This window comes from Lonchura striata, chromosome 3 (genome assembly GCF_050655825.1).
Source record: "Lonchura striata isolate lonStrDom1 chromosome 3, ASM5065582v1, whole genome shotgun sequence".
In the NCBI taxonomy this organism is placed as follows: domain Eukaryota; kingdom Metazoa; phylum Chordata; class Aves; order Passeriformes; family Estrildidae; genus Lonchura; species Lonchura striata.
Window position 1 is genome coordinate 24,660,296 of NC_140705.1, and position 125,411 is coordinate 24,785,706.

General features: G+C 36.4%; 1 protein-coding gene across 1 annotated transcript; it reads right to left on the reverse strand.

Moving 5' to 3' along the window:
- Positions 1 to 35,338: 35,338 nt before the first annotated feature.
- COL21A1 (collagen type XXI alpha 1 chain) lies at positions 35,339 to 105,028 on the reverse strand. Its single transcript, XM_021551120.4, has 29 exons — positions 101,350 to 105,028; positions 98,908 to 99,459; positions 94,660 to 94,828; positions 94,318 to 94,534; positions 92,804 to 92,977; positions 91,785 to 91,862; positions 89,482 to 89,490; positions 87,962 to 88,045; positions 86,597 to 86,659; positions 78,786 to 78,839; positions 77,734 to 77,787; positions 75,362 to 75,415; positions 74,493 to 74,546; positions 72,838 to 72,891; positions 72,706 to 72,759; positions 70,054 to 70,107; positions 54,790 to 54,834; positions 54,396 to 54,449; positions 50,237 to 50,290; positions 48,881 to 48,934; positions 48,323 to 48,394; positions 44,974 to 45,009; positions 44,289 to 44,333; positions 42,213 to 42,245; positions 39,324 to 39,470; positions 39,186 to 39,240; positions 38,698 to 38,898; positions 37,607 to 37,684; positions 35,339 to 36,806 (listed from the first exon to the last, which is right to left on the reverse strand). The coding sequence occupies exons 1-29, from the start codon at positions 101,435 to 101,437 to the stop codon at positions 36,619 to 36,621; spliced, it is 2,874 nt and encodes a 957-aa protein (XP_021406795.3). The 5' UTR covers positions 101,438 to 105,028; the 3' UTR covers positions 35,339 to 36,618.
- Between the last annotated feature and the right edge of the window lie 20,383 nt (positions 105,029 to 125,411).

Consider the following 125,411-nt stretch of genomic DNA (forward strand, 5'->3'; position numbering starts at 1 on the left):
GGCAGCACACTGAAGGATCAAGAGCTTGTAGTAACATGCCTCCTTATCTAAAAAGATAGGAAAGCAGTTTCTTGATTTCAGTCCAGTTGACTCAACAGTTCTCATTGATCTTCACATCTTTTGTTTCCCATCCCTGCTGTACACAGCTTCCATAGGACACTTTTTGCTTTGAAAAGTGACATTTTTCGCTACTTAAGAGCAAAGTGAATTTTTAAAGTAAGAAATTATTTAAGCTCTGAAAGCAAAAGTGCAAGCATGAGAAACTTAGACAGCATAATAAAAGCATGATAAATCATAAGATACAATCAAAATATCCAGTTCAGCAAAGCCCTCCAGCATATGCTAACCTTTAAACACATGCAAAAAACTCACTGAGGCCAATTCCTCTTCAGCACTTTATTACATCCAGGATAAGTTTTAGAACACAGTAAGTAACAAAAAAGGGCAACAGATATGTCATATGTTTAAATATTTATTTACAAGCATTTATTAAAGCTTTGTATACAAAACAAGGTAATTTTGTCTTCATGATATCCACAACTAATTATCCTGATGATACAGCATTTGCCATAGTGCCTCAATTTTAGTCAGAGTAAAATAGCTGGTAAATCTAAATACAGAGAACTTATTCAGTCTGGTTTTATATATATTCAGAAATGCCAAGGGAAATGGGAAAGCCAAATTTGCACTACTACTGACACTTGATTCAGAAGTGTCATGGAAAAATGGAAAAATGTAAAAGGTGAAAGGCACTAATACTGTTTAAGGTGAGGTAGACCAAAAATTACTGATTATGTGTAATCACTAGTGCACTTTATAAATTTATAATTTTATTGTCACACTGTCAGTATGGCACATAGAAAGGCTTTGCTGACGGACATTCACAGACACTCTATGTACATAATCATTTTCTGTAATTGCTATTCCTTGAATTATGAAGATAGATAGCTTTTCCTTAGTTTGGTTGATTTTTCAGTTTAATTCTGATTTCTAATGTATCAAACATGTTCTGTTCCTTACTTCAACAGCTCCTTTAAAGTCATCTGTTCACTTTTACTCTGGCTAGTTAAATGTTTCCTAAGAATCTTTATAAGCTGTTGAGGTCTAAATGAAAAAAAAAAACAGAGGATGCCACATGAGTAGGAAAACTCTACTTCAGTTCCTTCAAACCAAATTCCACCAGCTTCTGCTGAAATAATGAACTCACCACTTTCTTTATGAAAGCTGACACTTGTGAACCCCAACACTCCAGAAGCTTCATTTTATAAGGTCTGATGAAGGATGAAACAGCAAGGTCTCTAGATTTGTTTAATAGGTGAAGAGATAGGACCATACCAAAGTGTAAATAGGAATTACTGGGTTGCTGCAAAGAGTTTTTTGGTCTTTCGGCAGCACTATTTATATGAGATTTCTTTCTCCTACAAGAAAACTGATGGGGGAGTTTTCTACAACTTGTTCAAACACTTCATGGAAAGGAGATTAGTTTGGCTTTAATTTAACCAACTAAATTGAGTGTTATTACTGGAAACAGCTCTAAGCTTTTCAATTCCCCTAATGAGGTCCAAACTTCTATGGATGCTATCACCTGAGACTACTGTAATATTTTATTTGGATTTAAATCTTTAACTTGGCAGCTCTGCTGTGTCTCCGTGGACACCTCTCATTTTAGTTTTATATTCTCCCAGGTGGTTGATTACTTATCCCCGTAACAGGATTCCTTTTCATATTGAGGAAGCTCTGACCTCCATTCCAGCAGCGTACCGAAATTTTAACAGACATAGGATGTTGTTTTTGTTTGTTTTGTTTCACTATCAAGACCAAACAGCCCATTTTATTGGATTTATTTGACAGATATTTCAAGGCACCTCAATTTGCTGAGTTTCTTTGATTCTTAATGTTGTTTGGAACTAATCTCTTCTGCTAACATGAAAGCAAACTAAGAGCCAAGATTTTTATGGGAGACAGGAAACATATATTTGAAGTAGTGCTGTGTTATCTTTTACAGCAACAACAAAGGGAATATAGACCCAAATATACCCCCAAGTGACATAGTTGATTTTTTAACTGGTTTTAAGTGTAAGTACTCTTGGAATATTTATATGGTATCAGCAAGAGCATTAAAATCTGCTTAGAACCACAACCCCAAAGCAGCATTACTGTCTGCCAACCTGCCCAGTACTGTAATGGATACCTGATCAGTTGGAAATGTTATTTCACAGAAGGAATTTCCCTTTGTTGATGACTTGCCCTCTGGTTGATGTTTACAAATAGAAAACTAGGGAAAAAAACCCTAACACCTAGGCAATCTTTTTAACAAAATTATTCATTAAAACAGCTTCTTATCACAAGAAAGAGTATTTCTTAACATGAATGCTATTCTGTATGACAGACCTCACTGAAATAGTTCCCTTAAGCAACGTAGAGAGAAATAGCATTATACTGTCCAGAGAATCTTCTTCCAATCTAGCAATATAATATGTTTATTTAGCCTAATTGGTCTCTATGAGATGTTGAGGTTAGACTGATTTCTACACTGTGTTGTTATGATATTTATGCATCTTGAGATGCTTGATTCGTGAAATAGTAGGTCTGAAAATGGTAGCAGAGAAAGCAAGGTTGAGCTCACTTAAGAAACAAGTTGACAGCACAATTTTACTACAAGAGACATGAGCTAAGGGAAACAAGTTTGACAACGTTTATGTTTTCTGCCCAATAAAAGGATTAAGAAACAATAGCATAAAACCAAAATCAAAAAAAAGGGGCAATTTCCAACAAGTTACAAAATAATTTGCTTGTATCAGCATATCATTTCAGTAGTTAAATGTAACACAATGGACATCCTCAAACTACAAAATAGGAGGAAGGGCATCCTTCAAAAATAATTTGTATTTTGCTATTTCATATGCAGTCCAATAATTTAGAATTTTCAGGATAGTGTGAGGATACTGACATTATTCTGTGTGTGACAGTTCTTACAAGAACACAGTCTCCTTCTAAGGCTCAAAACAAGCAAAAGAGAAAACAGTACAGTTAAATTCCAGCAGTATATCACTATCTTTTTGCCTAATGCCAAAAATTCTGAGGTGCCTTCCCATACTGTCAGGATGTCTCCTTTGTCAAACAAAAAATTGTACCTGAAACAAATTTATGCTGAGAACATGCATTCTTTTATGCTCAGTCAGCCCAATTTTCCTTCTCCGGAACTGCATATCCAGTTCTCTCACTGGAGTCATCACATCAGATTCATCCAGATTAAAAATATATACATCTGAGCTGGGTTACCCCACCCACTGGCAGCAGACTTTAAAAGACAGAACATGTATTGTGCCTAAGCAAGCCTATGCAGGGAGCAGCACACAGTGGCTGACAGAGATGCATGAAATGGGGAGTGATGAATCCAGCCTGATCCTTTCCTGTCTCTGGCCCCAGTCCCATGGTCGGAGGGCAGTGTGCTCACTCATGCTGTGGGGGTGCTCTGTGACCTCCCTGGAAGACCTGGGATGTGTAAATATGTTTCCTGGACACATTCACCCTGAAAAACCACAGAGATTATACAACCTATGTGCAAGAAAGATTTTGCAAAGGTCTGTGACAGACTTTGATGTGAGTAGCAAAAGTCATATTCTGACTCCAAAATGCCTTTCCTTACCAATTCCCCCTCACTAGAATTTCAAGTCACTTACTCCAGAGCACCAGACAGCAAGACTCATTCAAAGAAAAGAGCTCACACTTTATTTTTAAAAGACATGGAGCAAATAATCCTTTTTCCCAAACCTTCTCATCCAAAAATTTCCAAAAATTTTGGCCTGAGGCACAGCCAGGATATAAAATAATATCCTGAAAAAGTGTTCAGTTCAGAAAATCATAAATGTATGACAAATGGGGTTTAGAACTGGCAATATTAAAAGCATGGGTGATTTAACTACTCTCAATAATAAATAATTTACATATCTAAGATATTTTTAAGTCATGAGGACATATTAACTAACTAATAGTTAATTAAAGCAAACTGAGGTCCAAGTATTTTTCTGCTTGGAAACTTTCTACTGGCACTGAGCAGTTCATCTGTTCCATGGATATAAAATAATAAAATAAGTTTAGCTGGAGTTAAAGCCTTTTACACCCTTTTGCTTTCCACTGACCTTTCAGAATACGTTCTACCACCTTCAGCCTGAGACATAGCTGGGTTTTTCAGTATTTCCAGCCTGCAGATGATATTGAAGCCAAATTTGTATGAAAAACATTTACAGTAAACAACTGCATTATCAGCTGTGGAGTTAGCCTGATGTTGAGAGAAACACTTAGGGAAAAGTAAGTCAAAGCACAGATCCATATTTATATAAATGCATGTATACATGACAGAGGGAGATTTCTGTATCTATGTATATGTGCAGTGTACATTTTCTGCATTATTCAATGAAGATTCCAGCTGCTGGAGCTGCAAATGCTCCAGGAAGAGCTAGCAAAACAAGAATTATTGTCTTGTCACAGTGCTGTACCTAAACCACATTAAACTGAATATCCACACAAACATTAGTGAAAACTATTACAAAGTAGAAAGCTTATCAACTCAATATGTTACCCAATACACAGCACTTAAAATACAAATATTATATTATATATATAGTCTCAAAACATGGTATATATTATAACGAAAACATCGTACACAATAGTATTTGCATTAGTTTCATTGCACTTTTGCAGCTTCGTTTAGGTAGATTTTTTTATACAGAAATTTCTATAAGCATTTCTGATTTCAATGCCACATAAGTAGCAAGAGATTTTTGCAATCAAGCCTTTGCAATTTAAATTTACTTAATTACTTACTTTTTTACTTATTAATTTAACTATTACTTGCTTTATTTGGAGAGAGAGAGAATGAGGCTGTATATTCAAAGGAATCTGGATAACATGACCAGATAAACTTGTAATAAATGACATCTCTGTACTTGTGGACAAATCATAGTATACAAGTTCAGTAATTCTGTATGTTGTTCAAATTGCTAAATATTGTAGTCCAAAGTATCTTCTGCCATCTAGTGGGAAAAGCACCTCACAGGCTGCCTTCAGCCTCACTGCTCCCATGCTGCTCAGAAATCCACAGATAAATACTTGCACCAACTGGAAAAGCAAGTGCAACTGCTTTAGCACAAAAACAGGCTCACTTCAGAAATCTTTTCTTGGATAAGTACCTACCCAGAAAATTCATCATTAATATATATTCTACAAATGCACAATTTAAACATTTGATAAGTTTATTACCATAGCTTTATCACTGAAATACTTGAGAGCATAATTAAAGTTAAGCATATCAAGTATGCACCAAAGACCAAAGCATCATAATATCAGGCAATCTGGAGGAGGAATCCAAAATAATAGCTTCCGTTTCAACCAAAAGCCTGTGATGATTTGCTGTCAAAATGCAAAGAATTAAAAGACAGTGCACCTATACACTGGTTAGAACCTCTTCCAAATAATGGTACAGTGCATCCAAAAATCCTCCCAGTTTCTTGTAGATGCTTACATACAGTACATTCAACCCCCCAAAAAATAAGTACTCCAGTATAGAATGAGATGAAAGTTTTACAACCTTTAGTCCAAACAGAGTGAGAAGATACCATAACTGTAGAATAGCTAAGAATTATTTTTCCTCTTAGCTGGTCTTCACAGAATCATAGACTCAATTAGGTTGGAAAATACCTTTGAGATCATCAAGTCCAACTTATGACTGAACACCACCTTGTCAACCATAGCATGGCAGCAAGTGTCACATCCCGTCTTAGACATTTTCAGAGGAAATACTTCCAATGCCTAATCAGCCTTTCCATGAAGAAATTCTTCCCAATGTCCAGCTTAAACCTCCCCTGGCACAGTTTAAGACTGTCCTCTGGTCCTATCACTGGTTCCCTAGGAGAAAAAGCCAATCCCCACATGGCTACAACCTCCTTTCAGGTAGTTGTAGATCCCTTCCAAGGGATTTAGCATTTCAGATACACAAATCAGAGCTGTCAGTCCTAAGAGGCAATATATTCTTGTATTCATAGTCACGATCCTGACCTTAAAGTGTAGCCTGGAAAGCTCTATTGGGCACTTTTGCTGGACACAAGTGACAGGAACCTAATAGACTTCCTGCAACATTCCTCCACCTTCCCACAGTGAAGCAATAAAGGAAATTACATCTTAAGTCATTAAAGATTGTCCACAGAGAAGGGCCGATGCTAGATTCAGGATCCCTGAATTCAGCAGAGAAGGGGCTGTTCTGATTCACATCCAACTATGAAGAATCACAGTTCAGGCCTATCTAAACCAGAGATTTTATCATCATTGTGCCTAGGGAGGTGTTGTTTCTCTGGACACTGAGAGGTATAATTTCTCACTGACACCAGAGCTGGGCCAAATTCCATTCTGCTACACTTTACACCTGCAGGATGAAGGTGTAAGAGACCCTGCCTGGTGTCACAGCAACAGCCTTTAGGAAAGAGTTGGTATGGCAGGCTGGCCCCAACCCTCACACACTTCCATGCTTATTCCCACTTATTCCAGCAGAACCAGGGACAGACTGGAGTAACAATGTTATGGATTGAGATGAAGACAGGGTGGCCAATTACTAAGCACTGTGTTGGGCAAAACAGATTCATCCTGGCAAAGTAATTGTTAATTTAAAAAAATTTATTTAACAACTGATCCAGAAAATGAGGGGAAAATGCAAAAGTAAAAAAAAGGGGAAAATCACCCATCATTCTTTCCCAGTCTCAGCTCCTCTTCAGGCACCTCTCTTCCCCACAGGTAGTCCCCATGTCACTTCTTCCATCCAGTCCTTTCTTCTCTCTCCTTGCTCTTGCGACAGGTCCATTCAGTGCCTTTAGAGGAGGTGATGGGTGGCACAGGAGATGGGCGTCAGTTCACTGGGGTTTCTCGCTGCCAAACCTTCCATCTTTCAGTTTGCCCGTGCTCTGGCATGTCCCCTCCATGGGCTGGAGCGCCTCTGGGGTGTGCCTGTTCTGCCACAGAGCACCTCCTACACCTCTGACTGTGCGCTCCCTCTGCTATCCTTTCCCTGGTTCTCTCCTCCTCCTTCTCCTCTGGCCCCATCTCCCCATCCCCCTGGATGTTTCCACAGGGTTTTCTCCCTTCTTGAACACCTTCCCCAGCAGTGCTCTGCCCCGTCAGTCCTGCCCTGCAGTGGGTGGTTGGATCCAGCTGGAACTGGCTGTGTCCAGCTGGAACCGGCTGTGTCCGGCTGGAACTGGCTCTGTCTGGCTGGAACCGGCTGTGTCCGGCTGGAACTGGCTGGGTCCCGCTGGAACTGGCTGGGTCCCGCTGGAACCGGCTGTGTCCGGCTGGAACCGGCTGTGTCCGGCTGGAATTGGCTCTGGCTGGCTGGAGCTGGCTGTGTCTGGCTGGAACCAGTTGTGTCCGGCTAGAACCGACTGTGTCCCGCTGTAACCGGCTGTGTCCGGCTGGAGCCGGCTGTGTCCGGCTGTGTCCGGCTGTGTCCGGCTGGAACCGGCTGTGTCCGTCTGGAACCGGCTGTGTCCGGCTGGAACCGGCTGTGTCCGGCTGTGTCCGGCTGTGTCCGGCTAGAACCTACTGTGTCCCGCTGTAACCGGCTGTGTCCGGCTGGAACCGGCTGTGTCCCACTGGAACCAGCTGTGTCCGGCTGGAACCGGCTGTGTCCCGCTGGAACCGGCTGTGTCCGGCTGGAGCCGGCTGTGTCCGGCTGTGTCCGGCTGTGTCCGGCTGGAGCCGGCTGTGTCCAGCTGGAACCGGCTGTGTCCAGCTGGAACCGGCTGTGTCCGGCTGGAGCCGGCTGTGTCCGGCTGTGTCCGGCTGTGTCCAGCTGGAGCCGGCTGTGTCCGGCTGGAACCGGCTGTGTCCAGCTGGAACCGGCTGTGTCCGGCTGGAGCCGGCTGTGTCCGGCTGTGTCCGGCTGTGTCCAGCTGGAGCCGGCTGTGTCCGGCTGGAACCGGCTGTGTCCCGCTGGAACCGGCTGTGTCCGGCTGGAGCAGCCCCACACTCCCCTTGCGGAGCTCCACAGCCCCGCTGGGAGTCCTGATGTCTAGGGGAGCTGACTAATACCAACCTCGGTTGCAATTAGCTGTCTTTTATAATATTGAAAGTAGCAGTAAAGGAAATCATACATCCTACATGGGAAGGTTATTGCAGTAAAAATAAAATTAATCCTAGCATAAAGCTAACTGTACATGTGTAGGTCAAATAATTTGTTTTTCCTCCATGGGGTCCCTAGTAACTAAAAGCATCAGGGAAACATTTGTTTACTTTTCCTGTCTGGCTCAAACCCACAGATTTTAAGTGACACAATGGTCCAAGCATTTACTCTATATCTTGCAAACAGATGCAAAAACAACAATAAAAACCATCAAATATACTGGCATAACTATTTTTTTTCTAGGTGATAAAACATCTCTACTTCAGGTATGACAGCAGAATCTAGCTCTCTTCTCTATAGGCATCCTGTCAATTCTCTAATTCTGAAACAGGGACAAGAAAAACACCTGAATATCCCTTTTCTGGACTTACTCTTTAAGTCCCTGTGTACTTCACAGCTCTACAGCTCCACAGGAAAATTCTGTTTCAAGTGGCCATGTATGGATGACAGTAAGCAGATTCAGGGAAGGAACACCAGAACACGACTTCAGTTAGCATTGAACATTCAGATGAGGATTACCCAACTGCCCTGCATGCCAAGGGGAAAGAAAACTGTTCTATATTGACATCTGAACTTCACACTACATATTTCTTCTATCAGGAAAGGATCAGGAGAAAAAGGAAGGGACAGCCAAAGTTGCATTAGCTTATGTCTCAAAGCTGCCGTCCTTTCAAAAGTCATACAGATAGGTATGCTTTCCGCTAAGGAGCTTCTTAAGCAATTTACAATTACTGTCATTTACAGATGTAACATTATAAAAAACACCCAATTTGTTAGTGGGCCTTCAAGCTATGGACTTGTTCAGAGCATACTAAGAGCTAAAGGTCAGCACAGAAATATTCGGGAGATTCATCTGACATGTGAATACCTACTACAGATGGTACTGCTCATACTTGATTTAGAGCAGAGGCGCAACTGCCCATCTCTCATATCCACAGTGAGCAGTTATTACTATTTGCTATTTTTCACTGGCAAAAAAACCTAGACATAAGCTACCTATGCATCTGGCCTGAATTAGGACTTTAACTCCAGAAGAAGAAATATAGATGAAGAGAGATCTAGATCTGGCACTAGCACAGCAGATTAGGTACAGCACTATATTAAAGGTACTTAAAGATATACATCAAGATGAATTTACAGTTAAAACTGCTAACAAAACACAAAAGGGAATCCAATTTCAGCATAATTTTTTTCAGTAGAAAAAATACTATTATTTTAAATATTTTCAGGTCCATTAAGAAGCTCTATTAAACATCCAAACATAAATGAACTGAACTAGCTTGCCATTCAAGGCTAATTACAATTTTTTAAGAGAGAAGTACAAATACTTACTATTCTCAAATAACATAATGACAGGCAGAGGCTACAAACATTTCCCCCCCTGAAAACTAAGTAGAAACAAAAAAATAATAACTAAACAAAACTGACAAATATAAGGCCCCAAAATAATAGAAACAACTAGTTTATTCTATGATCTGGAACTTCTTTCAATTTATGCAACATGTTTCTAGATGAACATGTCACATCGATTTTCTATTCCCCTGAGAGCATTGTTAAATATAAGTGTTGCAACTGTCTGATATGTTGCAAAGTTTCATAAGGTAAGGCTTTTAAAATTTATTAAAATTGACCAAGAAAAAAGTGTGGAAACAGAAATCAAGACTCCATGGCTTCCCTTAGCTTCTGCCCCAGATGAAAAGTTAGTCAAGTGAGAAAATAAAATGCAGCAGTTTATGTCCTGATTAACTTGGTATGATGGCATGGGTATATTGGAAAAAAAGAGATTGCTGTCTCATTTATGAATTATAATGTGATCACAGAATTAATGTTGCAAATCATTCTGATGAAGCAGAAATAAAAGTCTACACTTTATATTAAAACTAATGTATTTTTCTTGATCAAGGAACTTTAAATTTTCTTATTTACATTTATAATTAAAAAACTCTAATTTGTACTAAGTTTTCCTCATATTTTTCCTGACTCACCAGCAATCAGGTTCAAAGTACAGTTTAATAGGGATAAGATAAAGATGTCATAGTGAGATGCGGATCTAAGGAATCTTCCTTTTTACATCAGAAAGTGCAAACAATTGCTGTCTTCCCACACTTGTGCAAACATATCTTTATCTTCTCATACAGAGCTAGGACTAGTTTCCCTTGAAGTATTAATTATACCAAAAGAGAACTTCTAGAAAAATCAAGACAACACTAGCTTTCTGCAGCTTGTGCCAAAACATTTCTCTCTGTTGAAAATGGCCATCTTTTTAAGGGTCAGGTTTCTACTGTGAGTTCCAATTAGACTACAGCAAACAATTTCCAGATAAATAATGGGCAGAATTTTAAAATGTAATCCACTAGAAGTTTACTTTAGACAATTTTTTTTTCTAAAGGGATTGAAATAACTATTTTGTAGTTTTTTATTTATGCTGTGCTTACTCTAGCATACACATAATAAATAGTAATAACCACTAAAAGCAAGAATATAAACTGACCTCTAAGCTCCACAAGAGTCAGAATGAACAAGAGCTGGTCATAACTGTATTTTTAATTACAGTCACTTTTTAATTAGCATTTAATCAAACAAATGTCTTTTATAATACTGCCCACATCCTCTTAAGCAATCAGTGAATTTTTTTTTATATACAACCTTACCAAAAAGGTCACAACAAAAGTAAGCCATTAAGTTATCACAGATAAGTCTGGAAGTAATTATGTAAAGCCAAACAAATCCTGACAGATGAATTAAACAAATCAAAGTTCATTGTTAGAAGAACTTGAGCCTGACCCAGTAACCTCATGTGTTTGTTCCTCTGATTCCATGAGAAGAGAAAAAGAGGTCCTCAGAAAACCAAGATAAGAAAGATTAGTACTAAACATGTTTATTAGCATGGCAGTCTTTCATGACCAAGTAGAGCTGGACTCCATTGTGGTAGACAGACACTGTAGAGCCACAAAGCAGCATGTATAGTGTCATTGTTAGGAAGTCACTCAGCTAATTTACCATAAATTTATCCAACCCAGCAATCAACTGTTAAAAAAAAAGGTGACTTTTGAAAACCTCGTTAGAAAAATTTAAAAAAAAATCTTTACATGGAAATTCAGAACCAACCCTAAAATTATCCTTGTGGGTCCCTTCCAACTCAGAATATTCTGTGATTCTGTGACTGCTTTATTTCTCATCAGACTGGGTGCAGTTAGGGTTTGGAGAGCTGAGAGTTTTTGCTTGCATTTAAGAGATTTTAGAATTTTATTTACACGTCAGAAAAAATCATGTATTTAAGCAAGGAATCTTTTTTTTTTTTTTTTTTTTTGATTACTAATATTTTTAACAGGAAAAGCATTAATTTTATGATGCCTACCACATGACAAATATAATATTTGAGGAACCAGCTTTATCACCCTTGGTCAATGATTATGGAAGATCTGAAGACATATACTAAAAAGCTAATACAAACTGAGTTGCTTATTGTGAGACCAAATGAAAGTACTTACTCAAAATTTGCTGTTTAATCAAGGTAGAAATTAGGAATCAAACCTTTGCTTAATTTAAATTAGTGAAACATCCTCTAAAATTTGTCTGGGATGGAGGTCTGTTTTTTTAAAACTTCCCTTTGCACAAGTACAAGCATTAAAGATGCTGCACTCTCAGTGCAGTGGAGTGCCTTTCTTACTAATGTAAGCACAATTTCTTTTTCTAGGATTAAGTTTGATTTCCTCTCTTAGCTTAGAGATAAAACAAGATAGATATTTCAGCCACTGAGAACCAAAGCCCCTACATGTAAGTAATTTAAATGTATCATTTCCATAGTGTGAATTCACAAGTGTTCAGAAACACTCTAGAAACAATTGCATTGCATAGTACAATAGTTTTTACTTCATTCAGGTCAATAGGTTGATTTGAGAAAGTTAGAATCAAATGATGGAAGTTTTCTGCCCAAAGACATTGAATTTTAAATAGTAAAACTGATAAAGAAATTCAAAATTTTGCACACAAGATGGCAATGTATTCTTAAAAATGGCTAAATGAACTGTTTCATGGGGATCATCAGATCATTGCTGCTTATTACTGTGTACTTAACCTGTGAATAAGACCAATGCAGAAGACATTGATCCAAGTGCTCTGATGTGCAGATTCCACCTGACTCTTCACCTGAAACTCTGGAAATATCTTTTCTCTAAAGGGTGGGATTTCCACCTATTTTAAAGGGTAATTTTTAGTATTATATACTCCAACTACTCCAAGATTTCAGGTTTATATGAATGCTTGTTTTTTAGGCACTTTTCTTTTGAGAATTTCTAAAATGAAAATGTCTAATGAAAAAGGATACTCGATAGTAAAAGAGGGTTAGTGTTCAGTTGCAAGTCAGCAAGTCTACAGGGGTTCATCTGACAATATTCAGTTTTGTACTAAACCATGTAATCTCTAAGTTGTCAAAGAAGTGTGCCCAGTAATATTCAACCAAAGAGGTCAAGGCATATGTGAAAACCTAAAAATATCCTTCTGTGAGATAAGTTTTAAAAAATCTAGGTAGTATTCCTTGGTTTTTTTCTTCCCAGCAGTAACACAGCTAACAGGTAAACCACACTGGAACAAGCTTTGCATAATGATTTACAATTTTACATGATGATTGCTTTACAGTCAAAAAAGGAGAGGCTTAATCCTAAAAATCAAATTAAGTATTTTGCAGACTTCCATAATAATTAAAACTTTCTCACAGAAATGCCTTTCTTCCATGCAGTGGCTTGTTTTTAGCATTGTTCTTCCTGTGGAGAGGAAAACCAAAGTAAGTCTTCAAACACAGAGATGAGAACTACACCATTCCCTAGGAAGAAAAAATCAAACAAATGTTTGTGCCAGCAACTGAAATTTCACCATCTCCAGACACAAATATTTCCTTTACAGTTCATGTGATCTTTGTCTCTCAGTAGCAGGGACTTATGTGTCATCAGATATATAAGTGTGGATCCAAGCTTTTTTCCCTCCATATTCTTGATCAAATCTTATCTTTCTACAGTTATGGCTGAGAAACTCCCCAGCTGTCTCTTTAAGGGCCTCAGTCACACAGCTAGAAATCAGGATTAATCCTGCTTATCTCAACAGCCCCTTTTCATTGAAATTACCAGTTCCTCTCTTTGGTTTTTTACCAACTTCACCCAGCTAGACCATAACCTTGCTTGCCAAAGATTTGTTTGTCCCATAGCAGAGTCTTATTCCGGGGAAAAAAGCAGTAATGCTTTTTCCTTAGGAGATCACTGCTCAAAGCATCTTGTGTCTCAGGTGTTATCCTGATTCACAGAACATTCCAGACTTTCATTGAAGAAGTGCAGAATTAATTTTCTTCCAAATTTATACCATAATTATGGGCTTTAATGCTAATTCAGCTTCCTAAGATACACATTGCTTTATGGCTATTTCAAGTCCACCTACAATTATACCTTTTCTGCAAAAAAAGGCTTTTCAGGGTAATATGTCCAAAAATTCTTCAAACACTTAAAAATGCAATGGAAAACTGTGGGCCACATTTGTTTGTCTTAACTTTTGAAACTAAAAATCATGGGGGTGTTCAGGAAGTTAGGAGGAAAACATCTGTTTGGGTTCTGTGGAACAAGACAAGAAAGATCCTCTGAGGTTCTCAAAAATCTTAGGTGACATTCATTTCCTTCTAAAACTGTTTTACTAGTAATCAGCATCTGCATTTCTAAGAGTACATATTTACTTATTTTCCAAAGTCCCTAAGAGATAGGTATAATTTGAAAATAAATAATTATGGCTTCACATTCCAAAGAAATGTGAAGCTTTCATTCACTTGGAAGATCATACAATGTACAAACATCCCCCCAGTAAAAATTTTAAAAAAATTAAAATCTTACCAGCAACTGAAGTCCTCTGTTATTTGGGGTTGGTCTGAAAGTGTCTAAATATATGAAATACAAGCTCTATATGTCACTTACGGTTGTGATTCAGTGGCTGACCTCTGCCCACAGCAGTACACATAGAGAGAGACATGTACAGCACCTGTTTTGGGTAACCCCCCATTTTGTTGTGGGGTTTTGCTTTCCAGGTTGCCCACACTTTTTACAAGCTATCTTGCTCCTGACATGCTGACCAACCAAGCCCCTTTGTCCCTCAGGAATTTGTGGCAGAGTACAAGTGAGCTGTGACAGACTGCCTGCGTGGGATCTCGGCAGCTCCTTCTGCATGTTACAGTTCTAGGTCATGTGAAACTGCAAAGTATAAAATAATAATAATATTAATATAATAATAAAATTATTATTAATAATAATAATAATAATAATAATAATAATAATAGCCAATTCTGCTAAGATTCACAAGGCACTTTCCTAAATGTAACAGGTACCCTCCAAACGTAATAATTTTGAGGCTAATCTAAATAAGGATTGATTATGTATTTAAACTAATCTTCCTTTCAGAAGCAGTTGATTCCAGGAGTAATATAGCAGGAACTATTGTTAATGTCATGATGTATCTCTCTCATGTCATGATTCATTGGTAGTAGGAACAGCTTAGGGAAAAAAGGAACCAACCTACCAACCAACCAAACATGTACCTTTAAAATGAAAAGCTATGCACAAAGACACCTACTATTTAAATTTAAAAAGCCACAAAAAAAAAAAAAAAAAAAAAAAAAAAAAAAAGAAAAACCACAAATACCCAAACCCTAACACCCAGGCAAAATCTTACATTTTCAAAAGCAGGTTCAATTTCCTCCATTTTCACCATCTATTAACAAACACAGTATTTTTGTCTTACTGTTTCTTTCTCAGAATATCACTCTCAGTTATTAAAAATCTGGGCTCAGAAACTGAGTTGCATAGGATGCCATCTAAGTTTCTCTAACACAAGTGCTGATTCCTCTTGCTTACTTGGTCAATAAATAACTAGGTTTCAGTGACATAAAGAATAATATCTTACAATTGTTGGCATAAAAATGCATTGACAAAATAAATTTTCTGTTCCTGGACAGTGGAAACTACATATTGGTTTCAGCGAATGTATACATATGTTGACCACATGTTTTAAGACTGTCCTGAACATTTACAAGTATTTTCCAATGAATCCTCTGTGTTATTTCACCCACTTTGCTCTTCTTAATACAAGGATTTCTTGATTTTATTTTAAAACTAGATATTTGTGAAGTACCAGTTACAAATATTTGAAGACTATACTGTACTCTTGTGAATTGAAGGTGATTGGTAAGCGCAGTTCTAGAGCCCCTGTGCAAGCCAGGCTGTAAATAACTGTTTTGTTATGGAATATTTTGCCAAGAAGAAAAATGCTAGTTTTCTTTGAAAGAAAAGAAGAAAACTCTTCATTTTAAATGCTTATGTAAAGTAAGTTAAATGGTACAGACTGAATTTATTGCACTCTGACCTCTTAAGTTTGCATGAATCAGTAGGTTCAAATGTTTGAAAAATATGCAGAAGAGAAAATTCTCATTAACTGAATCCCACAGTCCATGTGAATGTTGTGATTTCCCTCTATTTAATTTCTACACTATTCTGAGTTCCCTCAGCACCTGCCGAAGAGTTCACAATTCTTGCCTGAAGTGAGATCTGCAAGGAGGAAATTCACATCACCAAACTTCAAGCTAATAGGGAGACACATGCACCTCCAAAGGGTAATTCTGAGTAGGAGCAATGGAAAACTTCCCCTAGTAGTGTCTCTTTTTTGGCATAGAATTTGAATTTGAGTGTTTCTCTTCAAATAACTTCTTATAGGATTTTCTATATATGGGAAGACATAGAGACTATTGTATATCTTAGGAAGTTGCCTACAATTTGGCAACAGAGAATATGCAATATGTCTTCCCCTTTAAATATATTCTATAGATTATATTGCATTTTCATATCATCAGACACTTTCACTGGTTAGCAATATGACAGTCTTTGTCATCTGAGCATAAAGCACTATCTCATTTTCCTTTGTAAGTAGAGTGTTTCTTTAGCCACCTTTTGTTTCTATTGCTTGCTAATAAATGTTCCATTAAATGAAAAATTAAACGAAACATATTATAGTGCAACCAGGTATGTTATCATAACAATTTCATTCTAGTCTTCAACACCCATGTGAAAAGAATCATCTTTAGTCATCTGACTGTCATCTATAGTAATATTTGTTTTTGAATCTTCCTCTTAAAAATGTAGGATTGTACTACAAATGCAAGTTCAAACAGTAAACGTCTTGATATAATCCAAAATTAGCTCACAGAAAATCTATTTTTGTCCCAGTCTTTTGGGACATTGCTGATATGAATAAGTGGATCTGTCTGCACAAAATTTTTCCTACCTTTTAGGCACTGGTCTCCTCAGTAACATTTGGTCAGAGTACCCTATGGCCTTATTTTGCTGCATAAGTAAAAAGCCTAGCTTCCAAACAATTAGTAATTTCACTTAAATTGACATATCTGGGAAAACATTTACTAACAAATAAAACATTGTTAGAAATAAATGTATTGATCCTGCTGCTCAGGGGCTTGGTTGGAGAGTGACATCCCTCAATGAACTGCTAGTTCTAAGCTTTTGGCCAGAAAAAAAAAGTGACTCTGACATAGTAAGTATATCATGTGGGTTAGACAACTACATTATCTGTGTTGCAAACACAAATGTTAAGTGCATAATATATTAAGTGTATGTTGTTAAATATAGAGCAATGGAAACTTGCATCTAACCATGTATTGTAAATTGGAGTTTATGTTTCAATTCATTTGTGAAGTACAGGAAGAGGAAGAGCCTACAATAAACACTTGTCCAGTTTGTTAAACATCATCAATAAATGACCCAGCAGTGCAATTCCTGTTTAAGGGCATAATGTTCTTATGTACAGTCTCATGACAGAGCAAAGTCAAATAAACCATGGGCCTCTACACAGTTCTCTTGTGTCCTGTCACTCTTCTCACTGATGTCCATATACAGCCACGTTGGCCTCCTGCTGGGAACACCTATTGTCATGGGTGTGATTACTTCCAAGTGCAGTAAAGAAAACAGTGTTATCACTCAGCAGAGAATGCACTTTGCCCATTACAAGTATTTAAGAATCAACAAGAGGAAGTACTTTTTCACACAACACATAATTACGTTTTGGAACTCGTTGCCACAGGATGTTGTTAAGGCCAAAGCATAAATGGAGTTAAAGAAGAGATTAGGCAAATTCATGGAGAAAGGGTCCACCAGTGGCTATTAAAATATGATGGTCCAGATGCTGCCTCTAATTCAGGAAATCCCTAAGCCATTGATTGCCAAAAGCTGAGAGAGTAAGGGACATATAACAGCAGACAACATTCAGTACTGGTTTGTTATTCTTGTATGGATACTCAGTAGAAAACACATTTAAAATTAAATAAGAACTATCAATTCTACCCTGCTTACAAACTTTTGATCTCAATGTAACCAAAAATTAAGCAAATTTGACAAGGAATTTGGTGAAAATAGGCAGATCAATGGGAGAGACTTTTTTTAATGCATCAAAACTTCAGAACCAGCTCAGCTTTCATTAAATATTTACCCAAGACAAATATGTAAGAGGTCCAAAAGCACTGAAACTCTGTTCACAAAGCTATGTGCTATTATAATATATAAATACTGCATAACCTATTAAAATAGTTGCAACTGAATGAGAGCTGTAGTAGTGAACTGTAATGAATATTTAACACTCAACACAGACTTATGGTTGCATAAATAACCCTAACTAATTCAGAACCCAGAGTCAACCCAGCTGCTGAAATGCAACCACTAAATGCCATGAAAACAAAGAGAAAAAAACAGCCCTAGAAACAATAAGAAACAAATTTGTTTACATTTGATAGTAAAAATATACATTTTATGTTGCCATCCATTTGTAGCCTCATACCATAAAGTCACATCTGCACCAAATGTTCTACTCCCTCCCTTTGAACTCCTTTTAAATATTTCCTTGGTCTTTTTAAAGGAGTGTAAAAATGGCTTCAGACAACTAATTTAAGATCTGTTTTGTTTCTTAGCAAGATTTCCTTCCAGATTATTAAGAGTGCCTCAAAATTTAGCTAAATAAAATAATCATGTTGGAAAAAAATTAATGATTCTTTTGAAAAAAAACATGCTTCTTGGCAAAAAGGAAATTAATAGAAGACAAAGGCAATAACTGAAGTACTTCCTTATAGAAACAAGCCTGAATGAATGTCAACACTGATTCCTTATAAACTCTTTGTGTTTTACATCAGACTAAACCATTTCACAAAGTCAAAGCTGGTTCATGACTTAACCTCTTATCCAGCAAAACATCTTCCTGGAATTCCTGAGAGAGCTCAGGGTCCATAAAAGACAGAAATGAAAATCTCTCTCGTTATAAGTTATTACCCTTTGGGGAAGCCCTAAATCTGAGTGCAAAGCATCAGTATATGAAGACTACAATGCTTGGCCAGGAAACAGACATGCCTATAGGATTGATTTTTGGATTGACTCTGACTTCAGTATATTTATTTCTGAATCTCAAAACTTCTAGCCAATAATAGTCCAAAACCACAATTTCGTCTTTTAATATTGCATCAGAAGTGTTTTATAAACGGCCCAACTTACAGTACCTTGTAAATGGAAATAAATCAATAAGAGCGCCCTGAAGACCAAACTTACTGCAAATGGCTCAGTCCTAAAGCTTGTAGTTTTACTGAGTTCACTAATGCAGTTGAGGTTGTTTAAGTATGAAGGCTCAGAACTCTCTGAGGAAAATGAAGAGTAGATAATAGTTTCTAACATATCATTTAAATGTTGTAAGCTGTTCCCAGTTGCCCACAGAGAAGTCACTCCTCCTTACAGAGAGGTAAGGAGTCTGGATAACATGACATTCAGGAAATAAGGAATGCTAATACTTGCTTGAGATAGTAAATTTTTAATTTTTTTTTACAAAATAATGAAAATTACATCTTCAATTGTCTATGTCAGACAATTAATTTGTCAGTAGAAAGGAAACTCCTTTAGTGGAAATGGAATATTGAAACTATTTTGGGAAAATAACCATTCCAGTGCCTCGAGGGCTCAGTGAGTGCCTCACTGCCTGTGCCTAAGGCTGCAGACTGCTGCAGTCTTGCGTCAGTAAAAGTGCCCTCACAGTTATATGCTGCAATGCTTCCATCCCTGCCCAGATAGTGAGAAGGAAATATTTTATTAAACTTCAATTCCGTGCACTCCTTAATATTCAGCAATGGCAGTACTTAGGGGAAACCAAGGGCATTAAAATGAATATCTGTTAAGATACTCCCATCTCACTTTACATTGATGTCAAAAGAATTTGCAGCTAAAGTAAAAGCCTATCAATTTCCAGTTCTCCAGCAGTCATATAATTGTGTGATGTAAGCCCATTGGAGTTTACTGGAGTCTTTCCAACTGCTTTAGTATGTCTGGGGATGAACTATATCAGCTGAACTGACTAGGTAGTAACACTGGGGCGCATTGCCTAGAACTACAGATGAGCTCCCTGTCAGTCCCCACAGCTCTTCCCCCAAACAGCTCTGACAAGGAAACAGCAATAGCCATACTCTGCTGATTTTGGATGAGGCAGTAAGGCTCTGACTACTGTGTATACACTGGGACTTGGAGGCTTCCTTCTGATAAGTATTTGAAGGATAGAAGTTAATTATTTTCCAGGAACTTAAGAGTATAGATGAAACCATAGGAATAAAATACATAAGTCAAAAAGTAAACATAATTTACATGATCTTCTCAAATAAGACATCTTTCTAAAATAAAGGAAAACATTTTCATTCTTTTTCATTAATACAAATTATTCAATTCACTTGTTCTCATATAGGCATACAATGCTATCTGAGATACACAGAAACCATTGTGCAGTCTTGGAAGCTGAGGAATGTTTTTTCCTTTTCAAATAAATCATGCATTTAAGATAATCTAATACTGAATCACAAAGAACAAATGTCAGAGTAAAATTTAACTAACACTATCATAAATAGGTAATCTCATCACAAATAATATTAATTTTATAGAGACACTGCTGAGACACATGCTGGAGAAATGATGAATCTCTGCTTTTCAGAGTAATGATGCTGAATCCAAAAGAGAATTTCAGCTGATGTGATTTCTCTCATTGCAGGGCTTACCTGGCCAAGTATTAAATTTTACCCAAGTAGTCTCTGTGGTCATATAAAACAGCAGATCAGGTAATGCCTTCAACAATTACAATACATTTTGATTGCACCCTCAAGGAATCTTCACTTAATTACTGAGGGCTCAGTTGATGCAAAGTCATGTAATGTTACTTCAGGTGTCAGGTGTGAATATGAGAATAACAAGTAAAGTCTTCTGGAAAAAAAAATTAAATTACAAAACTTTTCAGCCAGATAGGTTTCATACAAATATTTTGGCTGGGTGGCCAAAAGTCTAATTTGAAAAAGAGTGGAGTTATAGTCTTTTTACTGTGAGTTGTTTTCATAGAGAGCATCATCACCTTCACTCTTCCATCATTATGTATGCTAGCACATCTTTGTATAAAGATATGGAGTCATTTTAATGCAAGAAGAGATGACATAATCTTTCAGTTTAGACAGAGATAACAAAAGGGAGACATGATGGAGGTCTATAAAACCATGAAATATGTAGAGAAATTGAATAGGGAAGCACTAGTCACTTTTTTTTTAGTATGATAATCAGGGAGTACCCAATTTATTTACCAGGCAGAAAGTTTAAAACAAACATAGGAAGTAATTTTTCACACATAATTAGATCTCATTCAAATTAAACTGTGGAACTCATTATCACAGGATGTTGGGGAGGTCAAAAGTCCAAAAGGCTCCAAAAGGCATTAAAAAATTCTCATGGGGACTAGATCCATCAGAGGCTACATAGTAGGATAGTCCAGATGAGACCCACAGCTCAGGAAATGTTTGCAACCACTGACTGTCATAAATGAGGAACTCATTCAAGGGAGGTGAGCAGGTGTAGCATACTTTATCTATATTAAATTTATATTAAGTGTATGCTACTGGTCATTGCAAAGTACAAAATAACAGTCATGATGGACAGATGATCTAAATAAATATGGCATTGCTTCTTTTCTGTAAATTTTTTATTTATATGAATGAAAAGTGAATATGGAGTGAGTGCCATTTTGACATAGTAGAATCTTAAATCAAATTGATTAAAAGAAAATGCAAGGTGCACAGTAATGATCAGGTGTTCCCTGGAGAACCATCAGTAGAATACTGCAGAGTTCCAATTTTCTTCTTGGTTAAGAATTCAAGATTGAAAACTGTGCCCTTTTGTGCTCCTCAAAAGAATATTTTGAAAGACCTGTGTATTTCTCAGCCTAATTCCACATAATCATCTTCCAAAAGTATCGTATGTCTTTTTCACTCTAGTAGTAAAGAAATGACAAATTTCCTATGTCTTGATTGATTATTTAATCTAAATAATTTTCTTTTAAAGCATGTTTTCTTCAAAGATCCAGATGACATTTATGAAATACTGATACACTTTGGAAAGGAAAAAAAAAATTGAACAAACAGACATTGCTGCAAATTGTTATTAGTTCAGGGAGAGTTTTAGCTGCAAAGCAGTATATATATAATTACTTGTTTAAAAGAGACAATATACTTGAACTAGAGCACATCATGTTAAAATACAAGGCTATAATAATGTGTCTTAGTAAGGAAATTTCCAGTTCTCCTTACTATGTTTACAGAAAGAAGTGCTATGTTTTAACATTAGGCAGGAAAGCAAGTTTCCACAGGCAATGACCTACAACAAGTAACAAGATGCATTTTTCTAGCCAGCACATGTGGTAGTTCTATTAGCTCAGAGATGTCAAGTAAGAATCCCCCAAATCCAGCTGCACACAGGAGCTGCCTAATTTTATGTTAGCTACATGTACTTTTTCCAGCTCAACAAACTGTGTAAATAATTTGACTATGGATTAGATGATTCCCAGCAATTTTAAGTGCTCCAAAGAACATATGCTAAGTAACTTTCTAGTTTGTTTTGCATTCAGTGTATTTGAACAATTAAGGAAAAAGAAGAAAGTGGAAAATTAGCTAATAACCGTTTCTGATGAGCAAAGTTATTTACAAGTTCTGAGGGCTTGAATTGTTGTAACTGCGTCCTGAAATCACCTTTTGATTTTGATAAGTTTATGACATTGTCTTCTTCCTTCGGGGTTAATTTGGAATATTCTATGATGGAACTACACTACAATGTAAATTCTTGCAAATTCAGTAGGTTTCACTTTGATTAATAATCAGAGATATCAAAAGAAAATAAAAGCTTTTTGCTGCCATGTCACTAGAAAATAGTTTTACTATTAGGATATTAGATATTGCTCTGGACAACAGTAGCTATCAGTTTCAAAAGTAGATATGAGTATCAACTATATTTTCATTTGGTATCCTGATCTGGAAACAGCAAAGCAGAAGAGAACTAGCTGTTACAGAATTAAGTGCAACCAAAAGCATAATTGTTTCAAGGAGCATCAAATATGACAATACATTAATTGAATTTGTACAAGCCAACAAAATACAGGGCCCTAAAAAATGCTGACCTTATGGATCCGCAACTTGATCTTACTTCAAGGTAGGCTTTAATTTCCAAGTTGGCCTTTCTTTGAGCAGAAATACCAGGTTACTTTCAGAAATCCTTTCTAATCCAAATTATTCAATGTTTCTCTGTCTTTCCAGGTTACCCTGGCTACTAAAATCCAATTGGCTTCCCCAGATTATATATCTGTTATAATAACCACTTACTTGTGTTCATTTTTGTAATCACTAGCTTGTAGGAACATGCTCTAGGCTTCAATGAGAATTTATTGTAACTACCTAAAGAAAATAATGGGGAAAAAAAAGGAAAGTAAAGAGGCAGTGCAAAGGTGTTTACTATCAGAGTTATGGAACAGGAAAATGAAGATCATAATAATATGCAAGGAAAATGTTTGGACTTCAGTGTAGGAGGGCCCCTTCATAATGGACCTTCATTGGAGACATCTGCTTGGCATATCTTCCACTGCTTCTGTAAAGGCTGTGTTCAAATGGAGATGCCAATAAATATTTGGTTCTACTCACAGAGACTTCTTAAAGACTGGGTCATACATCCTCTGAAACTCAGAAAGTCAAAATAAAAAAGTCCATCCAGTCATTGCTGTTAGCAGGTCCTCTCAAGAACAGCAGGAGAGCTTGACAAGGAAGTGGGCTGACTGAAATATAATAAATATGTATTTGCTTGAAGCAGAATAAGATCTGGAAGTGGGAAGGCTCTAAGTTATCTAGGGAATCTGAAGCAACTCTGGCAGAAGAGAAGGAATGTGTCTCAGTCAGGAAATGCTGCTTGCTCAGCCTCAGCAGCCAAGGCCAATAACTGATTTCTATCTTAGTGACCTGCAAGGAATCCACCCTACCGATTTGAAAAATGTGCCCTAAGGCCTCTGCTTCTTCTTTTTAGTGGTGCTTGCATATTTCAAAGAGCGGTGCTTTTGGGACTCAGTGCTGAGGAAGCTGAAAGAATGATCTGCTGACTTGTGAAGTATCAGAAAGTGCCACTGCAAAGGGCCTGGAGTCCACTTAGAGAAAAGCTTCCAGGGCTCATCTGAATCACAAACTACTCCACCACATTGCTAACCCACATAAAAATTGATGGTTCCTCTGGGACTAAAAGTGAGCAGATCAGAAACCACTAGAGCCAGAGGCTCACATTATATTCTCCTCAACTCTCCTCAGTGTATGAAAAGGCTAGACAATGACTGACCTCTTTTGGATAATATGAGATAAACACACACTTTCAGGGATATAAGGACAAAATAAAAGCAGCTAGTAGAAGGAAGATAAAATATAAATATACCCTGTGCATACCAATTCTGGTAGCAATTTGGCTTTCTTCTTTATGCTACAAAGAGACTGCTGCATAGACTGCTGTAGCACCCAAAAAGAAAGGAAGAAAAATTTTTGGAGACAATAATTTGAAACTCTTGAAGAAATTTCAGTCATTGAGGATAAGTGAGTAAAGTGGCATGAAAGAAAAAAAAGAAAGGTAATTTGTTAGGTTGATTAATATCTTCCATCCTTAACTTCATCCAAAAGTCAAGAGCCCTAGCAAAATCTGCAAGCCTTCCTACATTCAAAATGATCAGCCAATGAGAATAACAGATATTTCCTGGATAGAACATTAGCAAAGATCTCACTTTTTCAAAAATAAAATACAGTAGGAAGATGATTTAGGGGTTATCTGGAAATATATGCATGTAGGATTTGGGTAGAGGGAAATAGCAACCAAACTCATAAGGACAACAGTGATTGTCCATAGATAGTTGAAACTAATGGGATCTCTGAAATAGAAAGGGGACATTAATACTCCGGTACTAGTTAGCTAATGGTTTATTAACTTTGCCAAGCAGATAAGTCAGTAACTTCACCAGACAACAAGGTTAGCTGGGATAGAGCTGGCAATGTCTAATCTGATGAACTGTCTTTGTGTCTAAAACATGGTGTTTATATGTGCCTACATGCACACGCCTTAGTGCGAAGGTCTCTGGAATGTTTTCACTTCTGAACTGAAATTGGCAATTATTTAGGAGAACATCATGCCATGGAGTTTTCCATCTATTCACTGACACAAAAACATTCACTGGCAGTATTTCACTTTCTAGTACAGATTCAGCCAGAGAGAAGATGAATCTTGCCTGCTTTTAATATAACTCCATTGTAGATGCTACTCCCAACATAGCAATCCTTAATTTCTCAGCAAATGAGAACAGGCACTTTTAGAAAGGATTTAATCTAGCCTAGTTTAGACATTTAAACTAAAATGAGAAAAAAAATCACATTCTATTTCTCTCTCAAGAAAATAAAACCCATAAGAATGTAGCTAAGAATGAACTTTGGAATAGAGCATGCATGATTTTTCAAAGCTTTTCAGCAAGATCCCTTCCAAAGCTAAAAGAAACAATCATGCACTAAGAGTAGAAAATATTCCAGGAGATTAGTAATTGATTAAAAGACAGAAAGATAGACAAAAATAAGTAGACTGAGATGGCAAGAATTTTTTGTCAGGTCTTTTTTGCTGCTCCATATTTTCAGAAGATATACGAAATATGGAACAATTAATGAGGTCACAATTGTTGCCAAGTTCACAGACGGCAGAGATGTACTCAGGATCATCAGCTCTGAGACTGGATGAATAGGGCAATAAACAGTTTTCACTAGAAAGTGTTACCAAGTAATTAAATTGACAAAAGATGAAAACCAATATCCAGTAAGTGAAAGACTATGGATGTAGGGGAAAAATAAGTTCCAAATCATGGATACAGAAAGGTGTGACTGAATTTCTTGTTACATTTCAAAAGCCAGTACAGAAAATGAAAAACTCACTGCATCATGCCACGGCATCATGCTCTTCAGGATATCATGCAACTAGAAAAAGCTCAGAAAAAAGAGACTGTAAGGATGGCATGGAAAGATTCCTATACAAAAATAGATTAAGAACAGAAAAAAGTATTTGAGGAAGAATGTAGTAGTGATCTACAAAATCCTTTAGAGTATGAAAAAACTGAGCAGTTTAACTCGCAGATTTTAAAAAATATAGGTCCAGTGAGGAGTCTATATCCAGTCTAGAGAAAAGTTGTAAGATTAATGAGGAAATTAACCATTTGAGTGAGAAATTGAAAATAAGTAAAACAGTCTTTTTTTTTGTTACTAAAATATGTTTCATTATTCTAAATCTCTTGCTTTGGCAAAAGAAAAAGGGAGACCAAAAAAAGAAGACAAAGAAAATAGCAACTCCTCCAACTACTAAACTTGATTGGTTTCCATTTCATGTAGATTCTGTCTCACAATTAAATAATAAGTAATTATGTGTTTATGTATGAAATTTCTCAGCTAGTTTTTTGTGCTATTTTCTTTAACAAAAATTTGGGCTCAAGCAGAGAATGAGGCTTTGAGCCTTCTAACTGCCTTTTTAAATATCTCCCAGTTGTATACACATACACTTTTTATTTATTTGATTGTAATGGGTTTATTTGCCTTCTGGACTTCTTCCCCCTACCTCCTTATTCCCCTTATTTTGTGTCTTTTTACTTCAAAAGCTTTGTTTGATTTCCCAGAAATGAAAAATATACAAAGTTGTGAAACAAAGGAAACTTAACAATCTAATATTCCTCCAGGATGGAATTGTATGAGGAATTTTATAGGAGGGCTATTATAAACCTCAGTATGGAGCTTTCTGTCTTTTATGTGTGTACTAATTTTGGGTGCTCATTTGGGCCCAGGTCCAAGACTGGAAATGGCCCAACCCAAAAAATTACTAATTGAATGTTTCAGTCAAAAGCTGTGATCCTAAAATCCCCCTCTTAGTGTGCCACTGCTGGATGCAGAGAGCAGCTCAGCCTCAGTGCTCCACATCTTCTTCTTTGAAGTCCCCCAACTATTTAGACAGCAGTGAAACTGCTTCTTAAAAACAGATGTAAAGCTGGTCTGGTGCCCAAATTCAACCCTATCTTGACCATCCACATGAAACCAAGAAGGATTTGTCACAAAACAATTTTTCTGGCCCTGCAACAGAATCTGTTCCTGGCCAGCTACCTCCAACTATTTCAGGTAGTCCTTGGGGGTATCATGCTCTCAGAGCTTCCCTCTCCACCCCAGGAGAGGGGCAGAAACTCCCACCTTCCACAGCATGTGCTGTCAGTTCAAGTTCTGGTTGTGTGGGTATGAAGGCAGCTGTTCTGGCCCAAAGGACTCACTGGGCTCCAGCAGAGGATGTGCCAGGAGCCCTCTGACACCAGCAAACTGGAAAAACTTGGCACATGGCTTATTTCTCATTCAGAATAACTGGTCTGTGTTGTTCCCTGGAGAAATCCTGCCATGACCCTTGTTCTAGGTTCTCCACTGCAGCCAGGTCTGTCATTTACAGCCTCCTTCAAAGTGCCACAGCCCAGCTGTGAGAGGTCACAGCCAGGCACCAGGGGAAACATCCAAGAATCAGAGAGGAGTTTCAGCCCTCTTGGCTTGAGACACTCAAGCTCCGAGTCAAAACAAGATTACCCAGGAGTGCTTTCTTTAACTTGTGCTGCTCTATAAGCTTTTCTCCCAGGGTGGGAGCACAACACTGTGGTCTGACTTTTAAGTCCCTTTATCTGCAAGTAGTACAGTTGGTTTAGTTCAAAGCCTGTTTCTGTAGGCAATGGGCATTCACACAAGTGTGAACTTCTCTGGGGACAGTAGTAGAATTTCCACTTTCCCGCACAACTGGGCAGGTGCCCCACAGGTGCCCCAAAGTTCTCTCCCTCCTGCTCCTTTCAGCCAAACAGAACCCTTCAGTTTCAAGCAGGAATCAAATGTTCTCACTGAATTTTGGATTAGTGTTTTCAAACATTGCCCACTTTATAGGAAAGGGAAATTAGAATTAATTGGTGTGTACCAGGAGAAAATTTCACAAGCCTTAATTCAGATGTGGCTAATGGGATGGACGCTTTGCTACCTTCCCTAGCACTGAGGAGGTTAGTTCAGTGCAGAATCCAAGACTGATCCTTCCCTAAATCTTTCCCTTTCAGTTCACTCTCAGCAGCTCTTGATTAGTTTAGGAAATCCAGGTACCTCACCCAGGGCTCTAAGGCCAGCTCTAAAGATCACTTGCTGTACTGGATCTGACTCAGTCCCCTTCCATTCCTTAAATCCCTTCATGTCAGCTCCCTGAGCAATTATGCACACTCTTAAGAGTGGTGTGGTGAGTAAATCCAGGGAATTTTCACTGTTTTCCTAAGTTCTCAGTATCACAATGAGGGGAATTTCAAGCCTTGTTTTCAGTCACTCTAGAAGAAATAATTCTTTCAAATTAAGTGCAACCCTTAATCAGATGCTTCCTGATGGCATCTGATTCATTAGTGATGGAGTGAGGCTGATACATTTATTCATACTATAAAAATATTAATTCTCATTTCAAAGAATTAGGAAATATCTGGCTATTGATTTCTATCCTACCCTAATTTGAAGAAAAATCAATTAGAAAAACAGTATGATAGCTTCCTCTAGAAAGGCAAGTATTCCTTAACATGGAATTTACTCTTGACTGGACAGACATTTATTCCAATGAGGAACAGAGGAACTACATCTGTAGTGTTCCTTTAGCTGTAACTTTGCAAACAGTAGAGACTCTGCCTTTTCTGAATAGTTTTTAACATATTCTTTTCCTTTCCAAATTCTGGGCTATTTTTGATTACAAAAGAATACACTCAGTTTTCAGCAACATGGAATGCTGAGTTGCTACTGTCTTTAGCCAACATGTGTTCACATGTATGGATTTGGATGTTGTCTTAAATGAGCTTTCAAATGAAAAAGATATTGCAGAGAGAACATGATCATGCATATTACCACTGAATATATACTTTTTAGAACTGAATTATCATTGCTGAACTTCTCAGAAATGTTTGTACCTTACCTTAATGAGCTGTATCTATTTTCTCTTCTGAATGAAATGCATACTTAGATACTAAGAACAAACACAAGACACTTTCTTTGACTTGTGTGCAGGACTGAACTTCAATTATTTTCTACAGCTTCAGAAGTGAATTTGATGCCAATGTACATCACTGAATATGCACAGATAGGTGAACTTACAGAGTTGAAGCAGAACTGCACTGAGCACAGTAAAGGTGAGACAGCCAGGAGAAGCACTTCATTAAACAGCATAACACAAGAGCTTCTCCTGGCACCAGAGTCACTTGAATTATAACTATATTTTGTCTGATCACATTTTTGGCCATAATACCATGGTTTATACCATAAAGAGATTTTCCCCCAATCAGGCTGTGAACAAGGCTGGGAGAAGGGGAAAGAACTTGCATGGAAAATTTCCCTCTAGAAAGTTGTTCCCAGATTTATCTAGGAATGGTATCAAAGAATTTTACATTTCCTTCATGTATCTAAATCACCAATGACACTCTGGTTTATCCATGTTGTGTTTTTGTTTTGTTTTGTTTTGTTTTGTTTTTTGCTATGGCCTACAACATTAAACTCGAGGCAAAGTAAAAAAGAGTTGGCATATACTAATAGCTGCATTGAGATTTTTCCTTTCTTTTAGAAATGTTGCAGTAAAGCAGATTCCCTCCTTTTGTTTCAAGTAACTTGTCCTAGTCAGATGCAGCAACTTATCAACAAAAATTTTGAAAAACACCCAAACCACTGCTTCCATGCAGGCAACATCCAACCTGGTGTTTTTAAAATAACTGATGCTTAGTTCTAGCATGCAGGGTGCTAGTTTTCTTTAAAAATTGGTACACAAATATAACAAGAAGCAAAAGCTGATTAAAGATTGAGGAAATCCTAAAATTAATAGTTTCTTTTATATTCTTCAGTTTCAATATTTATTTCAGAAACCTTGTCTGGAGCCCACCAAAGTGTGATGAATATGTGGCCCTGTTCTTCATTGCTGAAATCCTGTCACTGAGCATCATGCAGTTTGGTTCACTTGGAATATGACAGCAATTGCTCATTCCTCAGAAAAAAAGTGTGAAGAACTTTGTCTGAGTTGTTCTTTTCAAAGCAAAATTTAAAAAAAAAAAAAAAGAAAAAGAGAGAGAAGGTAATAATCTCAAGAGGACACAGTCTTAAGCAGTGCCAAGGAAAATATAGGTTGGCTATCAGGAAAAAGTTTTTTACATAAAGTACTGGATGTTCTGCCCAGGGAGTTGGTGGAATCACCATCCCTGGGTGTGTTTAAAAAAAGACTGGATGTGGCACTCAGTGCCATGGTCTAGTTGAGATGTTAGGGCTGAGGTGTTATGACCTTGAAGGTCTCTTCCACCCCTGTTACTCTGTATGTGATTCTGTCTGTGAAAGACAACAGAAATTATTTAACCTATAAGCATATTAAATCAGCTCCTTATGCTCTAGGTACAATTATTATTTCTGAAAAAGCTGGAAGCATTTGGAAATGTTTCTTTGAGTACCAGAACTATTTATGTTATATGTGTATATGATAATTTGTGCAAATAAAACTGTTGTATACTTTATAATTATAAAATAAAATGTTAAGATATATTCTTATAAGAAGTTTTTAAAAAAACACACAAGCTAGTGATGGGGATTGCAACACAATGTCAAAACCACCTGGACAAAGGAGGGAGGACTCCATTCACAAGCAAGAGACCATGGCCAGCCCGGAGATGGATCACCCATCAAAGTGGTCCAAAGAACGCCGGACGATAAATATGAGATAAATATCTGAAACTGAGATAGGCAGAGCCATCAGGGAGATACATCTCAAATTCCAGGAACAAGATCACAGGTGTTCATAACTCTCCAGACATGTATTGTTCAAGTTGCCACAGAGAAAAGAACTCCAGCTGAATACGTGCAGTCCATAAAGGGAAGAAAAGGGACTCTGCCTTGGGCAATAAAAATCATATAAAAATCGGCCAGACTGAACAGTCAGCGAGGAGCATTGGAGACCCTCTGCTGCAGTGGCCAAACCTGTGTCTCACCCAGCACTGACACCCGGGCTCAGTACTGACCTTTTTTTTTTGATAGGGGATTTTCTTTTTGTTGTTATTCTCTAAATTTATATTTGGTACATTTAATAAATTTTCTTAAATTAATAAATTGGAGTTTTCATTTATAACATATTTCTGTTACTGATCTGAGTTAACTCTACATTGACCATGCATTTAGCTTTGTTATTTGGGGGGATGTGGGAAGAATTAGTATTTGTGTGGTTGGGTTGGTTGGGTTGGGTTTTTTTCCATTGGAAAAAGACCTGTGATTTAGCTGCATAAATTAAATCTAAATTATATAGTCTATATTATATAAATTATATATCTGAAGGAAAACTATCTTTTGATGTCTCAGCTATACCTGTAGTTAAACATTTTTACATTATGAAAAGCCTATTCATGGGTAGAACACAATTTGTTAGTGAAGACCATACAGTAATTTTATCCCAGCACAGAAGTGCTGGGATAAATTAAGTTTAACAGAGCTGTTATTAAACACTGCCTCATATGTGCCACTTTTGGCAATATTTATACCACTATTTAGAAGGTCACAAACAAGTAAACCACTTACAAATGTCTAGTTTGAGGCCCACAAGTACTTCCAGGTCTAATAGCCTCAGGGACTTCTCTCATCTACTTGCATGTACATCTATGCCTCACCAATTCAGTGATTTGATGGATAAGCAATACCAAAAGTAAGGAAAGGAAGTAATTTCTGAAGGCTCACATATCTGAGAGCTTAGTGACAGCCTCTCACACAAGCTGCACACAGGGATCCAGAAGCCAACCATACACCACACAGATACAAACATTGTATGCACGTGAATGAAATCTCAGATGGGTAGATTAGGATTTCTGAATCTAAATGTGAATAGACCTCCTGGATGCCAAGCTGGGGCACTCCACAAACACAAGAATTGCAAAACAAGAGTTAAGACTGACAGAGGAGAGATCAACTCACCCCACATGTAATGCAAATGTGAAAGTATATAAATCCCTGTTAAGTATGTGGAATTTCTCCCACAGTTTTAAGTCAAATGACTCCAGAAAGACACTGAAGAGCTGTGGCAGGAGGAAGGAGAGAAAATATCCCCCTTCTATTACATGTATAACAAAAGCAAGCAGATGAAGTTGTGTGAAAAAAATGTGCCAAAGTATACAGTTGTGTGTCTTCCTTCTGATCATCCAGCATGGCTAATGTGGTTGCTTACCATCAGGGATATGCTGGAACACCTCCTGTAACCATAAAAAAACTCCCATAAGTATACTTGCTATAAAAGTGCTCTCAGGACATTTTAACAGATGACAATTTGTTTAAACTTTTGATTTAAGCATGACAAACATTTTGTTATGTATCTCTAAAGTTCCACATGACCCAAGTATTTTTACTGGAAATTAAAATGTCACCTCTTTCAAAAATGTTATTTCTTTACTTGGTGTACAGGCACAAAAGATGGAGTAAATGTGAGAAATTGCTGTAGCACTGAGAAAAGGTGTTTCTCAATGCTGAAGAGTTTGGAACCAATGTTATAATTTGCCTCGACTTCCTCAAAGTCACTGGTATGTAATACCATTAATGCACATACTGCATAATCTTGCAAGGAATAAACATTCATATCTCATGCACTGACATGAAACAGCATTCTCCAACAACCTGGTCTAGTGAAAGGTGTCCCTGCCCAAGGCTCACAGTCCCATCCAACCTGGCCTTGAACACTTCCAGGGATGAGGCATCCAAAGGTTTCCAGGCAACCTGTTCCAGTGCCCCAATGCTTCCATCACATATTTACATTGTGATTATATTGATGACTTGAGAGGCTACCTAGAACAGAGGCTGTACTGAGTTAAAGGAATAAAGTAGGTATTTATTAAAAGGCCTTCAAAGGATACACGATGGGCAGCACAAGAGCCTAGCTGACACTACACCCAAGCTGGATGATGGGTCACACGTTTTCACGCATTTATAAGTTTTGGTTCATTTATATATTGGGGTTAATTGTCCAATTATAGCTTCAGGTTATGAAGTCCCATCCTCCCAGATTTCTCTGCTCAGTTCGCTGTTGTTTGTACTTTTTGGGCCTGAAACTGTAACAGTGTCCTTGGTTCTCAGGCTGGAAAAAGATTGTTTTGTCTGACTAAACTGTGAAAAGAACTTGTGAACACTTTATATGAAGTTCAGAGTTATATATTAATGCAGTACAGAATCTGGAAAAAATGAAAGGTAAAACTTAAGGTATCAATATTAGACTATATTATACTGCACAATATAACTTATATTGTAAAATGAGATTGCAATCCATTCAATTGTACCTCATTATATCTCTAGCTGACTCTAACTTGCTTAATAAATCAAAAATTCAGCCTCAATTTTTAAGCAGTAAAGAAAGTAATACATGGTAAAAGGCTTTGAGCTGTATTTGCTGATTGCACTACATAGGAAACTAAGTTCAAACAGGCAAGAAGTTTAGTTCTGGGAGAGACTATTTTTACTACCACGTGCTTCCAGCTCTGTTAAAAGACACACAAGGCAGAAGGTTTCCCCTGTCAATATCTCAGAGCTCCTTCCCACCACGCAAAGATTCCTTACAACATTGGTTCCATGAGTCCAGCTCACAGATCTGTTCAGCAGCTGCCCCCTCCTCCAGGCAGTCTTTTCTCTCTCACACAACTTTGCAACCAGACAGAACAATCCCATGGTGGCAAAGGAATATGCACACAGCTTTCAACAGGCTACACATCTGCCAGTAACTCACTTTGTTCCTTAGGATCTAGGGAAATATAAAAAAAAAAAAAAAATCCAGACTTTTTTTAAATCTTGCCCTCTACTTAAAAATTAGCCCAAGATCCAGTTTTAAAGACTATCATCAGGAGAATAAGTAAGTAAATGACAGTTAACAGAGTTTACTAGTAACTATTTCCAGAGAATATCAGAGATGGTGACATGCTGCACAGTGATCTTTTTTAATTCACAGCTTCTGATTGAAGATTAACATCTGCAAGAACCTCATATAATTTGCATCAACAGTAAATAAAAGTCTCTCTCCTGTGTATCATTAATCTGATAATACTCAAGTTTATACCCTTTGTTTAACCTCTTACTGTAGAATCACATGAAGATCTGGAAATATATTCATATTCTCAGTTAAAAAATCCAATCAAGATACAATCTTGGACACACCTACACTGCTGTATAATCCCACTATATCAAATGAAGTCAGGAAATTAAATGATTGGGAAGTCTGCTAAATTCTTGCTTGATAAAATCTTTTAAGAAGCAATAATTGAAATCACAGGTTCCTAAGCTATAACAAATGCATTTCACTGGGATGCAAGGTACTTCCTATAGAGCTCCTGGGCATTTAATAATGTAGAACTACCTTTCCAAAGTATCTCCATGTTTTTAAGCTACTACTACTAACTTTCTAAAAGGCACCTGCACAGACTGGTGGCTAGCATGTCCTCTGGAAAATTCCATCTTGTCAAAACCAAATCCTTTTTGTAGAAATGTCACAGTTTCACAGACTCAAATTCAGAGCAAAATACTGAAGATTGAGCAGCACTAAAACTCAAAAGCACCCAAACAACTCAGGAGTGTAGGCAATCAAATAGATTCAGCATCAAATCTCCCCCTTTTGCAGATCAAGGCTTTGAATTTGGTTTTACATTCAGTGAAGACTTTTAATTATTTAGTTTACTAACTCAGTCTTTCTTACCATGTTATTACATAAAATCAAATGGGTCCAACATGAAATTTTATTTTATAGCTGTAACTAGCTTAGACTGTACTCTTTGAGCAGCACTGTACAGAAATATTCATGCTAGGCCAGACTGAGCTACTTCAGATATAAGAAAGAGCAGAGGATAAGAACTATCTCTTTTATTTGTATAGAAAAAAATTTAAGACAAATGTTCCTTAGCAGCCTGACAAAATGACAACCAGAAGACCAACCACCTCAAGTGTATGCATATCAGTGCACACAGCCTGGGGAGCAAACAGGAGGAACTGGAGCACACTGAAGGTTAGTATTAGAACAAATGTTTTAAATTTTAGAAGAGAAAATTTCACCTCTCTCAGACCTAAACTGGGAAGGATTTCATGGGAAGCTTCTATGAAGGATAAAGGAGCTAGCGTGTGCCAGGAGTTTTTCTAAAATTCTCTTCCTGAAAGTACAAAACCAGTTTACCTCCTCTAAAGATAGAGAAGTTGGCAGAGCAAGAGACCAACTTGGCTTTACTGAGAGCTCCTAAGTCTGTTGAAAAGAGGAGCATTCCAGAGTTGGAAAAGGAGGCAAAAGCCTGTCAAGAACTACAAGGGAACTGCTACAGTGCACAGAAATGCAGACAGAAAACCAAAAGCTGAGCTCAAACAGAAATTGATCAGACATGTAAAACACTACAAGAAAGGGCCAGATAATAGATGAAAACTGGAAATTACAGATCCTCAGTCAGTCACTCAGAAGCAACCCTCTAGTAGGACAAATGGGGTGACAAAACCACCACTACTTTTAAAATTTAAGCTTGATACATGTGTTAATTTGATCAAATGAAATCATAAACAAAGCTGATAATCAAGAGCATTTTTCTACAAGTAGGGAATTCTGTTCTTCTGTTTGTATTCACTATAGTCAGAGGTCCTTCTGACTTGCTCATTTGGTTGGTTTTGCTTCCTCTCAGACTCATAATTCATTCAACCATACATTTTATTGGAAAGTGTGTCTTTTATTTTACCTTGAATGTCAAGCAAATTAACAGTCTCTGATAGTAGGACAACAGAAAAACAACACATTAGAAAAAGTGATTTATGAAGCCTGGGTTAACTTAATACAGGACTCTGCCTTAATTTAAGAAATTAATTTTAAATTCTCATGGGAACTGTGCCTTTGCTCTTTATGTAAAAGCAAGCAATAAACTTCATTAGCAAAGCATACAATGAAAATTACACACAGCTGGCTTAAAATGAAAAAGGAAACATCATAACAGACATTGCAGCTGGTCAGCCACCAGATAGACCTTTCTCCTTGTAAACCTGCTTCTTCAATTTGGCAATGCAGTCCTTGAGCAGAAACAGCAAAGGGCATATAATTTGATACTTCATTACACAGAACTGTTACATTGGGGTTGTGCAAACATTTTTAAATCTTTAATTTTGTCAAAAAATTAAAGCCACCCATGTCAGGTTCTTGCTCTTTTTTATTTTTAATGCTTTTTTCATATGAGTTGAATCACCCACATGGAAAGTTTTGACATTTAGTAGTTGACAGTACCATCTTCAATAAAAGAAGAACCTGTAGTTTCTTGGCCCTTGAACCTGTAGCTCTACCCTTGCATTTCAACTTGGTTTTAAGCAGAGCTGTATGGGAAAACAGGTGGCATTTCTCCTGTGATGAGTCCAAGTATCTGTCTTAATTAATAAAAATCTGATAACATTCTTTCACTCACATCTGGAGAATGACATATAAAATGTAAATAAGGCAATGATATTTGCACACCTATGAAGTCAAAGCCAGCCATATTCTTTGAAAATCAAGTATTTTGTATGTTGGCTGCATGTGAAAAATTTCACAGTTATTTATACCTGACCAATGCCATTTACAATATAATTCTGCTCCCAGTGGTGTTTCCAGCAATTTTGCAAAGGACTTTCTTTGGTAAAAAGAGGTAAAAGGAGGATAATAGGACACTTAAATACTAAAACCCAAATATTATAGTTAATTTTATTTCCATTAAGACTGATAATCTCTTTAAAAACAGATAATATCTTTTTCAACCAGTGCAAGGTGTAAAAAAAAAGTTACTGGAGTTCTGGAGTTTCTTGTCTAAAGGAATGTATAACCTTTGAGATCATTATTTATAATGTTTTTAATGTCAGAGGCAATTTTGTTCCCTCTTATGGGATTATTGCTGGTCACCTTCCTGAGATTTGAAAGACCATGAAAGATAAGCACCGTGACTATTCCTCTAAATTATCATATCACAAATTAATAATTTGGTCCTTTTCTAAATGGATCTCTCCCCACAATTACACTAAAACACAGTGATGGGTCACAAATTCCAGGGGGTCCAACTGGTCCTGGCATTCCTGGAGTGCCACGATCTCCATCTTTACCAGGCTGCCCACGTTCTCCAGGACGTCCTTCCTTACTCATGCCTGGTGGACCTTCAGGACCTTAATAACACACATGGAATAAATAAATGCATTACAATTAAAATGAAAAAGAACAAGTATGAACCCACAACAGCCCCGCTCTTTGGTGAAGTATGCAGATAAAGAAAACTTCACTTCCTGCAAAAGACACTTCTTGTCACAAACTGCTTATATACTTATCTAAACAACATGATATCTTATAAAGATTTTTTAAATCACATGGAAAACACTTTAAATAAAGATAGCTTTTAAAGAAGAATATGAAAATCTGCTTTAGTACACAATTCTAATTTATCATATAATCTGGAAACATCATGGCAAGAATCAGTCCCACTATTTCTATTTGTTTCTCTGGCTTTGGATGGGGCCCTAATATACTTTCTAAATGCCCAATGCATTTGGGTCCTAATATATCTTCTAAATGCCCAAATGTATGCCCAATGCATACATTTTGAATGCATACACTAATGTTATGAAGAATATTTTCCCTCATTAGGCAAAGCTTAAAAGTCATATGGTCTTATCAGGGCTCAGTTTTCAGATATAGTTGACTTCAGGATCCACCTATCAAGAAACAGGAGTCTCAGATACCAATCTCTATAGGACCTGTCTTATATTAAATAATGTATTATATGGCAATTTATAACGTATGCAAGCAACAGGCATTACCCTAAAATATATTTGGTAAGTAAGATGTGTAAAAATTATGTAAGTTTTTTCAAAATTACATCAACAATGCTGAAAAGTGTGTTTTTTTCTAAACCACGCTTAAAAAATATTATTAGCATGCACTGAATCTGCACACCTGAGCCATCCCTCACCTGGAGGTCCTGGGGGACCTTGGATCCCAGGAACACCAACTCCTTGGTTGCCTTTTGCACCATTCTTCCCTGGCAGTCCTGTGAATTAGCAAACACATGCATATATTTGCACATCATTTTCATCCAATGACATCAGAAATCAGCATTTGATAATATTTACTGAATTAAATACGCGATCTTTCAAAAGTAAATTCTCCTGTTGGAGATTAAATTATAAAAGTACTATAGGCAAATCATCATTGCATACAAAATGAAATTGGTGTGCTAAGTCACAAGCAGTAAGTCACAAAGAAAGCAAATATTTATCAACCATTTGGTGCTTACCACTGGCACATTACTAGCTACCTGTTATTTCATACATCTTTCCTGATTATTTTGATGCTACCAGTTACCAGATTATGGTAACTTTGATCTAGTTCCAGACTATATATGTGTGCTTAATATAAAGTCTGCAAATACATCACATAAATCAATTGGAATGCTTGGACAGCTGAGTTACCTGAAAGCATAAACCTTAGCCTGCCTGGAAAGAATCCAGAATGTTTACGAAAATCATAAAGAAAGGAGCAAAAATCCTTTTGAGATAAAGAGAACAAAAGGACAAAAGCCAGTAAATCAAAGGAAGTATAAAAGTTCTTGGATGTCAAAAATCAGCACAGCTAGTAAGTAGCCAGTGAATAAAGACTGTTCCTTAAAAAAACAGAAACAAACAAGTTTGGAAGAAAAGAAATCAGAAGACATGGAAATACTTTGAAATCTATTTCTAAGTATAGTTGAGCTAAAAAAAAATCTAAATGAAGGTAGAAACATTTACATGAGACTAAGAATTCTCTAAAAAGATCAGAACAGAGGTTTATAGTAGACTATAGTAGAACTGAACAATAACTATCTGGTTGTGTGCTTGTATTCTCTCTCCTGTCACATGTTCCCTAAAGGTGGTGAAACATCCATGCTGCTCCATGGTCACAATTCCATTCAGCCAAGCAAGCCCGGCTATTCTCTTACTCCACCCTGCATTAATCCCATCCAAAACTAGAAGCAGAAATCCAAGACATAAAGGCCTTTAGCACTGTGCCACACACACACTGTACCTCTTGTTCCACGAGCCCCAGGGCGACCTGGCAAGCCCATCAGCCCCGGAATGCCATCATTCCCTGGTAAACCAGGAAACCCTCTTGGACCTTCAGGGCCTCTTGGACCTGGTGGTCCTGGAAGTCCTGGGGGAGCATTTTGGGGCTGACAATGGTTACAGTTTTGTAGTCTTCCACTCTGGAGAATGGCAGGCAACTGGGCTGGGAGAATTCAAACAAAAAGTTGCTTAAAGTGTTGCAACAATAGAAGTATTGCCCCCAACCTCTAATACAGAATCAGTTCCCTTTCTTAAGAGAATATAATACTTTTAAAAAACAAGATGGTAAAGCATGGAGCCTGTGATGTGGAAATACAGTTCCACACGTGTAGGAAAACAAAGAAATTGGCAATATGGAACTTGCTTTCAAAAAACCATTTCTATAATTATCAGGAAACTTCTTTAGCAATTCAAACAAGGAAACAACAGTAAAGAAACTTTCAAACTTACTTCTCAGTACATCTGAACACACCTGTCGAATAAACTCTTCTGAAAATTCTCGTGCCTGAATTGAACAGAGAACAGAGCATGCAGTTCTTTCTGGTTTTTAAGGTACACAACATGAAAAGTTTGAAGTCATATACATACAGGTTTTCCATCTGATCCAGGTGGTCCTGGGGGTCCTCTATCTCCTTGCTGACCTCTGAGGCCAGGAGGTCCAGTCAGACCCTGGACACCAGATTCTCCTTTTTGTCCACTGATGCCTGGAATGCCTGGATCTCCTTTCTCACCTTTCTGGATTGAAAAATCCATGAAAACTCAGCTAGGTTCACAGATAATTTTGAAGGTTGGTAGCACAAAAAAAAAAAAAACATATTCTAAGAAACCTTTATTGAAGTTCTTCAGAAAATTAATGTGATGCCTATGAAAACTAACTTGACATTGATGAGATCTATTTTGGTAAAATGTATTGAAGTTTTCAGATAAAATTATCAAAGAGAAATAGAAATAAATTACCTTTTCTTAGTTTTCAAGACCCATTTTACTATTCCTTATTAACACATGGAAGGAAGGGTTTTATTCACTTTTTCCTCAGAATCAGAAAATTTTTTTATAGTATGTTAAAATCCTTAGTAGGTCAGAAAAAATTTGATGTGAAATTCTGGCACCACTGAAGGTCCTGGAAACTTACAATAATAATCAAGCCTTTTACCTTATATCTGCAGTGTGTAAGACAAAGGAAAAAATAATTTGATTTCAGTTAGGGATATTTTTGCTTCTTTTTTTCCATCTGATTGATAGTAACTGCAGTCTGTTTGCTTCACTGGAAAAGGTAAAAAAATGCTAAAAAATGTTTTGATATATCTTCACCAAAGCAATGTTTCCATGTATGGAATTACCTACTGCAATAGTTCATGTGGAACTCTTTCCCTGCTCTGGAGCCAGCAAAACATCAGTATGTGCATCAGATTAAAGTCAGTATACTACACTTGCTCCCTTATGAGTTTTTTCCTCCCTTGCTTGCACAGCTTCTGCATAACATTATCAGTTGCTGAAAATTTTTCTTTCTCCACTTCCAACTATTTTAGATGGAACTGTGAGAACACAACTATTATATATGACAAACTTATTGAAGCAAATAACAAAATTTTAAGAAATATTCATGCATATGGTCTCAATAGGCTTCCACTGAATCTCCTCTATTACTTATCAAGATTCTTCACATCAGAAAAATTCAAAGTCTCCTGGCTTGGTCTATATTAGTAACAATGCCCAGAATCCTCTACAGGAATTACTACAGGGTAACAAGCTTTAAATTCAGTGTCAGATTAACCAGTTTTATGAGCTAGGCTGTAAAATCAGACAGGTACTCCATGTGATTAAAGAAACAGAGAAATGAGACAAAATGTGACAGATGTCAGTCAAGTGCCTGAGAGTACTGCTGGAAGGGTGGTGACCTGAACAGCAGGCCATACCTTCAAAAGGCATGCATTAATTCAGACACAGCTTCTTCCAAAGTTGTAGTTGTAATTTATTTTCTTGATATTGTCAAGAAGGGACCCTCTTAGCTGCCTCATGTAGATTTTTGCCTGCTCGTATCTAGCACATAATTGCAAAGGTGTTTTTTTCATTTCAACAGTCAGGAAGGCTCAGAGATAAGTCCATGGTGCTTATGTAGCTACCTGTGGCTATACTAGAAACTGTATGTGCTGAGGTCTGAAATTATGTTGGGTTTATAGCTAGGAGAGGTTTTGTTTTGGTTCTTCTTTAATTTTAATTGCTTTTAGCCCTGTGGACTATATTTACATAAAAGGTTTGCAAGCTGAGCTATCTGAACTAAATGTTCAAGGGGCTAGAAGGCATTAAGAACCAGAGAATACTGGGGAAATAGCATCTATTGTAGAACAACATTAGAGGTAAGACGCCAGCATAAAAACACCAGGAGAAAATGTTGGAAGCATCAGCAGAACTGCCTGATGGGCTTGCCAAGAAACAGCTGAAACTGTAGAGGGAAAATTTTCCTCAGGATATCTTGGTGTTTTAATGCTTCACCACATCCATGTGAGGACTTGTTTGTTGACCCTTGCTATTGGCAAAGAAAAGCAAAGAAAGGAAAACAGCTCAATGAGTGCTTAAGAGCCTGTAAGAGACCTACAGGCTGAAGAAACTTATTAGAAATTAGAGTCTAACAAAAATAATACTTTATAGAAATGGAAAATGAACTAATTTTGTAGGTTTGATAAGTAAACACAATGACATTGTTATAGCTTAATACATAGTAAGAAATTATTTAATTTCCAGTAGAAATATTTTATTGCCACATTTTACAAAACTTAGTGTATTATAAATGTATGACTAATTCAGTAGAATACAAGGAATCTTTTACCAGATTTGGCAATAATTTAGTAAAACACCTATAAGACAAATCGCAACTGAAGAATTTCTTAGAACCACACAAGCATATGAAACAACTTATATGTTAAAATGGATAAAATAATTTCATTATCAGAATGGTACTTCCAACTAATGTATTCAGCTATTGATATGCAACAATGCTTTAAGGAAAAGAGATGAACAAACAATATCTAAATAAATTTGATGAAGAATTTGGGAAAGTGTATATTCTGATTTTAAAAAATATTGAAATAAATAAATAATAGCCAACAAAATTAATATTTTAAATACCAATTTTTAAACAACATGCAACACAATGGTTCTTTTTCCTTAGTTATTTTCTTTATCTATTTCCTCTATTCAAACAATCCTTTCTCTCTTTTTTCTGTTAGTTCATTTCTTGGCTTTTTAATTCTCTTAAAATATATGTTTGGCTTTAATAATTTTTAATAAAATGTATATCTCATTCTGTCTCTTTATAACTAATACTTCTTTCTCTGATATTTTCCAATTTCTCCTCTGTTGCTTACAGACATGCGAGTACAGAAGTAAGACTAAGCATACATTTTACAGATCACCTAAGTTGCAGAAACAAATGGAATAATTTTGTAATACTATATTTATCATTGCAAAAATACATACCTCTCCTCGTTCTCCACTCAATCCTTCTACTCCCTTTAAAAAATAAGACAAGAAATAAATTTTAAAATGCAGGCTGAGCCAAATTACTTGGAATAAAAAATTAATATTTTTTGTCCTTTGTTTTAGTAATCAATCACAAATGGTAATTTTTAAAGATTCTCTGATTGCTATAGTACAAAAAACAAAACTGCATATAATTATGAAAAATTTATATCTGCATGAATGAACACTTCAGTATCACATTTAATATCATGTACCTAGAGGATAAGTTGGGACTATATCACACATATTATAAACATAAAAACACAATATAGACTTAAGAGACAAAACCTTATTCACTTTACAAAAGAAATAGCATGTGTCCTAGCAGAAGTAAATTCCTGATGCAAACTGCTTAATAAAATCTTACTAGGCAGAAATTAATTTTAAAGCTATTGAATCACAGACTTTGTGGTAAGGCAGATTTTGCATGCTAGTAAATTATTTTGATGTCATTTCGGCCAAGTGACTCAAGGGTGTTACTGGCCATTACATTCTATGGCAAGATGGCAGTTCACTCTTCTGATTCACTCTTATGGACAAGGAAATCTGTATTGTGTCTTGGAGTCTTGAGAATTCTTGGAAATATCTTGTGTTGTCTACTAAATGATTTTTTTGGTTCCTGACCAAACCAGATAAGCATAGGAAACAATTTTAGACTTAGTATGTATTATTTTTTCAGCTTTCTCCAAAAAAAAAAAAAAGAATACAAGCAATAAAAATTTGGTTGCGTCATTCTATCTGGAAAAAAAAAAAAGTTTTCTTTCACTATCACTTTGTTTTCTTTTTTGACTAAAATAATATATATGAAAAAAATTGTCCATTATCTGCCAGAAAAATAACCAGAAAGTTTAAATTGTAAAATGTCAATCTGGGACATTATATTTGGTTAAGTCAATTACTCATCTTTTAGTTTAAACTATTTCTTTATTAAAAAATGTGGTCAGGTTTAATAATGAACTATTTTCAACCTACATATCTCTGAGAGTGTTAACTAACATGCAGTCTAGATCTCCTGCCCAGAATCCCTGGGAATTGGGTCCATCTGGCTAGACAGGCAGCTGTATCAATGTCGTAATCCTGAAAAAAGCAACCATGGCTTCCTTCCAAGTCTAGTTTTAGATATGTACCTCTAAAAAATACTTCTTTAGACATACATAGATTATACAGCTAAAAAGTATTTATAAATACTAACAGCTATTCTGTGGAATAAGACAATCGCCAACTATGACACAATCAGAAGACGCTGGCCTAGAGTTAAAGAGAAAGAACTGGATCTCACTGATTTATAGCTGAAACAGGAAACATCTGTAATTTATGAGCACAGAAGATGTCAATAATGACTCCCAGCATAGTCTAGGAGGTAATGAACTGTATGAAAGTGTAGCATGGGTCATGCAAAATCTTAACATCTCACTCTTATAACCTTTACACAAAAGTCACTATTTGCTGGTATCTGCATTTTATATTACTTATAACTATTTTATAAAAATATTCTATAATTAAGGCTTTACTACAATAATAAAAGAAATGCACTTATGGTCTGTTTTTCAAGATACAATATCACAGAACACAGAAAGATGTAGGTTGGAAGTGACCTCCTCGGATTCAACTTCCTTTGCAGAACAGATGCAGCTTGATCAACTCAACATGCTGTCCAGACAGGTTTTGCCACAATATCTATGAGCAGCCTGTTCCAGTGTTTGACCACCCTCAAAGCAAAATGTTTTTCCTGTATTTATCAAGCTCCTGTGTTCCAATTCATATGCATTTCCTCTCGTCCTTCAAGCATACACAGCTGACAGAAGTGTTGCTCCATCTTCTCTGTATGTGTTAGAGTTGTCATTTTAAAAATACGAAGAGTGTTTAAGAGGCAACTTATATAATTATGTTATCATGTTATACATAAATATATTTCACCTGATGCAAAGACCTATACATGTTGATGGAAGAAGTGTTAAGAAACAAATATGAATCATGGCCTCAAGCTAGGATCACAATGGCTCTCTTGAAGTAGGATCACTATTTTAACAGTACCTGTAAGCCTGGATTTCCTTGTCTTCCTTTTTCTCCTTTCAGTCCCTTCAGAAAAGATCACATTTTATAAAATATAGATTTATCTGGCACATGTAATTAAACTATCAAAAAATAACACAAGGATCTAAATGTAAATATAAAACTTTATTCTAAACTAGGACAAGTCAATCTGAAAGTTACTCTTCAAAGAGATCAGAGCAGAAACTCTGCAAAATAAAATTTCTACCCTGAACACAGAGGAACCAAGCTAGAATCGAAATAATCACAGAATAGTCTTCTTTTTCTTGTAGATATTTCCAAAATTTTAGAAAACAAGGAGGAGAATCCCACATGCTAGTAATAAAATAAGTAGGCAGAGGCCAGGTGTAGTTACTTTGATTGTGTTTCTGTGATCCTGCAGTGCCCTGCAGGCGGGGACAGAGAGCATCCTGTGACAGTCCTGGGTGATGCCCCAGGCACAACCTGCACCCTGCACCATTGCTAGGAGCACACAGCTCTGCAGCAAATGCCAACAGCCTGCTCAGGCCCCCAGAAATGCAGAAGATTTCCTTGAAGGAGAGCTACTGCTTCTACTGAAGTTAACCTTTTGTGGAGTTTAATCTTAAAATACCCTTTCTGACTTAATACCTAAGACTTGTATAAATATCAATGCCAGATGATTTCATTAGAAACAAAGTTGATATACCTGGTTACCAGTGTCACCTTGGTTTCCTTTCTCCCCCTGTAAAATATTAGAAGAAAGGTCTCTATTTAAAAAAGACTCACCTCTAAACCATGTAGACTGTGCTTTAATTTAACACAGTAATTACAAGAGAAACATCTAGCTTTTTCTTATACTGAAAGAAAACAAATCACTTTATCTTCATGTACACAAAAAAAGTCCAGAAAGCTATACTAAGAAAGGATTTTAACATTAAAACAATTATAAAAAAGAGTGGATACTCACCTAACAAGTAAAAAATTAAAAAGAAAGTGGATGCTCACATACCAAACAAAAAATTTAAAAATACAACATAATGTGGTGTCAAGTCCAGCAGGATTCTATCTACTCAGTGTATTGAAGTGGAGAGGATGTAGGCAGGAAGGGAGGCAATGTTTCTTATGGGTTAAATTTTAGCTGAATGCACCACTGCATGCATAAGTTATGCAAAACAAACAAGAAAAAAGGTATTTTTTCACCAAAAACACCTCTATATTTAAATTAAATAAAAATATTTAAGGACTCAGCTCCATTTTCACCCACTTGTTTTGCCTCAAAATGTTTAAATTAAATAATAATGGGGGGAATGGCAATCAAATGGTGCAAATGGTGCTTAGAAGTCAGGTACATAGTTTTATCAACTTGTCTGAACACAATCTAATTGACATTAATAATTCATTAATTGACATTAATTGACATAATTGACATTGGAGAGAAACAGGCAATGCATGAAAACTATTCACTCCAATTAACAACACAGGTATAAAATATGTACTCTGAAAATGTGGCCATCTCTCTTCATTAATTGAAAAGGAAACTTAAAGTTATGGGAGATGGCTGTTACTCTGACTCTGACATCTTATGTTTAAATAGACATAAATTAAAATGCTGAACCATGAACACAGCAGTTCATGAAACACAAGACACATATGTAGGGGATGCAAAACTGCATTTAATAAAGAAAACAGAATGGAGATTTTTGGGTTCGTTTTGTCAGATTTCTTGTAAGAGCCAAAACTTTGTGTGTTTGGTTGTTGGGGTTTTTTTTGTTGTTGTTTTTGTTTTGGGGTTTGTTTTTTTTTTTTTGGGTGGGGGGGTAGAAAATAAGAGCCTTTAGTTAAATGTAAACAGTAGTGAAGAGGAGATTTTTGCCATGGAAAATATTTACCTGATTGAAAATCCCAGAACATAAGAAGACATTTATTCCAGCTGTAGTATTTTGTTGTATTGTATTTGAATGTAAAATATTCAGTAGTTTCAAGTTTTAAACTCTTCTATAGTTGAAAGGCTTCACATTTACTGTCAGATGCCCAAACTGCACTTTACTTCCTGAATAATTCCAGTGTGTCATTTGACTTGTAATTCCAGCTAACTTGCATCTTCATATAAAATAAATGACCTTTTCAAAGACTTCTTCAGTTTAAAATTTAGAGAAGTTCCATAAATTTTAACAAAATCATCTTTCACTAAATATGTCTTAGTACAAGTGCCTTACATAACCCCTGGATATTGAATTGAATATATAGTGATAATGAAACTAATTAAAGAATTATTATGACACTGACTCCATGCTCTAGTCAATGTAAGGCATGTCCATTTATGTGTCTACTGACATGTGAAGTACTCTAGTATATGTAAGACATATAGGAGGCATATATGACACTGGACATACAAGAAACATGTGCCTTCTGGAGCAGATGAACTCTACTGGAATATTTCTGCATGGGGTTTTCATAAAACTTTAATTACAACACCACCCTTCTATCTTACTTTTTGCACTTCAACCTTTCTCTTCTTATGAAAGTGAAATGCCTGATTTAATTCTATTTCTCTAATGCCATATTGGGTCTGGCTGAGAAGGAATTAATTTTGTCCATAGCAGCCCTCATAGTGCTGAGCTTTGCAATGGTGGCCAGAAAGGTGTTGATAACACACCAGTGCTTTGGGTATTGCTGAGCAGAGCTCCCTGCAACATCAAGGCTCTCTCTTCAAATCCCTGCCTTTTCCTGTAAGCTAGGGCCAGCCAAGATCTCGGGTGGAGACACAAATTCAGTCTAAGTGGAGAAGGGATTGAGAGACACCCTGCAGAGAAGGACTTATGCTTATTGATAGATGAGAAACTTAACATGACATGGCAATGTGCACAAAAGCCAGCTGCACCCTGGGCTGCATCAAAAGCAGTGTGGCCAGCAGGGCAAGGATGCGATTCTCCCCCTCCACTCCACTCTCCTGAGGCTCTACCTGTGTCCAGCTCCAGGGTCTCCAACATAAGAAGGACATGGATCTGCTGGATCAGGTCCAGCAAAGGGCCATGAAAATCATTAGACAGCTGGAGCATCTCTCTCATAAAGACAGACTGAGAGAGCTGGGGTTGTTCAGCCCAGAAAAGAGAAGGCTTTGAAGAGACCTTAGAGCAGCCTTCTAGCACCTAAAAGGGGCTTAGAAGAGAGCTGGAGAGGTACTTTTCACAAGGGTCTGTAATGACAGGACAAGAGGGAATGGCTTCAAATTGAAACTAGGTTAATAGGAAGAAATTCCTTATTTTGAAGGTGGTGAGGCACTGAGACAGGTTGCTCAGAGAAGGTATGAATACCTCCTCCCTGTAAGTGTTCAAGGCCAGGTGGATGGGGCTTTGAGTCATCTCATCTAGTGGAAGGAAGTGTCCCTGCCCACGACTTGGGGGTTGGAACAAGATGACCTTGAAGACATAACCATTCTATGGTTCACTGACATAGCCAGGACAGATGACCTAAACTGAAAGGGATATTCCATACCATAAGATGTCTGCTCAGCAATAAAAGCTAAAGGCAAGGTGAAGGAAAGGAAGTTTCATTATTGTGACACGTCTTCCAAACCTCTATATGTACTGAAGTACTGCTTCCTGGGAATTGGTAGGACAACACATACTGACAGGAAGCAGAGAATAAATATTTCATTCTACTTTGCTTCCACACATGGCCTTTCCTTTTGCTTTATTAAACTGCCTTTTTCTTGACCCGTGAGCTTTCCCCCATCTTATTTTCTTGTTTTCCCTGCCCTGCTTAAGAAGTGAGTGATGGAGCAGCTTGGTGGACACCTGGCATTCATCCAAGGTCAACTCACCACAAATCACATCAAGGGGTGTTTCATCAAGGATAAAGCCCTTCACATCAAGGGCTTTATCCTTCAGAAGAAAATTTTCAGGATGGACGTATTATTGTTTTAAATGTGTCCAACTGTTATCTAATAATAATGATGCATTTAGAGAAAGGATTTTGTAAAATAATGATCACTCATAAGAAAAGAACTTCCAAAAAAAGATGCAATTAATGTAAAACTGGAAAAAATTACTTACCTTTAATCCCTGGGTACCAGGAATGCCTGGGTAGCCTGGTTCACCTGGAGCCCCTGGTACGCCTAGATCTCCCTGAGTAATACAATAGCTTTGTGTCAGTGATGTGCTGAGTGTAAAAACACACATTGCATGTTTCTCAAGGCCAAATTATACTCTTTGCCTATGATATTTTAAAATTTTACAAGTGAAGATGATTGAAATATCTGAAGGATTTTTGAAGGGATGGTGAATATAGAGGAGCTGCATTCAATATCTATTTTTATTGTCCTTTAATAGAGTTGATGTTTCAAAATAACACAAAAAATACTACCTCATGTAACAACTTGAGGTTTGCAGGTTTGAACTCAATGAATATCTGATTTTCACAGCCTAAAATCTAGTATAAAATTAGTAAGAATAAGTCATCACATTGATTTTGATGCAATGTGATGGTAACTAATGTTTTACTGTGAAACAAACTGCCTTATAATTAACCAGGGGAAATAATGGAAAGTTAGTAAATCATGAAGAAATAAATTAATCTCTTTTCAACTAGAACACTTCCAGAATCATATTTACCTTGGCTCCTGAGGATCCTGGTTTCCCCTGTATTCCTGGTTCACCTTTATCACCCTATATAACAATGTGGCAGATACATCATTATGTTTTGTCACATGTGGTATGTCTAGCAAACATAAACAGTCACTCTTGAGAAACTGACTCTTAAAAATGGGCCCACGTAGTGACTGAAAGGCTGAAGTTCTTCTCCATTACAGGCAGCCTGAAGGTTTAACTTTCTGTCAGGAAAGATGAGCTACTGATAACAAAACCTGATCTGCCAGCTTCTGCATACCTGTCCCATCTCCACCTGCCTCATTTGCCTCACACAGTCACAACAAGTTTGTGTGTACTGACCTCACATTTCCATCATCTTATTTAATTGTTGAAGTCAAAATACTTATTTATGTTCTGGCTTTTATCACAGCCTATGGAATTTGACATATATTCAGCACAAGGATTTGCATTAAATCTAAGAATTATTGACTACATAATGATGGACTCCTGTAAGAATGAGCTTATTAAGAATGATTCTCTCAGAAACAGCTTATATTCTAAGTGGGATAAGTATACAAAATAAAAGCATTTTTCACAGACAAAAATACAGCTAATTCATTTTTAGTTGTATCATAGGTATTCAACTTTCTTGACCATAGAAAACATTAATACTTTAAAAAATGTTACTGTCAGTGTACAATTATAAATAAATGCATGTACACTTTTGGATGTAGAATAATGTATGGGGGAAAGGGATCTAAATGTAAATGCAAAGTTAGGGAAATGGATTCTGTATTCCTAAATATTCTCTAGGACATACAATTCAATACTTACAATTCAATCCAAAACTCATTTTGGATTAAATTAAAAAGTTACACTAACCAATCTGAATTTGGTAGTATTTATTTTAGCTTTGGAGAACATTGGTAAAATTAGTTCTTGCTGTAGCTGCAGTGCAATCAATAAAGTTACATCTGAAATAAGTTTGGCTCCTTGGGTGGAAGAAACAGCACATAACATCATTGAATACAATTAAAATATAAATAAATGTAACATGGGAAAGTTCAGATGTATATTGAGAATTATCTGGTTTCCAGCATTGCAGAATATTTTCCAAGACTGTAAAGCTGAAACAAAGTCTCATGACCATTTCCACAACTGTTAAAAACCTCACAGGATGAGAGGCACCATTTACTGAGTTATATTAACCTCTCTTGAGACTGAACTATCATTAAAGGTAACACAGGAAAAGTCATACAGCTGCTCATCAATATTCAGTACACCAAAAAAAGAGCTACAAAATCCTGGCATTGTCAGATCAAATTTGCATACAAAGCAGTCGTTTATCAAAGTCACAAGCAAATTGAGTCAAATACTTACCTTAGGCCCAGGAGCTCCAGGAAGACCAAATGAACCTTCTGGTCCCATCAAACCCTATTTATTTATGAAAAAGAGACATTTCTGTACTAAAACAGAGGAATTATGAGCTTGGTATTGTATTAGTAGGATCATTATTCTATTTCTTTAGTTATAAAGAAATATGTTCTATTTCTTTAGTTATTAAACAGTAAAGACAATGTTTTTTATCTTATTACTACACAGGCTATAGTTTTGATAGAGTACAGTGGATTATTTAAACCTTCTATGGTCTAATAAAGGGCTACTGTGCAATAGGAAAAATCATACAGCAGTAATGAACAGAGCTGTCATGGAATACTCCTGAGAGAAACAATTCTCCAACTCAAGACCCAGTCTGTAATGCATCCTTAGTTATAACTGAAAGTGACACAAAAGTTTCTTGGGTTCTCTTTAGGGCTTCCAAAACCAACAAAAGTATTTGTGGCATTTCATAATTCTCCTTTCTGACTGTGTGTCCCTCAAAGGTTGCCATAACTTGACCCATTGTGCAAATTTTGCGGAGATTTATCAGGAGCAGTTAACTTTTGGGGCCACACCTTTGTATCTTCTGCAGAATCTTCACAGTTAAACTACTCATTCAAGAATTCAATAGCTTCTGCCATTTCAGATTATGACACTTCAGCACATGTACAAAGCCAAAATAACCTCTTGGACTCCACAAATGGAATCACATTTATGAAGGCATGTTTAGATGTATGTTCCCTACATAAAATTAAGAGTTAAAGAGTATTAAATCATCAAAGGGTTGACTTCCTTAATTTCTGTTTAAAGCTAGTTTCAAGTATACTTCAGAAAAGAAATCCTTCTTTGAAATTATACTTTCCAGGAAGGAATTCCCATTAATCACATTTTCCACATCTGGTGTTAACAATTCTCTGTTTCACCACTTTGCCTCTCTTCACTTTTAGTCTAGAACTGTATGCATAAAATCGATATATTATTATTGTTTTACTTGGACTTGCTTAAATACTGTGAAATACAATCTGCAATAAGAGCAGCAAAAAATAAAAACATTATGATACAGAAACTCAAACAATTAAATAAGGCCTGGAAACCTAACCTGTCAGAGATTAAATGTTATCAATTATTCCAACTGATAATATTTTCAAAATTCACTGTTATTGTTGTTATTTAATCTCTGCTTTCATACAAATCACCCTCCATTTAGTAACAAATATTAGGAACAATTCACTCTCATGACATTATCTCAAACTTCTTTCAAAAGTTACATGTAATCAAAAACAGATATAATTTCTCACACAGATAACAACTCAGCTTTGCAAAAAAAAAAAAAAAACTTTATTTGTTTAAAACAAAACTAAAACTTAAAGGGTGTCTTTGTTTCTACAATAGAAGAGAAAATTCAGAATACCTAAAACAAGAAGTAATTATCTGCAGCCATGGTTTTCAGAATTTCATCAGTTGTCTGGTATTTTACCTGTGCTTTACAACTAACCAAAGATTAAAACAAATTAACCACAGATTAATTCATGTTTCTTGCCTGCTTTGTGATAAGAAAATACTGGTCACCAAAACCTTCCATCAATAAATATAGCAACTTGTTCTTTAGGCCATAGACACTCTACCACTTCACTAGATCATTTCTAGTGAAATCCACATCAGTCTTTGGGTTACAGAAGTGACATATGCTCACAAAAAATGTCCCTCATTCTATCTTATGCAAAGCAGAAATACTATAGGCACAGAATAGCTTCTTTTTTTAAAATTAAATCAACTGTGCATATATATCCGCATTGACCTGCAAACACACACCAGAGAAGGCAAATGAGGAAATACATTTAGTAGAATTAAAGGTCAAGAATACATCTGCAGGAAAAGGAGAAATAAAGTCCATTTTTCCTGGTTTCCTTTCTTACACTTTCAATACTAGACCATATTTGACTTCTTTTGTTTAAAAAATTACATGGAGACTACTAAATTACATCAGCACACTGCAAGAAGGAAACTTTCAGATGCAATATAGGAAAAGCTTGTGAATATAATCTGAAAACTATATAAAATTAGAAGAGAAGAGAATGTCCTGAACAAAAATGTAGAACAATTCAGGGACATTAAATGTAGCATTATTGCCCTATTTTGCAGAGCTGACATTATATGTCAGGTAAATTAATAAATTGCTGTTGTTGGCAATGCAATAGGGATAGTCATTACTGAAGAAGAGCTTGTTACTGAAAAACTTTCCCAAGCTATTAATAGACCATCCACAAGCTTTCCATCTGTGTTTTCTGGAACAAACATATTCAGTGTGACTAATAGAAGGAAAATCCCACTATCTTTTCTGGTTTAAATTCCCTAATGCCATATAATACATTCAGATATTCCATGCATCAATCTCCTACTTAATTTATCAGGTGACAAAAAAAATACTTTAATGAATTGACAAGAAAGAGGAATAAATTATTTTCAAGTGTATCACAAACCAGATGTTATTTATCTACATAAAATTTGAAGAAAATATGGTAGGCGAGTTAAATAAATATAAGCACTTTGGAATCCCACAAGGCTTTATTGGAGTTGATGATATAGCCTTCCCTCTGGCATTTTGCTCAATTTTGCTCAGAAAGAAATGGAGAAAGAAATTCCAGTAATAGGCCATAAAAATAGTTAGGAGGCACAGGTGAGAGAACAAATGTTCATGTGTTAACTAAGAGTAGGGACATTTAAACTTCCAGTTCAGCCAGTGTTTCAACAACTGCAATAACTGATTGTCAAGGAGATCTATTTTTTCCAGAGATCTTTAGGAGGTAGCTGGAAAAGTCCTCAAAGTTCATGAAAAGAAAATCAACCAGTGTATTTTACATAAAAAGGGCTTTCTGACAGCTGTGATTTTGATTGTGCCTGTGGTAGTCAGGAAAGGAAGAGATGACGTTTGGATAGGGGGTAAGTGTATACTGTGTAGGAAATTCAAAATGTACTGGATGATAGAGTAGCCCATAAGTTTTAAAATTCCAAACTAATTTCAGGTTCTGTCTCTAACAAAAGCTACATCAGTGAGAGAACAGGGAGAGGGAGAGGGAGAGGGAGAGGGACAGGGACAGGGACAGGGAGAGGACAGGAGCCATACCATGAGGAACTCTCCAGCACACCAGTCTATAAATGATGCTTAGGTTAGTAGTTACTTTCATACAAAGATGGCTCATTTGGCATGCAGTGACATGCAATTACCTGTAATTGCACATACCAAGATGGTCAAACATATGTGTTGTTAACCTCCATCCAAACAAGGATTCTCTTGAGAACAGAGAATACTGCAGTGGGATGTAAGCCCAAGTAAATTTTGATTTCAGGTCTGACCTTACGCACTCTAGAAGATGGTAACCTTAGCTAAGATGTTAAAGAGATTAATCAAGATAGGATTAAAAGATGCATATTGAGATCCTTTGGCATCCTCTTCCTTCAAGGTTACTGTCATCCAACCAAGTGAGGCACAAGCCACCACAACACCCCTGCAGTCACTGAAAGTGGGAAAGAATGGTCCCTGAAAAGAATATTCCTGTCATGCAAGGAAAGGTAGGTACTATGATGGTCCTAAGAGTGTGACAGTACAGACTGAGAAATTAATATCAAGGTGCTTTTAGAGAACCACTGAGTATTCTGTATTTGTCCTTGAAGATATAAATATGTACTACTTCTACTTTTAACACTATAAAGGGACATCAGAACACCCTTTGTCTCTCAAAATGGATGAAATCCAGCCTCAATATTGTATGTTAAGGAGAAGTTCACTGATGAAGATTTTCATAGAGAAAGACCTCAAAAAATGATGGGAGAGATAAATCATGAGACAGACAAGTTATTAAACTGAAAAATACAGTCTTTTAACAACCATCAGAATCCAAGAACTCACCTCTTGTCAAAATATCCAGAAGCTTAAAGTAATGGCAAGGGTAACAGAAAAAAACAGTTCTCAGCTTTCAGCCAGAATTTTCATGCTGCAAATATGTCATTGAGTTAAAAACTTACATTTACCATAGCCTTGTCTTTCCCACCTGCAAATGCTAGTTTGCTCCTGTATTTGCCATTATATGTTTGTTTATGACAGGCATAGAATGGCAACAGCACAATTATTTGTTCAAAATAACAAAATTTTGAAACTTACAGTATCTCCTGGTGACCCTTTTGCTCCTGGTTGACCTGGCGGTCCAATTTCACCCTGTATTTTTTACATAAAGAGAAAAATTCTATAACTAATATATGTATACTTTACATTTTTTTATAATTTTTAACTATGCAGATTTAATTAGTTAATATTGTTTCTCAATGTATTAGGAAATTAGCATGGTTCCTTTTAAACTAGTCATTCCTTCTAGAGTAGTTGAAGTAAAACCTAATAAGAGATTTTTAAACATGCCATGAATTGTCTCCATTCTTTTGCAGCATGATTTGATGTCATAAATCCCCACTATGAAAATTCTTCTCTGAGCCTAAACCCTTAGTTTGGAATGGGTATATACATTATAGATTTTAACTGTGTTTTGAACAACTAATAGTACCTTTTGTCCTTTTGCTCCTTGATTTCCAGGAATTCCAGGAATTCCCTGGGAAGGAAAAAGAAAACCTTTTAAATGTAGGAAATAATTTCACCAGAATTTTTTTGCATTTGCCTAAATGATTTAGGTTCAAAATATGGGCAGGAACAAATAAAACAAAACAGAACATAAAATAACAAAACAAAACAAACAACAAAAATACAAAAAAAAAACCCAAAACAAAACAAACACAACAAAACATAAAACCAACAACAAAAAAACTCAAGAATAACAAAATCCCTCAAAGCACCAAAAATACATAGGAGAAAAAGTTTCAGCTAGAAACATGCAGAGTACTCTAGGGATATAGTGAAGCACTAAAGTTGAATTGTTCCCCACTGCTTTTGTTGCAGTAGCCTATGTCTAGTGCTCAGCAGGCTCATATGCTCTTGCCTGCCCCAAAACCCTGACTGACACTCAGAAAGGAACCATTTTACATTATCCATAAGATTTCCCATGTAAGTTAAAGCAAAAGCCCTGGTCAATGGGACCATCAGCACGACAGATCATATTATCTAAAATACAGTGATTTTAAAGTGACAGATACAGTTTTCCTTGATGCATGTTCATAAATACTTGAGGATCTCTGCCATTTCCTCAGCACCATTACTCATTCAGCTCTACAGTATATCTCACATTTTTCTAACAGTGATCACTTAATCAAATGTGATTTAGGTTAAAACAGGACTTCGTATATGCTTAATGCAGAAGCCTACATTCAGTTAGTCTATTTTTTCTCTCAAGTTAAAACTATTCAAATTTTTTGGACAGATTATGTTCGTACTTGTACCATAACTAATCTGCAGCAAGAATTTGGCTTACAGACTTTACATTTTAATCTAATATTGAAAATAACATGTTAGAGTGAAGACAAGAGCAGTGTTCTAGACACCACTGAAACAAATGTATTCTATGGGAACAAAATAACATGAATGTAACAACTATAACCTAATAATTTCCATATGAATTACATCTGTGCAAAAGATAGCCCCATTGTTTTGCAGTTTACACCCGCTTTTAGTAAATAATGACCCTACAAAGTAGAAACAGTTCATTGGTGAATGGCATATGAGTTAACAATTACATCCTGAGCATTTTACAGACCATCAAAAATCCAACGTATCTATCAATACAGGAAGAGATCAAATAATGCAATAAAAAGAACTTGAAAATAATGCCTCATACTGAGACTTCACTCACATTATGTTATATAACTCTTCTTAACTTTTGTTAAAACTTCTTAGATCTTTTGCTCAAATAAAGAGATGGGAAATAGGGCATGTTTGTCACCACATTTAGGAATTTCCAGACCCATCTGTCAGTTCTCAATATAATTATTCAATATAATTATAATATTTAATAATTTAGGGGTTTTTTCTGTAGCTGTAAAATATAAAACCAAATTACGAATGTCTGTAGACCTAATATAAACAAGAATTTAATATATGCTTAAAAACATCCCACTAGGCAGAGACTTCCCATTACATTTCTGTGCAATTTGAAGGGTTCAGTTCCGCACACTCATCCAACACAACAAATGATTTACCATTATATGAGCGTGCCTACAAGAAACACAATGTCCTGCTGAGCTGTGTTGATCTTTCTTGGTTAAAATAAATCACTAGTACACAACATTTAATTTTATATCAGCAACAAAGAAAGATGAAACTCCAAGAACAACAATTGTAAAACTAAGTCATCTTTCCTTTCTTCCCCCTTCACTTTTTTTTCCCCTTTCTGAATGATTCTTCAGTACTGAGGCATGTGGAAATTAGACCCTTAAGTCAGTGGAGAGCTGATCTAAACCCTTAAAATTTTTGTATGGTTCATTAACATTCACTCAGTTAAGAATGAATATATCACTTATGCTGATGTAAGTGGTTTCCAGAGTACATGGGGTGGAGATTTTCAGTTACTCTCCACATGCAGACTGGCACTAAAGGAGAATAAAGTGTCTAATTCGGTAATAAAGAATGAGTATTTCCCATTAGTTATTTTTCTGTGTAGCTTCTATGGTTAAGTAATTACAAGGACTAATTTCAGCAGGATCAGTTCCAGAATACCTAAAAAATTAAAATTGGTTGTTTTGTGATTATCTATCCCAATCTAGTACTTCCATTTACATGGATAATCTCTAGTTATACCAATTAGAATTATTTCCACTTTCTCAGAAGACAATTTAAAAAGGTAGTTTAGATTTCAAGAGTTTCTTACCTAACTTCTAAGTCAAAAGCCAAATCTAGCTTTGGAAATGTGTCTAGTTTCCAAACAGAGATTTCATTCACAATACAAATCCTTAGAATCTGAGCATATTTTTTTTATTTTTAGTTCCATAAACATTCTGAACAAAAAGTTATATTTAATAAGATGACATAATACTAACTACGCTGTCAAAGAAACCTTATTTTAATTATCAAAAAATGCATTCTAACTTTAAAATATGAGACAAAGCAATTCATTTTACTCCATTTGTAAGACAAAAAAAAATAAATTTTAAGAGTATATTGCAACTAAAATTATCACAAATGCCTGTGTTTAATCAAAACCTAATATGAAACACATTCATCATGCAATTTTTCTTCCACTTAGGGAAAAACAATGTTTGGAACTGCTACAAATGGGAAAATGGCCACCCACTGGGAGTAATAGAATCAATACTGTGAAATAGTTCATGATTCACTCGCCTATAGAAAAAAAAAACAAAAACCCTGCCTTTGGGGATGTCCTTTGCAAAGCTATTGAGCACATTTTGTTCATATAAAATATGAAAAGAAGCTGTAATTCCAAAGTTTCTTTTTCCTTGCCTTTCCAGAAAATTCATGTTAAATGGTTTGTATATATCACATATACAGTTGTAATAACAATAGAAAGTAGCAGTACATTTCTAGCCAGAATATCTAAAATTCAAACCATCGAATGTGCTTTACTGATTTCTGTCCTTGTGTGAGTTGGAGAGTTTCTATACTTTGAATCGGTTAATTTGTTCCCCTTTTTCTTTTACATCAACTTCATGAAAGGTTTATTCTTCAAGTATTTCTTCAAATTTAAAAAATAAGTTAATCACAAGTACTGCCTCAGTTCTTTCAGCATCACCAATCTGACTTCATCAATTATCGCCACTTCATTCCAATGCCTTCCTCCTTTATTTGAAATTTTCTCTTAAATGGGAATTCTTCCCTTATCCCATAAAAGCTTGTTATATTATTCATTATTCATTATTTTAGCCTTTATCAGCAAGTACTATAATCACATAAAATGTAAAGCCAGCAAGATAGTCTAGCAAATCTAATTCCTTGGTTTAAATTCCATGTTTATTCTAAAAATTCTTAACTGCAGTTTTATCACACACTGCTGAGTTTGTGCCTAAAAATGAATGTCATCATGTACCTGTTTGGCAGCTAACTAAGATTTTGGAGACTGGGTAAGGACTGCTGTCCTTATCCTTTACTCAGCCTCTGTTGCTTGTTTAATCATTTATCTTCTACCCTGTCTCACCTATGTGTACCTAGAAGCCTGTCAGCTTTCTAAGGTCTGGTTAGGCCTGGGGAGGCTTTGCAGGATAACCCCAGGACTTAAAGTGACACTTGACTGCTATGTAGATAAATGAGATAATCTCTAGTGTCACTGATGGTGCTGTGGGATTGCAGATCTACCCTTTGAAAAAGATGTCACTCTGCTCTAAAAAGTGTGTCGTGCCTGCCAGCTGCTGCAGTTGTCCTCACACAACTCCAATGGCTCTTGGTGGCCATCCCCAGGCAGCCAAATCCCAAACACCTCGATATCTACTTCTGTCTCAGCATCACACTGCAAAATGGAGCTCATCTCAGTATGCAACCAAATCCCTGGATGCAGACTTCCTCAGCTGCAGCCTGCACAGCTGGGACTTCAGAACACCCAAAAGCATGAATTTGTTTCTGTTGTGATCATGAACCTCAATTATGACAGTTATAAAATTCTATATAAATATTCTATTTTATTCCAGTTTCAGCAATTTAAATAAATCTTCCATTCTTTGATAATATCTGGCAGATAGAATGGATTTAACTATAATAGAATGGAACTGTAAGAACTGAACTGTAAGAGGAAAATGTTTTCACAATCCCTGGAAAAATTTTCCTGTAGTTTTCATTAATCATGAGGTGTCTATTTTTGTGTTGGATTATATTAAACAGATGGACTTTCTTCCATGCAGCCCCACAAAAAAATCCTTTAAGGAAATTGCCTAGGGCCTCATATACCATTTAACTAGATGTAAGCATTTTTACTTAAGACACAAGATACATTTCTCAAAATATTTCCTGCTTTTTCTAGCGAGTACCAGGATTATTTTCATCCCCCCTTATGGTTAATTTTGTACTTGCAAACAACAGAAGAAACCTTGCAGAAGACCTTTTTAAAGAATAAAACAAAACCTATTTTAACCTTAAAATTAGTATATTTTAGCACATTTTTATTCTTTATTTTCTGCTGCTGTCTTTATTGTTCCACATTTCTTCAGTGCCTAGTAGGACAGGATACCCTATTATGTAAAGTAGGCATTTCTAGGCTATATGTAATGTATCCATAATCATAAAATTTTATCTCTTCTCAGGAAAACGTGAAATTATATATAGAGTATTTCCAAAAGCTATTTTTTATGAGCAAACTGCTTTGCAGTCAATTCCCCAGCTAGATGTAGAGAACTTTAGTATACTTGTCTTTATTATCTTATTTTCTTCTGATAAAAAGATGTTTTTTTCTAGCATATATGAGTTCTTTAATTTATTATTCAATCAAATGGTTCATTCTACTCTGAAAAGTATGCAATTCTGAGATGACCCTAAAGGGTCTTATATAAATTACAGCAATAGAACAAGATAAACAAAAGAGATCTATCTATCCATATGTTCCCATCATCCCTTTTAAACACCTGGAAAACTCAACTCTTTATGTATCCTTATTAGAAAAAGCCTGCTTGATGATACATGAGAGATTTACTAGAGACAAGCAAAAAAGTACAAGTCAACTCATAAGTTGGATGAAAGTACAACAATCAAAACACTTTTTAAAGGATTATAGCAAATCCTTGATAATCCTAATAAAATAAAAGAGACAAACCAAATTTGGATAATGTATAAAACTGGAAAAGAAACTCAACAAAGCAGAATCTGCTACTACTGAGTAGTTGCAATTGATGAAAGAAAAAAAAAAGGGCTACATACAAAGAAGCATTCCCACAGACATAATGACTATCCACCAGACCAGCACAGCAGCTTTAAATTAAGTTCAGGAAAGGAAAAAGCATTACCAAGATCTTTGTAGTTATAAGACTGCAGTTTTCAAACACTTTTTTGGCAAATCAGTTATTAGCAATAAAATGCACATGTTAAATGTGGAACAGAGTGACCCCTATTGCATTGCCAACACCACGGACCTTGGAAAACTATACTCCAAAATCTGGAAATACTAATAGAAAATGAAAACTATGTATATCTTGACACAGGCTGAAACTGGTGTTACTCTTGTTTCTTGTAAAGAACCCTCAAAAGACTCAGACTTGCCAAACCCTCATGGATCCAAAGGCAGGCAGACAAAATTGAACTCCCAGCCCTGCAGGTGACACCACGATGCCCTTCCTCTGCCTATGGTGATCAGCCTTAGAGATTGTGATAACCAACATCCCATCTGTCAGAAATCCTGCAAACTTCTAAATGCTGACAAACTGACCCACATTTGACACTTAAACACGCTGATACTCAAGCAGTTACAAGCCGTCAAAATTCCTAAAAATTTCTCCACCACTTAAATTACAGGGAAAAACTTACGAAGGTCACGGCGCTTGAGCACCTTACACACACGAGACTGGGCAGGCTGAGGCCAGCAAAGCCTCCCCAAAGGGCACGGACTCTGCTCTGCTCCTTACACCCACCACATAACCAGAGTTCTGTCCTCACAGGTCACACTGATGCAGTTTTCAGCCACATCTCTCTCCCACAGTAAGGAACCACTCAGTCAAATTAGCAGTGAGTAAGTTTAATAATAAATCATTATTTTTTTTTTCTTTTAAAATATGGTGCATTCTGTGAAATTGGTCACAGAACACAGCAAAAGAAAACAGTAAAGCTGTGTTCTAAAAGGGATTGTAAAATTCCTACAGAATTGGTCCATTGCTGGCTATTAAGGATGAGCCAGCCTGCATTTTTGGCTAAGAAAGTCCTAAAGCTCTGACAGAGAGTATCTGGCAGTAAATAACAGGTGAAAAAAAAATTATTTTATATATGTTTCTATCTATTCCCAGAGAAAAAGTTCTGTGATAATTCCTTTAGTCCAAGTCTGTTTGGCAGCTGTTACCTGTTTAAGAAATAGCTAAGAAAAATTGGAACAAAGGCTGGGACAAAACCCTTCCAGAGCACAAAGAAAATCTCACCTTGACTCACTCAGCAATCATTAAGGCTAAATTTAATTACTAAAACTAACTACTAAAGCAAAAAGTATTTTGCACAATAAGAGGCAAAGGTTGCTTCTTAAAATGGTTTAATAATATTAGCAGAAATAGTAGTTAAATTTTGCAAATGGATTTAAATTCACTCTTATTAAAGATCATGGTGTTTTGTTTTGCTTTGTTTTGTTATGGATCAGAAGCCAGACTGTATTCTGACAAGACTTTCCATAGCTTCAATTCACAATAATTTTAGTATGGAAAGATTAAAAAAAATAAAACACTTACTGTGCCACATTTCCCTAAATTTTATAGCACTATATTTACTTGAGTGTCTGAGACTTGAGTATCAGCTTCTCAATTCCACATTTAAAACTGTTTGTGGACAGGAATAATGCAGTGCTCTTGATCAAGAAGGTCACACAGAAGAAACACGAGTAACTAAATACTTTGACAGCCCAACTACCACTTGAACATAAAACTAACAAAGCAGCTCTGCTACAAGTTGTTTGTTTTTCTCTTGTGTATTTTCTGCAGAGCTTCAAATAAAGTAACTTTTATTAATCCAAGTATGTAAACTGCCTAAGACAGTCAAAATAAAAATGGCCGCTTCTATTTGAGACACATATTTAATGATGAGTTGAATGCAGATATCAGTTTCACTGTAGAAAAAATTATATGAAAGAAATAGAATAAGTATAGACTCATACTTGACTATATGAGGTGAAATGAAAACCATTCTGGGTAATTCTCAGAATGGAGGCTGTAGATTTGATGCCAGATACAGCACTTAGAGCTAGATACAGGTAGAGGGCTTTGAATCACCGCCCTGACCACAGTTCTCAAGGAAGCTGTAACTCAGACCTTCTGAGGACTCAGGTACAACAATTTTTTCCTCTGGCTTCTCCCATGTTGAAGAAGAAGGAACACTAGCTAGAAAACTGGCTATACTGTTACTACTCTGTTGAAGTTGGATCAGAGTCAATCATCCTTTTGGTAAACCTCTTTCGATTTGTGGCTAAGTAACTTACCATAAACATGTTGTGAAGCATAGAAAAGAACAGCAATGTGCAAATGAAATCAACTGAAATAATAAATATTTATGTATTCTACATTTTAACTGAGTGTCTTCCTCATTCATACTCTACTCTCCATGTTTGGTTTCTAAGTATAACAATAAGCTGGGGGAAGATTCTGCTTGGTCTTCAGAGTCACTGGAAATTCCAGCAGATATCTACCTAAGTCATAAAATGTTAAGAAGAAAATTGAATGGCAAGAATAAAAAGAGATGTTGTTCTTTAAAGATTAATCAGAACATGTGAGACAAAGATTACTGGAAGTATAAACATCAACTTTCCGGGTACTAACAGGTCAGATGCCAGCCCAATACACAACATATACCAGCCCAAACATTCTCTTCAAGCCTTTTCTCTTCAGAAAAGCCTTTCTTTGTTGAATGAAATTACCACATGCATTCAGGAATGCTCTAAATATTACTACTGACATCAGGTGGAACCAAAAGAATGGAAATGAGTCCTTCTTTAAATATCACATCAAAGGAAATGAATGTTGAGCACTTCAGGTATATTTACTTTATTCCATTGTACCATCTAACTTCCAAGATCTTTACTAGTTATTTTTAGCAGGTTGAAATAACCAGTTACAGGTACATATACACACACCCACGTTCTATTGCTTTAATTCTTTAATTAAAGCCAAATCAACAACCCCACTTTTAACTGATACTTGAGAAGAAGGAAATTTCTGATAAAGAACATAGGATCAATTTACAGTTGTGTGGATTTATCCAGTCAACTTTTCAAAAATTTACATTTGATCAAGTCCAGTGACTTTTTAGAATGTCTTTTTCTCAATCCAAGAAATAATATGTTAAGTAATATACTTGAAATATATCAGTACATCATTTACTCAAAGTAACAAAAACAATTCATCAGAAATGTTTTTGAATGATAATCTGTTGTAGCTACCTGATGTTTTCCCACTTAAAACACATTGTAATATTGTATATTTATCATGTTAAAATGCCAAAGAAACAATTTCTATAGGAAAACCCACTGCAATATTAATACTAAGAAAATATAGTTACTGGTACTGAGAAAAAAGGTAGTGATGTGTGTAAGCATGTGCACATCACAGTCTCTGCAATTTCCAAAATGCACAAGCATTTAAATAGGCATACATTTATTCATATTTTTGGGGAATATTACCATGAGAGATTATATTGGATGTGTAATGACTACATCCATACCACCAAATTTATTCACTCTGTTTCAACCCAGATCCCTAGACTCCTTCTAAGCCAAGCTGAAAACATGACAGCTAAAGGCTCAAGCTACATATCATCCCCTTAGGGGGAAAAACACAGGTGAAGCAATATGTGTCTTACTCTAGACAGAATAAGCTTATGCCAAAGCACTTCATCTGGCAATTAAAGCTCACTTTTTACAGAGTACAGATAATCAAGATGAATATCGAACTTAAAGTCTCTATGAGAAAATTTCCAAAAATACCCCGAATTATTTTAATGCTTAGAAGAAGTTGGACTCTTCACAAGAGCCAGTGGGTTTGTGTATAAATAGGTCTAGCTCATTGGAATCATTCATGGAATACAAATAAATCATAACTACCACTAATTTTGTACTTGGAAGTCAGTTACTGCACTTTTTAACAAAGCTGCACCTTCAAGTGCTCACTGTGGGACAATTCTTTCAGAATCATACTGGTTTAATACTCTTTTCCAGTTTATAAAATATTTAAAAACTATTAAGGGATATTTTAACAAAATTATAAGCACATGTTTACTAGAGCATAGCTCATCAAGTCAGTAGAAAGATTTTAAATTGTTACAACACATTTGCTAGAGATACTTCTATTTCTATGTTCACAAAACATCAGCAATAGAGGAGAAATGCTGGCATCTAACTTCTATCAGCATATGAATCACTAAAAAAATTGCCAGCCATAAGAAGGCCACTATTGCATGCAAGTAGAAAACAGAGTACTTATTCTGAGTAGCATTTACAACTACTTATAGCATATGACATTCATGTCCACAATGGGTTTACAACTAGAGTTCCTTTCATATTTCCTTACAACTTTTGAGAATTTCCCTTCGTTAACATTGCACTTATAAAACAGTCTTAAAGAAATGTTAGCAGGGATGCCACCTCTTCTCTACATCATTTTCCAAAATTATCAAATTTAAAATGGCATTAGCTGAAAAAAGTAATAAAAAATACTTTCCCAAGTCTCTGTAGACAAAACAAGGACAAGAAAGATATTATAATTATAGCAAATTAATATACTAATGTAATTGCACTGTGTGAGGAAATAATTTTTAAAATTAGAAATCATGATGATTATGCAGAGAGTGTGAATTAGTTGGGAGAGAACTGTAAGCTTTATAACTTAGAAAAGCAGGCATTATTTTCCAAGCAGCATTAAATTAGTGGGTCCAAGTTTATTACAGCATTTATTGTGGCCCCAGTCCAGGCTGAATTCAACGGGAATCTTTCCACTGACTTCAACAGACTTTGGACCAGCACCTATGCTGTATTGTCTTATAGCATCTTTGTCAACTGGGAATAATAAAGTAACTCAGATTAACCTGCCTGAAGTTCTAGATGTCTTCTAATTACCTGTTTCATTACAATTCTCATATTTATCTTCTTAACAGTAATTAACTGTTCCATATATATAATGTTGAATTAATTTAGTTAAAATAACTTCTCAGTCAGAATGAAGATAACCTAGGTTGAAAATAATGTTAGCTCTAAAAAAATACAGCTACCTAGAAGTTATACTTGACGGGAAAACCTGCATTCAGTCTAAGAAACCTGTTTGAGCTTACAGCACTATGTAATTAACAAATGATTGCTGGGAGTATTGTGCAGTCAAAGCTGTCATCTCCCCCTTTCTCAAGTGAGAACAAAACTAACAACATCTGTTACATGACCCAGGCACTCAGAAAGTCATCAGCAAGACTCTGCCCTGTCTACCTCAACAATTTAGATATTAGAAGAAAGAATAAAGAAACAGTACCAAAAGGTACATTCAACTAACCAAACCTAGTTGTAAAGAAATAATGATGCATGCCACATGCCTACAAAAATCATAATTTTCAGCTGTTTATGAATAAAAAAAAACAACTCACCCAACTAACAACTTTTTTTTTTTTTTTAATTTACAGGTAAAGGTCAGAATTTTCAAAAATAAATAGGTGTTCTTTTGAGAGCAAAATTTGCAGAGAAAATGCTAGTTTTTACATCCCTTATGATTGTAATGCTGACACCTTTGAAACGCAGGCCACCAGAGCTCAGGTCCTACTATCAAGGCATCTCAGACTAGTAGAAAAGCATGTATATCAGATAAGAAACTATAAATTTTGATAGACTCACAGCAACCACTCTGTTGAGTATCCTGATCACTTTCCTCTTAAAAAGTGACAGGAAAAATATTTTTCTTTATAGACTATTTATATAGACAGTGCTATTTTATAGCAGGACCTAATTTAAGGTGATATAAAATCTGAAGGAGTATTTAGTGCTCTGAAATATTCCCACAAGTAATAAATTCACACAACACATGATCTTTTGAGCACTGGAAACACAACAGGATCTTTATACTTTAACCTCTGAAGAGATTAAAAGTAGAAATTCAAGAATCAGACTAGGTGGATAAAAAATAAAGTAATAGTTTCAGAAAAGAATTTTTTCACAAGGCCTACTAAGCAGATTTAGGTTTGCTTTTATCCTAAGTACTTCATAATTCAGTATCTAAATGCAAGTACAAAACACAAATGTTGAGTAAATGGCATATTAGTACCTAAAATTGGTACATATCAACATAACATCAACATTAGAAGCAACAAGAAAAACATTACATGACATAGAGGCAAATAATAGTAACAAAAAAACTCCAAACTTTTTATGCATTCTACTATATAACTAAGTAAGGATTGTTTTTCCCTTTTTTCCTGTTTCTATCAATCTCAGCATAGCTATTAAATGCAGTAGAATCACATTAACTTTGTATTTGCTTTCCAAACATACAGGATATCTGGCCATACCAGTTTGTTTTCAGGATTTCTGCATTATGAAGACTGTACAACTTCTATTGTATCTTGTAGCATATCTTAAAAATATTTCAAAAATAATTCTGCTACCATTGCCTAGCATAAAACACACATTTTTTTTCAGAGAATGCATTGATCTATATCTGGCATTCCCTATGCAGTTATGAAAGATCATTACACAAAAGAGGAGTGTAGGTATAACAGTGGGAGTCAGGTCAGAAGCTGAAAGTCATGTTGTGCTGCTATTGCTGGCACAAATAAGGCCACATCTGAGATCTTGAGATGTGACCTAAATATTGAGACAAAACTCTACCATTTTTAAGTGTTTGCAGATGTATTTCTGAAAAATATGAGTTCTGGAGAGTAAACATGAGCACTTGCAAATGCTCAGACATATTACTTGTGGCAGGAGAGCATATGCTATGCCTAGAAGAGTGCTGTAAATGTCCTGCCAGCTTTACCCACAAGCACTCACTTCAGTGTTCCCATCTGCATAATTGCAAACACAAGGAGCTTCCATTGAAACCAAATTCTGAAAAACCCTACCTACGTTAAAAAGCACAGTCAGGCTGGAATTAAGCTCAAATAAATCTTGATTTATTCTATAGACATTTGGTCCCTAAAAACAACATATTTATCAAAACAACCTGTCACCAGTAAGATAGATGACTAGCCATTGAACTACTTAAGTGACAGCATGGTCTGGTTTTGTCACCAGAAAAATGAGCTTGATTACTACCTTTACCAAATCCTGAATTACTCTGACCATACAGTCACATGCTATTCTACAGAGTGGGTAGAACTGGGATAGTCTGGTTAACTGAAACTCCAAATAATATGATTGAGAGAAGTCAAGCTCATCTCTTGAAATTATTTACTTATCTTTGCAACTTACTTCATCTGTTTGTAACTTTGGGGATTAGTAAGAATAATAATATACCAGAAAGTATTCTGTGCAAAAAATAACCACACATCTCAAAGGCTGGAGGCAATGGGAGGGAGTTCAGTTCACCTGTGTTCTCCATTCTAGACAGTTAGATGTTTCAACATGCATTCACTTCACAACCATGTAATTTTTATTTGCTTAACAAGAGGGATCATAAGATTACTATTTTTTAAATCGTCAACTTAACAAATTAAGCCATGTCTAACACTAATGTGGCTAAATGAAACAAATAAAGACTGCATGTCTGTTTGTGTGGGTGGGATATCCACACAATCTGCTGAGCCATCCCAGGGCCACAGCTGCATGTGCCTGGTTACTGATATAAAGTCATCCAGCTTCAACTGTATCATCCAAGGCTTGTCTTGTGCTTAGGCAGCCCATTTGACTGTGCCAGGGATGGCACAGCACAGCTCAATCCCTTCCTACCACACCAGTGCCCTAACTATAAGGGTATCCCACCATAGAAGTTTACACTGAATTCCACAGAAGGGGAGCTGAGAGGAGGTGCTTACACATTATATTTCAAATACACATTGGGGGAACAACAGAAACAACACAAGCAGTAAGTTGCACAAGATATCATTCACAGTACCTAAATCCAGCTCACTTTCCAACAGGTGAAAGCCAATTACCCTCTACTTGAATAGAGGAGCCCATATATCTCACAGCTGAGGATAGCTTTCATTTTCCACAACTCAAACACACATTTTAACCTCAACATTTCTGCACTGAACTGCAGAAATGCTGCCTCTTCCAGACCCTAAATAGATGGGAGCACTGTGATGGTCATGCAGGATGGTGCTACATCAGCAATAAAGGCAGATAGGCAGGGATGACTCAGTGTTTTACATTCCCTAATTGTGACCTTGAGGCAATTTTAGGGTCAGTACATAGCCTTTATACTCTTCAGAACCTCCACTGATTATAAATGAATGGTACAAGCAATTTAGCTTTCTCTATCAGGATTGTTTAAATTTTTTTGTAGTTGTTTATATTTTGGAAGTCTCCCTCTATAGTATTTTGCAGTGATTTAAAAAAACTTCTTAGTACTTTTAACATCTTAAATCTACCACTCCATTTCCCTTTAAAGCAAAATTATGGGACTTTAGTGATGAGTTGACATTGTTTAAAATGTTATATTGTGAATGTTATATATATAATTTATATTGACTTTAAACCAAAATACATTTCAGTAATAGATACAGTTCATACTTAACAAATGTCATCACATTAGAAAGACAGCTGTTAAAATATTAAATACTTTGTTTTCTCTAGTTCAGAAATGCCCTTTCCCTTCCATTTCTTAGATTAATTTTTTAAAAAATCACAATGACCAACTAACATTTCTTTTGTAAAAATGAAAAGAGACAAACCAAGGCAAAGGACAATAACAGAACTCACTTTTATCACATTTGTTAAGGTGTACCAACTTACAATAAACCAAAATCCCTCCAGTCGTATTTTATGATATTTAATTAACATTCAGTCTTTCTTACATATGGAGACACCATAAACTGTAAAAGGGTAAAATGCCTCACAGTTATTTGGGTCAGAAAAAGAGGAAGAAATAAAGCCAAGGGAGGAATTATGTGTGTTTTTCACTTAAGACAGACAAGTGGGAAGGAAGTGTCTTGGGCATGATTTTTTAGTGTTTTGCAGTCTATTCAAAATTTGAGTAGTTTGAGAAGGTTTTGGTGAATATATAAAAAATTTAAATGAAAAAATTTCAGAATTTTTCAGCTAGAAGTCTTATTTCCAACTCCTCATTATCAAAACTTTTTATCATATTTCAGACCCTGTAACTCAGACTGCCTCCCATTACATGCAATACCACAAAATTTCTGACTGCATAAAGCTGTATCTCTTTATCTTACAATTCTAAATGTAATTTAGAAGGCAATTCATCTGTAAGGCAGTGCTCCACCAGCTGAGCTCTGTTTACTGCTCTTGGCCTGCAGAAGAATTGCTGATGGTTTGATGACAGCTGGCTGTCTCTCAGCACTCAAAGCTGCTATCTTGGTTCCTCTGCTTCAAGCAGTCTGCCGGCCTGGAAGGAAACAAGGAGGAACAGAGGAGGACAAGGAGGAAACAAGGAAGGACCAAGCCCGGCTATCAGATATTAAGGAGAGGTAAAATGAGCTGCCCAAATATTGGCAGAGGAACAATGTCTTTGGAAAGAAGCAAAGCAAAAATGAAGCAGCACAGTCCCCAGCTAAGCAAGAAGCAGAGAGATGCAGATAATATGGTGTAAGAAGATGCAAGGAAGTAAAAGGCCAGTAAAACTGGGCAAAGGAAAGGCAGTGGTATGTAGTGAAAAAAATAGACTTTAAAAGTGTGATTAACAAGTATTTGCAAGAAGATACTAATCATTCCTACTATCATGTAGTAGATATCAGAGTCAAACCCATCCAGAATCTTTCCTCAAGTAAGTAATTATTAATATCTAACAACATCAACAGGACAGAAGCCAATAATGAGACAATTTTATACCACATGTATTGCTGTCAGTATATACCACAGTAATACGGTGAAGAATCTTTTCTTTTAATGCATCTTTGACTTTTATCATTGCTTTTAATTAAATCAAATTTAAAAATGAACAGCAGAAAATAAACAAGCATTTTTTAAAAAATTTATATACCAACCAATTCAAATCAACACAAATTAAACATGAAGTATAATAGCTATTAGCTAAAAAAAAAAAAATACAAAACCCAACAAAACTAATAAATCAGTACATAAGGATACGTCAGGAATTTAATCACTTACAGGTTCTCCTTGATGTCCTTCTAGGCCTGGAGATCCAGGCTGCCCAGCTTCTCCCTTTAAAAAAAAATCATAAGCAAGCAACTTTATTTGCATAACAAAAATAATTATTTTACATAGTAAATAATATTTTTAGTCTAAGTAAAATTTCAAAGTAATACACATTGAGACTTCACCAAACAAACATCTCTTAACAGCTTAATGCACAGCAAGAAGCAGCATCAATCCAATATTACCTCATGTTGTGTCTGACAGCTGTCAAACAGCTTGCGAAAAGAGATGAGAGAAAAATTTCTGTTCACTCAGAACAGCAATTTCTGGTAGAAAAAATGCATAAAACAATAACAGACTGTTACTGACTAATTGCTAGTATAAATAATAGTGTGAAAAAATATTTCGAAATACTTCAGAATACAGCAACACAAAAAATTATATTTATCAAAATAAGTATGATACTGAAGTATTTTGAAAATCTGAATAATTCAAGGAAAAAAAAAGCACATAAACAAGGCAAAAATATAGATATAGATGTAGATAGACACATACACACACACACACATGTATAAAATAATCTGTCTCTAATTAACTTAAAATTATAAGAGCTGGACTTCAAGTAACAATGGGTAGCATCTGGGTTTCCAGCCATGTTTTTTCCACATTCTTTCCCAAAATGAATATTGTAAAAAACCAGGAAAGCTCCAACAGAAATTTCCTTCAAAGACAGCCTGTTTTTAGTGTTCTGAATTTGATTACAGACCCAGAATGAAGCAATGTTTTATAGCAAGCAGATGCTGAAGTCAGGCTAACAAAATGTTTGAATGAAAAATATGGCTTCTATTAACTATTGTACTATAAAATTAATAAAACCTAATGAGCACATCATTAGGTGCATCATCATGTTTATGCTGCAAATTCAATAGATTTAACATCATATTTTTGGTACTACAATAAGGAAAATAGTCCAGAAAATGTCTTTCAGTTTAAATGTACACACATTCACACAATATACTGAATTCTCTGTACACTGCTTACAAGCATAAAACATATGAAAGTACTCTCCAAATTCATGCTTTAGCAACACAATGCTTCACTCTAAATTGCCACCAGTGATAGTTAAAATTTTATCTTAATGTTAACTGTGAATATTACCTTCCATGTTATCAAATACCAGGGAAGAAAAAAATCTAATTTTTTTCCTACATTGTAAAGTATCAGAGAAGGAATTTCTCCTCCAACTTAGCAATGATATCAATGTATGTGTGCACATATATATATACACATACACACACACACACACATATATATATATATAAAATAAGAGAGGATTCATTTGAAATAAATTCCTGGAGGTAACCAAGCTCATATCACAGATAATAGAAGTCTAGACAGGACAACTGATGGAGGATTGATTCAGCTGACTAGACACCAGGAGTTGAATTCCACTGCCCATACACAGAAATTTGATCATATCTAAGATACCCGATGGTATCTTGTTACTCACACTCCTGAAAAGCACTGGCTTTCCATAGGAGTTATGTCACATTTTTCAGCTCCCTGAGGATGTTTTGGACACTAATGCATTTCAAATGTGCCAGGGGCTTCTTATGTGCACAACTAAATTGATACCTACAAGTCTGCCTTCTCTGAGCTGAGTTACTCTCCAGACTCCACTGATACTACCCTGATCCACCTCATTGACAGCTGCTGCCTGGAAAGATTTAGGTCTCTCACAGGTCTTGTGTCATACATCCCTGCTGCAGCATTTGTCACAGACATGCCAGCTGCATCCCCAACTGCACTAGACAAACATGGTCACAAAATAGAAGACCCAAATCTTCAAATACAGCAATATGAACTTAAAATTCAAATGCACTCAGATTTTTGCATTTTTGGACCTTGAAGTAAAATTAATCTTGAGCAGCCCTAGATAATTTCATTATTATTAAAAAAAATCCTTATAGGAACAAAGCTGCTGTTGAAAAACTTCCTTAGATCAATTCAGTTGAGCATTTACATCACATATTATTCAAATCTTTTCCTTGTAGACTGTTATCTGACATTACTGAAGTCTATGTTTTAGCAAATTAGAACAGTGCAAGCAACAACTTGCCAAGCAAAACATTCAGGAAGCTCACAAACTACAACACATTATAGGAATACCAGATCCTGTTGCCTTTTTTTCAAGTAGACACATACTGAGTTGACTTGAAAAACTGTTCTACATCAAATACGAACAGCAATGCATACTGAAGAGAATAAAACCACATACAAAAATATTAATCCAATACTGAAGGTACTTTCCCCAAATTTTCCTGCAGCTCCCCTCAAAAGCAATTATATTCCCCAGTATATGCTTGTATATAAATCTCTTTAACAGAATAACAGGGTTAGAGAAACACAAAAGGATAAGGGAGATAAAGTATAAACAATCTCCAGTGATGAATAATACACTCTTAATAAAAGCTTTTCCTTTGCTCAAGGAACAATTGAAAACAATGAAGTCTGCTCATTGCTGCAATAAACGTCCACATCTCCCAGTAACAACATTATTTTGATTTCCAGTAATACTCCACAGAATAAACTCAGTATGTTTACACCAGGAGAAATGCTATGGAAGACTTTTTTATCAAGATATTAAGATCTATTTCTACATACCTTGAAGCCAGGACTGCCAGGTAATCCATCTTTCCCATTTCTGCCAGGATCTCCCTGTGGCAACATTTAACAGCAATCAGCAGGTAAATTAACAAGCACAAGCTAACAACAAGTTGTCTTCAGAAAACTTACAGATCGCCCAGGCAGTCCTGGAAACCCTGTATCACCCTTCTCTCCTTTTGAACCCTGAGAAAAACAGCAAGTGGAAAGTAAATAGTGCTCAATGTTTATGCTGCAAATTCAATAGATTTAACCAGTAATTCATGTATGTTATTTCTTATTTTGAAAAATTATGGAAGATCTATTTCTTTCTTAACTCAGGCAGTTGTCAATTAATAACACAACCCCATTACATAAACAAAGATATGCTTCAAACTGCAGAAATGCTAACACAGACCCTCTTTCAAATTGCTTTAAACTCTAGACGAAACACATGAAGAAAATACAAGGCCAGTGAAAATATAGCTGTTAACACTGGATGGCCAAATTATACTCTCTGCTTTAAATAAATTACAGATTAATACATCTCTCTTCCCATCTGCAATCAGCCTCACTCCTTTCATGTGCTCTTCTCCTCCCTCCCCTAACTCTTCTCCCTCTCTCTTGTTTGGTAATATGCACATGTGTTTTAAAAAACATAGACTTCTTTGCAATACAATTATTATGTATGCCCTCTATATGGTGCATTACACTATAGACATATTTACAAAAAATACGTGCATTTTGTGCTATGTGAAAATGAATTACACCAATCTACTAACGAAATGAAAAGGTTCTCAAAATATCCAAATAAGCAGAGCATGAGTTTGACATTACTAAATGTAAATACATCCAGTAAAAGCACTGAACATTTTTCTGAGCTGTAAATAAAGAGTTACATTTTCTGTGAATATGCATGTTATAAAAATATTAATTATGCTCTCTGGAGCTCCCATGCCCAGGCTCCCAGTGGCAATGCGGGAGCTCCTTGAGGGGAGGCCAGGGCTGCCCCAGCCAGACACAGCCGGTTCCAGCCGGACACAGCCGGTGCCAGCCGGACACAGCCGGATCCAGACAGACACAGCCGGTTACAGCAGGACACAGCCCGTTCCAGCCAGATCCATCTGCCCGCCGCAGGGCGCAGCTGAGCCGCGGCCAGGGCAGGAGTGGGGAATGTGTTCAACAAGGGCCACAAACATGACACCAGCAAAATGAGGAAAGAGGAGAAAAGTGGCAGCTCTGCAGACCCACGAAGAGGGTGCTGGAGCAGACATTCCCCTGTAGCCTTTGGAGGGGCCATGGTGGCGCTGTGGTAGCCAAGGAGCAGCCATGGAGAATCTGTGCAAGGCCAGGTTTGCCCTGGACACCTACGGCCCATGGGAAGGAGCTGTCCCGGAGCAGGTGAGGAGGGTGAGGGGAAGAGCAGGGAGAAGCTGTTAAAGACCACCCTACCTTGCTCCCCATTTCCTATCCCATGAAGGAGGGAAGTTGAGCCTGGGAAAAGGCAGGGTGGAGGAGAAGGGGGTTTAGTTGTTTGGTTTTTTTTCCGTCATTATCCAGACTTATTTTAGTTGCCAATAAATTAAATTAATTTTCCCCAAGTAGCCACTGGTTTGCCTGTGACAGTAATGGCAGGTGATCTCTCTTATCTGGACCATCAAGCTTTTCCATCTTACTTTGTCCTTCATACTGTTGAGAAGGGAGATTGAGAGTGGTGCCTAGGGTTTGCAGCAGGCAGCCAGTCTGGGTGACCCCATCACAGATACCAATAGTATTTTGCTTTAACTTATGCTTATAAGGTCACTTGCCTTTTTTCCATATATTCCTGGCACTCCTTGATCTCCTTTAGGACCTCTTTCTCCCTAGACAAAATGTATATGAGCAATTTTTAAAATAAAAGTAGTTACATAAAGATATATTTATATATATATTAAGTACATATGTATAGCAGACACAAAGAAGGCAAGAAGCTCTATGTAAGCCCAAGTCTTAAATGCAAATCCCAAATTTGACTAGCTTTCCTAGAGGAGAAGGCCAGAATGTCCAACACTGATGGTGAGATAATCCACAGTTTGAAGGCTTAAGTCTTCTACTTTCTATAGAAGACACTTTGTGATTCTCATTACTTTAATAGAGGCAGGAACCTAAGTGAAAATTCAGCACCTTGAAAAGGGCTGGACTTTTCTGAAGACCTTATTTGAAGAGTTAAAAACATGAATTTGGAAAAGGTATGAGGTAAGTTCTGTTGAGTACTAACATAGATGAGCAAAAACTGTGACGAAAATTGCTTTGGGGAGCACACACATGAACTAAACTCATTGTGATAGGTCAGAACTGTTCTTTAAAATGCTGTTACTCAAGTAGAATGACAAGAAAATCATATAATTGTTTTTATTTTTGTGAAAGACTATTTGTGATGAAGAATCTTCTAAGTAGTAGTAAAATCCCATAGAGCAAAACAGAAATTAAATAACAAGTGGTTTCTATTGTTTGATATCTATGTAATGAAATCCCATGGCATGTATCTTCCCTAAATATCAGCTTCATATCTATTTATTGTGAGCAATTCATCAAATGCTCTGAAATAGTATTGCATATAGACATGTTTACCCTTTAAATTGAACTACAGGGCAAGCTGAAACACAGGAATGCTGTAACAAGAATATTTAATTTCAACCTTTGGTGCTGGCATCCCATGCAATCCAGGAAAACCAGGTAGTCCGCTGTCACCCTGAAACAGCAAACATACTTTAAATCCTTGTATCAAAATAGTGGTAATATACTACAAGAATCTTCATATTCTTGTGATCAAGTGATCAACAAATAGTGGAAAGATGTAAAATATCACAGTATCAACTTCATAACATTAATGTGATGACCAATAAGAGATTTTTTTATCTTTAAACAAAATTCATTACATAAAAGAAAAACCTTATTCACTAAAATTTAGACTAAATTTACTAATCTTTTAGTAAGTCTTATGGAGGTTCAAAAGTAGCAATTTATGACATTATGAAATTTCCTACCAGCTTATACTGGATTAATGAAGTATTAAAAAATAAGATATTAGGTACCTGCTCTACAAAAGAAACCTAATTAAACCAAATACACTTATAAAATAACTTTGGCAATTTGAGAAATGAGTTCTCATTTCAGAGGAATAAAGAATCCACTTAGGTAAAAGCAGTTAGCAATTGAAAAGACAAGGCAAAGTACCAGTCTTTTTATTGTTTTCAGAGGTGTCAGTTATCAGGAATTCCAAACTTTTGCTGTTGGTACTGAAGATCTTTAACTGACAATTTGTCTGCAAGTTCCCTCAAGCAATAACAACAAAATCCTAAATTACAGCTTGTCATTACTTGCTTTGAAACAATAAAACCAATCCTAGTTGCTTGTTTCAGTAGACTACTTCACATGAGAAAACAGCTAATCACAAATCATTCTTGGGCAATTAGAATGCTTTCTTTCTGTTAATACCTATTTTTATACTGAACAATATATTTAAATGTGTTTAATATATTTCAATCAGATAGAAGGAATAGTAAACTATGCTTAGAAAGTTATTTCATAGAATATTTCAAATTCTAAGACAAGGGCTAAACCAGGACAACATGTCTCAGTGCTGTTTATCAAAGCCATTCATGCCTAAGCAGATTTGGAAAGCTCTGTCATATATTTGCAGTAGGCAGGAACATGACCACAGGAACGACAGCTTGTGGATTAATGTTATCACAATATCTCTCAACAAATAAATATTAAAAGCAGACAATGGAATGGCATTTAAAAATCAGCAAAGGTTATAAAATTAACACTTCATATATCCATTGCTTCTTAATGAAAAAGTGTAGAGTCTTGATTTCTACTCAGAAGTTGTGGTTCAATTATTGGATAAACTAAAACATTTGGAAATTAAAACAACTTTAAATTAGCTACTTCAGAAACTTTACAAGTAATGGGATGAAATAAAGAAATGAAAATTTGGGCAGAATTTCCAGGAAAAAATCCTAATGGGAAGACCTATTTTACAATGGAAATGTTCACTAAAACAGTGCTGGAAGCCCTATTTCTTGGCTTATTTTACACAAGGCTAGACTGAGCAATAGGAAATAATCTGTCACAACCCTGCACTGTGAAGCAATTAGAGCATCAGCAGCATCTTAATTTCTACACATAGCCCAATACTGACTGATTAGATTAAATTCTAAAATCAATTGGATTGAGATGAATAAAGCACAAAACACATAACCAATTTTCAGCTCTAACCCTGAATTTGAGCATTCTGCTGAACAGAATTTGATGAATTTGAGGACCTAGTTATTGGGAACTTTAGAAAAAAAAATCTAAGATCTGCTGGGAAAACAAGTGCTTGCTTTACAGAAAGGGCTTTGAAGTTTTAATGAATCAAAACCAAAATAATTGTCATTATAATCAGCTTAGAACTTTTCTAAACATAAGGCAGAAATGTGAGAGAAGGCCACAGCCAATGGCAGTTTATTCACTGTGTATACAGAAGATCCAGAGTGAAGTTTATCCTGGCTACCAGGAGACAGTTACATATAAGCTTCCGCATCTGTCTGTCTCCAAGCTACTGGCTACACCTCGGCTAGAATTTTCCACAAAATGTTTTGCATTCAATTAGCCAGTGTTTTCTGATAAAAAGTGCAATCCAGAAAAAAAGAAAAAATCCTACCTAAGTCACCTGGATACTCACTTAAAGAGAAAAAGGTTGAAAATATTTAAAAAGAAACCATTCTGACAGATGTCTGTATTGTGCTTTCAGGTACCCATACTTAGATACACTTTCTAAGTATATGTTATTCAGTGAAATAAAGTTGTTACTGGCAGTGCTAAAGCCAATATAAACTTTTTTAAATAAAGAGGGCCAGATTCAGAATTTAAATTTAGGATTCTTAGTCCTTCCTTATCACCCTTTTAACAAACAATTCTCACAGAATACTCGTGTGAAAATACTGATGCTATTACCTGTGCAACCAAAAATTATAAAAGGTAAAAGCTTTTTATCTGTCATTCTTGTTTGGGTTCTTTTACCTTTACCCCATCTTTTCCTGGTTCTCCCTTGATACCTGGCAATCCACGAGGTCCCTAGATTGAGAAAGAAATTACCAGCTCAAATACTAATAATAATAGTACAATCTGATATAGAATTAGACACAGAAATGTGACACAACATGGGCCAGAGACGAGTGTGTCAGCTGAGTGATTCCAACCTTTTGGTGACTGGACACAAAAGCAGAACTAAGCACAATGTGTACCCAGCATGGATGAGCATGGTTCACTATCATAATCTGTGACTGAGGAACACTGAAAAAATTTTTGTTTTAACCAAGGCCCACTCCAGGAAAAAAGGAAAAAAAAAAAAAAAAAAAAAAAAAAAAAAAAAAAAAAAAAAAAAGAATATCACAGCCATATTAGCCTGTTCAAAATCACAACCTATCAATGGGTGAGCCCAGAGATGTCCCCTGCAATAGCCCATCAGACAGCCTCCACATATCCCATTTTGCAGGCTTGCTCTTGGCCCCAGCAGGCTCTCAGATAATTATTTCCACAAATGACTAAATCCTTGACTATTATTCAGACTGGATTATGCCACAAGTAAAATACAGCAAAGGTTTTCAACAACTGTCTCAAGTAAGGATAACTAAATTAATGCAATAAAGAAAAAGAATTCTCCCCCATTAACCTGGGCTTTACGTGAAACTTGCTTGGGATTTGTGAATTCTGGGCAATCCATCACCATGACAGTACTTTAGGTCACTGCTAGTGACTCACAGAAAAATTGAAGAAACTACTGTTTGGCTTCTGGATCAGGATAAGAATGTCTAAGCTACAGCTGAGTCCATCTTCTAGAGGCCTTACCTAGTGCTGCTTAGATTTGCAGTCTAAAAGTCAGCCTACCTACAAGCCCCAAAGCTGTGTGAATTTCAAAGCAATTCACCCAAGGATGGCCCCTGATTTCATGACACCCTTTGCATCCTCTTCATTCCTCACACCTCAACTCTCCATAACAAATGAGATATTGAGAGAGACTTGGCAGGATTTGTCTCAGATATTCAAATTCTAGGAATGAAATAGAAACTTACTTGAATCCCTGGGGTTCCTGGGATACCTGGAGTTCCTGCTGATCCCTGGTATCCCTAAGGAAAAGAACCAAGACTTGTGACTTTTCAAAAGCAACATACACAAATTCCCAAACACCTATTTAAAAAGAAATCTTTATAATAATAAATATAAAATAATAATCCTCCTGCTTATTAAAGAACTTTTGTCACAACCCTATAATTTTAGGTCACAGATTTTAGCAACTGCTCTGACAATCATACATTTGAGCTTTAGACTTCGGATTTCAAAAGCTTTCATATCTGCAGCTGAAGTTCTCAGCTTCCAGACTTTAGCTAAAACTAGTCATTTTAGAATTGCTACACAAAAGCATAACAAACATATTGTTTTATTTTCCACTGGAAAAAAAAATTAACCACATATGTAGACACATTTTTTTTTCTCTCTCTTAAGAAAAATAGCTGAAACTTGCCAATACTTTTAAAGGCTTGTATCCAGTTACAGAAATAAGCTTTAACAAGCAAGGTATGTTCTAATACATTATGCAATTAGTTTTATAATATCTCTACATAATAAAAATTCCATTCTTGATACTAAGCACTTAGCTATGAACTTGAAGGTATATAACAGTCTACACAAATAAAAAAAGAATCATTTGAATGACTGAGACTAAAAAAAGAAATACTAAATAATTCATGAGTTAAAAAGAGAATTTCAGGAATGCTTTGCTAGAAATCAACATTGGCAGAACAAGAGAACTTCTACAGAAACCAAGATATATGTCCATGTTTTGGTGGATTTGATTCAATTAGTACAGGAAAGATAGCCAGTTTTCATGCAAAATTAACAAGGGCTTTAAAGAATCCTTTAAAAGAGACAAGTTACTGAAGAATAAGAATTTTGCATAGCTCATTTAAAAACATGTCCTTGCAGTGGACAAAATGAGCTACCAAGAGGATTTTATCAAGAAAGCATATAAAGCTAGAAGAGAAATTGTTCTATAATATTCTGAGGCTATTTGGTTCAGATATTTCAACAGGCAGACAAAAGTAAATTTGATAAATCCCATTAAATGGGCTATCCAATTTCAAATACCCAGAATCTGATCTTTATTTGAATTGATAGAAATAATAATCCTATTTTCAAATGGGTTTCAAGCTTAAAACTGTGGCAAAAAAGTTTCCTGAGGTGATTTCCATACTGGTAAAAAGAAGCTAATATAAAATTTTCAGTACAAGGGAGGCAGCGTGTTTGTCCGATTTCTTCTTTAAATCAGTCAGAGCTTCCTAGGAATAATAAACAGATCTAAAATTATTTGCTGGGTTAGATACAAGAGAGTCCTTGCTGTACCCTCTTCCCAAAAGACATTTGAGCAGTTGCCCGATGAGCCAGCTGATAATGTTTAATATAGAAGTAAACAGAATTCTAGGTCTCTGTCATACATGGATCCTTTATCAAGCATTTTACATTTAGTGCTCAAGGCAGTTCTAGCAAAATCAGCTTTAACTGTAGATGGTATAGTATCCCCAGAGTGCTTATAGGTCTCCTAGGTAGCTGAAAAAATTCACCAAACCAAAATATGACTCTAAAAGTTTATCCATTTTTTCCTTCTCAAAAAAAAATGCTATGACTTTCTGTAGGATATAATTCTATAAAAATAAAACTTTATTTCATAATTTAAATCTCTGCAATGCAATTTCCCTTCTCCCTCTAACTGAGCAGGGGAAGAAGTAGAAGAGGACAATTTCCTGGCTGAACTGAATTTCAAAATCACAAGATGAATGGAGGACAGCAGAAGAGTTTCCAGCTTACAAAACTGCATATTTAGCTCAGGGCTAAATATCGTAATGTGATTTCAATACAAATAAAACACATTGTCAATGTGTACTTTTAATAGAAAGCTGGAAGAGAGAAGATTCAAAAGGAAATTCACAGAAAGCCAAATAAGTTAGAATCACTATCTGGTATAAATAGCAGAGTGATTGGGCAAATTAAAAAACACTTTCTATAAAATAAAAAAAACACAGATTTCATAAAAAATTAGTATATATATATGTATCGCTACTCCTTTTGCAGTATGGATCATCAATCTACACGCTAATGCTTACAATTTTTTTTTCACTAAAGTCAGCTCAAATCCTCTTTCCCTAATCACAAAGCCCTCAGTAGGAGTACCTGTGTGACATACATACATATCTGCAAGAACAGCAGTGCCAGAGCTGCCATTTTATGTTAAATGGACAGAAGTAAAAATTCTCTTTTCAATTGATGAGTTCAGGACTAAAGGTTCTCTTTCAAATAGGGTGAACACACTATATTTGCTACCAAATAATTTTTATCTGAGCCTGTTCTTCCCTCATGAACTTCTCAAAGGACACACAAACAGCATACTTTTTCTGGTATATTAGTTAAATAGTTGCCTCCACTGAAATCCTAAATGTATCCCACCTATAATGTTACTACAATGTTGTCAGTCAGCACTACTCCATAGGACTTTATACTCTCATTTATTATTTTACATCAGTTCATTTGAAATCAGGATTACACAAAATTTACCTCTCAGTTTACTGTTGTGAGAACAGTACTGATCATTTTATGGTGCCTGAAAATCCTTAAAAGGAGTGTGATAAACAGCAGGACATTGAGATTAGTTTTGTCCCAGATTTCTGGGTATTTGAAAAAATCACAGACAAAATGAAACTTTGGAATTTAAAGAAAATGGCAATAATTTGCAATAATTTTTAAGGAAAAAGATTGAACACACTTCTAAGGTCAAATAACTTATATAATAGCCACAAAGAATTAGCAGTAGTGTCATCATCCTTACTGGAAAAAGAAACTTAGTTTGCCTGTAAAGGAAAAAATTGAGCAGGAAGGACAAATGAACAGCAAGTATTAATTGCAAATACTGGGTACACCAACAGAGGAAACATCAGTATATCTTCAATGCATTTGCATACCTAAAGGACAACAGCTCAGACAGCATTCTTAGGCATATCTCGTCTGATAAGGATAAAATAAAAATAAAAATAGAGGATGTATGGATAAGGGAGTGAGAACTGCACTGCACACTCCCGTAATGAAAAGCTTTTGGAGGCAATGGACAAAATCAACAAGAAAGGCATGAACACAGGCCTGCTTGAGAAAGACAAAGGGAGAAGTAAGCAAGCTCAGTTTGGCTAGGAAGGAACCAGCGATCAACAGAAACGGTCTAAAGATATTCAAGGACTGTAATCACTAAGTAAAAAAAACTATTTAGGGTGATGTAACTAAGCATAGTGAAATTCAACTGCAAAAGGAAAATTTAACTTGGCATTAAGGAAACACTGAAAGGTCTGCAGACCTCCTGTGGTAGTTTCTTGCAGAAATACTTTAAAGCACATCTAAAGTATTACAAGACAAGTCTTCGAACTCTTTTCATAAAATATATTGCATTTTAACAGAAATTGCTGTAACTATGCAGACATGTATCCATGTTTATTATTTCTGCATTTCATTACACTTTCCTCCATTAGCTACTCCATCATCTGTCAAGACTTTCATAACTCAGAAACCCTAGCAGAATATTTTACTTAAACACAATGTTCTCAAATAGCACAGAGGAAAAAAGATCCATCAAGATCATTCAATAAAAGGTTGTATATCCAGTTTAAAAAATTCCCAAGCTTCAGGCTATTGGGAGATAGGATGATGTACCAAGGGACTAAATTTCTGCTCACTGTTTAGATGCTCATCTTTATCATATGCTCTGCCTTTGGCAGCTGCTGCAGGTAGCAGTGTGGTCTTTTGTCTGAACTCTACAGCTGTCTCTGCAGCACAAGTCAGCATCAGGCATTGCCCTGATTCCAGACTTGTAAGTCTCAGGAAAGGCATTACATGCCTGTATCAGAATGGAGCAGAAAGATTTCCTCTAACAATAAAAAGGCCAGGGATTACTGAGGAATATGTATTTTCGTGGAATTGATGACAGCATTTCACAGCTGAATTATCAACTCTGTCTATGAAAGTTTTCTGAGAAAAGTAGCTGTAGAGTGTAGAACAACTTAAATTCCATGCAAACCATCCAGTAGCACAAGGAATTCTATGTGTTTGTGAAACTATTACCCATTTTTATTCCAAAAGTATTGCGGAAATAGCTTATCATTGCTTTTATGGCAAGTACATCATAAAAGATTTGGCTTTCAGTTGGTCACCAGGTCTAGGTAATACAGCTGTAGTAATGTTCTATAATCTTTAAAAACATACATTGGAATGATCAGAAATTACTTATTATGTGAGGCTTTTGATACCTTATGAACTCCAGATCTGTTTGTAACAGTAAAGTCAGTCTCACCATATGTTTTGTAAATTGCTTATTTTTTCTCATTTCTTATTTTATTTTCTTGTACATGCTGTAAAGACAAGGCAAATTGTTCCAAACTTTCATGAGTGAAACTAGATGGAATACTCAAAAATTGTTCAGATTTGCCAGCTGCATGGTTTATAGTTCAAAATTGACAAATTGATGGATTTTTAAAATTTCTGTAGCAGACTGATAACCTATTACCTCTATTAACCATGAGTGTTCAATGCATAGATTCTGATAATTTATTTTTCCCATTAAATTTTCCCCTTAAATTGAGTTTTTCCCCAATACATACAAAGCATACTTTGGAATAAAAAATAGCTTTGTGACCACACAGTTAGGCTGCTGAGTGCTTCCAGGGCCAGTAATCACTCCAACTGCTTCTTTCTCATTAATAATGTTAATGAAAATGAGTTCCATTTGAAATTCAAATATTGTCTTTATCCTTGCAGTTATTTATCAGTTTTCTTCTCTTGACTAGCCAGTTTAATAATTTCAAGTTCTAAATTATATTTTTATTGGAAAAAATGTACTTTCATTACTTATGCTTCTCACTTTCAGGCTTTTTTACAGTTCCTTTAATTGATATTTTCTGTATGTAACAGAATATAAACAGAGGTGGCAATTAAAGGGAAAAACAAAGATACTCTAAATAAAACTAATAAAAATAGCATTTAAGAAATTTTTGAAAATAATTAATGTTTATTTTCACTTCCTCAAATACTAGAGTGAAATTTTACTGGATAACACCAGGTAAATAATTATGATCTGGTAAGACTGCTGATATTGATAGGAATTGTTTTCAATTTTTCTGGACTAAAACTAGCATTAAGTATTAGAACAATCCAGCCAGCCCACAAACAAAAAACTAAATTTTATTAGATGTTTCACTCTAAAATCAGTTTCATATAGTAATATAAATGCATGCCTAAATCCTTTCTCAGAGGAAGAAACATTTTGTTGACCATTTATACTGTTCCAAGAAAATTAATAACAGATAGGCAAACTGGAAAGACTTTAGAGAAGAACATAAAAACGTGTTTGGGAACAGCAGAGACTGACTTCAGGAAAAGCTTTTCATGCAAAAGACATTTGATTAAACAGGACTGACTACATAACTACCTGTAAGCCTATGGTGTTGTCTGAACTAAAAGCTTGTTTCTCAGAGTTCCCTGAGACATAAAACTAAAAAGATTCAGATGAACAAAGTTTCCCGAAACAAGAAAAATCACTGACAGCACAGAAAATATGCTAGTTGTATTCACAAATACAAAAGTAAAATAGAAAGAAAAAAGAGAGAGGAATCTGTTTTCCTGCACAGTGGATCTAAAGGGTCTCTCACCATTCACAGCTAAAATGTCACCTGGAATGCACCCAAGAACCAACTGTAAGCAAAGATAATGTACTGGCCAAAGGAGCAGATGATTTAATTGGTTTGCAATTATGTCCTTACAAAGAACAAGTGCAGAAACTACAATTGATATTTCAGAAACATTCTTCAGTTAATAAAGCTATAACATTTAGATGCAAGCATTTAAAATATATGTAAGTTCTTCAGCAAAGTGATACAATTTGTCCTGCACTGGAGTTTTTGATTCTCATTCTGAGATAATCCGGTGATCTTTTTTATGTTCAGAGAATGACCATCTATGCACATTATGACTCATTTGCAGGAAAAAATAAACCATAAATGCCAGATTACAAAGTTACACTTGGGCTACAGTATCAATTTATTTCTCTTTCATTATTCATGCTGGTACAATTTCCAGTGCTTATGAGAGGACAAATTTGCTTATGAAGTGCAAATCCGTTTATTAAAGTATGAAAGAGTCATAACAAATTGTTTCTAAAACAATACAGTTGTACCTGTCTGGATGCTTCAGAAATGAAGCCTTAATTTATTTGTTAGGAGGGGGGGAGGAGAGGGAAAGGGGAGAGGGGAGAAAAGAGAGAAGAAGGGGAAGGGGAAGGGGAAGGGGAAGGGGAAGGGGAAGGGGAAGGGGAAGGGGAAGGGGAAGGGGAAGGGGAGAGAAGAGAAGAGAAGAGAAGAGAAGAGAAGAGAAGAGAAGAGAAGAGAAGAGAAGAGAAGAGAAGAGAAGAGAAGAGAAGAGAAGAGAAGAGAAGAGAAGAGAAGAGAAGAGAAGAGAAGAGAAGAGAAGAGAAGAGAAGAGAAGAGAAGAGAAGAGAAGAGAAGAGAAGAGAAGAGAGAAAAGAGAAAAGAGAAAAGAGAAAAGAGAAAAGAGAAAAGAGAAAAGAGAAAAGAGAAAAGAGAAAAGAAAAGAAAAGAAAAGAAAAGAAAAGAAAAGAAAAGAAAAGAAAAGAAAAGAAAAGAAAAGAAAGAAACTGACATTTCCCTACCAATATCCAGTCCATTCAGCCGTTTCATTAAAGCTTACATGATATCCCTTTACTTTTCAAAATATCAGTCTTAGCTGGATTAAAGGCAGCTCTGCTATGCTTATCAATACTGTAAATCTATTTCCAGAAATTAGCATGGTCAGTTGTGATGGACACCTTCCTCCTATAAAAGACAGTTGGTATACTTGTCTTTTATAGGACATCAGAACTGCTCTTCATAAGCTTAAACATCACCAAATATCAATTGAAAAGTTGTTCTGATTAAATAGATTTTCCCATCTTAGAATACTTTAAAACATATATTTTCAGGATTGTCCAAAATCAGAATACAGTATTTTAAACCACTGATAGTTTCAATTCAGATTGTGTTTCTAACTCTTGTTCAAAATACTTCTGAATTTAATACCTATCAAAACTGTTTAAGAGCAAAAGTACAAAAACATTTTATATCACAAGTAAAATGAGGATATTTGCTTGTGGGACTGATGAAAAATTCATGTATGCACTGCTCATCTGGACCATCAGGGTTACCATGCTCAGGTTTCAATATAACAAGTCCCATATTTTAAAAGAATTAAATATTAAATTTTTAGAAGCTATTGCATTTTTTGGTTTTAGCATCTATTTTCTTCCTGTTAAACTAACTTTGCTTACAAATGGAATCACCACAGTTAAATGAAGCAGTTTGGAACTAATTTTTTTTTTTTAATTTTACATATTTCGATGGACTACTTGAGGTAGGCTGCAAAGAAATTCTATTAATCAAGTAACAAGTCCTAAAAAAATAGATAGGATTTTAAGTGGTCTGAAGTACTTTCTAGTGAACAAAAACAAATTCTTAAGGAGTAAAGACTGAAGACAGTAACATAACTGCTGCAAAGTAATGCAAAGACCAACAGATGTACTCATAGCCTGTTCTCTGCTTTACAACAGTACCCAACTCTAATATTGACAGTATTTTACCTTGAAACAGAAATAATATGATTGACATATTCATACAACAGTTACATTCACAGTTTCAGAGAATGGCAACAAAACTGTCTAAATTTCAAAAACGTGGTATCAGTGTTCCATGTTTTTTCTCCTGCTAGTTTTACATTTATAATATATGACTAAGTCTTTAGTACTCACAGGCTTACCATCTGGACCAGGCAGACCAGGATAACCATGATTCCCAGGCTGCCCAGGGTCACCCTATGGAGAAACAATGTGTGAACATACAAAATATATAGCATTTTAAAATTGTAAGAGTATTTTCAAATTAGCACAAAGCAACCTTATCCCTAACACATTCCACAAAACAGTCTCTACAAGTCCAGAGACCTACTATTGAGGAGCAATTCCTACGGTGAAAAATAAATGTTTTTGAGCGGGGAAAATTCTCCCCAACTTCTTATGCAGTACTTTGACAAGTGAATCCACCCTTGGTTACAGCACAAGTTTGCCCCATCAACTGAAAAGCTTTCTAGTCTTTTAGCACTTTAATGAACAAAAAAAGAAACACTTTTTATCAAATAGATGAAACAAACTTTAATAAAACTTAATTGATGAAGTAGTTCTTTTTTGAAGAAATCTCTCACTTGCTTTAGCTGAGCCTACTTCTTAAGATAAAAGCACTAAAAAGGCAAGAGCCGGGATTAAAACCTGCAAAATAATAAACTCCTCTCCACACACCAATTGCTGATGAAAAAGATATTTCTTAGATTTCCTTTTAAAAGTCCTTTGCAATTATTTTGCACCATCTTGTCACCTATATTATTCAATTATCCCCAAACAAATATTGTAGTGCATTGTAGATGAAAAACTGCATATACGGAATAGGTATAGGTCATCTGAGTTTTGACATTTCATATTCCTTCATCTACAGGAAGTGGTTTTCAATTCTTTTAAAATTATAAATACTTCATTCTCTCTCCCTCTTTTTTTCTCTAAAGAAAATAAAAAAGGTAAAAGACCACAGAAATTCTATTGCATGAAACAATAATGATGATCTCTGTGTTGCAGATTTCAATTCCCTGATCAGAAATCTTTTCCACTGTATCAAGAAGCCCTTGGATTTCAGGTAGCTACAGCATACTGTAACCTCTTTTATGATGACAGCAGAGAAGGATTTTATTCATTTGTTTAATGAAAGGCAAGTGATTTGGAATTTTCTTGTCTACACTTATAAATAATTCTGTAAACACTGCTTAGCACAATTATTGAGAAAGGCAATAAAGCAAATACTGGGTATTTGAGTTTGCTAGCAGCTCAAGGGTAATTCTCATTTTAGTTCTTCATCAACACAGAAAGGAGGTCATCAGCACAGCTAATGTGCAACTCTCCCAGTAAGCACCTAGTTCATCCTTTTACAAAGAAGGAAGAAACCCCTCTCTCCATTAAAAGATTTTTTTAGAAAACCATTTCATCCTTGAACATTTAACAGTGCAACATCATTTGCTGAAGAGTAGCAGAGAATAGGTCATATATACTCGACAAGACAAAAGAGAGACTTACTTTGGGGCCTGGAGGTCCTTGCTTTCCTGGTGGGCACATGCAGGGGGCAGGTGTTGAGCCCACGTCACTGGGACCATTCATGCACTGGCAAGAGTGAAAACAGCCATCAGCACATACACCAACAGCAGCCAACAAACATATTGGAACACTGTGTGAAGCTGACCTTCCCCAGGCTGCCTTTCACTTAGGTCTTGGCATTCACTGCCTTGTTCAGCTGGAACTTCTGCTTATCTGAATATTGCACTCCAACTACTTTTCATGCACAAAATCATTTTACCCAGAATAAAAATTTTAAAAGTACCAATATTTGGTTAATACCTGTAATTTTGTTTTTGCACAAATATTTTGTCATATGGTTTGAAAATTTTTAATCTTGCAAAATGAAAGATGCTTCTCCTAGCTAATCTATATTCATAATTTAAAGTGTGACCAATTCTCAAATATAGCAATTTAATTTTAAAATGTGTAAAGTGATTTAATATGTAATATGCATATCATAATGATCCCAACCATTGGCATGCTATCCTGCGCAGCAATCCTGAAAAGAAGATAAACCCCAAGTCTCCTACATCCTAGGCACGTGCTGCAGCTTTGAAGCTACTTGAGGCAGGACACAGCTGCTCTGACTCCCAGAGGTCACTAGTCCTGGTCCCAAGAGTGCCCACCCTGCAAAGACCATTAGGTGACCTCCCCCAAACCATGCTCCCTGCAGCACTAAGCACTAAAATTTGGCAGATCACATAACCCTCTAGAATTTATTTATTTATTTGTGATATTTACTTCTCACCATTAAACTTCATATGAAACCTCAGTGCTTTACTCAGGCAGGCAAGGGGAAAGCTACTAAATCAAATCTATTATAGGTACATCTGTACTAAATATATATGTTGAAGTTAGATTCAAGAAATTCTTTTTCACCCATAAACCCTAACCCAGCAAGTTCCTAGACCTATGGAAAGGCAAACATTTAAGAACCCAAACTAAAAAATATCTTTTTATTTATTATCTAAAACTTTCCTAGCATTTTGCTCTTATTTTCAAGAATAATGACAGCTTTTAAAATATTTCTTGACTGGAATTCTTTCTCGAGGTCAAATGCTTGACCAAAACACAAACCCATGTTTGCTTTGCAATGGAACAAGATGGGAGTTACAAGTAAGGTTAGGGAAGTTGTCATATTAAGTCTTCAGATAAGCTCTTGTTCAGGGAGTTCCCATAAGCACAATGCAGGTAACATTATCCCTCATGCATATCCCCCACCCCACTGCAAATAGCAGCAATTGAACTGAACTAGGGGAAAACATCAGACCATTTATTCTAATAAACATGTTTTTTCAGAAAAATTATTTTTAATTTGTCTATTGACTAGAGTTCAAGCAAAGGAAGTCCAGCACTCTTGAGCTTATCAAATCTCTGTCCCCTTTTGAGAACAAAGAGTATATTACCTATAATATTAAGAAGCTTATAAAATGTCAAATACTACCTTAAACTGAGTTTGAGTAGTTTAGGACAAAGCCTACCTCTCCATTCTGAAACAAGAAGAAACACATTTTAAGAGTAAAGCAGTATTTGTAAAAAGAAAATACATTAATTATCAAAATCAATCATAACTTCTGAGCTGTAACTGTCAAGAAATTATAATTAAATTTTTTTGTCTTTCTGAGACTTATGTGCAGCTGCTATTAATAGCATATAAAATTAATTTAGTTAACTGTGTTTAAGGTTCTGTCAATGGGAGTTATCAGTAGCAATTTTTAAAAGATAATGACAGAATTAATACTAAATTATGTCAGTATTTACACACTAAATGTTTAGATTTGGTTCCAACCTTTTATCAGAAGTAACTTCTCATCAAAAATATACTCTGCTTGTTCATTCATGTCAGAGAATGTACCAAAATATTTCTGAAATTTCTGCTCTCTGCCTGAATCCAGCATCTGGGAAAACACAGAGCAGCAAAGAGGCAAGGCTGGCTTTTTCCCCTTTCCTGTGACTGCATTAGACTCTACTATCAATTGATTTTTGTTCCAGTATCTGCAACACCATAGAACAATCCAACTCCAAATACTTCAGCAGAGCAACCATGAAATTTTTTGTCTTAATAGTTTAGTAGCCACCATTAGCCACACTGTCCACAGGAGTATTCTAATGCACATAGTCACTGCAGATTTCATACACATTCAGTGGACACAGAAAGCTCCTCTGTATTCAATTTTCAGCTTGAGCAAAGCTGACAGAAAGTTTTCATTTTCCACAGACCATAGAAGGAGCTTAAAATTACTATGCAGCTAGCTATCTCTGGGAAAGGGAATTAATTTGGTCAGTAATTAGTACACGAAATCTCTGATTATTTCTGGAACTCTGACACAACCACACTCTGACAGAATACAACCACAAACCACAAATTCCTCCTTGAAGATCATCCAACATTTTTATTTTCTGAGGGAGTCCAGAATTTCATGGGCAAAATCCCAATTTAATTTACAAAAACAGACAGTGAAACTTAAATGGCAAAAAATCTTTTGGTTTCAACCCCTTGATAAATTGCAGAGAACATAAGCTATGAAAGGCTTTTTAGAGTTTGCTTTCTTTATGCCAAATATTTTTCATTTGATTACTTTTCATATCCTACTTTTAATTTGTAAAGAGCAAAAAGATACGTGGTGCAGTTAAATAATAGTTAAATAAATATTTTCTTTTCTTCAAGATTCAAAGTTAATTTTACAAAAGTATTCCTGCACCTGTTAGTTCTTGACACAGAGTCAGAGTTCAGAACAGCTAATAATACATTCATCTACTTGCTGCTTGATTGAAAGTTGAAAAAACCCTGATAAGGATGCAACAGACACACTAGTCCCAAATAATAAGAAAAACAGACTAGCTGGCAATGCATGCCAGTCTGACAAAAAAGAAAATCTGGATGCTGGAGATTCAATGGTTCTATTGTCAAATCAGCCAAATTATACTAAATCTAATCACAACATGAGGAATGTGGGTCTACATAGTAAGACACTGGCAGCTGATAATTTTTAGCTCAGTTTGTTTTAGCCACCAAGCAAAGGAGATTATTTTGAATCTGTATGTTTAAATCAGTCTCTTGCTTATGCTTTGAGATGGGAACCAAATGATTAAATTTGGCTTTGTCCGTCATGACTAGTTTCCAAATCTGTTTGTATATGTCTTACATTGCAGTGCATAATTAACTGTAAGAGAACCAAAAAAGGGCCAAAGGGTCCCCATAAAGTTGCTAATTGTGTACATGAATCATAAAGTCTTGATTTTATTTCTGTCTTGTACTTAACATGCTTCTTGAAATCATGGCAACATTTCAGATAATGGGATATTTATCACACATCTCAGCATAGAAATTTCTAATGGGAGAAGGTGATTTAGAAATACAGGTTTGCTGATTATGTACCAAAATTTCACACATTAAATGACCTGACAAGTAGAAAGGAGTATATCTGAAAAGTTCAAAAGTCATATTTAAAGAATGATTTCACACTGAAAAAACCTAGAAGTTTCATTATTCTATAATGCTTAAAATCTGAAATTTTAACAGAAGATTCTGAGATTCTTCTACACTCATATATATCAAAAATGCACAATTAAATACCTAAACTAAAACTTGTAAAAAACTTTAGGAGAAAATAAGGCTGAAACAGAGAAGGTCTCTGTCATTTGATCTTGCATAGGTAACAAGCATGTGTTTGCACCAGCTGAATCAATGTAGTTTTATCTATTTTAAAACTTCATTAAGTCAGCTTTAAACAGTGATTTGTAAAAAAGTGCCAAGTAGTCCTCAAAAGTTCATCATACTCACAAATCCTGGGATCTCACAGACTGTTTCTCTTTTATTTTGCTCTGGGTCACAGTAGATTCGCAGTTTTTGTATATCAAACTGTAATTCAAAACATAAAAGACTCTTTTAGAGGTCTGTGCATTCACTACAGTTAAAAATCAAGTAAATATACAGAAATATTTTTAGGCTACTCACAATGATTAATATGTGCAACCAATTAAACATGCTGCAACATAATTATTTAAATAAAAATAATCAATCCAATATTTTTTTTTTAAATAACAGAAATCACCATCCATATTCCCTGGGAATTAATCCAAACACATGCAGCATGAACTACAATGGCTGCCAATACCATTGAGGAAACAATTTGATAACACAGGCAAGCTCAACCTCTTTCTTTTTACCTTAACAGATCTGGAAAGATGCTTCTACATAGACCTGCTCATATTAGATGTAGGATTAGTAAATTTTGGTGAAGCATCTGAAGGCATCCCTAATGCTTAGTGTTTAGTATACACTATAAATCTTTAAAATGCATTGAATACAAACAATGGCAGCAGGTAAACAAAAGTTTTTGCCATTCTGCTTTGTTGCTACATTCCAAAACAAAATGAAACCACTGCAGTTTTTCTAGCATAAACTATTGTGACTACAAAGCAAGGAGAAAGAAACTTGACCAAAATTTTCCTCTTTTACAAGCATCATCCATATATACACTGATGGAAGGATGGCATATGCAAATATCAAGCAGAGAAAATTTCTTATTTTGAGACAGTGTTTCCCAAATTCAGGCAGTCACATTACATCAATTTTGTCCTTGGAATCAGTGAGACCTGTTAAGCATCCATGTCACAGCATAGATCACTTGTGCTAAGTCCTCCTTACCATTTTTATTCTCTCTTAAGTATTAAATTTTGTACACTAAATTTCAGTCTACTCTTAAGTTATAAGAGTAAGCTCAAGAAAACAGAAGTCACCAATGTAATGTTAACCTACAACAGAATTAGTGAATTACTGTAGTTTTAGCATATGCCTACCTGTACCGTTTCCTCCTTTCCAGAGTACTTTCCTATTTGGGTTAGGCCACTGATGTAAATACCTAAAACAGGATGTAATGGCTTTGTTTCAATTTCTTGGCCATCTATATACAAAGTTACAAAGTCTTCTGTTACTAAGAGACGAATTTGATGCCAGCCTTCATCAAACAATGCCTAAGAAAAATGAAGAAAACAGCATTGTTTAAAACAAAATGCCTTAAATTTAAATAATGATAAAACTGTACTTCAACAATCAAACTGCTGTTGATGCTTGAGATAATCAAGGCTGCAGGTTTTACATACAAATAAATCTAAACTATATAGGCAAATAAGGTATTGCCAAATAATATTGTAATTGAAAATATTACAATTGGTAATAATTAATTCCTATTTCAGAATTATTTTATAACTCACATAGATTTTTTTTTTTTTTTTTAGTTTATGACCATGAACAAGATCAAACCTGTATTTGTTAAAAATATGCAGCCACAAGCCTATTTGTCAGCACTGGTATAATGTCTCAAACACTTCAGATCATCAATCATGGTGAAAAAAAATTGGTACTTGTGAAAAATTGAGAGGTGATAAATTATCATAAAGCTTTATTAAAGAAAAATGCTTATTAAGAGTGTATTGACATTTATACTGTGTTTAGAGACACACAGGTCTAAAAAAGTCATGAAATTATTGTTCTCAATAATAGCAAGGCAGGCATGGAGAAACAAAAACAAACAAATGAAACACAGAAGTTGTGTCATCATGATGAAGTTCATTGACACCTGGGCGTACAGGGAGTACAGGAATAAGATTGATTTGTTTGTGCAGCTCCAAGAAATAGATAAATACAAATAGAGCATTGACTTGAAATTGAATTTTTGAACAGTCTCCAGTAGATCAAATTTAACACAGCTTCTTAAAATAATAAAAAGATATTTCGCCCACTAATAATTATTAAAAGGTAGAAGAAATTTGGAAAGAAAAAGCAAAAATTCTCCATCCAGTAACAGAAGAATAAGATGCCTCTACCTAGAAAAATCTTAGTAGTTAAGACCTATTCCTTGGATAGGAGTCCTTCCTTCACTGAGGATTTATATTTAAAATTCCTTCAGCCTGCTTTGGAGTAGGGATTTGAATGCAGGCCTCCAATTCCCAGAAAAGTTGAACCCACTTGGCCATGAAGTGCTCCAGCAGCAAATCATTCCCAGTCTTTGTCTGCTGAAATATGCCCTCTCTGTTCATTTAAATAATACTCCCCGTGGCAGGAAGGGCAATCTCTGGCTGCACGTATTCCTGCTACAAATGCAAGAATAGGGTCATTCAGTCTCCACTCCTGTCTCATCTGCAGCTAAGACAATCTTACAAGAGTGGAATACTCCACTGGAAATTACTGAAGACTGAAAGGCAACCTTGAGATTGTCCTAGAAAACAATAAAACTGGTTTGCTCAAAGAGGGGAATAGTGGAATACTGTGCATTGAAAGAAGTATTCCAGCATGATAGTGACATACTCCTTACCTTTACATGAGGTGTAGCAAATGTAATAACTTGTGTGCCATTTATTAAACTTGTTGTAGTGAATGATAATGTTTTCTCTTCTCCATTAACAGTGACTGCTATCTGTGGTCTCTTATCTAGACTCAGGATTCTCCACAAATCCCACATCTTTTTTACTTTAAATCTTTGAGTGGAAACAAACACATAGGATGGAGGAAGACCTTCTGGAAACACATTCCTAAATAAGGGGGAAGAGTAGAAAAAACAAGGCAGTACTTGAACATTCATATAAATCATCCTCATTTAAAGAAACAAAAAAAAAAATCTTACTGAATATAGAAGAATATTTATAAAATTCAATACCTTGTTAATTCTGAGAGGTCAACATGTGGGTTTACTTCATAAGCTTTTGCATTAGTGGTTGATATTTGAATTCTCTTTTTAACTTTTTTCTTCACACCTAATCCTACAAGAATGTCAAATCCTTTTTCATCTCGAGCTGCCACTGGAATTCTTGTCGGACAAACAGATTCTGCAAAGTAATAAATTCAAGGACAGTCCAAAATATGACTTAAGACTTCCAAGAAAAGTAGCCTCCCACCCAACTAATTTTTTTTAATCTGCCTTTCAAGAAATAAAAAGAGAACTGAGAATTGTCAGTTAAGTACAACATGAGAGAAGTGGTATGCAGGATCTGCAGGAACTTGAAGCAAGAATATTAAGATTTCATATTTTACTGCAATTACATTCACACACTACTTCGATTGTCACTAATTGTAGTTACAGAGTATTACAATATCTGGCTAATAAATATATTGAATTTCTGAAGAAATTATGCTAAACTGTTTACAATAAATATCATTATTCATTTCTCACTGTTTCTTCAGAAATGCAGCAGTTCATAGACAGGGAAGAGGTTAGGAATACAGTCCAATGAAGGGGTGGAGACTTCTCCTATCTCCATATGGACCAGCCATGGGCTGGAGAGCTCCTGTCTCTGTGCCAGGGAATTATCAGCTCAAAGGTCTAGACTGACTTCTTTTCACAGTATGAGCAACACTGCATGACTTCCCTTTCTAACCAACCCCAGGGCACTCAGAAGCTCCCCCATTCTGGTGGGGGAGGCAGGATATATATGCTCCAAGAAAATTATGCTAATTTTCTGCACAACCTGTCTGTTGTGGGAAAGGACAATCATGGGGATTGTCACGGGTACTTGAAGCAGCAGCAAGAAGCCACATAAACTGCCCTCCTTTTCCTCTCCACAGCAAAATAACACCTGACTTCCAAATTAAAAATAAATTATCTGTATGTTCTACAAGAAAGAATTGCAAGAACTCTGCACACAATTTGGAAATTAAAATGTCTGCCTCCTGAATGCTTTCAAAAATACAAGAAAAACAAAATCCAACAAAACTTTCTCATTCTTCTCAAAACACAGATTTAAGTTTACTTATCCTGTTAAGAAAGGGTAATCTTCAGGTTTCTTCAAGTATGCATTGTTATCGTGGACCTATTTTCTAAACTCATTTATTGCAAAGTTGGATAATAGCCACATCACAATTAACAGAGATTACAGATAACCACACACATACACACTGACAAGTATAGGGTCTCCTATCAGTCAGAATATTACAAATTTGGTGTAAACTCAAAAGCTAAAGGCAGAAATAGCACTACTTTATGCAGGAGAGCCATTATTGTGGATCAGGGCCAAAATAACTAATAACTAATTGGTTCTAAACCAATACCAACCAAACAAATTAACCATGTGTAAAATTACACATTAGGAAAGCATCTTTTCTTTCAAGTGGCACATTGGTGAATTACATGAAAATTTCCTAGTCAGGTAGATCCTTTCTGGGTCTTCTGGATAATCTTCTGGCAGGACTATTTTGATAACTAACTGAGCCATTATACGACATGCAGAAATCAGTGCCAAACTTAAGAGCTGTCTTCCAGAGAAATGGGTTGTATTTCCAGTCCATAGTACCAGTCACTTCAACTCTCGAACCTTCTCTGAATTCTTGATACCTTTAAGTATTTTTACATAGTTTTCAGATGTTTGTTTTCCTTCATAAAGCATGAAATAACTGTGATATTAAATACCAGTATCTGGGATAAAGCAACTTTTCTCTGAATCCTCCAGACAAACTTCTGAGGTCTGCACTAGGTTTTCTTTCTAAATTAATTCCTGAGACACAATTTTTTTTTTCTTTATCCTAAAGGACATTTATAGTACAGGAACATTTGACTTTCAGAATAAAAAATGAATATTAAATATTCCTTAAATATTTTGTTCAATTCTGGCTGAAAGGTTCATGAAGTCTTTTTTCCCCTGATGTACTCTAAAACAAACACTAGAGTCCCCAAAAGGCACACTAGACACTGCCTGCAAGCCTGTTCCTAAGAGCAATACTTGCTCCAAGAACCACCAAACCTCAGCCTTCATTGTCCAGAAAGGAAATACTGCCCCTGTTGCCTTTTTGTTTACATTTTTACTTCAGAATAGATTTTAAAATTCCATAGAGCAAAAGCTAGCACTTTTTTAGACATTTACACAAAGACCAAGAAGAGAGAATTGCAAAATTTTCAGACAGTTTCATGTGGTTGATCACAGTCAAACCACTGCTGTTCAGCCCTCATGGAACTTCCTCTCAGTCAAACAACACAATAATCAGTAAATCAATCAATCAATAAATAGAATAATGCATAACTTTGCTATGAAAATTCCAGTTTATCCATCTTGGAGTTCACCTTCCAAAGACATTGTGGCTAGAAATGAATCAAAGTGGCTTTGATTGCTTAGTGAGAGAAGCATCTAAATACTAAAACAAGGGAAGTGCACAACATAAGGGAGACAAAACAAAGGGTCACTTCAAGTGAAAGAGTAAGTACACTTTGTATAAATAGTCAGCATTCACAAATTACTGCTGTAAATCATGTGAAATACCACAGATTAATTTTAAAGGGTACTAGTTAACTTGATGCTGAAAGCTGAAAATCCATCTTGATAAATTATAATGGCACTTCTAAAATTTTAGTCAAAGAAAATATTGTGTTTATTTAGTGTTTATTTAGGGGAATTTCTCCCTGCATGAAGTTCTATTAAAGATTTTAGCTCCACTTAGCTGATTTAATTTTTGGACTGACAACCTTACTACATCAGCCACAAGGAATTACTATGCTTTTTGTTTAATGTAGCAAGAAATAAACACTAATATCCTCAAAAAAAAAAAATCACCATATTTTTTCAATGAAGTTGAAAAGTGAGAGCAAACAAAATCTATTTTTCACTCTTACTAAGTACAGAAATCTGGTGAAACTGAAATAAGACTTGCATCAATTCTTGATGCAATGTGTACAAAATACCACTGACATACTAGAGTCTGAGTGATACATTTTAGGAGCGATTTGCTATCTTTTTTATACATAAAAGAAAGCCATTGTTTTACAAAATTTCAGAAAACTCAATGCAGTAATGCTGTTGGCATTCTAAAGTAAGAGTCCCTTTACAATGTTGGTCTTGGCTAATTCTTCTATAAAATTCTTCCAAGAAACATCGTAACTGCTTGCTACAGCTCCAGACATCTACTCCACTCTCATGAGCCCCTACCTGGAGTGCTGTGTCCAGCTCTGGGGACACAATATAAGAAGAATGTGAACCTGCTGGAGCAAGTTCAGAGGAAGCCACAAAGTTAATAAGAAGGCTGGAGCCTCTCTCCTGTAGAAAGAGGCTGACAAAGTTGGGGTTGTTCAGCATGGAGAAGAGAAGGGTGTGGGAAGACCTTAGGGCAGCCTTCCAGTACCTAGAGGAGCCTTACAAGACAGCTGGAGAGGGACTTTTCACAAGGGCGTGGAGTGACAGGACAAGAGGGAATGGCTCTAAACTGAAGAAGGGTAGGTTTGGATTAGGTGTTAGGAAGAACGTTTTTACTGTCAGGGCAGCAATGCACTGGAACAGGTTGCCCAGAGAAATTATGGATGCCCCATCCCTGGAAGTGTCCAAGGCCAGGTTTGATGGGGCTCTAAGTAACCAGATCTACTGAAAAGTGTCCTTGTCCATGGCAGGGGCGTTGGAACATGATCTTTAATGTCCCAAATCCAAACCAGTCTACGATCCTATGATTTTTGCCAGGAGTCTTTCTTCTGGGTTTTTCAATGCGTACTAGAAGTATGTATTCAGAAGAACTCCTGTTGTAATGGCAGGCTGTCCTCTCACCTCTCTAGAAAAAATGCTGATTGTGTATGACTATCAGTTGCAACTAGGAAATCAATAAACTCTATAGTTTCAACAGTATGAGAATTGCTGAAATATTTTAGTGTTTTTAAACTTGATCAATGAAAAAAAATTCGGATTAAGGCAAAATGATACATATTGAAATTAAACATATACTGTGTTAAACCACCATATCTTTCCCAAATATACCTCTTTGTTTGACAGAAAAAAATAATATTTTGGGAGGAATTGCCACAAACAAGATCAAAAAGAAAGATCATAGTAAAGAGTATCAGGTCCCTTAGGTTATATTAATCATGCATTCTGCATGTGAAATTGAAAAACATATGTACAGAACTACATTTTGCACACCTAAAATATTTTATACTCACCTTCACAGAGTTTCTGTTTTATAACTTCTTTAATTCTTGATATTGCAATATAGTCTTCAACATAAAATACATAAGTTGATGAAGGTTTATTGGCAATAGCTTTAAGTTCATCCTCCTCAATTTCTGAGCCAACACCAATTGCAAACAAAGTGATTTTATTTTTCCTTGCTTCTGCTGCTACATCTTTGACTTCATCTTGGGATTTTCCATCAGTGAGAACCACTGCTATTTTTGTTAAAAATCGTGAAGATTTTGCAAAAAGATGGTCAAAGGCAAACTGAATAGCTCTTCCAGTTCTTGTATTTCCTCCCAGATAGTGTATGGACTCCATTTCTCTGATGAGGTTCTCAGTGGATTCATGAGTTCCAAGGGGAATTTCAAGTACAGGGTAATCACTGTACTGGACAACTCCGACTTGAATAAACTTTGGCCCTATGTCAAAATTTCTTGTAATATTGACAAGCCAACTTTTGATTATTTCAAAGTTTTCTGGGCCAACACTGTAAGAGCCATCCAAGATAAAAACTAAATCTGCCGGAGCAGTTCTGCAACCTAAAAAAAAAAATAAAATAATGAACATTTTCACTTTCTTCCTCCACAGTAAATGTTTTTCTCATCAATTAGTGTTTATATTAGGATCTATAATGACATATGCATTCCAGATGAAAAAAAAATAGCAGAGTTCATCAGGCCAAACTTGTGTAAGATAGTTTATGTAAGCTACACAGATCCAATTTGGTACCTGAAAGCCATACCATTTTCTGGTTTTTACATTAGCACCAAAAAAAAACTATGAAAAATTCTGAAATTCAGTTCCTAAGCTGGCAATTGCATTCCATTCAATAAACAGAGAGGAATATATATTGGGTCTTTTCATATCTCATCTGCAAAGATGATAAACATAAAAACTCCTTTTTGTTAGCAGACCAAACACACAGCAGAGGAAGGCTATACCCTGAATACTCCAGAATTCTTTTACAAATACCTTTTAATTTACTTCAGATATTGTTACATGGAATTTATAGAACTAGTATTATAAAATCCTGAGTCTCAATTGAATGTTGCTTGTAACATATACTGATTTTTACAGAAGAAAAGTATTTTGTGAATGAGCTCAACTTCCAGAATATAGAATCACATAAGCATTTAATAACTACGGTGTAGCTGCATGATGACTTAGACATGGATTCAGTATTCCTAGCTCTAGTCATAAACTTAGTTTTTAGACTAAGTTGCCAACTACAGGCTATGGACAAGAATTTCCAAAGGAAAGTCCTTCCATGCTACATGCCCAGTCTCAGATGGAGGGTGCAACTTTCTAAAGGAGGGAATCTCCTTCCATTGACTGTGAAAGAGGTTTTGATAACTGACACATGAGGTGCCAAGGACATGGCCAAAAGCAGGAGGGATTATTTTGATCTCATGGAACATGAGGTCATAAGGCTTTTTTTTTCTGAAAGTCTCCAGCTCCACCACAGGAAGGAGAGCTTTGCCTTACCCTGAAATCTGCCAATGGACACTTCTGGTCAACACAAGATTTCACCTTCCTTGAAAGCAAGTGAGCATAATCTGCTGGAGAAATGCTTTTGCAATGCAGGTGGTGGCAGCGAGAAACAACACTGGGAGAAGGAGCAAAGGGCACACTGAGTGCATCGCTCAGTGGTCCAAGGATATGAATTACAGAGTCATTTCTGTTGGGAGGGACTCATTATCATTAGACTCTCCTAAAAACAGAATATTCATTTTGCTGGATACTCCTAGAGCAGGTGGACTTAAAATAAAAAGTCTTTCTAAAGATTAAAAAAACTTTTATGGGTTTTGTTCTAAAATACTGAAAATTGCTGGATTGAGAGCAAAACTAGAGGAAAAATATTTACCCTGGAAGTATCATTGTGGCTAGAGGCAAGTCTTCTACACTTTTTTTTGTTCAGTCACATTGTCTTTAAGAAAGCTATTTTAATTTAATGTTTTCTTTTCTATAAAGCAGATTTAGAGTATTAAAATGGTTTGGTGGGGTTTGAGATGCTAATTTTGAAGAATGTGCAAGAAGGTATGGCCCACAACTGGAGTTAGCTTTCTCTCACAGAACCTTTATTGTTCCTTATTTAGTTTCTCACATAACATTAAGCTATTCAGAACATGTCTTCTGAAGCAATGAAAATACAAATACTCCAGACTCAATTTTAAATCAAGACTGAAGCTTTACTGTTCTATCTGCCACCTTGGGCATTTCCAAGACGCAAATAAAGACACTCCCTAACTAATGAAGAAATAAGAGATTTAAGCTATTTCTCATATATATTATCAGATTTTCACCAGGAAAATTATATTAGAATAAAATCACCATCAACAGAAGGGCACATGTAAACACCAAAATGTACACTAAAAATTCAAGGCATGCTTTGAAGTTGCAAAATCTGAAATGCAAAAATTAAGACCTACTTGCTCTTGTTTCGCCATCTTCAGCTGAGATATAATCATGAAGTAGCAGAACAAACAGCATCTGAAAAAATATTACAATCTGTGCCATGTGTATTTTATTCTCAAGGTCTTGATACAAATCTAGATGGGAAAAAATGAAAAAAAAAATACAGTGTTATTATATTACAAAAAAATTCCAAGCTTCTGCAGTTTAAAAACTGTGTCTGAGGAACATCTCTGAATCAAATCTGTAAGACCAGACGTGGCCACCCTGAAATGAACCATTGACTCAAAAATCTTTGGTCATGTAAGCCCAAAACTGAGATTCTAAACTCAACAACACTCACCAGCCTTTTTGCAGAAGCTCAGTTTTCACCAAGGTTCATTTATACACTGCTCCTGTTAGGCACATTCACAAGTAGATTATATTCCCAGTCACACTTGTCCAAACACTATCCCCCTATCCCAATCTGTAGCCATTGTTAAAAGCCATTAGCAAAAGCTCCAAAATATGGCAAGTGTTTATGTATCAGGTACTGGTGGCAAGCTGCTACCTCAGTCTCAGTGCCACACCAGACTATTTCAGGGAGTCTGGGACAGTTCCCACTCCTCTACCCCAGGACTGAGACTGGCACCAGCAGCCAGGGTCTCAGCAAGCCCCAGCCCTTCCCCAGCAGAGCCAAACCCTGCAGACACTGTATTGCAACATCCAAGGTTACATACATCTTCAAATTTTGATTTTTTTTCCTCAGTTTATGTCTCCTTTGCTGTCACAGTTTGTGAAATACAACCCACTGTCAAGCAAACGTGCAATTTTAGTCTCATATTGCTGTTAAAAATATTATTTGACTAATTTATTTTAATTAAGAAATATTTATTCATTATGTTTATTGAAAAAAGTTATCATAATGGTAAAAGATACATTTTTGGACTACTATATTAGAGATCTATTAATTTCAGGACTATGAAAGAACATGTAGTGAATCGCTTTTGTATCTTCTCATCTCATCCTTCAATGTAAAAAGCAATTTTCAAGGTGAATTCATTTCACTGCAGAGCAGTCAACTTCCAGGAAATTCTACTCCCACCTAATGTAATACCCCAAAGTTAATAAAGAAAAAGTATAATTAGTCTGCTAGTAAATCTCTCCCTCAGATTACAGATAATTGCAAGGTAGAGCCATATTTTGTTATTCATATTACCTTGTCAGAATGTAAGAAATCAGACACACCTTAGAGTCTATGGGATAGGACATAAGATCCAGAACTTTTCCAGTTCTGCTGCACAAATACTGGGTCATCACCTTCATTCAAACAGATTAAGTAGCAGTTTTTTATTCCAGCTATTTGAAAAAGGATATATTTTAAACTATGAAACTGTGTATAAGTATTAGGCTTGTAATACATAAAAATATATTTCCATAGTAGAGATAGACAATTTACATAGATTATTTGTTTTGTTGGTGGTTTGTACAATTAATCATTCTAAAATCTCTTCCAGCCTTTTCCGTGGGAAGGTTTTACTGTGGGGTAAAACATGTCTCTCATGAGCCAAATTTGAGCAATATCAAAGAATAATACATGAAATTAAATCTATGTGGGAAGTTGCAGGTGCCTGAAGGACAACTGCATGCTTTTAGAATATCAGAAAAATGTCAGCCTATAACTGAAAAAAATTCCAGATAGACTACGGTAGAGAGAGCTGATATACACATAAAAAGGTACAAGGCTGACCCTAAAAACTATAAAATCCTTTTGATTCTTCCAACCAACCCCAAAAAAATTATAAGGAATAGTTTTGAATAAAAATTTTGAACAAAAGAGCATATTAACTAATTACAAAATAGAACATTAACTAAGTTTTGCTTTTTGTCACCTCTTGATTGTCCAAATGGCTACTTATGTAACACCTACAGAATTTATGTAAAAGGAAATTAGAAAAGAGACAACTTAGTGACTTCACTGCTATCAGTCTTCACTAAAAGGTGAGTACAATGCCAGGTACCATAAATGCTGTAACCTTTTAATGAAATTAAAACAGCACACTACATATATAAAAATTATTTTAACAAAACACTGCCTTGAATATGAACTGAATGTGCTCTGTGTCATGAGCACAGGTATTTCAGGTCAGGTGCAGACACTGGGATCCTGCTCAATGGCACTGCTCTCCTTTCACCAACTCTGCAAAAATCACACATGCCTTCCTTAAACTGCACTGTGCCCTTCATCTCTGCTCATCCTTCAGCAAGCACTGACCCACTGGTACCTGCAGGGATGGGCCTCCAAGATCTGCAGGAATGAGAGAAGCTGCAGGAAAGAGGCAGATGCTCAGAAGGGAAAGGGGAAAGCAGGAGTCTGCAAGGAAGCTCTGCACCCCTGGGAAAGGAGCTGCTCCACAGAAACACAAATACTGCATTCTGGGAGAGATACATGGGAAAACAGCATTTTCTGGCAGTCCTGGGGTACAGAGAGGCATCAGGAATGCTACAGCAGCCTTCAGTACATGTCTTTAATGTTGAAAAACATCACATCACAGCAAGATTTCTTTTGGTGAAAACCATGGTCCAACTCATAACTTCTTAAAAGGAATGAGTAAAATTATTGTCAAAACAAGCTTATCTGATTCACAGAACCAAACTGTATTCCTCTTACACATCATATTCTCCATTTGTGAGAATCCTCTATTTTCAACAAAGCTCATACTTGGGAACTTCATTTTAAATATAAACCAAAATAAATGTTTAGTAGACCAAAATGGACCTATTAACAGAAAACAAAATCAAAAGGATAAAACCAGAGCTTAAGCAACCAGATAATGAGAATTCTAATGCTCAATTTACCAGAAAGAAAATAATATTACTGCACTGCACTTTTAAAGATGCCAAATGAACTCCAGAGATCTAGCTGCTGTATCTTGTCAACACAGTAGTTATTGAACAGGTAACAAAAGTGTACTCGAAACTTACAGAAACACCACCCAATTCAGGAATGAATATTTTAAATAAAACTTTTGCCAAATTTTCCCTAGTGATTTGCTTGTGATTGTACCAAACACAAGCAGGAAAACACATAGAACTGCTTTACCAGTTCTCAGTTATACCAAACCACTTTTAATTAAGTTGACATAGGAGAAATTCATACAGGGTTACTATGTTGCATCCAGCTCAAGTAAAGGGTGGCAGACTGAGAGAGTATTAGTGGAGAAATAGCACACATGTTACTGTATTTTTCAAGGCATCCTCATAGTTGATTACTTTTTCCACTTTAAAAGGGACAGAGCCCCACAACCAACCCCAGGCTTTCTAACTCTGGTGATGTATAGGGTGGCAGGAGCAAACCTTTGGCTATCTCCCAGCTCCACCAAATTGTTTAAATTGATGCCACAAGATGTAATGAGGTATTAACTGAGACAGGATACTGGGTTGGGTGGACCTTTAATGTGACACATTACGGCCATTCTTTCCACTGTATGCTTTTTATCTTGGTATTTTATTTGCCAGTTTGATAGCAAAAGGGATGTTTGAGTGAATAGAAACAGCCCTCTAAGGAAAACTGCCTATCTCAGGGAAAACAAGCAGCTTATATAAAGACTTCTGCTCCCAAAATGAGGGCCTGTAGAGCACACACAGTATATCTGAGTGACTTGAATCAAAATTCAGGCAAATTTCTCTGCATCTGAGCGTACACAAAAGGTAAGGTAGGACCTTACCTTTTGGTAAGGTTCTCCAGAGTAGAGTTCAGAAAGCATTATTTCTGTCTCCACCAAAAGGTAGGAGAGAAAGGTGGTACAATTAAACCTGGCTGCATCAGCCCATACCCTGTGAGGGCATGGTCAGAGAGAGGTGACAGCCTCCCCCATGCCCATTCACTGTTAGTTGTGCACAGGAGGAAACTCAGTGAATTTGGAAACCGATGACACAGCAACTCACCCACATGCTGTCATTGTAGGCAGCTCAATCGATTGGACAGTGCCTGCAGTTTATTTTTTGCTTTCTTCTGGGAAGTGCAATTTGCACCAACAGGGCCACTGAACTCTGCTGACTGGGAAGGGAATGGAACTCAGGTTTCCTATACAGTGGAAATGTGGTACACCCATTACTGAAACCAACAGCCTCTACTTGATTTTCAAACTAATTCAAGACTCTCAGTGCATTACAGATGGCAAAACCATACAATTCCCAGAACAGCTTTGCTGCACAGAAGTGCACAGACGTTCAAATGACATCTCCTCTGCATGCACAGCAGAATAATTTCATATTAAATTTAAGTTTTCAGAAGAAAATTTATGCATCTAAGCAGGTTAGACAGTATTTCCATCTTGCATTTTTGATGCCTAAAAGCAGCACCTTCTGCATCTCAAAGGGCAGTTTACTGATGCAGTCTTTCCATAGCAATTTTTCCAGTGCCCAGACAAATATACAATTTTATTCTTTCCATAAATACTCTCTGAGGAAACTTTCCATTTAGAGCAATTTGGAATCTTGTAGAATCAAAAATATTTGCTCTTCAGTGCAGTTTTGTCACTATTCAAATTCATAGAGAGAGATTTCTCTGAAAACCCTGGCTTCTCTGCTGCATTAAGATTTCTTGCTGAAGAACTACACTGAAAGGAAGAGTTTCTTCCTTAACTTCTTCCCACTGCTAGTTATGGCCTAAGAAGAAAGTCAGGAATGGTATGGTTTTAACCTTTTCCAGCATTCTGAGAAAATAACCAGACTATAGCTTATACATATTAGCAAGCTTTCCAAGAATAAGTTAACACTTCTCTCATATTGCATCACTTCATAAACTTCTCATAATTCAGCTAGACATCATTACATTTGGCATTAAAAGGGACAACTATAAAGACATTACAACAACGACTGAAAGGACATACAGAAGATTCTTTGCATTTTCAAAATTTACTCAATACTACAGGAACTGTGCAGCGAGAAAAAAAGGAACCCCAAAAATCCTGATTAATATGCATTAAGTCATGTGGAAAAGGAATGCAATATTTCATCGCACCTTTTTATATTTGCTCTCCCCATTTTCAGAATTAATGGGATTTGCAAATAAAATGTTAGGGTAATTGACATTTAACTATTTATTTCTATCTCTACCTAATACTACCAGTCCTATGCATTCAAAAAGTCTATGAGCCTATTCTAAGTAAGTTTCTTTCATTAAGTAATTAATCTGAATCTGTATTTATTTCCATTTGCATTTCAGTCTCATTCTGCATTCATGTTTTCCACGTATTGTTCCTATTCATTTGGTTTTCTTGGTGGGCACAATTGATGAGATTGTTATACTTGCAAACATTTAAAATAACAGCATTTCTTGGGAAGGGTGAGGCTGTACATACATATACATACATATACATATACATCTTGTACATATGGATGTATGTGCAAACCAAGCTTAATTAATTTAAACTTGGTTTGCACATACATACATATACAAGATTCCTATAAATAGAAAAATCTCCAAAAGTGACAAGTACATCGGTATCCCTCATATAATTTATTTCTGTTTCTATTTTGGAACAAAATATTTTGGCATAATCAGCAATATAGCTACATTCATGCCAGGAGTTTTCTACAACATTGAACATATGATTAAGGATATTGTTTCATTAAGAGGGGTTAAGAAAGAAAATTATGTGTTTAAGTTACACATATTATGAGTTTTCTTTGTGTTTTGCAAGAGTAAGTATTAGTGCAACAAGGATAAAAAGCTGTTATAAAATGGTTCAATTCTGGCTAATTCTTAGCTGTACTAAGTCTAGTCTTCTAGACTTTGTGTACTTTGTCATGAATGCATGGCTATATAAAGTACACATAGTGCATAGTTTCAGATATTTTATTTCCTAACCCTGAAATCGAGCAGAAGATAATGCCTGGACTACCTTGAAAAGAAAAGCCTAATGCAGGCATTGCTTGGGCCACCTGACCCATTTCCACTACCTTTGCTACCTCTCTTTTAACAACAGCAAGAAAGGTTAAGAGGCGTAGTTTTGTTTTGAAACATGGTTTAGTTTCCCTCTACGAATCTAAAGCCTACCTGACAGACAGACTAAAACCAGAGATCTCCTAAAGGAGCTGAAGAAACACATGGAAAATTGAGAAGGGATGCAAAGACCTCTTGCTCAAGTCCACAGCTGCAGCAATGAGAGCTGTGCAGAGTTAATGGCAAAGCAACTGAGCTGAAGATCCGAGTATGTAAAGAACATGAAGACCTCAGAGAAATAATAACATCACATCTCATCTGCATTTTCAGAAATCAATCTCACCTGCTTCTGCACATACATCGGTTGTCCCTCAAGTACATGTTAGCATGGTCTGTTTTGCTGTTCAAATGGTTTTTTGTATTTCTCCCTCAAAATCATGAAAGGCAGTAACTACTAGTTCAAAATGATGTTTGATATTTCAATTATTTGTGCCACAGATACAATTTAAGTCTCTCATTAAGAATAGTCGACTTAACAGTCAAGAAAGTACTGCCAAAACAACTGATAAAGCAAACCACTTCAATCTTCATTCCAGAGCACATTTTACGGATAGGTAAGAAAAAAATTCAGTGCACCACTATTTTAAATGCAATCATTCTCAATATGATTACAATTCCTATTATTAGAGGCATTCAGTACAAATAAAATAAACTCACAGGAATTAGTACTACATGCTAAGATTACACTTCCTATTTCTAGCTTTCATATATCTATGATGTATAAAGTATTATGCAGATTATATAAAGGTGCAGAGACAATTAAAGAATTCATCATTCTCTCAGCAGATTTTGAAAAGAAGGTTTTCATGCTAAACATTGAAGACTAAAGCAAGCAGTTGATACATACTATAAAACAAGTAAGAATATACATATTTTTGAAAGCAAATAATGCTCTTAAATGAGATGGGCTGACTATTTAGTTTTCATATGATTCAGTAAAGCACACAAACCTACATATTCCTCCAGTCTACAGCAGAGAGTTTGAATTCATGCTCCAACATCTAAAGTCACAGAAGACTTGTATTTTTAAATCAAATTTATTCTGGCACTTTGTACTTTGTTGGATTTATTCCCGCTCCAAGAGGATGTTGTGCCAGGACCTGGCAATAAGTTATTATGGGTTATAGAAAAAGGAGCTTACCACAGCATTTGAGCTACTGGACTGATACATGACTGACTGGGAAACCATATAGGATGGGCAACTTAAGGAAGTAACCACACTTGGCAGCTCAGATTTCTGGCTGCAACAAAAGAATTTGAAGTCCCCCTGGAAACCATGATTTAATCCTGTCTGTGAAAAGCCTGCGCTGTTACTTCTCTCTTATCAAGCATCATGAGATTCCACAGAACTTTCCTTCCTTGGATGGACCCAAGAAAAACAAAACAGCTAATCAATAGGATAAAATCTGACACTCAAGTGGTAAAGTTGAAATTAACCTTGAATATGATAATAGGAGTCTACTTAAGAAAAGTTTCAACCAACTCCTAGGGGAAATCTCAAAGTTCAAATTTTGACTGTGCACATGTATAAGTAACTATGTTACCAAACAGGGAAAGAGAAAAAAATTAACAGTAATTACAACCTGGTTCAATAGTTTTGGAGCACATTTTGCTTGCACTAAGGAATTTAGAGTTCACTTGGGCCAGTGACAAAAGAAACAATAACTGGGGCAAATAATGAAATAATTAGAAATTATATAAAGTAATTTTATATAATTACATAAAATTATATCTTGTTTAACAGTGAAACCACTATAGAAATCCATTTAAGTCTAAGAGAAAAGTACAACAATCTCTAACAATGAGTGTTGATAAGAAGAGTCATAAAGGCAACATAAAAATGGAATCAATCCAAGTAAGAGCTCCTAATGCAATTAAAAGACTACTTTTGGATCATGCTCATTTTATAAGAGATACACAAAATTGCTCATCAGTTACTGCTATGGTCTCATAGTCCTCAGAAAAGCAAGTCAGTTGAGGATCTAAACATTGTCAGTGGTACCAGATTCAACTAGGTTGTTGTATGTGAGAAACACATTTCTGCTAAACTCCTCACCCACTTCTTTCTTTTCCCATTACATTTATTTTCTTTTCATCTTTTATTTTAGTCCTACACTTTTAAAAAGGGAGGGTAGGGTTAGCTTAGCTAACATGTTATTTCCAACGTGATGACTGCAACATTTGCCATGAAAACGAGAGAGATGCAGTGAGAAATACATAAGAGGGGATTTAAAATAAGTTTACTGTGTAAAGAGTAAGTCTGCAGGCTTTTTTTTCCTCCTGCAAGTAAGGACCAGAATCAGAAATAGAAATTATATTTTTCAGTCTTCTTATCTTTTTCTTCTGTTCCTTTCTCCTATTCATTCTCCAAACAGGTTTGGATTCCAGCAACAAGCCCACTAGTGAAATTAATTGTCTTTTCCACAAATTATAATTTATGCTATTATTTGTTTTAATATAAGTAATGTTAAAGGCTGGAAATAATGCTGTGGATGCCTGCTTTAGCCAAAGGCATCAAAACTTCCTTTGAAAGTGTAGTCCTTTGCAATTCTTTAACTGTCCTCCAACTTTTCCCGTAATTTCTGGAAAAAGTCAATTAAAAGCAAATCAGACTTATCTTTAAAAAAAAAAGCCACAAGAAAGGATGATTAGACTATCTGTTCAGGCTTCAAAACCTAATGTCATTGTTTTACACTATGAATTAATGGATGTTTCTTCAATTTAATGTAGAACTTTAGACTATATATAAAGTATCATGAAGCAGACTGCCCTCTAAAACATTTGATTATATGTTAGTATTTTCACAATATACAAACTCACTGACATCAATCCAGGAAGAATCATAGAAGATTAATAGATAAAAATTACTTTTATGTTTTCCAATTCTATTGTTTTTAAATGATACGATTCTATTTACTCAGTCCTGTTTTCACTGAAAATATTGACAATTCACTCAAAGGAGGTTGTGATGGCTGAAGAAATGGAAATAGTTGAAATTCTAGAGGAATTTAGGACCTGAACTAGTAAAAACATTGAAAGAATTACAGTTGTATTCAGTGGAGCTAAATCAAATCCTTAAGATTTTAAACAGGTTTTTGAGGGAAGAAAAAAGAACTCCAGCACATATACACGCAAAAAGGAAAACAAACATTTGCTGTTTCAAGTATATCCAAAATTTGGTACTTTTAGAAATACTCACATTTCCAGAAAAGTATGATCCCACGCAAAAATTAAAACCATGCAGCACTTCTACACCCAGCTGCTTTACACCTGCAAAAAGACTAAAGATAGTCCAGCAAGTAATCCAGCTTACTTTATTTGAACTGTAATGACTCTTGCAGCCTATGTAGACAATTATTTCTATTACTTTTATAAAGTATAAAATTCCTTCCTAGCCCTACCATGCGGTGTAATTCACTCCACCAAGCAACTAAGGACAAAGTAGCTGCAGAGTTGAAATAAATGGACAAGCTGCATCCAGAAGGCTTTGCAAAGATGCATAATGGGCAGCAGTCTTGCACTATACAGCCCTGTCTCTAGGTACTCCTCCTGTAGAAGATTCCTGTGTATTTCTCTGCTTTCACCTTAAAAAAGGTAAAAATCATTAAGAAAAAGTATTAAGTAAGCCAGCATATAGCATACAAAGTTCTCCCTGGATGTCGTAAATCACTTTCTCACATAGAAAAAGACCAATATTTCCCAATGTTCCAGGCAAGCATCTGAACAGGGAACTGTTTTTTATTTCAGCATGCTTGTTATCGTAAGATCCCAGATTAATTCCCTATTTCTACATAAAAGCCCTGTACTTCTGTGGTGGGATGACCCCAGCTAGAGGTCAGGTGCTCACCAAAGCTGCTCTATCACTCTCCACCGTAGCTGGAAGGAAGAAAGTAAATACAACAAAGGGTTCATAGGTTGAGATGAGGTCAGGGGGAGATCACTACCAGTTGCCATCACAGTCAAAACAGACTCTACTAGGGGAAAAATTAGTTTAATTTATCACCAATCAAATCAGAGTAGGATCACAAGAAATAAAAGTGTATCTTAAAAACACCTTCCCCACAGCCCTTCCTTCTTTCCAGCTTCAACTTTAGTCACAAATTCTCTACTTCTCCCAGAAGCACAGGGGGATGGGGAATGGGGCTTGCAATCAGTTCATCACACGTTTTCTCTGCTGCTCTTCAGGGGAAGACTCCCATGCTCTGGCATGGGGTCCCTCCACAGGATACAATGCTCCAGAAACTCCTCCAAGATGAGTCCTTTGCATATGCAAAAATTCTTCATTAACTGTTCCAGTGTCAGTCCCTTGTGGGGTCACAAGTCCTGCCAGGAGCTTGCTTGAGCACAGGCTTCCCACGTGGTCACAGACTTCTTCAGGCATCCACCTGCTCCAGAGTGGGGTCCTCCAGGAGGGTGGATGTCTGCACCCCCATCCTCCATGGGCTGCAGGGGTACAGCTGCCTCACCATGGCCTTGGCCATGTGCTACAAGGGATTCTCTGCTCTGGCACCTGGAGCACTTCATGCCACCCCTGCACTGAACCTGGTGTCTGCAGAGCTGTTCCTGTCACATGTGCTCGCTCCTCTCTCTTGCTGCAGTTGCCATTGCACAGGTTTTTTTCTTCTTCTTAACTAAATTATCTCAGAGACACTAGCACCATCAGTGATGGGCTCAGCCTTGGCCAACAGCAACTGCAGACCCATCTTGAAGTTGCCTGGCACTGACCCTGTAGACACAGGAGAAGCTTCTGGCACCTTCTCAGAGAAGCCACCACAGAACCCCCACTGATAGCAAAACCTGGCCATGTAAAACCATTACAACTTCACACATCCAAACATTCTGCTCTATTTTGTCTTGGAGCAACAGTGCATATTGAGGTGATTATCTATGAAATAGTAAGACAAAAAAAAGAAAAAAGAAAAAAAAACAAAAACAAAACATTGCTGAAGTAACCTACAGAGAATAAATTGATGAAAAATATTATTCTGGATAATCTAAGAAGTGCTGCTTTTTTTAGATATTCCTCAGTGTCTGCTAGTAAACCTGCTTCTGATTATTTAAAGAATGTCCTTTAAGAAAGTAATTTAGCCCCTTGTCAGCATTGCTACAGGTCACTGAGAGAGAACTTAGAGGAAAGTCAGATATCTGAAGGACTCTGGACAACTCTTGGGGTATGGAGAGTGAGGGTGCAGAAGCTGCATGCAGTCCTGCTCAGTACTGTCTTGGGCCTGGGGGAAGTGCAACCCTAAATCTCCAGGATATTGTGAGAATTACCTTCAAGGCTGAGAGTCATTTGGTTTTACAATAACAACAGACAGGACCATGCAACTTTGCTCTGCACTTGGAATTTCTTAGAAATCTCAATGTTCAAAACTGCAGAAAATAATTTCTCTGCCATTGCAGGGGGTGGAAGGCTGCATCCTGTTCCATCTTGCTAGCTTACACATGGGAAGAAGGCAAATTCCTTCCTCCCACTCTACATCCATGAAGAAATCTTCAACATATGGGTTAGAGAGTTGTCTGGCCCCCAGGCCATGAGACTTACTACTATACTCAGCAGTGATCCCAAACAGTCATAAGCACTCGTCACCCACATATCTCTTAGGTTCCCACCAAGGAAATTAAATAAATCTGGCACTTTTCTCCCTCTTTTGAGCAACAGTTAAATATTATTTATCAGAAAACCTAACACAGACTATTCTGAGAGATTACATATTTTAATATATGGGTTATATATTATAATCTATGCAGTAAATAGCCAAAGACTTTCCTTTAAGGATGCGGTTTAAGGGTCAACATAGTAATGGTTCTGGGTTGGCAGACTTGATGTTCTTAAAGGTCTTTTCCAGCCTTAAGGATTTTATGACTCTATTCTGTCTCCTATTCTGTCTCCACTTTCATGTTCAAGAGAACAGTGCAAATAATTCAGCTTTTGCTTCTTTTTGACATGAAGGGTCCTATAATTTCTTAATAATTCAAGAGTGTCACATTTCCGAGTCAGTCAATTTGACTTAAATTAGCTACTGGTGAATTAAATGGCCAGTAGAGGTTAGAGCAGTATAGGGAACATTTTTTCTTTCAAAAACACAGATTAATTTTTTTGAAGTAGTTCCCATATCTCAAAATGTATGGGACATGAGTACCTTATTTTCCATAGAGTCCATTAAGAAGTGTCAGCAATGTAGTTTGCAAAAGGATGAAAAAAGCAACATTACTAGGACATATGTACACTTACTAGGACCTATAGCAAGTTGCTTACCCAGTATATTGATGGTAACAGACAGGCCTGAACAAAGTATAGGTCATGCTTTCTTGCAAAATTTGGCTTTCAGAGGAATACTACAAATTAAAAAAAACCCCAGATTTTATATTATTGTCAGTTTTAAATTTTTTTTAAGTGAAAGGAATATATTATTATTTGTGCCAGAAATTTGACATTTCAAAAGATGCCAAATGCATTTTCAGATATAATCCAGAGCTATTCAACTTGAGATGAGCTTTTCTTTTTTAATATCAGACTCATGCTCTTAGAAAAGTGGTCAGTTTCAGGTTGGTTGGTTTCTTTGTTTGTTTGTTTAGAAAGAATAATTTCTATACAAGAAGGAATACATCTTGAGCATCACTTACAGCACCTCAGAGAAAACACTTGTAGTGTTTCTAGGGTTTATTGTGGCACTTGAAACTAAGGATTATACTGTTATAAGTTAGACAGAAGCACTGTGCATACAGTCTTAGCGACCTCATATAAAGACCAGAGACAGAGAGACCTTTCTTTGGTTCTGCTCAGAGACATCCTGAAGAGGAAAATCTTAAAGAAGTTGTTAAGTGTGCTATTGGCTACAAGCCAATAATAATGTTACCTTACTTCTGCCAAAGAATATAGAGATTTTTTTGCAGAATTTAATACTAAGGAAGTGATAGACAAATTTGTTTTTAATAAAGTATGTTATTGTCTACATTCTGTACTGAAGTATAAAAAATATGTAAACTTTAACACAGACATGTAAAAATAACTATAGCATTTACCTACAAGTTGTAAAACTAACATCTGTGGGTTCAGACAAAACCCACTATTGTACAGAGTGTGACTTCTTCAACTTAAAATGACTGGATAGACTGCAGTTTCCACTCAAAAAAAAAAAAACAAAAAAAAGAATAATGATCTCAATGGATCATAAAATCTGCATCTGGACTGTAATTTGTTGCATTAAGGCCTAAATATACAAAACATTGTCTGTACAACTGGGCCTGCAAACAAAATAGATCAAGAAGCCATCAAAATAAATTAACACACACATTACATCATATAACTTGAAACTTTAAGTACCAGCTATTCTATTTCCAGTTACAGAGTGATATGCAATGCTCAAACCTCCACCAAATATTGCCTTTCATGTAAAAGAAACAAAAAGTATTCCTTGAAATTCTATTCCTCCAATTTTGATAATATGTTTCCAAAATAAAAAAATACTGAAATATTGAATTCTATGAGAATGCTAACTTAATTAATTCAGGGTAATTCTACAGAAATTATATTTGCCATGGCAAAAATGGTGGTACTTGCAGGTACTTTGAGACCTCAATTATGTAAGTGGTGTGTAAATTTTAGATAATCCATACAATAAGCTAAATAATTTCATATGGTAATTTACAATTTCATTTTATATAATGCTCATCTCCACAAAAAAATGGCTTTTTGGAGGAATCTACTATAAAGAGCCAAAGATGGTGTGTATAGTATCATATACCATTCTCTTACTTAAATTATAAGAAACAGATCCAACTCTTACTAAAATGGATTTTCTTGTCTCTGAGCCTTATTTCAAAATGTGTAATTACATTCTTGGTTCTTATTTGGGCTATATAATTCATGAGAATTCACACAATTTAGCTATAACTTAGCCACAGCTAGCAACTCTATTATAATACATAAGCATTGCTTTATATTTTAGCCCTTTAAAATCAAATACTGTCATGTATGTTTTGGAATCAACTTATTGACAATGAACTCTATATATGTCCATGATAATTGGTTCCAAGTCAGTATTAAAGGAGAAAAAAGTACATATACAAATACAGAAAGCCAGTTTCTTTTCCGTAATATTGTTAAGCTTCCATGAAAACAAAAATAGATTGAAAATATCAACTAGTGAAAAAGGTGTAAGCAACAAAAACTAGAAAATAACTATTTCAAGGAAAAAGTACAAAAACGTCTATGTCACAAAAGGACATAGGAGTATTTCATAACCATTTTTGTAAAATTATTAATATTTTCCATTGTATCAAAATTTTCTCAACATCTTGATCTATTCATTTTCAGGAGAGAAAGACTACTTCCTGTTTATTCAAAGAAGAAAACAGGTTAATTATTTAAAGTGATTACATATTTACTTCAGGTGTCAATCATCAGTGCCTGAGTTCTATTGTAGTATTAATAGAGCAGAGTTTTCAGAATGAAGTCACCATGTAACAGATTTTTCATAGCTCTTTGATTTCTGTGGAAGATTTCATTGCCTGTAGTTGCCCAACAAGCATCATATAAGTAATTCTGCAGGAACAGGAGATGTGTATCACCCAGATCTATTTAAAAATCATATACAGTGACCATGAAACAAATCCAAAACTGCATGTGGTCACTTCAGAGTATTGAAGAACAGAGAAAACCAGGTCTTCTTCAAAGGAAATGCTTTGTATTGGACAGCTCCAGGGTGGTTTTGTTGAATGCCTTTTTCTTCCTACTGAGAGGTAGCATCAAACAATGAAATACTGGTAACTACAGTGAGTTCTTAGTAAGTGTACTTATGCATGCACAGAGAAGAAATTTTCCTTTGCTAGAAACACCTCTTCTGAAGGCAGATACCTTATTTAAATCCAGATCAGAAAAGAAACTGAGATAAAATAAATGGAATCTCTTTGCTCTTTAGGAAATAAAAATTAATCTTTATTCTTGGTACTGCTTAGCTTCCTCGGAGACAACTATGTGCTTCTGAAAATTAGGTGCAGCTGTCCTCTCTTTTGAGCTCCTTAATGAAATCCTTCACATTCAGGCTTCCCTCCCCTTTTTGGCAATACTTGTCAATGTTAATTTCAGCCCAGTCATGAGCACGCCATGGCCATGTGGGCCCCTTTGCACAGCAAATGGACTTAACCACAGGGGCATACAATTACATTCCTTTCTCCTCATTGAAAATTCACCAGGGAATAATAAACATAAACCTCTATTGTCTAGGACCTTTAAAAAGAATTTGCTGTTATTTCTATTCAGCAAATCTTCCTCTCCTTCCCTAACCCTTATTCTTTTCCATGGTAGTAAAACAGCAAAAAACTCCTTTATCATTTATCTTCTTTGTACTGAAAGGGCATATTTTTCCCAGTTTAATATATTGTAAGCATTTAGATACATTTTATTATCAGTGATTTCTCATGGCTGATGGCATTCTACATAGGACTTGAAGAATTCTCAATTTTACTTTTCAGGGATAGGAGAAAATGCTTCCAGGTCTCCTAATTGCCATTATTTCCCCATTTTTCTTTCTCTCTCAACTTCCAGACAGGAACACCATTTAATTTATTTGGTTGGTTTGCTTAGGCTTGCCATTTGATGCTACTTTCACTGTAAATGACAGTTTCTGAAAGAAAAAGAGGAGTTCTTTTCAGAAGGTGAGAATTTCAATTTCGTTTCAGTGGAAAAGATAATTATGGTGGTTGTCTTTGAAAATCCCCCTCCACATATTAACACTTTGTATTATTATATTTCCACATAAAGTTGCTGCGAAGGGCTGCATTGTAACTCCAGTGTTCTTGGCTGTACTTTTCCACACTGTTTTGTCCCACGAGTTGACAGAGAATGTCATGGCATATCTCAAAAGTTCTCTCACTTTCACCCATCCAGTTCTGCTCCCTCCTAATGAAAACGTTTTAAGGAAAATGTGATAGTTAGGCAGATACCATTCCACTTGGGAAAAGAAGGCACATAGCTTCTTACCAATACACTGGCATTCACTTCAGCTTGTATTTTTCCAGGAGTGATCTACATTACCCTTTACAGTCCTGTGCTATCAAGCCTAAGAATTAAAGAGCTGGAGACTCCCATGTCCACTTTCCATGGGTAATCAAACCTCTGATAAAATGGAAGTCCAGCATTATGTAACTTTCTCCTGGGTTTTTATCTTGGGCATAAAGTGTAATCTCAGAAGCGCTTCCCAAAGAATGCTTTTTTGAAACATTTCCCACAACTGAGAAAGGAGTGAATTCACAATACCACCAGTTCTGCATGGTCCACTTCCACTTCTATCAAGCTATGTTCTGCATAATTCACCCACCCTTTGCACAGAGCATTGCACAGATGTGTCTGCTCCTCTTCTCCACACAGGACACTGCAGCTATGCTCACACTTTATTTTCTCATCTGCCTTTTTAATCAGCTGGGAATATTATTCTATCTTATCTATATGCAATGAGGAAAGGGGAAACGGTAGAAAACCAGGGTCAGATCCCAAGTGCAAGTCAGGAGGAACATGCTGATCTGACCAAGGTAGGTTGCAGCTAAAGAGGTTAAAACAGCCTTGCTTAGATCTCTGTCTAATGGAGTCTCTTGGGGCCACAGCTCCAGAGTATCCCAGAAAGGTTAAAAGACTAAGGAAAAAAAAAATAGTAAATTTGAGGACACTTGGAAAGGTACTTTTCTAATTGCAACTACAATTTGAATCTTCTCAGTGTCCAATATCGGGAAAAGAATTACATACCACTTCATACATCTTCGCTCAAATATATGCATTACACTGACAGTCTAGAAAGCCCATCATGCTTGCTGGAAGTTTCTCTGCTAGTCTGTCAAAAATCTGCACACTTTAGTGAAGCAAGGGTTATACCACAAATATTAAACTGAGCTCAACATTCTGATACTTTTATAAATTGTACTCTTACTACAACTATGCAAATTTATCTAGACCTCTAGATACATGACCCTGGAAACTTTTGTAGAATTAGGGAGATTTTAAGGGGGTGGGAATTGGAATTACCTACTGAGACCAAAAGGAGAACAAGGTACTTTTGACAAGACTTCCCAAATGTCTATTAAAGGCTATGCCCAGATATACTCCTGCTGTTATACCATCAGCAGTACTCTCCATTTATGTGTCTTCAAGTCACCTTAATTGAGCTTATTTTTATATGCTGAAACAGTTCTGACTAAGAAAACTTTTGGAAATCATTAACTTTACTTAATGAAGAAAGTACAGATTGTTATAACATATTTTGGAAAATACAAGCTGGTATGCTTTAAAAATTGTTGGCTTAATTTCAAACTAGAGCTCAGACTTGTTTTCTTTCGTCCATTTTTTGATGCAGGATAAAAATTAGTTCAGACAAGTTAGGACATGTTTTATCATCACTATGGCTCTGAAGATTCACACAAAAGGGAAAAGAACTTTCAGTTTGGATAATGCAAGTCAATATTGCATCTTTTGTAAACTAGATTAAATGCAAAAAAAAAAAAAAAGCAGAGATTTGGGTAGAGAAAGCAGTCTTTAAAATATATAAAAAAGTTCTGAGCTAATCGAATGGCTGTGTACTGTTAATGTACACTCCAGCCATTCAAGATGAGGCACTCTTCATTTCAACAACTCAATTTCTCCCTTTCAAAGACAGCTTGGGTAAAGACAATTTTCTAGCATATTCAACAAATAAATATATATTTTTAAATATCCTACAAGTTTTATCGCACAGCACATATACAGCTGTGTATATTCCACATTTTAAGTCCTCCCAGATAAGAATAGCTTCCTAATTAAAACATTCAAAAACCCAATGATCACTTCTTCATTCAACATCTTTTACACCCACAAACCTGCACACTTGTAAGCAAGTAGTCCACTTATGCAGCAGATTTTACCTATGCTAAAGAAGATGGGAATGGCAGAGCTATATCCTGAATCACTGGTTAGCACCTATTTACACAGTACTCTACCACCATCTCCAAGGACAGAGTGAATATGAGGCAGACTTGCTATACCTCTCTGCCAGACATCCCTCACATCATGCAGGACTCCAGAAGGAGTAAATCTCTCTCTAAAATGTTACTGAAGTGCTGTCTTCACCTCTGCACAGACTTCTCACCTCCCTTTATCACCTTCCTGGCAGCCAGAACAAGTGACCCTGAGGTCCCACCCCTGGATCCTCCCAAAGCCTGGGAGGGATTAGCAGGGGGCAATGAAGAGGAAAAGAAAAAATGTTAGCTTAAGTAAAAATGGATGACTCCAGAGGCCAAAAAAGGCACCCCATGATGTGGGACAGTAAAATAGACAATGAGAAGAACTGGTCTGGATGGAAAGTGTGAGAGAATGAAAGAGATCCTGCTGCCACAAATCTCTGCCAAACCTTCCCTGCCCTAAAAATGCCCTGAGCCCTACTCATGCCTCTGTCTCATTGTCAGCTGCCAGAAGACCCCCAGCACTAGTTCCACAAAGGGCCCTTGCAGCCCCTTCTCAACCCTTCTTGCCTCAGAGGACCTGCAATTCATCCCACTCCCCCCTTGTCTTAGTCTCTGTGATCTCCATAGACCACTCATTTTGCCACATCTGTATTCATTTCTGTCATTACTAAGAAGCCTCCAGCTCCTCTTTGTTTTTAATTCAAACTAGAGCTTCAGAGCAAGCTACCAGAACTAACCACAGCAGAAAACCCTGGAATACAGAAATCTGAATTATTAAGTGGCCTTAAACTACAAATATACAAGGTGGAAATGTAAATTTCCTGTGTGCTAAAACAATACACTTAGCTGGCTTATTTTGAACAGACAGAAAATTCAAGGAAAAATGCAAATCTCACTGGCATGAATGACAGTTTTATTTTGTATCACATCAAGTCCAAACAAACTTCCCTGCAATTCTTGCATGTTTTTAGTTACAGAGATTAGGTCTCATTCCAGTGCCTGTGTGTTTTACTTGGAGCAGCTATTAACTTCTCACTATTTAATTCCTGTTTTACTACAGCATGAAGCATACTGATAAGAAGATCAATTATTCAACATTGAAATTATATCAATTACTCAACATTGAAATTATATAAATCACATAAAATTCCAAAAGGTTGACACATATTTACCTTGTGCTCTCCTTTCCACTCATAGTATTACTCAGTATGATCAACATTGCTATCTCCCTGCTCTCTATCTGCTGTTATTAATGAATAGTGTGCCTGACATCTACCCTCAAAGACTAAATCCATCAGCACTTCTTTAAAACAATGCCTATGAAGATTAATAGTAACTTGGAAAAGTTTCTTTTGTAAATCTCATTGTACCCCAGTACAACAGAAATTAGAGAGAGGAAAAAAGTCCTTCAAGACATTTTTTCTATGCTCCCTACAGGAGCATAGGAACAGGCCTAAGTTTTCTTCTACCACAAACTGCGTTTTCCCAGAGCCAGACCAGTTCTAAATGAAGGAAGCCTTGCAGGGCTCAGCCTATTTTCATGGGCAAAAAGAAGGGAAGAAATGTCAAGCCTTGATTATTATGGGGTTGTTTTTAGTCAAAAAGATTGCTTTGTATTGCCATGGTGTAGCAATCTTCTTGACAATTTTCTGCCTACCCTAAATTTTACTCCAGATGACAAGTATTGGCTACTTACAAGCCGACCTGGCTGGAGGAGCCACCTTTAATCCAAAGAGCTGAGCTTTCCCACCACCGGTGCTGAAGGAGGTGTGCTGGATTCTTCATGCAGAGAATGCACAGCAGGCAGCAAACCCTGCAGCCCAAGACGCTGCAGGACAGGCGAGCCAAGAAATGCTGCAGAACAAAGCAGTGCACAAGCACACACAATGCCCATTCCAGAGGCCACGTTGGTTTGTGTAACTGGTTTGTGCCACGTTGGTCTAAACTCCCAGGCAGTCTCTTTGTGACTGTCACCCTGGGACATGTGAAAAAGTTGGCCTTCCATTCTGTGTAGGCCCACCCTCCCTAAAGCCCAACATTTTCAGATACTTCAGATACTCACTGCTGTGCTAATGGGTAGATTTCACACATTATCAACACAAAATTTGAGTCAGTGAAGCTCTGAAATGTTTCAAGGGCTCATGGCACCAACAGGCGGTCACCAGTCCATCCCCCAGCCAGAGCCCCGTGTCAGCCCCCAGGGACCTCAGCCCCTGTCCCAGTGATGCCACAGCCCAGCCCAACTGGCCATGGGCCTCCTCGAGCCAGGTCCCACTGCAGGCCCACGTCCCAGCCTGGCCTCAGCCCATTCCCAGGGAGATACAGAAGAGCAGGGCTGGAGCTGCCCTGGTGCCCTCCAGAGACTCTGCTCTGTGCTGGGGCAGTGGGACGAGCTCATCCCTGCCGTCCTTCCACAGGGACCTACCTCCCACTGCTGTACCTGGACAAAATTAATCTTTGAGTTGATTCAGAGAAACTCTGATGGGGTACAGAACAATAAACCAGAAAAAATAAATTAAAGACATTTTATAAGGTACATCTTGGTTACTTCAAGCACTCTAGCCTGCCACACCACCACTGGTGTGATGGAAAGCAGCTGAGAAGCAAAGAGCAGAAGATGCCTCAGGAACAGCATGTCTTCAGCAGAGTTACTGGGCTCAGCTCTGGTCATGTCAGCTCAAAGAAGAGAAAGAAGGCAGAAACAAAGACAGCTTAATAAAACAGATTACTAAGAGCATTGAAAGGGTCTCTTTCTTCATAAAGAGACACCGGAAAGATTGAAGCAGCTTTAGTCAATGCTTCTCCAAACACTAAGGGCAGAACATAGGACAGAAAATAGTAACAATCTAGAAAGACAGACCCTGTCTGTTCCTACTCTTATAGAAGAGGAATGTTAAAAAAACTTAAGTGATCCGTTTTTGGACTAGGAAGCTAATTTCTGGAAGAAAAGAATGTGATAGAATTTGCAATATAATTAACATCTACATTCATAAGAAAAATAAGAATAAGAAAAATACATTCACAAGAATAACACAATAAAGGAATAAATATTGAGCAAAGCAGCAAAAAGCTCTAGGCAATGGAGGCACCACCCAGATTCATTTCAGTCAGCTATTTCTGTAACTAGTTTGGCTAATAATTTGGCTAATAATTGCAGGCAAAACTTTGTTAAATGTAGTAGGACACACTACAAATTTCAAAGAGTATATTTAAGAACTGAATTATATTCTGAGTACTTTCCACAATGATAATCATAGCCAATATAGATATTAATTAAACCTAAGTCGTTCTGCCCCGTGGACTTTCTGAGACACTCTGGTAATTACTGAGGACAATGTGATCCACTTTGCAGAACTGTACTTCAAAACTAAGCTGAAATTTCCTAACCTTTACCAATAAGTCAATTTACTGACAGTGATGGTACCAAACCAAGACATGATGTTCATCAGCAAATGACACACCACTGTTCTTAGACTTCAATGGCAAATGCAGTTTGAGCAGAAGGGAGAAGAATCACAAAATCTCTTCTAAAAGTTAGGCATGTGAGTGAAATATTACAAATGGATCACTGAGCCATGTTTACCTCAGAGAGCTGGTTCTTTGAGATGCATGATCCTCATCAGGAGTGTGTGAGTTCACAGGCTGGTGAACTCCCAGTTGCGTCTGCCACCCCTGGAATCTTTAATGGACCTGGAAAGGTCATTTAGTGTCTCTGACAACAGGAAGGAAGGATCACATTTGTCTTGAGGATTTCTGGTGATTGGCTGGACATTAAATGCTCAATTATATGTACAATTAGACAGGACTTTCCCTACCAATTTAACCTAATCTGTCCTGCAGCAGCTCAGCAAGCTGGCTCTTGTTATATCTCCACTGGATGTGGAGAAGAGTTTGCTTCCCACCACTCTGCAGAAACCAATTACACAGTTAAAGATTGTTACCACATCTCTCATCAGTTTTTGTTTCCCTAGACCGCAACATTCCAGTTCTTTCACTGTTTTCCCAAAGATTATGTTTCCTAGATCTCTGACCACCTCCCGCTGAACTAGTAAGACTATGGGAACTTTGGTGTCCAGAATCCCAGATAGCACTGATACCACATACAAACCTCAAAGTCACAACTACCAAGAGATGCCATCATACATCTGCTACAACCCTGTTATGCATCCCTAAATGAAATTTTTGATTCTGCACATAGTTAACATGTCGTATCCTGTCAAAGTCCTCATGGTGAAAAATAAATTTCCTAAGGAAACTACTTAGCACAATTCTTCAAAGGAATATTTTGTGCTCATCCTTTAGTTCAGTATTATGTATTTGAATACTTGAGTGATATATATAATAAGAACAACCACAATTAATGAGGCTTGGAGAAAATTTTCAAGTAAGTTTACTAACTCCAACACATCCACAATGCTTTCTCAGGTTCCTGAAAGCTAGAAGACTTTAAGAATCAACCAGCGCACTGGTTTCCTAGCCTTTTAATCCTCGAAGACAAGATCCTTTCAGCACAGTAAATGCTGCGTACATCTAAGCATTACACAGGTAAATAGTGATAATCAGAAGTGGCCCACAGAGCAAATTTATCTTTTCAGGTACAGAAACAAGTATAAATGCAGTGATTACAAACCCATCTACTTCACTAATTCTTGTAAAGTCTGTATTCCCATGCCACAACCTATTAAAGACATTAACCAGTAATGTGGTACTGGTTACAGTGCAAGAATAAAACAGGTTTCTGCATGGCATAGAAGGACCTAGCAGGACATAAACTATTTCATCTCGTGCCAATATACTAACACAGGGTGTCATGCAATGCCAATCTGCTGCACGTAACGCAGTCACGTTGCACAAAAGAAAAAAACAAACAAACAAACAAACAAACAAAAAGCCCAACACTGCATCAGTGACACAGTCCACTACCAGCTGCCTGCTAAGAAGGGGGCACAAGTTTCCTTATCTGAGCACCCCGGCGCCCGCGGTGCCCAGGGCGGCTCCCGCGGCGGCTGCCCGGCTGCGCAGCGGCGCCCGAGGCCGCCCCGGGGCTGCACCTGCCCGCGCCCGGCCCCGGCCCCGGCCGCCCTGCAGCGAGGCGAGCCCGCAGGGATGCAGCCGCGCGGGGATGCAGCCCCGGGACCCCTCTGACCTGCAGGCGCGCTCGCCGTCCCTCCGCGGCCGCGGAGCCCCCGCCGCCGCTGCTCTCGCTGCCGCGCTCTGCCCGGCGCCCGCTCCACCGCGGCAGCCCCGGCCCCGCGGAGCCGCCCCGCCGGCAGCGCCGCCCCCGCCGGCCCCGCGCCCTGGCACGGCCCTGCTGGCCCGGGGCCGGCTCCAGGGCCGCCCCCGCCGGTCCGCACGGTCCTGGCTCGGACAGGCTTTCCCCGCTCTGGAACAGCATCCTACCCAGGGCTGCATCGGGGATCAGCAAGCTGTGGATACCAGAGGGACAGGCCGGTGGTTTGAAGTAGTTTGGTGATGCACTCCTGCCATCATTCAGCATTTCTTCTCCAGGTGAAGGGACAGAATGACTTCTGGCCTCAGAGATTGCTGCGTCCAGGAGACAGACTAGTGGAAACACTTTGTGTTTAGACAACAAGCATATGACTTTCATGCGTAAGGAGGTTTTACTAAAAGTGGGAGCTGGTGTCCCTCACCACCTTCACAAAATCTTCAAGAATCCCCACACTATAAAGAGGTGTGCAAGCCTGCCTGGCTCAGGTGAAGCAGTATTTAAGACCTCTGGGGCCATTCCCTAATTATTTATTTACAGGTTGTTCCTAGGTGATTGATGTTCCCCATGTCTGTCCCTACACATCCATTAAAGCTCTGGGAAAAACATCAGAGCTGTGTCACACAAGCCTTGCCCTTGCCCTCCTGTGACAGAATGCATATGGAGAAAAACTTTAAGTAAGTAACACAGAAGTGTTAGTTTTCATCAGACTGTGTGCCTGGCTAAATGGGTCTGAGGCTGATAGGTCAAAGGGAAGTGCAGCTGACCTAGCTCCCTGTGACTAAAGGATACCTACATTAGAATCCAGTGTGACTTATGGATGCCAGCAGTCACAAGCAGAGGCTCCTTGCTCTCGTACTCAAGACCTTATCCCTCTGCCACTGCCATTTTCAGGGTCAAGATAACAAGGGCCAGCTTGTTATCTTGATGCC

Coding starts and splice junctions, on each gene's coding strand:
- COL21A1 (XM_021551120.4), bottom strand. CDS start 101,437: ATGGCACAGATTGTAATATTTTTTCAGATGCTGTTTGTTCTGCTACTT. Junction 99,460..101,349: donor AGATGGCGAAACAAGAGCAA/GTAGGTCTTAAT, acceptor TTTTTTTTTTAG/GTTGCAGAACTGCTCCGGCA. Junction 44,334..44,973: donor AAGGTGACACTGGTAACCAG/GTATATCAACTT, acceptor TCTTTTCTGAAG/GGACTGAAAGGAGAAAAAGG.